This window comes from Cupressus sempervirens, chromosome 5 (assembly GCF_028749045.1).
Source record: "Cupressus sempervirens isolate cs-2001-9-10 chromosome 5, ASM2874904v1, whole genome shotgun sequence".
NCBI classification, from domain to species: domain Eukaryota; kingdom Viridiplantae; phylum Streptophyta; class Pinopsida; order Cupressales; family Cupressaceae; genus Cupressus; species Cupressus sempervirens.
The window spans coordinates 755,949,935-756,094,113 of NC_143122.1; positions in this window are offsets into that span (position 1 = coordinate 755,949,935).

Here is a 144,179-nt window from a genome sequence, read left to right on the forward strand (position 1 = left end):
TTCTAACCATTTCGAAATAACATATCATTCAAACATAATTTTTTTTAATGAATTCACTATATATTAAACAACATGTCAAATTATAATCAAATTTGTATCTATATATCAAAAAACAATATTTAAAATAGATTGCACTAACCTTTTCTATACAAGGAATATTCAAAAAGTCACGTATCCAATGATTGAATTTGGTGTTTGCTAGCTTCGAAAAGTGTTGAAATAGTGTTTTCTATGTTGAAACCCATGATTTTTGTCAGAATAACAGAGCGCATAATAGACCAAAAGAAAAGAATGGATGAAATGGGCCCCAAAGTTTCCTTTTGTCCATTTTTAGGTGATTTCACATAGTGCGTATGCACTATAGTACATATGCACTATTAAGCTGGTACGCACTATGTGGAAACACATCACTCTCCATCTTCCCTACTCTCTATCCACCCTACTCTCTCTCTCATCCCCTACCCTCTCTCTCTTCCTACTCTCTCTCCCCTATCCCATCCCTTACACACTCTCTCTCTACTCTCCCATCCTTTACTCTCTCTCTCTCGCTCTCCCTCTCCCAACACCTACTATCTCTACCTCTCTCACCCTCTCTACTCTCCCATCCCCTACTCTTTAGATCTCTCTCACACACACTCTTATCCCCCCACTCTTATCCCCCCACTCTCTTCTCTCCCATCCCATACTCTGTATATCTATCACACACACTCCCATCCCCCCTATCTCTTTCCCTCTCCCTCTCCCACTCCCCCTCCTACCACCTACTATTTCTCTCTTGAGTTATCTCTCTCCCTCTCTACTCTCTCTCTCTCTCTATCTCCCATCCCTTACTCTCACTCTCTCTCCCATCCCCTACTCTCTCTCACACTTTGCCAAACCATAATCTCACTCTCTCTCTCTCTCCCATCCTCGTATGATATCTCTCTGCCACCACCTACTCACTCTCACACTCTCTCTCCCATCCCCTACTCTGTCTCTCTTACACACACACTCCCACCCCCCCTCTCTCCCTCTCCCACTCCCTCTCCCAATACCTATTTTTTCTCCCCCATCCCCTACTCTCACACTCTCACACTCTCTCCCATCTCCTAGTTTGTCTCTCTTACACACATTCCCATTCCCCCTCTCTCTCTCCCTCTCCCACCACCTACTTTCTCTCCCCCATCACCCTACTCTCTCTCTCTTTGCCACCCCCTACTCTCTCTTACACTCTCTCCCATCCCCTACTCTCTCTCTTTCATAGACACACACACACACACACTCTCTCTCTCTCTCTCTCTCTCTCTCTCTCTCTCTCTCTCTCTCTCTCTTATACCCCCACTTTCTTCTCTCCCATCCCCTACTCTCTACATCTGCCACACACACTCCCATCCCCACTATCTCTCTCCCTCTCCTTCTCCCACTCCCTCTTGTACTGCCTACTATATCTCTCTCTCTCTCTCGTTCTCTCTCTCCCTCTCTTCTCTCTCTCTCTCCCTCTCCCATCCTGTATGAGCTCTCTCTGCCACCACCTACTCACTCTCACACTCTCTCCCATGCCCTACTTTGTCTCTCTTAGACACACACTCCCATCCCCCCCTCTCTCTCTCCCTCTCCCACTCCCTCTCCCACCACCTACTTTCTCTCCCCCATCCCCTACTCTCTCTCCTTTCCCATCCTCTACTCTCTCACACTCTCACACTCTCTCCCATCCCCTAGTTTGTCTCTCTTACACACACACTCCCATCCCCCCTCTCTCTCTCCCTCTCCCACTACCTACTTTCTCTCCCCCATTTTCATACTCTCTCTCTTTGCCACCCCCTACTCTCTCTCACACTCTCACACTCTCTCCCATCCCCTACTCTTTCTCACACTCTCACACTCTCTCCCATCCCCTACCCTCTCTCTTTCATAGACACACACACTCTTATCCCCCCACTCTTCTTCTCTCCCATCCCCTACTCTATACATCTATCACACACTCTCCCATCCCTCTATCTCTCTCCCTCTCCCTCTCCCACTCCCTCTCCTACCGCCTACTATCTCTCTCTTCCTTCTACTCTCTCTCTCTCTCCCATCCCCCACTCTCACTTTCTCTCCCATCCCCTACTCTCTCTCTCTCTCTCTCTCTCTCTCTCCCATCCTGTACGATCTCTCTCTACCACCACCTACTCTCTCTCTCACACTCTCACACTCTCTCCCACCCTCTACTCTATCTCTCTTACACACAAACTCCCATCCCCTACTCTCTAGATTTGTCACAAACACTCCCATCCCCCCTCTCTCTCCCTCTCTGACTCCCTCTTGCATTTCCTACTATCTCTCTCTCTCTCTCTCAAGTACTCTCTCTCCCTCTATAGTTTCTCTCTCCCATCCCATACTCTCACTCTCTTTCTTCCATCCCCTAATCTCTCTCACACTCTCTCCCATCCCCTAATTTATCTCTCCTATAAATAAATACACATTCCCATTCCCCCTCCCTCTCTCTCACAGTCCCTCTTCCACTACCTACTTTCTTCCATCTCCTACTCTATCTCTCTTACACACTTCTATTCCACCTATCTCTCTCTCCCACTCCCTCTCCCATAGCCTACTATCTCTCTCTCTCACTCTCACTCTCTCCCTCTCTCTCCCATCCCTCTGCCATTACCTACTCTCTCTATCTCTCTCTCCCCTCACTCATTCCCTACTCTCTCTCTCTTTCACATAGACACACACCCATGCCCCCTCTCTCCTCTCCCATCCCCTACTTTTTCTGTCACTCACTCTCCCTCTCCCACTCCCTCTCCCATCGGCTACTCTCTCTCTCTCTCTCTCTCTCTCTCAATCTCTCTCTCTCTCTCTCTCTCTCTCTCTCTCTCTCTCTCTCTCTCTCTCTCTCTCTCTCTCTCTCTCTCACTCTCACTCTCTCCCTCTCTACTCTCTCTATCTCTGCTACCCCCTACTCTCTCTTACATTTTTACACTCTCCTATCCCCTACTCTCTTTGTCTTTCTCTCTTACACACATTTTTATCCCCACTCTCTCTACCTCTACCATTGCCTACTATCTCTTCCATCCCCTACTCTCTCTCAAGCTACTCTGTCTTCCCATTATCCCATTCCATACTCTCTCTTTCACAGACATGTAGTCCCATCCTCCTCTCTCTCTCTTCCTCTCCCACTCTATCTCCCACTACCTAGTCTCTCTATCTCTTTGTCCCTCACACACACACACACATAGTCATTCCCCTGCCCCCACCCCCACCCAACTCTCTTTTTGTCTTGGCTTGCAATTTAGGCCTCAATAGTGCATTCACCCTATAGCATGCATGTGCTACTAAGAATTCAATGCTTCCAATAGCGTGTGTGTGCTATAGGGCGCACACACTATTGAAAGATTTGAATTAAACCCAAGCCTAAGGCTTGGTTTTGACTTGGAGATCCAACCCAAAGGTTTGGAGTTTATAAATAGGTCTGAGATGTGTTTTCCAGCAAACATACCAAAAATGATTGATTTTTCTTGTGTGCTCCCCTTTGAGATTCCTCATGGTTCGGTATCGATAAGATCAGGTAACATAGCATTATAGGTCTCTATGTTAGCTATCTAACCATATAATTTATTTTTAATTTGAACTATTTCAAGCCTTTCATCTATAATTTCTTTTGAATGTATGTTCATTTTTTGTCAAAAACCACCATGTACTAATTGGGCTATAGATTTTAGACCATTCATCAAATTTTGCAACAACTTAGTCTTTTAGAAACTAGACTCCATTCTACACACTTTAAAATTTTTTTTTTTGATTTTAGATTAGTTTTCAATTATTTCTAGGGAGAGCACATAGATATTTCACATTTTTGGGATGTGTCTAGTTAAAAAATTCATTAAAAAAACTACAATTATAAAATTACCCAAAAAATCTAGGATAAACTACATAGTGTTAAGTAACTTTTGACTAGAGTGATTAAAGAATTTTAAAAAAAAAAGTTAAAATTTTAGGGGGGCAACACTTTGTACTGTGTTATGTTTTTTTGGAATAAATAGTACCACTTTTTGTGGCCCCCTTTTTTGAGGACCTAAAACTAAACCATTTTGAAAAAAAAATAGTAGTTTACAAACTAGATTCAAAAGACTATGACTTTTGTTTTTGTCATATCTTAAAATTTTGAGCGTAACTATCTTCAAATTCTTGTTGAAGTTCAAAATTTGCAGATTTCAGGAAAAAGGTGTCCACTTATACCCCCCTTTTGGCACCACAACTTGGTGCACTTACCCCAAGATTAGATTCTATTAAAAAAAACTAATTTAATTTTCTTGTTCATCATATTTTGTTTTTTCTTCTTTACTTGTCCCCATTATTGCATTATTCTCTATAAATTAGGGAAATATAATACAACTATAAAAATTAGGTCAATATAACATAACTATAAAAGGATTCAAACTATGCAATTCCTTCTGCCTCATTGGAATAAAAAATGCATATTTCTTTAAATGCCAAGATTGATTTGTGATTGGTCTAATGTTTTCCATGCAATTCAATAGAAAAATTATAATTTGTGATTCCATAAAGATCATGATGAAATACAATAATTATGAGAACAACATTAAGTTTTTGTATAACCTTTGAATTATAAGAATGATGATATATGTCAACTGATAAGATTTGTCCAAACATACTTAATTTAATTTTCACCTTGATTTCCCAAATGTGAGGCCAATCTTTGTTATTAATTTCCTATGTCAAAGACATTAAGAAAGATATGGTGGCCCTCAAGGAATACTTTGAAGCATTGGATGAGAGAATATAACTTAGGAAAAATACGTTTTCTAGGACGTATGACTTCTTGGCAGATGATGGGCCGAAAGTCCTATTGTCTAAGAAAGAGAATGAGAAGGCCAATGGTTAAGCCTAGTATTTTAAAAAAAAATTCTACTCATATGACTCCACTGTTGGATAGGTGCAACTTTTTATCTTTAAATTTAGGCCAGTGGGCCTTGAAGACTATTTATTTTTAAGTTTTAAACTCTAAAGTAGATATGCTAGTAGATGCATAGTAAGACTTTTGTTTATAAGGTGGAAAATTTTATGTAGTTTAGTAGATATTATCTCATTTTTGTGATTAACTTTCTCTCCACTACTGGTTTTGGTATTTCTACTAGTGGTTTGCTAGAAATGTAATGCAAACTAGGTGATAGAGGGGGGGCGGGGGGGGGGGAGTGAATCAGGAACCATTTAAACTTCTTTTACTCAAACCACTTTATTATTTTTTACAATCTACTTGCATGCAAGAAACATAAAGTAGTAAAGTAACAAAATCATAACATAATATTTGGTACCTAGAAACCCTCCAAGTAGAAGGTAAAACTAGGGTGGGGATTACACCCACAATGCTTCACTACTGTAGTAATAAAGTTGGCTGATTAAAGCTTACAAATGATCACTTCTGGTGGTCTTACTCTGTTATTAGTAATAAGGACTATTAGGTCTACCTTGTGCAAGGATTTATTCAATACAATTAAGTATGCACTCTATTAGGAGTTTATACAAGCATGATTAGGTCCACCCTTTTATAGGATTTGAGACTGATGCACTTGTTAGGATGAATCATTGGATAAATCTAAAATGTAAGTTTGATTGCTGATGAAGATTCTTTTAAATAAAATTGATCACCTGACTATGATAGATGAGTCTTTTCCTTTCTTGGTCATGTGTGTATTCTTTTAAACAATGCCCTCTTTCATTTTCACTTGAACAATGTTCTTCAACACATTCTTACATCTTATACTTATATACCCATTCAAATAGTTATTGCATAGGTCATCTACAATATGATTATATCCACAAACAATTACCAAGTTAGCTTAGTACAGAAGCTGAGGTCCAATGACTTACTCAGGTGATACTAAAGATACTCATGCACCATTGTTACCTTAGATAACTCTAGAACTCATTTGATTCTAGATGCTTGATTCATAATTGATCACTCAGTAAACATATCTAACTTGGTTTGCACCACTCTACCATCTTGCTTACTATTCTAGAAAACTCTTCTAACTTAGTTCTAATTGGATCTTAGTAGGCATTGTCAAATCGATTGACACTACAACTTAATTTGAATTTTTTGGAAATATGGTCAGATATATGACTTACTTGTTGTCATTTATAGCAACATATATTCAAAATTTTACTATGCATTTAGAGAAAGAAATTTGTCTAAGTATTAGACAATTTATAGCAGCACAAAGCATAAATGTTAAGAGTACAAATGAATCCTCGACAGTTAGCTCATGTGCAGTTGAGGGTAGCTTCATGACAACATCATGAGGACATGTACTAGTGCAAAAAAGTGCATGATTAGTATGGTGCAAGTTATGTTGGTTACAAGATAATTATGTTGAGCTAGCTCTATGGAAATTCTAGAAGTTATTTTATTTTATAATGTCTTCAAGCATGCAAAGACATTAAAGCTGATAGTGTAGAACTTTGTAAATGTGCAAGGTATAAATAAACATTTTATATTTCACACTTATGTGAGAGATGCAAGGATTAGATGTGACATGAGAATTGTTGTGAGAACTATCTATGATCCTTATGTGATGTGAATTCTGATGTATGATTAGAAACAATGTTAAATACAACAATGAGAAAATTATATATATATATCTATTCTTGTGAAGAATTGAATTGTATAATTGCATGTTAGGGTAGTGGGCTCTTCTTCCATATATTGTATTTGTTCTACCATCTCCTAGTAGGGTTGAAGCAACTCCTTTCAAGGTCGAGGCTTCTAACAAGGCCTAGCTTTCGAAGAGGAACTTGAGACACTATATGTTCTTCATAGACTCCTAACAAGGTCAATATTCTTCATAGGATGCTATTTTTTAGTGAATCATCTAGTGGGTATCATCCTCACCTTGTTTTTTCCCTTGGTGAGGCTTTCCCTAGTTAAAAAATAATGGTCTTATGAGTTCTTTATGTGTATGGTTATATTTACTATTCAACATTATTGGTTTACTTCAATATGAAAGTTATAAAGTAATTAATAATATTCAGTTGTGGATAAAAGTTTGTAGAATACTGCTTGACCACCCACCCATCCCCCTTCCCCCCCTCTCAGTATTATCTATTTCCAACAAGTTTTATTAGAGAGAAGTTACTTTGAAGAGGCTTAACAACTTAAGTAAGATCCCATTGAACATGGAACAGTTGAAGAAGAATCTTGAAGAAGCCCTTGAGCAGATTGATATTCTTTTAGAAGAAAGAGATAACCTGAAAGATAGATATAAAGATGCAAAAGTTTACATTGGAAAATTGAAAGAGGAAATTGATGACGTAAAATCTGGTAAAGAACTATTTGCGTAGACTAGTTATAATGATGATACATAAAACATCAAGAAAGATAATGAGATCTTGAAACATCAGTTAAAAATTGTTAAACTAAAGTTGAGTCTTAAGACTAGTGGCAACAAGAGTGAAACTAATCTAAACTCTGAGAATGAAGACCTTAGATCCTAGTTGAGTAAAGCAACATCTGAATTAGATTCTATTAAGATGGAACATGTTGAGTTGGAAAAATACAATATTACTATGAAAGTGGAGTTGTCACAAGAAAAATAATAGTTAGAAAAAATTTACACAAGTTTTGGGAAAATTAATGAACAAATATTTCATCAAGGACCTTCTTATGACAAGAGAGGCCTTAGATATCTTCTTGGAGAGAAGTTAAAAAAGAAAAATGAAATTAAGAAAGAACTTGAACTATTGCAAAAATCCCTAAAGTAAAGTTCAAGTGGTCTGATAAGATTGAGAAAATTGATTTGTTAGAGAAATCTAATGAACCTAGAACAACAAAGCAAGTTGATGAACCTAAGTAAGATGATACATCCTTGAAGAAGTTAGACATGAATTCAAAGGTAGATGTTTCATATGTAATGAATTTGGACATATGAAGAGAGATTGCAAAAGTAAGTCTTATAAATTGATTACTAACTTTTATTGTTATAATTGTCATGGTTATGGACATAAAGTAGTAGAATGTAAGAAACCTAAGTTTGATGATAATAATTGGAATAGTAGATTGTTTAGGAATACTAGTAGGTAATGGAAGAGGTTGATCCTAGAGTAGAGCTAATGATGGAGAGAAACCTAATGGTGAGAGAAACTAGTTTGTTTGTTGCAAGTGTAACAATTCTAGACACATTTTAAGGAATTGCAAAACACTTGAAAGTCAAAATGGAAATAACCAGAGGAGAAATGCACCTATATGTTATTTATGAGATAACTTTGGAGAAAAAACAAGATTCTATAGAATGGACAAACAAAACTTTAATAAGAATCCTAATCACAGAAGGAACAACAACAAGAATGATAGAAGGAATGAAAATGGGAGTGACAATAGTCAAAAGGAAGTAGTCAAGGAACATGTTGATTAATTGAAGGAAACATTTGTAAGGTATTGTAATCCAAAGAGACCTTGTATAGTCTTGGAAGAGTAGTATTTTGATGCACCTGATGGGAAGTTGAAGTCATAGATTGCTTGTGACTCAACCTATCTAAATTAAACTATTTTAGCATTAGCAGAGTATTAGTTGATTAGAACTAATGTTAGAGAATGAGTTAGAGGTTGTGTAGTTAACAAAACATAGTAGAGACAGAGAGGAATCTATAGTTGAGTGTGTAAGTCTAGATGTGATCACAGTAAGTGGGAATTATGAGAACAAGGTCACTTGTAACTAGAGACAATATTTTGAATTTTCAGTATATACTTATTTAATTTTTTGTATGATTCAAAATAATTTAAGGATCATAAGCCTAATTTGGTGTACCATTTTTTCATGTGGAGTGTCTTGATTGAATTAAAAAGTGATTTGATAGAAAATTCAAGTGCAAAGTCAAGTTTGAGAAGCTCAAAGTTGCAGATGTTGTAAATCATTATTTCAAGGTATTTTACAGAGTATTAAATTTACTTTATTCTAGTATTTACACATATAGAGAAATGTAAAGTTAGAAAGTGTATGATGTCAGTGATAGACTAAGATATGAGTTTAAGAAACACCCATTTTTTCTTTATTAGGTGACCATGTAGTTGTGTTTTTGCAAGTTCTAGAAAATGTGTTGTACGTAGAAGATATCAGAATTTATATACATTGTAAAATTGAGAGAATAGGTGATGAAGAGATTCATAAAAAAATAGGAATGATGTGAAATAATGACTTATCCTAGAAGTCTAAGTTTTCACACCAAGAGATTTTAAATCTGGTACATAAGTGTACATTTTATACAAAACTTAATAATCATGATTGGACCCAGATCATATTGTGTAGGGTACATAATGATATGATCTATTTGGGAGATGAAAATGACCTAATTCACAAGTTCACATGATTCAAAAATGAGGGTTGCTATCTTGTTAATGAGAAGAATGTCAGGAAAATGGTTGAGACAAGCCCGAAGACAAAGTTTGATTGAGGGAACATGAAAGTTGATCCTATTCAAGATAAGGGAGTAAAATTGTTAACCAATATATTAGGGTATGCAAGTTAAACCATGGAGAAAGGGTTAGCTTAGTACTAATAGGATTTCTTCATGTGTCATATGTGATGGAAGTTGAAGGAAGAAAAGTTAATCTACGTGAGATTATTAGGTTGCAATTATTGGGCAACATTGCAAAGACCAAGAAAATGAAGAGCCCAGTGTTCAAATTTTAGTCCCTATTGAGTAACTTATTTTTCTATGTTACAAAGAAGTTTCTTAGATTGATTAATTGGGATAACCATGAGTGCACAATGAGGTTAGTGACTCAATGCTACAGGTCATATCCCATCAATGTCAAAGATAATGACATGCAAAATGATGAAGAATTTACAATCTAAGATGATAATAAGGTATAAAATACCTTCTCCTATGGTGGAAAAGTAGAAGGATGATTATGCTTCATGGTGGAGATAGATAACACCTATATGGAAGTAGTGATTTCTAGAGTAAAATTCATTGAGCCTATGGGTTCTAAGATGACCACAGAACACATAGAGGGTTACATGCAAATCATACTTAAATCTGAGCAGGACATAGAGTGCCCTAGATGGGGAACCAATGAGGAGAGATCAAGAATAGTTAAATTTGAACTATATAGTAAAGAGAGTAAGAAAAAGGTTGAAAAGGATATATATTTCATCCTCAAGGAGTATGGTATAACATGGGAAGATTTTAATGAGATTAAAGGAATTACACTAGAGATGAAGTCTAGTGGTCAAACTAAAGTCTTGGAAACAACTCCTCTTGTTGTGGCAAGACCTTTAGAAGGAGTAACAATAGCACAACCTTGTGTGAAAGCTCCTATTTCACCTTATGTAGTAGTTGCACAAGTGCAACCAATAAGAGCTAGATATTAATAAACTAGGAGATAGCTAGCGGTGGAAGTACCTAATGTGTAGAGGATGTCTAGAAGATTGGTGAAGGTGAAACAAGAACCTACACCACAAGTGAAGAAAAGGTTCAAGGAGACCACCAAAAGAGGAGGAAAGAGAAGAAATACTATATAGATAAGATGTTATTAGAGCTCAAAGGATGAAGCTAGAGACAAACCTGTTGAAAAAGATGCATAGGAAGAAAGGAAAATAATATGCAATAAAGTGTGGAAACCAAAGGTTAAAAATTTGAACATGTAGATTATAAATGATGATAACTATGTTCCATTAAATATATATTATAGTATGTACAATAATATTGATAGAAGATAGTTAGAGAATGCTATTATAAGAAACATGATTTTTGAAGCATAAAAGGTTTGAGATTATACAAAATAAAATTCGAGAGGATCTATATAATAGACTCATAAATAGGAAAAGAATAATATAAGAGGAAGCTATGAATATGAGTATCATAGTGGTAAATAAATTATGTAATATTGGATCCAAAGAGGAATTAGACAGAGTTTTGAATAGTATTGAGCCCTTTTCAAGGAACAAAAGAAGAGCAATTCTTCTAATGCAAGGAAATTATGATGAAGTTGGGAAAGAAATAGAGGAGACTATAGTAAAATATATTTCCTCGATACCTAAGGTGAGTAGGTACAAGAAAAAACCTATGTCACCCTTTGTTAAAGAAAATGGATAAAAAAAGTATAATTCTTCACCTTCAATCATATGAAACTGGTATTATTATTTTGAATTTGAAAATGAAGTAAACTAATGAAATGTGTTAAAAAGGATGAAGTTTAGGATTATAAATTTTAATAATTATTTGGAATAAGGATTGATATATTTTCCTAATTTTTACAAATAGTTTTTTTTGGTATTGAAAAACACTAAAAATTAGGGCTCTAGTTCCCACCACAAAACTATATGGAAATAAACTAATTTCTCTTTGATCTCAAACTATGTTATAGATAACATATATATATAGAAAAATCAAAAAAATAAATTTATCTTTAGACCTGTATTTTCTTTTTTATAATGATTCAAATTTTAACTCACCTAAAATTAATAGTTTTCATCTCCCACCACATTTTTCAAAACAAATCTATTTCAACAAGAAGAAAAATTACATGTTCTTGAAGAGGTCTCTCTCCTCTAGAACATCATATAATTTTAAATTTTTTTGGATATGATTTAATATCTTTTCTTTCTAAAAATTGACATCTTTCTAAGTCTTAAAATATGTGCTTGTAGAATTTTTTAAATACAATACACTATATCTAATTAAAACACTATATAATCTATATGAGATTATTCTTGATTTTGAGCTCTATAAAATGGTGTTTATATATTATTAAAAAAAATCATTAAAAATAGTAAGTTTTATTGAAAAACCACTTTTCTAAAATAATTTTATTTCTTTAGTAATTAGATACGAACTAGTATAAAACATGCATTTTATGGACATTTCCAATTGGAAAAGTGTGAGACCATATATAACTTAGCTAGAATGAATTTATCTCAGATCATATGTTTGAAAAAAATTGATTTTTAGATAGAAATACTCAAATGTAGTTATTCTAATAAGTCAGCCTAAAAGGTGACACAAATTTGTACTTTTACCTTGTGTGCAAATCAAAGTTGATAGTCTAATATATGTACAAGAAGAAGAAGATGAAGAGTAGACATAGTAAGAACTTTCAACACCTCACATTGTTATGGGTACTAAATCCATATAAGTGGATAGTACACACATAATAGTAGATACCAAAGAAATTTCTTTTGTGACATTTGGCCAATCTATTGTTGGCAATATCACTACACACAGTAGCTTTGATGATGGGAAAAAAGAAAAGAAGAAAGAAGAAGAAGAAGATAAAAGAAAAGAGGAGAGTAAAAGAAAAGAGGAAGAGAAAAGGGAGAAAGAAGAGGAGGAAAAGAAGAAAGAAGACGAGGAGAATAAGAAGAAAGAAGAAGAGGAGGAGGATAAGAAGGAAGAAGTGGAAAATAAGAAGAGAGAGGAAGAGAAGAAGAAGGAAGAAGAAAGAAGAAGAACAAAAGAAGAAAGAAAAGGATGAAAAGAACAAAGCAGGGGAAGAGAAGGAAAAGCTAGTTACACTTATCCCCACTCTAACTTCAGACGTATCAATAGCTAGAACATCAACAATAGTATCTATTCTATCTAATGATGAAAATCAGGAAGGTCTAATGAGCACCTTAAGAAAGTTATTTGAAAAGAAAAAATCTATAAAGTTTTTGGTGAAGACTCTTGTTGATGTCTTGGAGTGGATGTAGAAGATAGTTTCGACAACTATAGAAAATCTAGATGTATAGATAAAGGCCAAAGAGTTGGTGAGGAATTTTGATAAGGAGTTCACAATTTTAGTAGAAGTAGCTTCAGTACAATCTCAAATTACTCATGGTGCAACTCTATTTACTATAGTGTGCACCAATGTGTATAATAATCTAAAGGCACTTGATGGGAATATCAAGGAACTGAGAAAGTGTATTGATGAAGGTAAGAAGTTGTATGGATAGTGTGTAATGTCTTACAATTAATTATTATACTTCACATAAACATCAAAGGCCATTTGAGTGAGATTCAGATGCTCACTAAAAGATTGTAACACCTATAGGCCAGAACTAAAGATTCTAAAAATTAGATTGAGAAGATCCATAATTCTATTAGAGGCATTGAGTTTGACAAGAAGAAGGTTGTAGGGAGATTCTCTATTCTTAGTGAATATTTTTTACCCAAAGTTGAAATTTGTCGAGGTAGTTGTAGGAATGTCTTACAAAATAGAATTCCAATGACAAATTTTCCTATATTGACTTGAGCACAGTTGAAGTGGCATCTTATGCTCTTTGTGCACTCATTAATATATTAGATACAATCCAAGGTAATTGGAAGAAGGAAATTAACAAATTGAAGATTGATTTTGCAAATCACATTTCTAGAATTATGAGTTGATCAACAATAGAAAGAAAATTTTGTGATATAGTTTTGACATCAAAGGGGGAGAGTAATATGTAAGGAAAATATGTAATGAAAATGTATGTTTGTAAGTATTAAGAAGGAGTATATATAAAGGGAAATTAAAATTGTATATGTAAAGGGGAGTATACTTATGTATCAATGTAAATAAGTAATAAGGGATGTAATGATCCATCAAAACATGAATTAAATTGTTATATTTTGAAGGAAATTTTTGTAGATACTTTTATTTTGTTTTTCTTATGTATGACATCATTTTGGGACTTAGTCAATTTTCCTAAATGTTGCCATCAATGCCAAAGAGGTAGATTGTTGGCAATATGGTCAAATAGATGAATTGATGTTTGCCATTTATGATAACATATATTCAACATTTTATCTATGCATATAGAGATAGAAATTTGTCTAAGTATTAGATAGTTTGTAGAACCGCATAGTAAATATGTTAAGAGTATGAACTACTCGTTGAGAGTTAAATCATGTGCAATTGAGGGTAGCTTCATGGCAACATTAGGATGACATGTACAAGTGTGCACAAGTGTATTATTAGTATGGTGCAAGTTATGATTAAAATACCAGTGTAAATATCAAATAGTGTATGATAGAGCATAGAAGAGAATTGAAATGTACAATTTTAGGAATTATTTTTGGTTACAAAATAATTACTAAGTTATGTTGAGCCAACTATGTGAACATTATTCCAAAAGTTATTTTGTATTATGTCAAGTTTGTGAAGACATGATGGCCAACAATACAAATCTTTGTAAATGTGCAAGGTATAAGTAAAGATCTTCTCTTTTACAGTTATGTGAGAGATGCATCGATTAGATGTGACATATGAATTTTTGTGAGAACTATGTGTAAGCCTTATGTGATGAAAATTATGATGTATGAGTATAAATTATGAGAAATACAATAGTGAGAAAAGTATTGTATGTATATCTATTCCTATGAAGAATTGAATTGTATAATTGCATGTTAGGGTAGTGAGATCTTCTTGCATACATTGTATCTGTTCTACTAACTCCTAATAGGGTTGAAGAAAATCCTAATAGGGTCGAGGCTTTTAACAAGGCTTAGACTCCTAATAGGGACCCAAGACACTATATGTACTTAATAGACTCTTAATAGGGTCAATGTCCTTAATAAGATCCTATTGTTTAGTGAATCATCTACTAGGTCTCATCCCCCCTGGGGTATTCCCTTAGTGAGGGTTTCCTAGTTAAAAAATAATGGTGTTATGAGTTCTCTATGTGCATGGTTATATTTATTGTTTAGCATTATTGGTTTACTTTCATATGCTAGTTATAAAGTAATTAACAATATTTAGTTGTAAGCAAAAGTTTGTAGAATACCAATTCATCCCCCCTCTTGGTATTATCTATTTGTAATAGAACTATCAACTTAGTTGGTGATGTAAATCAATTAGCATTTCTTGCAAGCTTAACACTACTTTCTTAGTTCCTTTGTGTGCTTGGTTAGCACTATAAGATGGATACTTGGTTACAATTGTCTTTCCATTAAGACTATGTGTTTTTACAATAATTGACAATATATCTTGTAAATAGATTAACAATCTCCCCCTTTGGTATCTGTGATAAAAAAAAAAATCATCCATGAGATCTAAATTTCTTGAGTCAAACTTCTCCTTGCTTATACTTTGTTTTGTAGGTCAGTTTGCTCTAGAGACTTGTAAGTTGGTTTGAACTAAAACTTTGTTTTGAATTTTCAAAATTGTTTTGTTTCCTACTTTTTACATATGTACTTTGTTATACAAATTTTTTCCTTCCTATACATATTTCCCTTTACATGTATACATATGTAAGTATACTTTCCCCCTTAGAATACTTTTCCTCTTGTTTTTGTTACAAATGACAAAGACTTATAAGGTATGCCAAAATGAGGAAGAAAATCATGGTGTACCCTTAAAATTATGGACAAAATCATATCCCAGTTATCTTGAAGTACCTTCAGGATGTGAATATCAATCTCAAGCTCTAGTGATAATTTATAGATATTGTTTACAACTGACAACTTTGTGTCTTTGAGTAGTGTCTTTGCATGATCCATTCTCTTTTGTATAATTTCCATGTAGGGAAGTAACATAATTTTTATATCAATGAATTTTGTCATTATTTTAGCTTCTTCCCTTAACAATTCAGCCTGACGATTTGTCAAAAATTGGGTTTTTACAAAATGAGTGGAAACAAAGCTTGGATTAACTGCCATCTAATTTGCACTAGACTTCAAGTCCAAGTCAATCATGGCTAGTTTCTCTCTTATTTTATTCGTATTAAAGTTAGTGGAATCACTCAACTTTACAAATAGAGATACAACATTATTTACAATTGGGTTGGGTATACTAGTAGGGATACTATGTTTTTTAATGTTACTGATAGGGTTGATTGTTGATAATCTCTCATTGTAATGTATTTTTAATGGCTTAACCATGGTTTGTACCTAGGGTTAGCCCCCTTTTTTGGTTTCTATTATAAAAAAATCTACAGGTGTAATATGATTATTGAAATGCATGAAATTTATTCATTTACTTTGAAATGATATTCTAATTTGAAATTTCCAATCCTCTCAGATTAAAGAAGTAAAATGTGAACACATATCATATAATAGAAACATTTTTTGTAGGAAATACTCCCAATATTACAAAAAAAAGTAAGTGTTGTTTTGTAACTAAGTTAAATTTTACTTAGGAAGAATGTAAACATATACTATTTGAGTCAAGGCATGATTTTTTTGAATGAATATGAAAAACAAAATCTTCATAAAGAGGATAAATAAAGAAAACTGCATGGGGAAAATCGACTCTAAAAGGATATGGAAAAATGTCCTAGAAGATAGGAACAAAAGGATGATCAAGAGGAATGCCACTGAAGCATGAAGTTATAATCACTATTGAATTATTGATCTGATGAACCTCTACTGTGTAGAATATGACCAAGTAGAGAAGACTAACTCTAAAGGGATGATCGATCAAAGATGAAAAATACATTCATGGCCTCCAAAAGTAGGAATGAGAAAGTATCTATATGATAAATGATCCATCTCACCAAAATGTATAGGTATCTAGCTACTATAATTTTCCTAGTACATAGGATAAAATACTAAATATATAACTCACTCTATTGAACAAAGAAAGCAATGAAAGCAACAAAAAACCCTATAATGTTGAGAGGTAAGAAAGGAAACCTAAAACTTAATTCATAATCTCCTATAGAATGAACAACCAAGAATATCAGGAGTGAAAAATAAGTACAAACACTTATAATGACACATTTCATCAAAAATAATGAGGCTAATCTTGTGGTAGGAAAAATAACTTAACAAAGTGATGCAAGAGCATCCTAGGTTGCACTACTATCCTACATATTTTAAGTTTTTATCTTGTTGTTGAAACTCGGTTCTACTAAAACTACATTTCCTGGTTTTTGGGTGCCTGTTGTAGACTATGTAACTAATTTTTCTTAATGAGTGAAGAGCTCCTCACTTTAGATATTTAAGAGGGCCTAGATTACTATCTATGATCCATAAAACAAGTCCTAACTCATTATGAGCTAGGAGATATGGCAATTCTCCCAGAACATCAATTTTTAATAATTCTGCACGATAGTTTTTTATACTCAACTTGTAGAATGGATGTACCCTTTTCCTTGATGAATCAAACTTTGTGCACCAAAGGGTTTGTAGAGGACCTAGATATCTACCCATAGTTCAAATCATGAGTTCTAACTCCATTAAAGCTAGGAGATATCAAAATTTTTCTTATGCATCAATTTATGGATAGTTTTAAATTGTTGATGTGGACTAACTTGTGTATTTAATTTAGGTTTGTTTTCATTTAATATTTGCTAAGAGCAAACTTTTAGCTTCTCCATGTTCTAGAAAAATTTGCAAGTCATTTTGGCTAGTATAAATAGAGTGTTTAGGCAAGGAGCTAGGGAAAGGAAGATTTTAGAGGTAGTTTTCGAAGAGGATTGTAGAGAAGAATTGGAAAGTGTGAATTTGTTGATGATCTTTGTGCATGATTGTATTTTATATCTGATTGTAACCCAAAATGCCTTACATCTAGGCATGTATGATGAATATTTGAAGAATGAATGAAATTATTTTACTGTTCTTCCTCCTTTCGTTGTTTTTCTTTGTGTTTGCATCCATTGTGTTAACTCTTGTAGGGTGGTTCAGAGAGCTGGGTGTGTCATTAGCCCTAGTTTTCCCTATCATCGCTTACATCAGGTGGTATCAGAGCTTGTGCATCATCCTTGTGGTAATTGGATTGTATAGAACCCTAATTTGAATTTGGTTATAGCGTGGGATATCTATAGGTCTGACCTATAAATTGTAGAGGGTTACGATCTTGCAGGAACCTAATTTGTAAAAATGGTTCATGGTAGAGGAAATGTTGATAATTCTATAAAATTGGATCAATTGAGATAAATTTCAACTAGATTAGATGTTGTGGATATAGCCTAGATGAGAGGAGCACATCTTGAGGATCTAAGTGATGATGATGCAACATCATCAAACCATAATTCATAACCTGAAGAAGATCAAGATGAGGAAGGTTTTTTGAGAGTGTTTTCTAGGGAAAATTCAAAGCCTACTGTAGAAGTTGTTCCTTATAATGGATAATTTGATACCAATGTTGTGTTAGATTGGATCTTAGATATGGAGAAGTTCTTTGAGTATGAAAACACTCTTGATAATAGAAAGATGAAGATTGTAGTTACTAGGATGACAGGTCATGCTTCGTTATGGTGGGAACATTTCCAAATTGATAGAAAAAGGAGAGGAAAGGAGAAGATTAGAACTTGGCCAAAAATGGTTAACAAGGTAAAGAAAAAATTTCTTCCTGTTGATTACCAAGTTAGCTTGTTGAGAAAGATGCAAAATTTTAGACAAAGGGACATGATTGTAAAAGAGTATATTGAGGAATTTTATAGATTGGACATAGGATTAGGACATGTGGATGATGATTTTGAGAAAATTGCAAGGTACATAAATGGATTAAGATATGGAATTTAAGATGAAATAAGTTTTTTGAAGTTGGAAAGTGTGTAACAAGCATATCGATATGCCTTGAAATTTGAGGAGATCTTGACAAAGAAGCATGAACAAAGACAAAGAGGTAGAGGTGGTAGATTTTAGAGAGGCTAAGGTAGATCTTATGGATAAGGTGGTAGATCTAACAATTCTATGCAGGATAAAGGAAAATTTGAATGGAAGAATGATGAAAAAGACAAGACTGAGTGGAAAGGTGGTAGTTCTTATTGAGGAGATACTAGATCTTACTGAGGAAGAGATAATTCTTATTCTAGAGGTGATTTCCATGGTAATTGTTTTAGATGTGGTAAAGAAGGGCATAGATCTTTTGAATGTAGATCTTCTAAAAGTGGGTAGAATAATAGAAATGCTATGATTGAAGAAGACATGGAGAGTTCACCAAGTGGACCTGAGACTTGAGAAAATTTGATGTTAAGAAGAACTTTATGTAACAAGGGAAGTGAGGAGGAACCTATTTTAAGAAGAAGTCTTTTCAAGACAAGATGCAAGATGGCTGCAAAATGCTACAAGGTGTTAGTCGATAGTGGAATGTCTACAAATTTGGCATCAGAAGAGATAGTTACTAAGCTACAGTTGTAGAGGCTAAAAAATCCCAAACCTTATCATGTTTCATGGATCAAAGATGAGCATAAGATATTAGTAAGTGACCAATGCCTTGTGAAGTTCAAAATTGGACATTACTTTGATGAAGTCTTATGTGATATTATGCCTATGTCATATTTTGTTGGGTAGACCTTGGCAATATGATACATATACTATACATGATGGAAGATTGAATCAATATACTGTTTGGGTAAATAGGAAGAACAAAATATTACTACGTTTGATTGAAAGTCCACATGAGGTTAGTTGTACTGCAATAAAAGTTTGCATGGTTAATGGAAAGAAATTTGAAAAGAAAGTAAAGAAGAATAAAGTTTTTTTTTCTATAGTTACTAGAGGACCGAGTATTGGTAGTAATGACCAAGCAATGGAAGTTGGTATGACAATAGAAATTGTAGAATTGCTAAATGAGTGTAAAGATATTTTTGCTAATGATATTCCTGATGGTTTACCTCCAGTAAGAAGCATAAATCATTGTATGGATTTGATTTTAGGAGCTAGTTTTCCAAACAAAGCACCATATAGATTGACACCTGTAGAGAATGAAGAAATTAATAGGCAAGTGCATGAGTTGCTACAGAAGGGTTTAATTAGAGAATGTTTGAAATACCTAAAAGGAATGGAGAATGGAGAATGTGTATTGATTCTAGAGCTATTAACATTAACAAGATCATAGTGAAATATAGGTTTCCTTTGCCAAGGATGGATGACATAATGGACTGTCTAAGTGGAGCAAAGTATTTTACTATGAGGCCTCACCCCAACCCATCATAGCATAGTAATACATTACTATTATTTTGATACTCATGACTTGAGATGTCGAGACATTATTTGATGCTTTGAACACATTATATTATTTCATGTTGTGTGATGTTTACTTTTAGATATATTGATGTTTGTCACTTAATGTTTTATGTATATGTATGTTGATGAAATAAGTAAATGTAGGATTAACACATTGATTATGAAATTTTTAATGGTTAAGAATTGAATAGGATGAGAGGAACCTTGATTGTGTTATAGATGTATGTTTTAATTTATGTGATTCCTGATATGTATATACATATGTGCATGTGATTTTTTGAGACTATTGATGGGTGAAATGAGTGTGCAAGATATTTTAGCCAAGAAAACCTGACAGAGGAATACAACTGATCCCTATGTGCTAATTGTGGAAACCTTGTTTTTCATAATTCAAGTATTTTGTTGTGAGATGTATTAATGTATCTTTCTATGATCAGTAGATGTTAATGTTCTTAATTGTGTTCTTATAGTGTCACTTGACACTCATGCAATTGTTTATGCTCTTCAATGTGCTAGTTAGGGTTAGCTATGTAACCTTTGGACCTAAGTTGGATTAATTTATTGTCTTTTTTCTAATTTGGTTCTTAGTCAAGTTTAGTCACCCTTAATCTAGATTAGTGCTTAATCTGCATTTTTAGAGTCGTTAGATGGTCCTAAATATTTTCTAGCCTTTTTTGGTTCCAAATCTATTCCTAAGGTTTTAAAAACATGAAATATTTATACCCAAAGGGTATGGGTATGGGTTGGGTGCATTTTCCAACCCCTAAGCCCCTTTTATTATTTTTTGAGGTCACTCAAAAAGTCTTTTTTTTCCTTTCTGCGAAAATTGAATATGGCTACCATGAGTTGCATCACCTCAACTCCACTTAGTGGTTAACCTTAGGATCAAGATGTCTTACAAAAGAGAAATTCCAAAACTTAACAGAGATAACTTCTCAGCATGGCAAGAATTGATGAAACTTCATCTGGCTACTGTTGGTGATACTGGATTGAAATACCTTGAAAAAAAAAATGAAGAACCTTCTGGCACATTGTCAGTTAATGATACTGCTGAAAAGAAGACTCACAACAATATGATGATAGACATAGCATCTACTCTCAGCTATGAAGAATTTGATGACATTAAGGACTGCAAAACTGCCTTTGACATGTGGAACAAGCTAAAGGAGATCTATGGAGGGGATGATAATGTGAGAAGAGCAAAAGCAGAAAGTCTAAGAGGACAATTTGATCAAATGAGGATGAGAGAGGATGAAAACATTGCAAAGTATGTTGAAAGAGTTAAAGCATGTGTAAGTGCAATCAGGGCAGCTAGAGGTGACATCAAAGGAGAAACAATTGTAAGCAAAGTTCTTAGAACCTTGCTTCCTGTTTATGCAATCAGAGTCTCTACAATATAGGAAAGAAGGTGTGAAGCAAATCATAAGATAAATCTTGAGGCCATAGTCGGAAGACTAACTGCATTTGAACTAGATAACTTTGACAACTATGTTCTAGCCTCCAAAAACATTGAATCAGCATTTCAAGCCAAGCTCTCACTCAAAGAGAAAAGAAAAAAGAAGATAGAATCACAGTTAGAAAGTGAAAATGAATCAAGCCAAAGTTCATACAGTGATCTCGAAGTGATTGAAGCTCTACTAGCCAAGAAATATTCTAGAGGCAGAGGAAAATACAAAGGTAAAGTTCCTCTAATGTGTTTTTCTTGTGATGAAATTGGTCATATTGCAGCAAGGTATTCAAACAAGAAAAACAATGATTAAAGAAAGATCACAAATGGAATGGCAAGAAAGACTTTAAATCATCCAAGAACAAAGGTAAGAAATCATGTTTCATGGCTGAAAATTCTAAGGATTCTGATAATAGTGAGGATGAAATTGTTTATATTGCTGTTAAAGATGACTCTGATAGTGATGATGAAGATAAAATGGCTCTTATCTCTCATGTAAGTAAGAATGATACATGGATTATAAACAACGGTTGCTCACATCATTGACTGGTGATAAAACTAAGTTTGATCAGTTTGAAGACTATGATGGTGGTAGTGTGAGGTTTGGTAATAATGAACCTCATTTTATAAAAGGAAGAGGAAAAATTTGTCTATCCAAAGAACTTATATGTAATAATGCATACTAGGTTGAAGCTCTCAAACATAATCTGCTAACTGTTGCACAGTTACTAAATACTAGATTCAAGGTAGAATTCATGCATGGAAAGGCGAGACTGTTGAATGAGCAAGGAAAACTGATAGGATCTGGCACCCAAACTAAAGGTAACTTGTTCTATCTAGAACTTGGTGAATGCTCATGTTTTATTCCTCAAATTGAAGAGAGTTGGTTATGGCATAAAAGGTTGTGTCATGTAAATTTTGATAATTTGGTAAAAATAAGCAAATTCAAGAAAGTAAGAAGCATTCCTAACATTAAGAAACTTGAGGTTGGTCTATGCAAGAATTGTCAGATTGGTAAAATGGGAAAAACTAGTTTTAAAGGTAAAAACTATCAGTCTGAAGATATATTAGAAATTATGCATACTGATTTATGTGGACCCATTGGAATAGAAAGCTATATTGGAGAAAGTTTTTCATTCTTTTTGTTGATGACTATTCAAGAATGATGACTATCATGTATCTAAGGAATAAATCTGAAGCATTTGAGAAATTCAAATGGTATTTGGCAAGAGTTGAAAAAGAAACAGGGAAAAGGCTGAAATGTTTAAGGTTAGATAGAGGTGGTGAATTCATTTCACATGAATTCAATAACTTCTGCATTGAAAGAGGTATTAAAAGAGAGGTTTTAGCACCAGGAACTCCAGAACAAAATGGAATAGCTAAAAGAAGAAACAGATCCATTATGGATTGTGCAAGAACCCTGATGATAGGAAAAAACATTGCTATCAAATACTGGAAGGAAGCCATCAACATTGCAGTTCATACCTAAAATAGAGTATAGTTGAAGGACTCATTCAAGACTCCCTATGAATTATGGTATGGCTACAAACCCAATGTAAGTTATCTGAAAGTATTTGGAAGCAAATGTTATATTTTGAAAGAATCTAGAAAAGGAAAATTTGATGTAAAAGGTGATGAAGGAATATTTTTGGGTTATTCTTGCAAAAGAAAGGCATATAGATGTTTAAATCTATCCACTCACAAAGTCATAGAAAGTGCACATGTGAAAGTTGATGAGTTTGCAGACAAATCAGAAGAAGAAAGCAAAAAGATACCTGAAGACTACAAGAGATTTGTTTACATTGAACTTGATACTATACCAAGTATACCATTCACTCAAGAATCCTCAACTCCTGAGTCTTCAGTAACCGAGTTGCAAATAGTTCAAATCGAGCCATAGCAACATTCAGACACTACTGAGCAAGTGTCTACCGAGTCTGAAGCAACCAAGCCAGAACAACCTGAATATGAAATTGAAGAACAAGCAGATATCAATGAAACTCATTCAAGAGGTAAAGAACCTATATTAGCTAAATATGTCAGAAGACATCATACACTAGATCAGATCATTGGAGACAAATATGAAGGAACCCTGACAAGAAGTAAGTTGAAAAATACTTGTTTACTTGCTGATTTTGAACCTAGAAGTATTAAAGATGCATTGGCAAATGATAGTTGGATTGAGGCAATGAATGAGGAAATAGAATAGATAGAGAAGAACAAAACATGGACTCTTTTACCCAGGCCTAAAGAGAAGAATATAATAGGAACCAAGTGGGTATTCAGAAATAAGTTGACTGAAGATGGTAAGGTACATCCAAAAACAAAGCTAGATTGGTATGCAAAGGATACTCTCAAGAAGAAGGCATAGATTATGGGGAAACTTTTGCTCTTGTTGCAAGATTGGAAGGAGTCCAAACCTTATTTGCATATTATGCTCACAAAGGATTCAAAGTTTATTAGATGGATGTCAAGTCAGCATTCCTCAATGGAATACTAGATGAAGAGGTTTACATTGAACAACCTGAAGGTTTTGTTGATCCAGATAAAATGAACATGGTCTACAAATTACACAAGGCACTGTATGGTCTGAAACAACCCCTTAGAGCATGGTATGAAAGATTGCATATTTTATTTAGATTGGTTTTCAAAGAACTAATGATAATAGTAGCTTGTATATAAAGGAAGGACCAGATAATAAGATTGTCTTGGCAGAAATATTTGTAGATGATACTATTTTCATAGGGAATGATGATCTTTGTAAAGAATTTTCAGAACAAATGAACAAAGAATTTGAAATGTCTATGATTGGTGAAATAAAATTCTTTGTTGGTCTTCAAATTCAACAAAATAAGAATGGCATCTTCATTACTCAATAAAAATACATCAAGGAGATATTGAAAAAGTTTGGTATGGAGGACTGCAAACCTGTTGGAGCTCCTATGTGTACTAGATTGAAACTTACCAAAGATGATGAATCCAAAGAAGTAGACCAAACATTGTATAGATCTATGATTGGAAACTTGCAGTATGTAGTTCATACCAGGCCAGATATTGCTCTTGTAGTTGGTATTGTTGCAAGATTTTCAGCAAAACCAAGAGAAACTCACCTAATGGCAATTAAAAGAATAATGAGATATTTGAAAGGAACTGAAGATTATGGAATATGGTAAAAATTTGGAGGTAATTTGGATCTGAAAGTTTTTACTGATGCTGATTAGGCAGGGAATCTTGATGATAGAAAAAGCACAAGTGGAGGAGCATTCTTTCTTGAAAAGAGATTGGTTCCTTGGACAAGCAAAAAGCAAAATTGTACATCCCAATCTACAATAGAGGCAGAGTATGTTGCTGCAGTAGTAAACTATTCCAACATTGTTTGGTTTAAGTAGTTATTACAAGGAATGAAGATGGAAATCAAAGAACCAGTTGTTATGTTTTGTGACAATACTAGTGCAATCAATATATCTAAGAATCCAGTGATGCATTCCAAAACCAAGCACATAGAAATAAAATATCATTTTGTTAGAGAATTGGTGCAGGACAAGGAGATCAGACTGGAATATGTGCATACAAAGGAACAAATTGCTGACATATTCACCAAGCCATTACCTAAGGATACATTCTTGTATCTCAGAGGTAAGTTAGGGGTCACTCCCCTATCTGAAGTTCACTAAAATAAAGTTTTAAGTGATGCATCAACCTATGGCAAGTTGAAAATCTATCAAGTTGATGTAGCAGAGTATTGAAGTCATTGCATATGAATCTGTGCATAAGGTACATTGTAATCTAGTTGAGAGTACTTTTGGCATACGAGAAGAGCTTTTACTATGTTATATTGTCTTTGGCATGTGTTGTCAAAGAGGGAGAGTAAAACTGTAATATCTATTCTAAAATTTGTAAGCATTTGTAAAGGGAGAATAAAACTATCATATCTTTTTGTTATACAATTCCTTCACAGAGGGAGATTATTATAAGAGGGAGAAGTTTCTATCTAAGAGGGAGAAGTATTATGTTGACATATTGTGCTGCACTATAAGAGAAAGACTTGTTTTCAAGTTTCATTCTGCTATGACATGTTGTGTTGCCATCAATGCCAAAGAGGGAGATTGTTGGATACAATTGGTTAATTGAGTGTTGTCTTTGATGTTACACAAATGTCATATCAGTCATCAGACAGAGTCTACCAAGCTCAGAAGGTAAGCATAGTAGTTTACAGAGTCTACGGAGTGTTGCTATATATTACACTATAAAGATAGCTTCTACCGAGCTAACTTGGTTAACGAAGGAAGTTCAGTACTTACCGAGCTCACTCGGTGATCAAAGGAAACTGTGACAGTGTATTTACCGAGCTGGGAAGGTAAGCGAAGAAAAGTTAGTGTTTACCGAGCTGGGAAGGTAAGCAAAGAAAAGTTAGTGTTTACCGAGCTGGGAAGGTAAGCGAAGAAAAGTTAGTGTTTACTGAGCTGGGAAGGTAAGCGAAGAAAAATTAGTGTTTATCGAGCTGGGAAGGTAAGCAAAGAAAAGTTAGTGTTTACCGGGCTGGGAAGGTAAGTGAAGGAAAGTCAGTGTTTACTGAGTTCACTCGGTGTCCAAAGGATTTTTGCACAATTTGCAGTGCTTACCAAGCCTCACTCGGTTAACACTAAAGATCATTATGGTACAGTGTTTACCGAGCTGGGTTGGTTAGCGAAGGATTTTTGAAAAGTGTGGAATTAAGGCTAAAATTGATTTATGTGATGAATGTAGCCGACTCACGGTATAATTATTAATAATTTTAACTTGTAGTTAAGGCCGACTTGATAATCAGAAAGGTATATATGAAGGATCAAGTTGTGAATTCAAGTGTGCATGTGTGGATAAGATGTATGTGCAAATTGTGAAGGTGCAAGCAAATTTTTGAAGCATCAGATATCCTTGTGGAGCTACAAAGCTTTTATGTGATCAAGGAGGATCTAGTGAAGTAGAACAGAGATCTGTATCAGCAAAGATAAGTTGCATTATATTCAGATCATTCATTGTTACTTTCTAAAAATTGTAGCCATGATCTCAAATCTCTTAACAGAGTGGGTTTAACAGCATTATTGTAAATCCTCTAACAAGGTAACAGTTCAGTTGAATTGTTCAAAAGACCTCTAGCAAGGCCACTCCTAACAGGGTGATTAAATCCTCTAACAGGGTCACACCTAACAGTGTGTTTTGTAACTTTTAACAGGGTTGGCTCCTAATAGGGCTCACTTCAGAAGAGTGGAAAACAGTAACTAGTAACATTGGTGGTTTTTTCCATATTGGGTTTCCACATTAAATCTGGTGTCTCTAGTGTTCATGATTTCTGAATTGTTTTGGTTATCAATTCTTAACGATTATTAGTATTTGCTGCATTATCAAGTTTCAGTAATTTGTAACTAAGATCAAGATTTTAGACATCTAAGGGACTGTGAAATGTTTTTGTGGTACCTGATTCACCCCCTCCCCCTCTCAGTTACTCCATTCTCATTTCCAACAGCTATTTCCCCCCCCAAAATTTTAATTTCATTTTTGTCTAGAGGCCAAAAGTTGAACCTTGACATGAAATTGAAGTATTTCCCCAAAAAAAATTACTCCATTATATTTCTATATATCTGTTTAAGATTATTTTCTTCTTAAGCATAGTTTCTTGCATCCTCTATTTTGTTATCAACAATAAAATTTGAATTAGAAACTACTACACTTTTAGTCCTGTCCCTCCTGCTAACTGAAAAGCAATCCAAGAAAAAGAGAAAAAATTTCAATCATGTGCCATGTCCACCATCAAGGCCAATAATGGGGAATATGCATTTGTTGATGAAGCAACAACTGATTCATAGAACCCTGCATTCACTTTTAGAATTTATGGATCGGTCACACAACTTTGATTAGGAAATCACATACTTCTAGTGATCAATTCTTTAGAGATAGTGAAAGAGTATTTTACAGTAAATGACAAGGGTTTCACTTTGTGCTTGCAACTTTAGGAAAACACATGGGCTACGACTACAAACTTTTGGGTTGAGTTCCTTATGGTTCGTATTGGCATAACATTATAAAACTATGCATGTTTCAACTCTTCTCTACAAGAAGAATCAAATCCTTCAAAGACATCTACCATGAAGAAATCTCTACTCTAATCTATTCATTGTTTGAGTTTTTTGTACATTAAAAATTTATTTTGGTAGTAGTTTAGCTCATAGAGACACGTAGTGGAGCTCGAGTTTGCACCTAAAGAAGTACTAGAGACTCCCAAATTGGCTACTGATGCAGGAGCATCCAGAGGTATAAGGGCAATCCTGTGTCACCCAAAAAAATGTACTTAGACTTAGTTTTTGTTTCATGTGTTTACATTTTTGGATACCCATTTGGGCCAAATAAAGGTTCCAACTCTCACAGTTCCACTATCAGTGAGCTAGAAAATCTCGAAAAAATAGGAGCATGTAGTTTGGCCATCATTTTGGTGACCTAGAAGGTGTGAATTGGCCAGATGAATGTAATTGTGATTTAGAGCATTCAAAAAAAAGAATCAGGTCAAAAGGCCCCACGGTTTGAAAGTTATTACATTTTTTCGGGTTTTGGAGACCTCCTAAAAATGCTTCAAAGTCAAGTTAGGGGCATTAAATGACCTCAAAATGGGCCAAAAAATGGGGGGCTCATCCATAGGGCTATAGAGCACTTCAAGAGCTTTCTAGAAATGTAAACGGTTCATCAATCGGAGCTACGGTTCAAAAGTTATGCCTCCCGAAAGTTCGGTTACCATTTCTGGATTCTTCTAGATTGGCACTGACTTCTAACGTAGCTTCTGGAACCTTCTATTTGGTTGGTGGATGCTTACTAGCACTTTCTAGAATGTACTCCTAGTCCTTAACCCTCTAGGGTCTATTTAAGGAGATTTATGGCATTGTAAAAGGTAGTTCAGAGTGGAGTTTGAGAGGAGGTACTGAAAGGAGAAATTATCTCCAGATTTATGCTATTGTAAGCCCTTAGGGCATGTTTTGAAGTTTATTTTCCCTGTACTGTTTGTACTAGCTTATTTTCTCAGTTAATATATTTTCCCCCTTTTTGTTGTGTCCATTCTGTTCTTGGGGCTGTATTATTCTGTTTTTGGGTTGTGTCCCCATTAGCTACAGTCTTCTCTTTTCTTATCTTCTTCTTCTTTATAAGTTTCCTAGTCATGTAAAGGTCCATGGACCATGTAATTAATAAAATAAAGAGTGCAAACCTACTTAGCACCTAATTAGGAGTCTATTTGTACATAATTTTCTTAGAGTTAGCAATTTTAGCATGCTTTTTGCAAGGAAAAAGTCCTAGATCCAAAACATGCACTAAGGATGAGGTTTCTTACAAATACAAAAATATAATATATATTCAAGGTCGGTATTTGATGCAATAACATATGCTATTGATGCACTAATTCTGTGTGTAGTGTTTCTTGCTAGAACGTGCATTTTCTTTGTGAATTTTATTTTCATGAATAAAGATGGAGACAATGGTTTTATTGTACATTAATTCTTGTGCAATCTATTAGTTCTTATATTTTTCATTTGCTAACAAATTCTCCTATTGTAATGAATTGGAGAAAAGATCACCTTTGATTACTTGCATAGAAATTTGTCTCATGTAAGGGCAATTCTTGTGGCTATACAATTTGATGAGTTGTGAAACATAATAAAATTTTCATTGTTCCCTTTGATGATTGCATAATTTGTGGAGTTGAGGATGCATTGCTCTTAATTTCATTGGTTTTCTACTTGATCCCTTGAAAATTTTAATTTTTTGACACATTGTGGCTATGACTTATGTCCATTGGGAATTTCATTTTCAATAGTTTTATTTAAATTCTTGTTACCATAACTCTTCTATTTGATTTTGAACACTTGGTTAGAATAGGGATTCATACAGTTGCGTTGTTAGAATTTTCATTCATCATTAAAATTGGAAAATACAAAAATACATTATTTTGTGGTTGCATTTCTTCAAAACAAAAATTGTAGATTAAAGAGGTCAGCAAAGTCCTCCTTGTGAACATTCACCCTTATCTTCAATTGAGCTACCACATGGGTTGAAAAATAGCCATCCAAAACCTTGAAGTTGGTTGCCTTGATCAACTTTTCAAGAGAGAAATTCACAAGAATTTATGTTGTTGGAATTGTACAAAACAATTGCTCAACAATAAGAATTGTGACTTTTTCCATTTTAAAATATAAAAAATCAAGAAACTTCTTTCATTAATGAAGAGCATTAGATATAATGCTAAAAGACTAACAAAAACCAACTATACAATAGAGAAAGCCTTCCACAAAGATACATCTCTATTTTTAGATACCAAAATAATAATAATAAAGGCATAATAAGAAACTACATCTCTATTTTAGTAATTTCAATTAAAAAATAATATAAATACCCAACTACATTTTTTTATGTTGAGATTAAAAAATAGTCTTTTATTCTAAATCTATCCAATACATTTTAAACAAAAAATTGGAAAAAGCCTAATTGGATCAATTTGTAAGAAGAGGCAGCATATACCATAAGACATTGCTCCCTATAACCAGCAAGATATTTTGGTCAAGAAGCCACATTGTGTGAAACAAGAAATACATTAGGCAATGATGAGGCTACAAAAAGGGAAATTTATAATCACTTACATAAAAAATCTAACCACATTCTTTTACCAAGGAGAGATGTGTTTTTAGGAAAACAAGGAAGATGTTGATACTAGTAAAGATTTCAAGCTTCCTATAAAATAAGAAGTAGTCAATAATCATTGAATAATTAATATCTCTTGGCAAGATGAAGCCCATGAACATGTATATGCTTTCTTTTCAAATTATGTCATCCATGAATTCTATTTTTCCAGCTATGGTATCTATATGCACCATTTTATTCTCATTAAATTCTTTTACATGTTATTAATAAATTATTTTAGAATTGTAAAAGATTTTTTGAATGAGGTGTTCTTTGCATTATGAATACCAACTACATTTAAGGCTTCTAACTTTGGTGAAGTAGTGGGGCTTCTTGTGTATAGTACCTACATCAAAGGTTCAAGTCTCCACAAAGTCGATCTTTGCTATGGTTCTTAATTGAGAGTTGTTGACTTTGACCCTTGGTGAAATAGTAGGGATTCTTTCTTGTAGTGCTTACAACCAAGGGTTAAATAACATTATTGGCTAAGACCTATTACCCAAATTTTCTAATTAGGAGAAATATCCCTCTTACAATAAGCTGTTGAAACAACAAAATTGAAGGAAGCACATTTTTCAAAAATAAAATATGCCTTGAATTCATTCATCTTGAGTACAACTAGGTTTGAGATCTTTTAGGATCTTCCTACATTGAAAGCTCCAAGCCAAGAATATGATGCAAAACAATACCCTAGGACATAAGCTATTAGGAATCATAGCAACAGGCCACATAAACTAGTGATGGTGAATCATTTTCTCTGATTAAGGCAATCCCCAAAAGAAGCTAGGAGAAAATTCAAAATTGTGAAAATAGAAAAAGGGATAGGAAAACAAAAAAAGAGAAATGGAAAGGATACTAAGGAGGAGGATCTTCTTTAAAGTCCTAGAAAAAAGAGATATTAATAGAAGTGGAGAAACAAAACAATAGTTTTGAATCCCTTATTTGATTACTTAATATCAGAAATAGAGAAACTATGAAGGCGAGAAATAAGAAGATCCAATAAATAGAATGATCAGAAGAGGGATGGCAAATGGTAAGGAGTTGTACAAATAGGCCTCAAAGCATAGAAAATTTGTGGCCCAAGACAAGAATAGATCAGGTATGTAGGGTGAATAACATAGATAATAGTAGTGAGATTTGATTTTTTTTTTTAAAAAGCACATTTTTCATGTACTAAGTATGCTCTAAACCCTATCCTCCCCCTTGTCGAAAACATACTATCCGATTAAAGAGGAACGCATAATAAAGCTTGAAAGATCTCTGAAGTAAATAGTATACCCATTGGTACAAAGAATACCATTTTTAGCTTAAAAATTATCCAAAAACCCATCAATCTCAATGTCCTTGCTAAAATCCCATAGACATAAATCCCACCTCATAGGAAATTAGTAGGTATAAGTCCCAATCAAAATGATTTTGATCTCAATAAGTTGATAACTAACAACAATCCAAGCAGAGGACCTCTGCATTCAGTCCAAAACTCTTTTAAAGATATCCATATTATTAGTGACAAAGATAATGAGAATAGATGGAAGGAATGTCAAGAACTAGGTGTATTTTGCATACTAGAATGAACTCCAAGACAAAATCTAGAAAGATGGTTAAAGGAGTTTTGTTGGGAGCAAGTAAGTATATCTACATATTATAAATGCTTGTTGTATTTGCATTGTCAAGATAAATATATTAGGAATGAATTTATTTTAGTATCATATTTTCTTTATAAAGGACATTCATTAAAATTTATAGCTTGGGAATCTGATTGCAATGAGTAAAGGTTAGGAAAATATGAAGCTCCTTCCTAGTATGAATGAAAAAGTCTTCCACCAGAACTTAACCATATTTAGATCTTATTAAAATAGGACAAGGTTTAGGTAATATATTAGGAATTGAAACTAATTGACAATGAAACTAATAACATTTTTTTTCTCATAACATAGAGCTAGGACATAAAGAAATCAAATCTAAAATATCATCACAAATAGATCCATATATAATCTAACTTTAACTAGATATGAAGGGGAAATTAAAGGTATCAAATGAATAAATCCTAATAGAACAACTCAATAGATTGACATAACCTCTAATCTTAAAGAGATACTCAACATAATGCATAAACAAAGAAAATAATTGGATAATGAAAATAGAAAGGAACCAAAGACAAGAGGGAGAGATAAAAATATAAACAACTAGAATTAGGATAATAGAAAAGCAGAGCTAGAAGAAGGAGAATTTCAAGTTATGGAATTAGATGACAAAAATAGATCACCAAAAGAGAACTCACTAAATAAGGATCAGGGGGAAGTAGAAAATTTGGAAGAGAGAGAGGCAAAAGGAAAATAAATGGAGAGTTATACAACAAAATTAGTGGCTAGTGGTCTATGTTAGAAAGAAAATGGTTTTCTTAATGACATAAATTCTAGCCTAAAAACCTACCAAAAATTTACACACGAGTTGTAATTATCCTAGAATAATATATATGATCAAATAAATTTGGGGGAAATGACACAAAGAATATCTAATTTAGATCCAAAAACTCGAGACTAGAAAAGTCCTAGGAAACCAAGATAAGGTTAGAAGTTGCAAGGACAACAAACTTTGGGAAAGAATAATAGATAATAATCTCCAAGAGAAGAGATAAAACTTAGGAGAAAGATCAGATAATTAGAAGGAATATGGGGAATGTAAATCAAATCATGTGGAAAATTTCCCAGACATCTATAAGGAATCACCAAACCATAGCTTAGATAGGAATATGTGATTTGTAACAAACAAAGGGAAACATCTAACTAATGAGAAGGAGTAATACAAGATAGAATAAGGGAAAGTATAAGTATTAATGAAAAATAATTCAAAGAAGGAGAGTTTCAAAAAAATGGGATGGAAGATAACATGACAATAGATATCTTAGACCTTGGAGGAATTGACATACCAATAACAGAACCAATAAATAGGCAAGAAGGATAGTTATCAAAAACTTAGAAAGAGAGTCAAATTCGGTCAACTAATATTCTCATAGCTTCTTTAGATCATTGGGGAAATATCACCATTAAAAAAAGAGGTAAGAAAATAACACTAAAATTTTGGCAGACACTGACTAATGGAAAAGATCCATTTGAAGACAATGACTATGAATCCAACTAGAAGAGGGAAGATAAGAATAACAATGGGGGATTTCAAATATTGATGGAAGTATAGTCTATTATAAATCAAATCAGATCAATAGATACATAAGTTCAACAATACAATAAATTAGTAATAATAGTAAAGGGAAATGAGTTGGAAAACAATCAAATATGAGAATAATTTGGTGTTCTAGATGCCCTAGAGAAGGACATAGAAGAAGATAAGAACACTAAATTTAGAGATCAACAAGTAGAAGGGATGGAATAAAAAATGTATGAAATGGATATTGGGTAGCAAATAGTTCAGGAATTGGAAGAAGAAGAAGAAATCATAGAGGATGAACTGATCCCATCATTAAAAAAAGGTCCAAAAATAAACTAATAATTTATGCATTTCAATCAACCAAGATGGTCTAAAGACTCCAAATTATGAAAAATAGAAGATGAAATGAGGTAGGAAAACACTGAGAGAATTAAGAAATGTAATAAGACAGGAAAAAATTAGAAAAAGATCAACGAGGTTCTGAATATAGGGAATGAGAAGTTCCTTCTTGTAGCGCAATGAGGATCACTACTGAAATGTTAAAGGTCTCAATGCCCCTAGAAAAAAGCTCTTACTAAAGTGTAATTTAAGCTTATTTGAATCAAAATTAATATTAATCCAAGAGACTAAACTAAACAAAGAAGAAGGAACCAAATTAGAAAAGAAATTGGGAAACTAGAAAATAGATTTAATAGAATCAAATGGACGTTCAGGAGGAATTTGGATCATCTAGAATTCGAGGAAAATTTATTCAATAAATTAACTTCAACCAAAAATTAGATGGGGGGAGAAATTAAAAGATTTAGACACAATACCTAACTAACTCTCATTAATGTGTATGGACCTATACAAACAACAGATAAAAAGACTTGTGGAAGAAACTTAGCATATTCATATAAGCTAATCCTAGAGACAACTTCCTCATTGGAGGAAATTTTAATGCAATCTTAAACTTGGAAGAAAGATATGATAGATCATAGATTTTATCCAGTTAGAATAGATTTTAGGGATTGGATTGAAGAAAACAATTTAATGGATATACCAACCAATAATGGAGTATTTGCATGGAATAATAGAATATTAGAATTTTACAACATAGTAAAAATACTAGACATATTTTTATTTAAAGGAAACCCAAGAGTGATGAATTTATCTTTTCAATCTTACATTTTTCCAAATGCTAGGTCAGATGATTATCCTGTAAGAATAGAACTTATAGACTCAGTTAAATCATCCAAAAACATGTTGAAATGTGAAAAATAATGGTTTCTAGATAGTAAACTTATGGGAAACATCAAGAATGGTGCCATGAGTGTTCATTTAAAGGATCTAAAATGTATTGCTTCATGTCTAAACTAAAAAGGCTCAAAGAAAATATTCTTAAATGGAATAAAACACATTTTAATAACATTTTTAGAGAAAAAATAGATAACAAAGAGAAACTAAAGAAACTAAATGAAGAAATAATAAAATATCAAATGGATAATGAAAAGTATTTAAAAGAGAAAGGACTTTTAGGAAAAGAAGAAAACAAATTAGCAAAAGAGGAAGTATTTTGGAAAGAAAAATCAAGAGAGACTTGGTTAGCAAAAGGAAATTGCAATACAAAGTATTTTAATAATAGAACATTCGATTAAAAAAAAATCAATAGAATAACTAAAAAAATATAAATGTTGGTGGAAATATTGAAGAAGACCCTAAAAATTTAGCTAAAATTATGCTATAGTTTTATAAAAAAAATCTTAACTAATTTTGTTTCCTCCAATTGGATAACACAAAGGAAAATGCTTAATGTTATCCTTAAACTTATTACAGATGAAGACAATACAATGTTAAAGAAATCTTTTTCATTAGAAGAAGTAAAAATAGATTTATTTAAGATGAACCCAGATGAATTACTAGGTCTAGATGGCTTTCAAGCCTTCTTTTTTCAAAAGTGCTAGGATATAATTAGGAAGGATATATGGGAGGTAATAGAAGCAATAAGAAATGTTGAACTATTTCTAACAGAAACCAAACATACCTTCTTAGTTCTCATCCCAAAAAATGGATTATGATAAACCTGGTCATTTTAGACCAATAGCATTATGTAATTTACCATTTATAATTTTTTATCGAAAGCATTAGCACTCAGATTGATAAATATACTTACAAAACTTATAATGAAAAAACTAACTTGTTTTGTCCCTAGAAGATCTATTTAAGATGGGATTATCACTATTCAAGGAACCATCCATTTGGCTCAAAGCAATAAAGAAGCATGTATGGTCATGAAGTTAGATATTAAAAAAAAAATGATATGGTGGATTGGAGATTTTTATGTAAGACTCTAGAATCATTTGGATTCTCACATCAATGGGTAAACCTCATCTTCAATTGTATAGCCACACCCAAAATATCACTCCTAATAAATGAAATTATAGAAGGTTTCTTTAACATCTCAGGAGGAATTAGACAAGGAGACCCTATTTCACCTTTCTTATTTATTATTACGATGGAACATTGTAAGAGAGCTATAAAAAAATCTTAGGAAGAAGAAAAAATTAAAGGAATAAAGGTAATAGAAAATATTTTGAACATAACTCATCAACAATTTGCAAATGACACAATTCTACTTGGGAAAAGCTCAATAGGACTGCAAAGCTTTAAGGAAATTATACACAAATATACATAAGCATCAAGGAAAAAGGTAAACACTGAAAAATCCAAAATCTTCTTCACTAATACTAGAGTTGCATTGGAGATTGATATTTGCAATATCATGGGATATAGGAAGGCTTAGGTTAAGTGCACCAAGTTGTGGTGCCAAAAAGATGACACCCATTTTTTTTTTCTAACTTTGAATAGCATGTACATGCTATAGCACACATGGACTATGGCTTGGGTATCCCAAACCATAGCATGTATGTGCTATTGCACACATGCGTTATAGCTTGGGTATCACAAGCCATAGTGTGTATGTGCTATAGTGCATGTAATCACTTTTTAAAACTTCAAAATATTATAAATGGGCTGCAAACCTGCAACCCATTAATTTTTTAATCATTTTGCAACTTCCTCTCCTGATAGGGCATACACAAGTTCAAAAAATTGAAGATTTTCACCACCCACCTCGTCAATATGCTTCCTCATCATCTAAGTTTGAGATCACGATCATGTCATATGTTGTCTAGCCTTCTTTTTGCATTGTTTTATATATTTTTGTATTGTTTTGAAGATTTTTTTCAATTTTGTTTTAAATTTGTTTATTTATTTAGATTGCAATTGGTTTCTTTTTAGGAAATGTGAATAATGAACCAACAAATCCCCAACAAGGTCAAAACCAAAACTCTCAACAAGATCCAAACCAAAACCCTCCACAATAAGAACAAGAAATTCCACAACTTGCACCGATTGGAAGACCTCCTCTTGGCACACAAAACAATATAATAAATGAAATAGAAAGACGAAACAATGAATTAGAAGCACTCATTGGTAGGTTGAAAGCTTTGTGGACAAGCCAATCCAATGAGAGCTCAATTGGCATCCTCCCACGAGTCCATTATGACCCACATAGCTTTTGTTAGTAGTTAGTTGGATATTTGGTGGATTAAGAAGGATGGACAAAAAAGATATTATGCAATAAAATTATCATATCAAGATGTAAAAAAAAAAAGATATACCAAAAGGTATCATTTGCACATTGTTTAGAAAGCCTAGTGAACAAAATATTGTTAGAAAGACAAATAAATGGTTCCCCATACATTGGTGCATATATGATGGTATTAAAAATAATTTTTGGGATAGATGGTGGATGGTTTTTGATGCCCCTCCTTGCAATATTCATGAGGTCTCAATGTATTTCTTAAGGAAATTGTATTGTGAGTTTTTCCTTGGGGAGATCCCCAATTATTTTGATATATTGGAATCTCAGGGTAGAAGTGGGGGGTCATCATTTGAGAGGCTAGAGGCACGTTGTGACCCTAATGTAGTTAGGTCACTTATGGTCAAGCCACAGGGTCAGCATGTGACTATTCCTTCAGTTGTGAAGGAACATGTAGAGGCTAGCACTCTAGAGACTATTAATGCTTTGACATAGACCCTCATTCATTGCATGAGTCCATTAGTTGAGGAGGAGGCTTTTGTGCATCATGCAAATCCTTATACACATTTGGAAGTCATGTTAGAGATGGTTTGGATGATGGGTTAGTCATGGATAAGTTCTTGAATGAGACATTTGGCATTGACAAATAGGTAAATTACAATTATATTAAACTAATTAGATCACATTTCATATGTATAGTGAATGACTAATTAATTAGCATGTATTGACATTGTTCAAAATTTAGGGTTAGAGTGTTGGTGGCCCTAGTAGCAATCCCCTGGCCCCATTTTTCATCTCATTGACAAGCCCATAGGTATGTATCAATTTAATCATTCAAATTAATACATATATTTATTAAGTAATCATATGAAGGATTGACAACATTTATGCATGTGCATCAGTTCTCTACAAGATCGTCGACATTCACTGGAGACTCTAAGCCTAGATGTGATAGAGTTTCATAGAGGTACATTTCTTTCATGTTAATTTAATTCATTAGATTATATTTGTTTCATGTTTCATGTTACATGTAACGTGTATTGTATGACATGCGACTCTTGACATCTAAGACTCCTCCTCATCTTTAGTAGTCCATCAATTGTGGAGTGGTTGCAGCTATGGCTGGTTCATAGCCATTGACTAAGGCATGAAAGATTTTTCTTAGTTTTAGTTTTTGTTTATAATAATTAGTATCAAAATTTCTAATGTTATTTATAAGTGATTATATTGATTGAATTTTTGTAGGGTCTTGTTACACTCGATCATCCATGAGCCTTTGAGGTGGACTTGTAGAGAAACTATTTGATGGTGGTAAGAAAATAATTAATTTTGTGTGTACATATATTTGATTTCAATGTATAATAATTATTGATTCATATCTACTTTGTTTGTATTAGCTTGAGTTAGAGAAGAGCCTCATCAAGAGGACAAGCAAGCCTATGAGGAAGACCCCATCATCCCCATCATCTCCCTCCACATGATGACCAAAGACCTTTAGAGATTTGTTTCCTTCCCCTCATTGGAAGGAGAAGATATAGTTGATAGACACACATGTATAGGAATTAGCATATATATATGTTGGATTTTATATCAGTGGACATATTCGATATATAGTTGATGTATATATGACATTTTATATTTGATGTATGACATTTATTTGATGCATGACATTATTAGACTTATAAAATTATTGGTTAATATATGATATGTTTGTTCATGTACAACATCATTGGTTATCATAATATATTATGTGTTTGTTAATGTATGACATTATTGGTTATCATTTTATATTATATGTTTGTTCATGTATGACATTATTGGTTATCATAATATATGATATGTTCCTTCATGTATGACATTATTTTTTATCATAATATATTATATGTTCATTCATGTATGACATGTTATTGGTTATCATAATATTTTATATGTTCGTTCATGTATGACATTATTGGTTATCATAATATATTATGAGGTTGCATGGGTACTTGTACCCGCAACCCTAGTACTCTTACCCATATACCCAAGTACTGGGTACATGTATCTCAAGTACTAGGTACTCAATGGAGAGCATCATAGCTAAGGACCTTGATTGAGATTTTGGATTATTTTTTATGATTTTTTGTGTGTGTATCAGCTCATTGTTTATCAAGCTTAATTCAATACCTAATTAGTTCAAAACTTTGATAGAATATTGATTAACAATAAACTTTATCACTATTCAAGCATAAGTTTATCATTTCCAATATGAAATCATCATATGATTTATGATCATTTTAATGTTTAAAGTTTTCCTTCTCTATTATTTGTTTATCAAGCTTAATTTAATATGTAATTAGTTTGAAACTTTGATACAATACTGATCAACAATAAACTTTATCAATGTTAAAGCCAAAAATTTAACATTTGCAATATGTCATTGTCATATGATTTATGATCTTCTTGTTCATGTTTAAAGCCTGCCTTCTACATTATCCATCTAAAAATTTATCATAAATTATTATTACAAACATATAAAAAATCTGAAACTAAAAACAATACATTACATTTGCAAACTTTATCACTATTCTTGATTTGAAAAATCATTGTCATGACTCATAAATTTAGGTTTTCTATAAATATAAAAGTATAATTAAAAGTAAATTTTGACATACCCAAGTACCCCCATCCCCTATTATAAAAAATAGTTATACCTGTACCCATACCCATACCTGTACCCTAAGTACCCGAAGTACCCCCATCCCCATGCAACCTTGTATATTATACGTGGATCTTGGTGTTTTCTCTACACCTATGTGGTCTATAGGATCTATTACTACTTAGAACATCCCCTGACCTTGCCCAATCTCCTCACCAGGTTAATTGATCGAAACTTACAGCATCACTGCCTTACTCTTCTAGGAACGGTATCCCTCCAAAGGTTTTATAGGTCTACTAGGGTACTATAGCACTCCCTAGTCTAACCAAGGTTTCCATGATGTCCTAAGGTGTTATTGGAACACTTGTACTATGCTTGAATGGATATAAAAAATGGGTTTGTACCCGATTTCAAGATTTCTTCACGAAAGGGGTACAAGGAGAGCCCCTAATTGGGCCTCCACTCGGATTTCTACAGCCAATAGCTCCTTTGTCTTAGAGTTTTGACACCTCTAGCCTTAAGAAAAATTGATACATAGGACCAATTCTCAAGGATTTTTAGGGTCTCAAGGTGTGTGTAAGCCGTACAACAAAAATAGCAAAATTGAGGTTTTGGTAGGGTTTTCTTGGCTACCTATTGTCCCCACTTTTAAGACACCTTCCACACTTAATCAAGACTCCTCCTCCAGAAATTAGAACCTCTTCATACCCCTATTTAATCCCTTAGAAGGTCAAGTCTTCATTCTTCAAGCTTTGATCTCGAGAGCTATTTCTTTGCTGACATTCCCTAGATAGACATTGCCTAGCTTGTCTAGGGCTTGGTCAAAGAATTCTTTGCACTCAATTTCAGGGCCCTTGCTTGCATAATATAATAAATTTGGGTTTTTAGCCATGAAATATATAAGACCATGGAATTTCTATAATGGAGACAAGACTTACAATCGTTTCATGATATGTAACTCCAAAACTGGCAGCAAACAGGTATCTTTGAAGAAATTTACAAAACCTTTCATAACTTGGTCACAAACTATAACTAATGCATGGGAAATGAAATTTTTTTTTTTTTGCCTCCAAACAAGATTAAAAACCAGTAAAATTTGTGCTAAAATAGTCACAATTTGCTGCATACATTCCAACAGTATAGATTCATACAAGAAATGAGTTGCCAACCCTTGATTAGGGTTACTCCAAGCATAAATAGGTTTCTCCTTGGGTTAGAGATAGGTTTTAGTGTTTTTTCAAAGCTTCTTTCCAAAGTACATGAAAATACTATGCCTATGTTGGAACCCAATATTGGTTTTCATGACAAGAAAGAAGATATTCTTAGTCAGTTAAATATTCTTACTTGGCAATCTAGGAGAACTCAAGAAGATTAGCATAGATCTAGTAGAGTTCTTAGGGAGGAAGATGATATAGATGATGTTCATAGACAAATACAACAACAAAGACAAAGACAAAACATAATAACCTCTAGAAACCAAGAATCCCAAATATCTTAGTCTGTGAACCATTGTTGGGAAAATTGGAGTTTGTATTCTCTAGAAAATATAGTAGATCTCAAAAAATTGAAGGTATCCATGATTCTATATTTCAATAATTACAAGACCTTAACTTCTCACCAAACCTTATAGGGTCTAGGAGAAAAGAAAAAACTAGAGCATCGTCTCCTTTGAAGGAAACCCAGTCAACTCCCACCCTACTATTTGGAAAACTTAAAATTTACATGGGACAAATCTTCCCCCTAAAGTCATTATCTCAACTCTAATTTCTGCAATGGCTCAACCATGGGGAGCTTCTACCTCTTAAGTCCTAATCTAAACAACCTACCCAAAGGAGCTAAGGAAATATTGCCCAAGTCCAATGGTAATTCCTATCAAGAGATGGTTGAAAAATGTAGGAAATCCTTAAATGTCTGTCGACTCTATAAATTGTCATCTTGAATATAAATTTGATGTAAAAAAATAGGGCAATATCTTGGTAATGTTAGAATATCCTTCATGCACTATTCCAACAAGAAACCAATAGATCCTTAAGACTCAGGGCAATACATTGTGCCCAAAGTAGCTGAACAAAGGTAAACATCATTTTTGTCAAACCTTTGGTTCAAAATTTCAAAGTTCAATGACTCCAAAATCTCATTTGCTAAAAAAATCCATACTTTTGTAAGTCATAGGTTGATCCATTACAGTTGATTGAATAAGTTATAGGTCATCAAAATTATTTATAAGTTATAAGTTATCAGTCAAAATTATGTAGTTCATTCCTCCATTGTTAAATTTGTGGCTAAAGTTGGTTCATATGACAAATATGTCTCATTAAATATGAAGCTCAAACCATTCTATATTTCTATGTTCATACACAACCATAAGATCAATAATTGTATAATTGTCTCTTGGGCCTCTAACAACACAATGCCTTGTATGTTCTGAAATCCTTAAAACCACCCCCCCCCCCCAACTAAAATCTTTGGTAAATGGTATTTTATGGATTATAAGAAGGCCCCCCTAGTACAACAAATAAAAAATGCTCAATTTGCATTAGCCACTCATCCAGGAAAGACACTAAAGACAACTATTTTGGTTCCCAATATCCTAGTTAGTAATGACATGTTGAGAAAGAGTTTTTGTAGGGACCTAGCAGGAAAAGTTAAATTGGATTGGTCCCAAGATACTATACTAGTGGGTAAGGAAATTGTGACACTCCAACCAAATGGAAAGTCTATGTACATTCCTTTCATCAGAAGATCCTCGAGCCCAAGTTATATGCACTAAGTGTTAAATTTCTAACTACATTATTTTAGGAGGGAAAGCGGTTGTTGAATCTAAACTTAGTAATACGGATTTCCTATAGGATATTGAGTTCAATGGTATTTTTTCATCCAATAATATAGGAGTTGGTGTAGTGTTGATATCACCACAAGGTGATAAATTCCCTTATTTTTTAAAACTAGAATAAAACAACACAAATACAACAATGGAGTACGAAGTCTTATTGGTAGGAATTATCGAGCCTTATTGGTAGGGGAATATTGAATGTGAAAAACCTAAGGTTGAAGAAGTATCAAAATAGGGCATGGGATGAAGTAGAAAGATTTGAGGATTACCCTATTACCATAAAAAAATAACATGTTCAAAATGATGTGTATGATCACCCCTTTACCTTCTATCAAAATTCTCCATCATTGGATGAGCTGGCATATCTAGTTGCCACAGTCAAAGATCACTTCCCTATGGAATTTAGTGACCCTTAGGGACATTTCAGTTCGGGATGCCCGAGAATGTTTGAGTGATCAATGGGATACGATGAGCTTGGGGCTAGTGTTTACCTAGCCACTCAGAGCCAATGAAATACATAGTTCAATCCCACGATGAAAGGTGAGAGAGATTTGGCAGTTGGCAACTTTGTATTGGCCAACACTACAAGTTTCAAAATCACCTGAGATAGCTTCGTAAAATAAAAATAGAGTAATATCTCCAAAAAGTGAGAGAGGTTATTGTAGATCTCTACAACATGGTCCTATAGGACCTAGAATCACATTCATAGCTTGCATGAGCTTTGCAATATGCCCTATCAAAGATCACTGCCCTATGGTATTTAGTAACCCTTAGGGACGGTTTGGTTCAACATTCATTTGGGTACTTACTATTGTCAATGTAAGTACTTGTCTTGTGATATTACTATCTTTGGATGTGATTTAGAACCCACTTTGTCATAAGCACTCATTAGATTCTTTACAATACTTTTTTCATTTGAATCATCCATCATTCTTAGCCCAAGAATCTTCATGATAGACCTAAATTTCAAATTCTTCATCATTTCAACAAATAATTGGCATTGACCTATAATATTTAATTCTTCAAAGAATAATCTCCACATATGATTAACTATTGTTTGACAAGTACGCTTGCTAATCTTGTCAAACATTGATTTCAAAATGTTAGTATCAATATCAATCAAATATTTTGGTCTTCTAAAATGAATTCTAGAAGGTGTTATAATGTCTTAAATTCCCTCAACATTTTGAACATAAACATAAGGTTAAGTGTTTGCTTACCTTGAATTGAAGATGATGTGTCTTGGCAACAAGATGCAAAAGATGGAATATCACTTACTTGATATATTGATGTTGTTCCTTCAACATGACATGATGGAGTGTGTACATTGTCAGATCTACAAATTAGCATCTCTTCAACATGAGAGGATGATATGACTCCAACATTGGAAGATGGTGTAGCTTTACAATTCAATTGTCTTCTTGAGCATAACAGCCTAATTCATTATCTTTGTCTTTCCAATTCTTCCTCTTTGTTTCTTTGTATTAGTGGTTCCTAATCCTCTTGAAAAGTCAATTCTTCATTATTGCTTTACAATTTTCTTTGTTCACGTAGTAGTTTTATTTTATCTCTTTTAATTGCCAAATCTCTTTCCCTCTCTTCATTTGTTTGAGTTTTTGGTTTCTTCATTGGCATGTTGATGATTTCTACATGTCAAATTATTCAAACATTTGAATTACTTACAATTTGTAAATTACAAATCATTCAAATACATATAAAAATTACAATTATTTCAATGAATACACAATATATATCAAACAACTTTCCAAATTTCTACCCATTTCCAAATAAAAATTCATTCAAACATACAAATTTCAATGAATTCACTATATATTAAACAACATGTCAAATTATAATCAAATTTGTCTCTATATATCAACAAACAATATTTAAAAAGGACTACACTAACCTTTTCTATAAAAAGAATATTCAAAAAGCCTTCAAATAGTGTATCCAATGATTGAATTTGGTGTTTGCTAGCTTCAAAAAGTTTTCAAATGGTGTTTGCTAACTTCCAATAGCTTGAAACCCATGTTTTTTGTTAGAACAACAGAATGCACTATAGACAAAAAGTAGACTATGGATCAAAAGGAATCCAAACTTGCTTTGTGACCATTTTTTGGTGACTTCACATAGTGCCTATGCACTATAGTGTGTATGCCAATTGAAACTAGATAGTAGTTTCGATAGAAACTACCTCAGTATTTTCGATCAAAACTATAAAGTAGTTTATTAACCACTCGGTTAAACTGCCCATAGTTTTGATAAAAACTAAGTGATTTAGTTTCTATCGAAAGTTTTGAAAAAAATTTTGATAGAAACTAAGTTTCTATCGAAACTAGCTAGATAGAAGCCTACTTGAATAGTTTGAAGTTTTTTCAGTGATTTCCTTTCGTCGGAGCTGAATTACCAGGTTCAAATGGAGCACTGAAGACCTAAAATTTTGCATGACTGAAGTACTATGAACTAGCTTTCTAATGACTATGAATTTGGTACTTTTCAAATTTTTTAGGAATATATTTTTTAACATGAATTGAATATAGGTTTATTATAAAAAATAAACTGAGATATTCGATGCTCATGGAAAAATAGTAAATAAAAAATAAATTTTTTGAAAAATAAGTACAGTCTTCGTATTTGAGTCACCTTTCAATCAATTTTTTTTTAAAAATTGGGTAAATATATAATAAGTTACATGTGTGAAAAGCCACATATGTCCAAATTAGTGTTATGTGAACTTTAAACTACAATAAAATATGAAATACTAATGATAAAGATATAAGACCAACTCTACAGTTTAGGTATGGATGTTAACAAACTGAATTTGAAAGAATCACATTGATATCTATTTTAGAAAAAAAGTTATGTGTGTCAAAAATAGTGTCACTCTTTAAAAATTAGATTTTTGATATCATACCAATTTTTGTAAGAGAAAAAATAATTCAATATATTCAATCTCAAAAAAATTAAAATAAATATATTTAGAATCTAGACAAAAAATCCTAAAAGACTCTAGTTTACTTCATCTTCAAATTCCTAACCATTAAACAGGAATTTGCATTTGAAAGTGAAAGTTTTCTTGAAAATTTAGAGTTCAGTGTTAGTTTAGGCAAAAAAGTGTAACCCACTATTATGGGCTCACCCATCATGCACTATGAGAAAATACATCTCTCCCTATCCCACCATCCCCCATCCCATATTCTCTCTCTCTTTCCCTACTCTCTCTCTCCTTTCCCATCCCCTACTCTTTCTCAATCTCTCTCTCCTCTCCCATCCCCTACTCTTTCTCTCACTCTCCCTCTCCTACTCCCTCTCCCATTGCCTACACTCTCTCACTCTCTCTCCCATCCCCTACTCTCTCACTCTCTATCCTCTCCCATCCCCTACTCTCTCTTGCTCTCTCTCCTCTCCCATCCCCTACTCTCCCTCTCACACACTCTCTCTCCTCTTCCATTTCCTACTCTCTCTCACCCTCTCTCCTCTCCCATCTGCTACTCTCTCTATCTCACACACTCCCATCCCCCCTCTCTCTCCTGTCTCCCATCCCCTACTCTCTCTCTCTCTCTCTCTCGATCTCTCTCTCCCACCACCTACTCTCTCTCCCATCCCCTACTTGCTCTCACCCTCTCTCCTCTCCCATCCCCTACTCTCTCTGTCTCTCTCTCTCTCTCACTCCCATCCCCTCTCTCTCTCCCTCTCCCACTACACACACACACACACACTCTCTCTCTCTCTCTCTCTCTCTCTCTCTCTCTCTCTCTCCCTCCCTCTTTGCTCTCTCTCCCATCCCCTACTCTCTCTCTCTCTCTCATCCTCCTACTCTCTCTCACATCTCTCCCATCCCCTACTCTCATTATCTCTCTCCCATCCTGTTCTCTCTCTACCACCCCCTACTCTCTCTCACTCTCTCACATTCTCTCCCATCCCCTACTCTCTCTCTTAACACACTCCCATCCCCCCTCTCTCTCCCTCTCCCACCACCTACTCTCTCTCCCCTCTCCCATCCCCTACTTTCTCTATTTTATAGACACACACTCCCATCCCCCCCTCTCTCTCCTCTCCCATCCCTTACTCTTTATATCTCTCACACACACTCCCATCCCCCTTCTCTCTCTCTCTCTCTCTCTCACTCCCTTTCACACTACCTACTCTCTCTCTCACTCCCTTTCACACTACCTACTCTCTCTCTCTCACTCACTCTCTCCCTCTCTACTCTCTCTCCCATCCCCTACTCTCACTCTTTCTCTCCCATCCCCTCCTATCTCTCACACTCTCTCCCATCCCTTACTCTCTCTCTCTCTCTCTCTCTCTCTCTCTCCCCCCCCCCATCTCGTACTCTCTCTATGCCACCTCTATTCTCTCTCACACTCTCACACTTTCTACCATCCCCTACTCTCTCTCTTACACACATTCCCATTCCCCCCTCTCTCTCTCCCTCTCCCACCACCTACTCTCTCTCCCCCATCCCCTATTCTATCTCCCCCCTCTCCCATCCCCTACTCTTTCTTTCACACACCCACATACTCTCATCCCCCCTCTCTCTCTCCTCTCCCATCCCCTACTCTCTAGATCTCTCACACACTCCCATCCCTCCTCTCTCACCCTCTCCCACTCCCTCTCCCACTACCTAATGTCTCTCTCTCTCACTTTCTCCCTCTCTACTCTCTCTCCCATCCCTCTCGCTCTCTCTCTCTCTCTCTCTCTCTCTCTCTCTCTCTCTATCTATATCTCTCTCTCTCTCTCTCTTACACACACTATCATCCCCCTCTCCCTCTCCCTCTCCTACTCCCTCTCCCACCACCTACTCTCTCTCCCATCCTCTACTCTCTCTATCTCTCTCTCCCCCCTCTCCCATCCCCTACTCTCTCTCTTTCACACACACCCCCATCTTCCCTCCCCCCCTCTCTCTCTCTCTCTCTCCTCTCCCATCCCCTAATTTGTCTCTCACTCGCTCTCCCTCTCCCACTCCCTCTCCCACCACTACTCTCTCTCTCACTCTCACTCTCACTCTCACTCTCACTCTCACTCTCACTCTCACTCTCTCTCTCACTCTCACTTTCTCTCTCACTCTCTCCCTCTCTACTCTCTCTCACATTTTCACACTCTCTCCCATCCCCTACTCTCTCTCTCTCTTACACAAATTTCCATCCCCCCCTCTCTCTACCTCTCCCACTCCCTTTCCTATCACCTAGTCTCTCTACCATCCCCTACTCTCTTAGGTTACTCTCTCTCCCTCCCCCCTCTCCCATTCCCTATTCTCTCTCTTTCACACACATGAACTCCCATCCTCCTCTTTCTCTCTCTCTCCCACTCTATCTCCCACCACCTACTCTCTCTCCCCCCCATCCCCCACTCCCAATATCTCTCTCCCATCCTATAATCTCTCTCTACCACACCTACTCTCTCTCCTATCCCCTACTCTATCTCTTACACACATTCCCATTCCCCCTCTCTCTCCCTCTCCCACTCCCTCTCCCACCACCTACTCTCTCTCTCTCTCTCTCTCTCTCTCTCCCATCCTCTACTCTCTCTCTTTCACATGCCCACACACTCCCATCCTCCTCTCTCTCTCCTCTCCTATCCCCACCTACACACACTCCCATCCCCCCTCTCTCCCTTTCCCACTCCCTCTTCCACTGCCTACTCTCTCTCTCTCTCTCACCCTCTCTACTCTCTCTCCCCCATCCCCTACTCTCTCTCTTCCCTCTCCCATACCCTGCTTTCTCTCTCTGCCACTCCTACTCTCTCTCACACTCACACTCTCTCCCATGCTCTACTCTCACACACACTCCCATCCTCCTCCTTCTCCTCTTCCTCTCTCTCTCTCTCTCTCTCTCACTTCCTCTGCCACTACCTACTCTCTCTCTTCCATCTCCTACTCTCAATCTCTCTCTCCCATCCCATACTCTCTTTGCCACCCCTACTCACTCTCTCACACTTCCTCTCTCTCCCATCCTGTATTCTCTCTTTGCCACCCCTATTGTCTCTCACACTTCCTCTCTCTCCCATCCTATACTCTCTTTGCCACCCCTACTCTCTCTCACTTCCTTTCTCTCTCCCATTCCCTACTCTTTCTCTCTCTCCCCTCTCCCATCCCCTACTCTCTCTCTCTCTCTCTCTCTCTCTCTCACACACACACACACACACACACACACCCCTCTCTCTCTCTCTTGCTCTTTCTCTACCTCTCTTCTTCCCTTTCTATGCACTATTTAGGTCTCAATAGAGTGTGCACACTAAAGCACACACACACTATTAAGACCCAAATTTAAAAAACTTTAAATAAAGCATGTGCACTATAGCATGCATCCACTATAGGGTGTACGTGCTAATCAAATGTTTGCATTCTACCAAGCCTAAGGCTTGGTTTTGCCTTGGGGATCCCACCCAAAGGTTTGGAGTCTATAAACTGGTCTAAGACATGTTTTGCCACAAACATACAAAAATGATAGAATTTTCTTGTGTGCTCTCTTTCAATATTTGTCATGGTTGAGCATCGATAAGATCAGGTTACATGACATTATAGGTCTCTATGTTAGTTATATAACCATATAATTTATTTTTTATCCAAACTATTTCAAGCCTTTCATTTATAATTTCTTTTGAATGTATGTCCATTTTTTGTCAAAAACCAACATGTACTAATTGGGTTGTACATTTTAGCTTATTCATCAAATTTTGCAACAACTTAATTTTTTAGAAACTAGACTCTATTCTACACACTTTGAAAAAAAGAAGTTTTGATTTTAGATTAGTTTTCAATAATTTCTAGTGGAAGCACACATATATTTCACATTTTTAGGATGTGTCTAGTTAAAAAATTCATTAAGAAAAATACACATTATAAAATTACCTGAAAAATCTAGGATAAACTACATAGCACGTTAAGTAACTTTTGACTAGAGTGATGAAAGAATTAAAAAAAAAGGATAAAACTTTAGGGGGGCCACACTTTGTACTATGTTATGTTTTTTTGGAATAAATAGTACCACTTTTTGTGGCCCCCTTTTTTGAGGACCTAAAACTAAACCATTTTGAAAAAAAATTAGTAGTTTAGAAACTAGATTCAAATAACCACTACTTTTTTGTTTATCATATCTTAAAATTTTGAGCATAACTATCTTCAAATTCTTGTTGAAGTTCAAAAATTGCTAATTTCAAAAAAAGGGTGTATACTTATACCCCCCTTTTGGAACCACAACTTGGTGCACTTACGCCTTATTTCCATGTAAGTATTTCAGTATTCACCTAGAAAAACAAACAAGAAATTCCAAAACATAGGATTTGATTATAGAAAGAATCAGAAAAAAAATTGAAATCTAGAAAGGGAAATGGTTAACCAAGGCAAGTAGAACTACAAAATTTAAAGTTGTGATTTTAACCATTCCTATATATCAGTTGTCACATCTTTGTTTGCCTAAAGGTATTAATAAGAAATTAGAGAGAAAAATTAAAATTCCTTCTAGAAAGGTATAGATGAAAGAAATAAATTGGCCTTAATCAAATGAGAAAATATATGTAGACCCAAAGAGCTAGGAGGATTAGGAATAAAAAATTGAAGTTGGAAAAATGAAGGTTTAGGAGCAAAGTTAATTTGGCATATGTTCCAAGAAAAATATAGTAAATGGGAAAAAATCCTTTATCACAAATATTTGAATGACGAAGATCCATAGTCTCTATTTAGAACTAGGAATCCCTCAAATCAGTCAAGTACCTAGAGTTTCATATTAAAATGTCACTCTATTATCGACAACAATGTAACATGGGATATTAGGAAAGGGGAGGAAGCACTATTTTTGGAAGACTCTTGGGATGATATCCCTTCCCCAAATAACTTCAATTTACAAGGAAACATAAAAAATATATTAACCCAACTTTGGGGGAAACAGGTATACAATTAAAAACTTATCATTTAAAGGAGAATTAGGAGGAAGTCTGGGGATGAAATCCCTAGATAAAACTAGTATCTCTCCCACAAAAAAAATAAGTGTTCACAATTTTTCTTAATCAAACACAAGTCACCCATAAAGATAGACAAGATAAACTGATATGAGGACCATCAAAGGATGGAAAATATAGTGTTAGGAGAGGTAATGATCTCATAATTAACTCACAAAAATGAGAGGAAACTAATATACCCCTTAACCCCTATTGGGATTCAGCTTGCCTACCTAAAGTAGGGATATTTTTGTGGGCTGCAATACAAAAGAGGATATTGATTTCTTATAGATTTTTTAAAATGGACCCTAGTTCGAGGGTGTAATGGGCACCCCTGGATGTCCCAAAAAACTAAACCAATTTGCTGAAAGGAATATTGTCAAACAGTTTGCATGCAACCTCTTATTTCTCCGTTTAATGTTTTAAACCCCTTATAACTCCGAAAATCAAAAGTTTATTTGTTTGTTGTGTTTTGTGCATGGAATTGGTATCATACAACATAAAAAAGAAAGAAACTACAATAATATGCAAAGTGGAAATGAACTGCTGCTAATAAAATGTTATTTTCAGAATTCATAAAACCAAATACATGGCAGATTTATCAACTCACTAATTACTTCAGCAGTATTGACATAATACTCCAACCCATGCTTTCGAACTTGCTGCTACAATACTTTGTCCTTCAATCAGTCCACTACCTTGGTAATACCATTCCCTCAAAGCGGCATAAGCGTCGGACAAGTAGTGAAGAAGATATGAGCAAAATACCAAATCTGCCTGTAGTCGGAAATGCAACTAAACTGCTTGATAATGAAGCCAATAACAAAGAATTCCAAAGGCCAAACCCCAAGGGAATGACATCTAGAATGTTACAAGAGAGGATAGACGTCCTCAAATGCCAAGAACGGAGCTACAACTCACACACCAATTTCTTCTCATATTCAACATGCCTAATGAAGCCACAAATGCTTCATTTTATTCTATTTCCAAGGGTCCGCTCAACTCATATGGGAAATGTGGGATAAAAGATGTGTAATATATAAAACATATATTAAAATACCCCTTATGTCTCCCTTGGGTACACACCATAAAATAAATATTAAAGTAACACTTTAATATTTTACAATTAAATTAGACGTTACTGTAATAAAACTTTAGGCATTAAAATGTATTAGCAATCAGACTCCAAATAATGCGAGTGATAGCTCATCGGAAAGCTCTCACCGAGGAGTATCAAATCCAATCACCAAAATTGACCTGCACTGTGTCCTGCCGACTTACTAAAAATAGTAAGTATGCCTAAAACTGAGTAAATCAACTTCATTTTGGCCCAAACTGGAAATGACTAGGCCAAAACACTCCAGGATCCCATTAAACCCTTCGTTAGCCCTTGGGACCATGTAGAACAAGGCTAACGCACACATACTTGGTCAACTACTAAAAGAACATGAAGGCCAAAAGATGGGATCATTACAGAGGGTCCCTCTAGGTGCACATTATGTAAAGACAACTCAGAGTAAAAAAGTATTCTCCCTTTCTTGAAAGTGTTGAGAACTACCTAAATAGTTAGCCTAATGGTGGAAGTAAAAATCTATATAGTAAATCATGGAATCTTTCACCCTCTATTTACTCTAGGAAATATTCAAGGAAAGGAATAGGTGAATTTTCAATAATTTGACCTTGGATATCCCTTCCTTCCTGAACAAGGTAGAAGCATGCATATCAGAAGTAATGAACAATAATTTAGAAGAACAACCAAAGAAGAAGGGGCATTCTCAGATAGAGATGCAGAGATGCAAAGAAATTGGATCGATCTCATAAACCCCCCATTAGTATACACAAAGAATGAAAGGACTATAAATGGGAACTACCCCCAATAGGTATTATTTTAACAAACATGGTGAATCTAGAAGCTCTTAAGGTCTTAAACTAAATCTAGAATGGGGCATAAAGAAACTAGTTATAGAAGGAGATTCTTATATTTTTTTGAATGCATTAAGAAAATATATCACCCTTCACTAGATCATTAACTCTAAACTAGAAACAATTTTGACTCTTATAGACAAGTTTGAAGAAATTATAATTCAACACATATACCAAGAGTAGAATAAAGTAGCTGACCAACTAGCTAATAAAGGAGTGGATGAAAAGGATATCATATTGCAAGACCCTTAGTATAGGTATCTCAGTGTAATTCTTTCCTATCTATCACAATTTCTAGTATTATCTCTTAATCAACTATGACTTAGTCTTACATTACAACTATTTGAACTTTATCTTCTATTTCCCAACCTAATTTGGACTTTTTCTTTAAGATTTGATACTTGACCATAATAAAAAAAATGCACTAATAACATCGGTTGAATACACTTTAATAAGATAAGTAGTCAATTTCAAATTTGAAAAAGTGAGAGAGTCTAAGTAAAGAAGGAAAATCTACGCATTATTAAAATGTTCCTTCTACCAAAAGTTCTAAACAAATATAAACTTTTAATACATTTTTCAAGATTAAGGGGTGGGTAGTTCTACGCTATAGTTTGTTAATATTACTACTCTTGTCTAATAAGTATCCTTAAACTGAAGGTAGGATTATTATAGTTTTTCGTAAGAATCATTCTAGGAATTGAAAACATATTAATTAGGGGAGCTAGACCAGCATATAGAATGATCAATCATTGAATGTTATTGCGTCCTTTCTCCACCAAGTATGTGATTTTTTCCTCTATGTTCCACCCATAACTTGATAATAAATGATTCCACTTAGAAAGATTATATCAAGACTTTCTAGATTAACCTAGGGGTTTCTAGAATGTAGGTACATATAGTTTAGTAATGAGGCCTCTAACATGTACCTTAACATTTGGAAACTCTGTCTAGTAGTAGCACAAATTTTTTTATGAGATTTGAGTAGTGTGGCCCTCAAATGGAGTTTTCTATCAATATGTTCCATGCTTTTAAAGTTAGAACTATGGCATTTAGGGGCTTGGTGAAGCTAGAGTGATGGAACATACTTCTCAATCTTATTGATGATATAACTAGGGTGGATGTTAATAGAGATTTAGGGGAAAAGGTTTTTAACTTTGATTGCACTTGGTATACTAATAGTCTGATTCTAGGATCATTCATAACATGCATGCTAAAGTTGAGGTTGACCAGTCCTAAACATTCTAGGTTAGTTTTTTTTTCTCTCTCTGTGACTAATGTGTCTGGTCTTTATGTCTATTTTCATCATATTTCTATATTTCTCTAGTGTGTCATTTCGTCTAGTCTCTCATTTTTTACCTACCTTAGTAGGGTGATGTTTTTTGTTCCCTTTCTAGTCCTTGCTCAAATCTTGTGGTATTCTAGGTCTTGTATTTTTCTTGCTTCATATCTATGTCTAAGGGTCACCCTAGTGTGGTGCCCTTGGTTTGTTCAGTTGTCCTTTTTGTTGGGATTTTTCTCAGTGTTTTCCAACAATATGTAAAAATATTATAATGATATCTAATGGATTTTATTAGTTGTTATTATATCTATTTATGGTTAATTGGTATTTTCTTTATCCATTTCTTTTGTTCCTTTAGTTAGTTTTTTCTTTTTCTTAGATTATCATTTATCTCCATGACTAATTAGAATTTTGGCAAGATGATAGATTATGTGGTGTGAGTTTAGATGGATTATATTCTTTTAATTAGTTACTTTAAACAATTTTGGTATAATTTAAGCTAATGGTTCTCTATTAAAATCTTATTAAGTTTCAAGATGATTTTATGTTCTTTTCTCTCGGAATTCCTTTGTAGTGAGCTTCCTCATTCATCCTTTTTATATTTTCTTTATTATCTAGGAGTCTAAATGTCAATGGTCATTCATCGTGGTGTGGAGATCAACAACTGAGTTAGAAGATTTTTCTTTAGTATTAGTTGTTCTATTATATTTTAGATTTTTTTTCTTTCTCTAGTAGGTGTTTAATGCCATTTCCCTTAGTGGATTTGTTTTCCCCCCTTTTTCCATCCCTTTGGTATAGGAATTTCATTTGGGTTCATTTACTAATAGGAATTGTATTAGTCTGATCCATGTGTCTTTAGTTTCCTGATCATTAATGTTTGACAACATGGATCTCTTCATTGTGATGTCAAAATTGTGTCCTTCAACATTCCTTGGCCTAATGATTATGTACCTTTGTCCATTTAGCTTCTATCCCATCAGAGTGAAATCTATTTAAGTTGGATTGAGTCACAATCTTTGCAAAGGTTTCTAAAATGAATTCCATGATCAAGTTGACTTCGATGAACCCATTTTTTATTATCATCTTTTGATAGTATTACAAAACTCTCATTTCCTAATTAAAAGAGTAGTCTATAGAATCTTAGGCAAAGAATATTCTAGTAACACATAGTGGTACAAAGTAATTAGTGACATACCATCTATGTTTTTAGCTATGGCATGCCTTTTAGAGATTGATAAATTGAGTATCTTAACCTTATGTATGTAGTGCCTCCTATATTTGCATTCTATACCTTATTATATTTTGGTTGTGAGACATAGTTTGATACTCCTGTTATTTATACATTTGAGATGACCTAAGGGTTAGATGTTTTACTTTGATTTCCAATGTCATAGATGTTAGATTACTATGTTGTTTAGTTGATCATATCTGCATGATGATGCCTTAGTGAGATGACAGTATGTTTGTGATGATATTTGGTTATCCAGTATTTGGATACATATTATGATTACATTCTATGATTGGATTTAATGTTACAGTTATTTACTCCATTCTTGCTTTGTGATGCTTTATGCGAAAGTGAGTGATGTAAATAGATTATTTTAGTATAATTAAATAAATGGTTAAATTAGGGCATTTAATGCATTTATATCCTCAGTTATGTTATTATATGTAATTGTACTTGATCATGTGTTTTAGTGTGCATGATTTATATCCATGGTAGTGGCACATGGAGTTAATGATTTAGTTGTTCATATCTAGCCAGTGTAATCCCTATATGGTCGATGTATCTTATTTAATTTTTTAAATTAAACCTTCTAGTGATTTAATAAATTTGGACCCATTTTCATTATGTGATTAGACCTATGAGTGTGTTTGTGCATTTAGAGGTTTGCATTTTTCACAAAAGTTATTAAGAAATTCTATAATTTTGATTTGAGGGAATTTTGGGCTCTATTTTATTTAATTTTAATTCCTAGCAACTTTGTTGTAGATGAATTCCAATTATTTGGAATAACCTATTTTCATTTGGTTTGATTTAGGGTTTAACTAGGTTACCTAATTATTTACCCTAATCCATTATTCACTTGAAAAATGAACAAGTATCCAAAAAGGATTTTTATTCCTAACTTCTCACTTTTCAAAAATAGAAAATTGAGAGCCTTTTTCCAAATCCTCTTTTGGAGGATTACATTTTTGTTCATTGGAGGAGATACAGGGATGCGATCTTTGCGAGATCAGTCTCATTGGATCCAGCTTGGGGAGACCTTGGATTGCTATGACTTTCAATAGCTTTCGCAGGATATTTATTTTATTTGGATGATTCCCATTTTTGTTCTTTTAGCTATCAGGTAGGGCTCTCCTATTTTTATGTTTTAGCTCCACTTCTACATTTGTTTCTGGTAGTTTATTGTTAAGAGGTTGACAACTAGTGTTCCTCCTTGTTTTTTGATTGCTAGTTCTGCCTAGTTGGTTGGGTATGAATATTTTTTCAATTTTTGTGATGAGGGTTTGGGATTTCACGTTGTTATGTTGGTCATTTTTGCATACAGAGTCTAAACCTAAATTTTATTGGATTTTCATGGCTTTTGTGCCCTAATATCAAATGGGTTTTAATTTTGAAGGTTTTGAGTGTTGAGGTTTTTACCTCGATTTGCATGTCACCCAATTTTCTCAAGTTTTCTTGGCATGATGTTGGTTGTGGATAGGGATAACTTTAAGAAATTGCTCCCCATAAAAATATGTAAAATGCTGGCGAATTCAACATTAAATATGAAAGAAAATTTTCTAATTGAGGGCAAACTTTTCATAGGGAGAAAATTATTTTCTATTGCTCTCTTCATCTTGATGATGGATCACTTGGTGTGATTTGAAACATTGATGGTTAAAAATCTTTACACAATCGAATCCAGAAATACATCAGTTTATTTTTATTTTCTATTGGTGAAATTTTCCTTTCCATATCAAAATTTAATAATAAATGTGGCTAATTAATTATTTTTTTGGTATGCAAATAAATGTAGGTAATTTTTTTTGTTGGTCATAAACATTTTTGTAATATAAGAGATGAATTTTAATTATTTCATATAACACAAAATATTAATATAGTTGGCTAATATATGTTAGTTTACAAAGAGAGATTATTTAATTTTTTGGTGAATCTATAGGGTCACAAGTAGTCCATGGCCCACATGCCAAGTGTACACTATACAATGTACTTGTATTATGTCAATCCATTAAGATTAATTTAATAATGTGTCCTTTTTAATTGCCAACTTGGTCATCATCACTTTTAATGTTTTCACTTTTATGGTGAAAGGAATTAATTTTGGACTGTCAATGTAATATAGATCAATAGCTTCATCTCTATTTTAGGCCTAATTTTAAATGACATAACATAAAGTCTAAATATTCCTAAAATTAGAACATGTGTCCCTAATACCAAAAGATACAATAGTTGGCTAAATAGAGGTAGTTGGAGACATACATCTATAAAATGGTAGGCAATGCTCTACCTAAGGGAAAATATTATTTTATTTTAAGGGAAAAATTATATTGTCCAATAAGAAAACATTAGGGAAAGGCTGACAATTTTTTTAAAATAATTGCATTCTAAATGTAGATTACATTGGTGATTGGACCAAGATTTGGGACAAATGATGTGTAAATTAATCTATGACTAGCCTAGGATTCAGACCCAAATTATTTAATTTCTCGGTAACATGGTTAACCCCATATGGAGGTTTTGTTTGCCAAATTATGATTTCCCAAAGAGAAAGAATAGCCAATTGGCAAAGATTCGCCACTTAAAAAATTATTGGTTGTGGACTTGGATTATCTATAAGATGTCAATTTGACCACTATTACACTTTAATATTGCATTGGGATGTGTGTTGCATCTGTACTCTCAAGTTTTTATTTGGTTGAGTGTTATTTTTCTTGTGTTCTCATTCAGCCCTTGTTTTATGATCTTTGTGATGATGTTGCACCACACACAAGCACATGCACGTGTATTTGTTAGTGACTTGCAATGTTTGAACTCTTGGTTGTATTTCGGTTGAGTTATGTTCATTGGGGTTCCGTTGGGAATTCAGATACCTATGGATACTCATCATGTGATGAGCATGGGTATGTAGGGTAGACAGTAGAGGGGCTTCTCTCGTAACCTTGGTGACTATTTTCCCATTTGGCATGAAGAATTTTTTAAATAAGTGATAACTAAATAAATTAATGGGTAATAAAATTTAATTCAAATAAATGAATGCCTGTATAGTTTCTCCAAAGGCATGACATGATGGTTTCTAGAGGGATTTGTTCCATATGGGTGTGATGGTTTTCTAAGGGATTCATTCCGCACTAGTGTGATGGTTTCCTAAGGGATTCGTTCCACACCTAATTCTAGCTTGGGCAACTTGATGCCAAGTAACTCACCCTCCATCAAGTCCCTACATAGTGACCCATAGAGTGTCTAACCATGACCTGATCTACTTGCATTGTCTCATGATCTTGCTTTCATTCATCTTTACTATTTGGTGTGAGTGTTAGCCATGAAATTTTTCTTAGCATGTGTTTGTGGTTGGATCATTATCTCCATTAGCACGGTGGGAGTGGACCTATGGGTTTCATGTGGTTAGGAGCATAGCTACCTATACCACTAATGGGGACTAGTATACAAAGATAGTCTATTATTCTAGTGTGACTGGTGCTTGATGTTTGACTTGGTACTTTAGGTTCCAGAGTATGTTATCTTGTGATTTATGCTTCAATTGGAATGTTTGGATATCATGTTTAGATGATGTTAGTTTATTTGACACATTCCTATATTATGATGTTTAGCATATGATTAGATGATGTGATTCATTTAGTTGGAGTATCTATTGCTTACTTGTTTAGCATGTTAGATTTCCTTATTCTTATGATGTTATTATGTTTTAGTAGTGACGCCCTCATAAGACAACTCTAACTATCTAGTTAGTAGTTTGGGATGTTACTCATGGGGGATGCATAGAACCTTCAAGGTCTCACAATGCTATTATAGTTGGGAGGAATGGCACAAGAGTTTAATTGTTTTTATACATTACGATGTTGCTTTTAGTACATGTTCTCATTGCTTTGGTTTAGATGGTTAGTTGCTTTTCCATCTTGCTGCTCTTGTGTTCAAATGTCCAAGCCTCAATTTATAGATCTGGTACTCCCTGATGTGGAGGAATTATTTTCCCATCTTTATCATGCTTTGATTTCCTTGTTTGTTGTTATACTTCCTCATGTGAGAATGCATTCTCTCACATGAAGTGTGGTGGAAGCCCACATGAGATTAGATTCTCTCTAGCGAGGCCTTGCACTTCCTTGCACTGATCTAGGTATTCTCTCATGTAGAACTCAATAGCAAAGCGAAGAGAATCGCTAACCCATCTAGGAATTTCCTTGCATGGTATGACATACTTCCTCACATGAAGGTGTACTTCCTCAAGTGAGATTGTTGTTACATTTCTCATGCAAAAAATAGGGGGTATCTCTATTATTTTTCGGGGAACACATTTGGGTGATTTGAGTACTCTTTTGGTTTGCTTGTATTTTTAGGCTTTGACAAATTGGAGATTTTATGTTCTATTGTTGTCTATGTTTTTTTTCTTGAGGTTAAGTGTGTCAGTTGGTAGTGATGCTTGGAGATTCATTGGTTGCCTAGATGGTTGGCTAAGTCTTCTGTTGCAATATTTTTTATCCTTGTATGTTGATTATCATGTGCATCCATAATTGTTTTAAAAAAACTAAAAAAAAAACTTGCCTTTTATTTATCCTTGTTCAAAGGATCTTTGAGTAGGGCATTACAATGTAAATGGCTATTCAAACATTAATATATTGGAAATATTGACAAATTGGTAATGCGTATTAGAAATAATATCTATATTTATAGTGCATGCCATTATGATGCCCATATCAATCTATGATAACTCATCCCATTATATCCTCTTGTGTCATCTCTTGATTCTAATAGATCGATTGCACGGTTCCCAGTTGTAAGGAGAAATCTTGCCTTTTTATTCATCTTTTTCCATATACAAGAAACTAACTATAATAATTGGATGGGATTATATGTAGCCAAAGAGAAGATAAAAGTTTGGGATGCTAAGTCCATACTAGACACTAGTATGCTCGAATTACTAATCGAAGATGAGGATGAAGGAATTGAGGAAAATGACTCAAATTCTGCCTAGATTTTGCTTGACACTTGATCAATATTTTATTAGTATTAATGTAAAGGAAATTGAAAGAAGCAAGAAAGTAATACGATTGAAAAGATTAAGTCCTATCTATTTTATAAGGATGAATGTCTAAGAACGCTACTATGTTTTGTCATGAATATGATAGTAAGCCTTTCTTTTTAGTTCAATAAAAGCTCAGGAAATCAGAAGCTAAACATTTCTTTAGCATTATACACTAACTAGAAAGATACTATAAACTAGTTATGGGTGAGATATAGTAAGTCTACTCAACATTTTTCAGGTCGAGTAACCTTAAAATTTAGCTTGAATTGTTAAAATTGGAAAACAACAAAATAAAAATATTTAACATAAATTGTTGTTACCCTAATAAACTATTGAAATTAACACCAAAAAGTGAACAACCACCTTTGCAGACTTAAGTGTGCATATTATTAGAATACATCAGAAACAAAGGAAACATAAATGATGGAGGAAATATAAATGATAATGCATAATAATTTTAAATAGGAGGTTTTCTTATAATTATGTTTAAACTAATGATTTTAAGGGCTAATGCTTAATGTGAGCTTAAATTTTTCTTAAGATGCAAAAAGATATGGAGGAAGCTTATATCAAAAGACAACCTATACAACAAGGAGTAACAAGATCAAATCATCACTCTAACCAAATCATTAAGTAGAAGGAAAGGAATGTCTAAAGATAGAACTCAAAAATGTGTATTACTTAAACTAGATAGTACCAGAGTAAAGAGCATAAGGTGGATATTTAAGTAAAGAAAGAAATGTCCTTTGTATAGTTCTAAAATTGGGATAATGCCCCTTTTAAAATTGTATTTTGTATAGGACTTAAGTCCCGAGCTAGACTAAGGTTTTCTTCTGTGTTCTTTTCTACCAGTACTATTTGAATGAAGATTTTGCAACTTTATTTATTTAATATAATTCATAAGACTTTGATCATTTATTGATTTAAAACATACACCAACTATATTGGAAAAAAGTAGCACAAAAAATCAAAGCGTGAACATTTTATTAGTTTTTCGTTTATTAAGTCAATAAGCTTATTCTTGGTAAACAACCCATCGGATGCCGCAAACCAATCAAACCAACAAAAAAATTCTGTCATTACAATTTTCCATCTTCTCATTGGTTTACGAATGACATACAAACACAAAATTTTATACAACAGATGTATTGGATTGACAACATAGATGTCATGGAAATGGTGAAAGACGTGACATACTCGAATATTGATTATAGATAAAATCATTGTGGTGTATGAGAACATGAATTTTATGTTAAATTCAAATTGTTCTTAAGTGGAGCACACGATAAAGTTTGCCTCTTTGAATAATTATTAAAATAAACAACGGTTTTATGCTAGCAAGTTGTTCTTTATATATATACAAAAAAGTTCAGAGCTTTATTTTGAATATTGTATTAAAAATTTAATATGTTATATATTTTTTTTCAAAATGAAAAAATGTTTAGTTAAAACTATTATATAAATATAGTTTGAATTAATTCTTTCAAAGTCAAAATATGTGAACATAAATATTCTATTATATTTATTTGATAAAAATTAAATTTGTAGGTAAAGGGAATAGCTTTTGTTGGAATGTTCATATCATTACATTTCACTCTTTGTTTCAAAGTCAAAAAATGTGAACGCAAATATTCTATTATATTTATTTGATAAATATTAAATTTGTGGGTAAAGAGAATAGCTTTTGTTGGAATGTTCATATCATTACATTTCACTCCTAGCTAACTCTGTGCTAATTGTAAAAATAATAGTAGATTTTTATCATGTAATGTATGTCTATCACTTGTAATAATTTTTTGTACAATTCTTTGTTGTGAAAACAAACACAAATTGATTGAACATTACACATTAATTCTATAATTGTTTGGAAGTTTTCTTTAATATATTATAACTCTCAAGAATTTTTCTTTTTATTTAATTGAAAATTATATATTTTTCATTTTTAATATTGTATCTAAATTTATAACTTAATTCTGAGTTTTTTGATTAAGATATAGAAAGGGCAGCACGGAAAAAGCCAATAAAATGTATTAGTAGACTAAATTTTTCAATAATAAATACAAAATTGGGTAGGCAACAACAATAAGTAATACCATGAAGACTATGTTTAATAATTAAAATTTTAAAGAATTTTTAGAAAAAAATATTTGATATTATGATCATATAGAATATAAATAATAATTATATTATGGAAATTTGATTGTTAAATTTAGTTTTCACTTAATAATTAAGTGATAATTCCTACGAGGTAAATAATTATTTCAATGCTCAATCTAATATGTGAAAGATAGAGATTGGAGAATAATCATTAGAGTAAATTATTAGAATGATATTAATTAAATGATAATGTGTGTAAACTTAAAGTTGGTGCAAATGTAATATCACACAAGTCAATATTGTGAAGAATTAGTGTACAACTTTGTATAGTCTATATTGTGAAGAGTAATCACACAATTTCATTGTAGAGGAATTGTATTTAGAAAAAAAATTAGTACTACAATCTGATGAAATTATTTATTTAAATGGAACAAATCCATTTATTTTCTTTGTATCTTTTATTCATATTTTTTCCTTAATAAATTAGTGAAATTATTATCTTAAGACTACATTGGACACTAATATACCTTAATTCTATAAATAAAGTGAATTATATACTCCTACATTTTAATCATATGAGTATTTGTTTTCTTATCTAGTCTAATTTCATGTTGTTGTATGCATTTCCTCTCATTGTTCACTTCATGTAGAACTTTTTTATTTTGAAACCCTAGAGTCCTAGCTTGACAAAGGTTGCTTGAGTCATGTAAGGTGGTCAGAATGGAACCCTAAATGAGAGAAGACATGTCACTTCAAAGTGTGTACATAAATGAATTAGAATATTATATCCAAGCTCAGGATAGTTTTGAAGGAAAGAAAAAGAGGAAGTAAGTGTGAGGGAGTGAAATATGAAGATGAGAGAGAAGAAGGAGATTATGAATAGATAGATAGATAGAGAGAGAGAGAGAGAGAGAGAGAGAGAGAGAGAGAGAGAGAGAGAGAGAGAGAGAGAGAGAGAGAGAGAGAGAGAGAGAGAGAGAGAGATTAGGTGATAAATATGTATTATATTGTTAGATAGATAGATAGATAGATAGATCAAAGATAAATGGAGGAAATGTGATACAGAAAAAGACATGAAAAGGATAAATAAAGTGGTAATCTAAGATAGAGATGGAGATTGAAATGCAAATATATATTGGGGGTAAGATAAGATAAAGACATGGAGGGTGAAAAAAGGCTTGTCTAGATGTATTAATGGTAGTGATATAAATGAAAGATAAGGAGAGTGTTTGAGTTCTCTTTTTCAATGGTGCAATTTATTTCATTACCAAGAATATTTAAAACATCTCAAATATGCCCTTATTGATGAAATGAGCTTCACAGGTCCAAAGATCCTTCTTAAAATTAATAGTCATCTATAAGAGATCTTTCCCAATTGATAACATGTATACATTCGTGGAGCATCAATTATACTTTCTAGTGACCTAACACAACTACCCCTTGTTATGGAAATTAGATTTACATGTCACATTTAAATGCCAAGTTACTACGGGACCAATTTATAAAAGTTATTACATTACAAAAATTTTTTTGACAAGAAGATGAGAATAACATGGAAGTAGAATTTTGTCAACTACTACATAACATACGAAATGCAAACCTAACTTAACATGGTTGGGGACATCTAATGACTTGTATAGATTTATACTTTAGTATTGATGGTAGTAGATAATTTGATAGATCTATGCAATCATTTTCCAATAACAAGCTATTAATATTACACAATAAATGGATGTAAAAATAATTGAATCATGTAGTTGCAATAAGAATAGAAATAATTGTATGAGAAAAGACAATAGCTAGATGCATGATGAAAAAATAGAAAAACATGTACTCCTCTACAAAGAACAACACATTATGCAACCATCAAATATTTGGATAGGGACTTGTTAATGGAGCTCTCAGTGATTAGTGATATTGTTTTCATAATAGATTATATGCTATATCTAGAGTGAAATTAGTAGGTGAGATTTGCATTCATCCCACTTTCACCTTTGAGAGATACTCCACAAATGAAGAGAAATCCATGTATAGTTATACAAAAAAGAGGAAGCTCACCTGAATATTATTGCACTTTAAACAAAATTTATTTATCTTGACAACTTAAAGAAATAAAAATGGAAATATTCTACCAAATATGTTATAGGAATTGTATAACTCAATTATAACTAGAAACATGGTGCTAACTATTCACAAATGTCATAAAAAAATACAAGACTACCAACTTAACCCTTGCAACCTTCAAAGGTGCAAGCATTAGTAATATTTGAATTTCACTCTATGGATATGGACAAGTATAGATAAAAAATAGGTCTTTAAATTCATGCGATAATTATGGTTTTGAATTAAAGTTGCATAGTTTCTTCTCAAGTTGTTTGTATATGATTTGGAATAATATTTTATGTAAATGGCTTATGTAATTTGAGTCATGTCCATGTCTTACCATTGAGAAAAATTTTACCCAAACAATTTTTTGCACTAAGCATGGAGTTTTGGTTAAATGTGAATAGTAATTTAAATGTCAATTCTCTATAGGATTGACTTATAGCTAAAGCCCTTTATCTTATTGGAGTATATCATTCAGTTCCCAATTTTTTAACTACTTGGCTTTAAATTTTAATAGAAATCCAAAATATTAACAATTAAATTATAAAATAGTGTAATGTTCCACTGGGAACCCAAGAGAAATTAACCTATTTTGTTACAATGTTTACTAATCCCTTTTTTGCTTAAAATTTTATACAACATCCGTAGACCAATGCAGAACCGATACAATAATACACATAAAATTCACATAAAGAGGCAAACATACAATTTTCTATTTCTAATTTTTTCCTTCATGTTGAATTATATTTTAATGAATATTACTAATTATGTTTAACCATAATCACAATCTCCAAACTATAATGAAATATCATATACATGATGTCCTAATATATACATAAGTATAATTGATACAAGGAAGTACATCCAATAAACTGCATTCATTGCACATGTTGTAGAGCATGTAATGATGAGTATATTGCATTTTCCCATAAGAAAATTAATTATATAAATACATAATACATGATTAAATAGATACGCCATCTGAATGTAGACAACATTTCCAAGAGATTAGAACAACAATGGTATAATCACAATAATGAAGCTCCAATGGTAAGAGAGTCACTACCTCCCAACATCATGGTAACCTAATCATTCCCACTCCCACCATGTTGGAGAGATAACATATGATCCACACAAGGATATCAAATCACAAAAGCCATTCCTAGGAAAGGGATCCTAAAATCTCTCTACCTTAAGGGTATCACAAACTACTAATAAAGAAAAGACAATGAATGTAAAAATATTAATCAACCAAAACCAAAAAAAAATCCCAATCCACAACAAGATATCAACTCCAAATGAGTACCTATACCAACATAGAAAAACCATTGAATGAAAAAAAATTTTAAAAGTGAATACCAAAAATAAAATAATAATAACCAAAGAATAAATGAAAACCACCAATAAGTACTAACCATAACCCAGAAATAACACCCACTAGAGGAAAATTAAAAAATTCATAGATGGGACTTAGGTTACATATTCAAGAGTGTCATCACATGGTCAAACTACTTGAGTCACCCTCAGCTAGGCTCTCACTAGACCCTAGACCCTTAAGTGTTGAGTTACTTTGGACTAGTTACTCTAGACCCCAAACCCTCAACATGACTTATGCAAAACCAATTAATCCTCTCATTAAGATAAGAAGTGTTAGTCATATCTTTCACTATGTATTAATTTCATCCCACCCTTAGCCTATACAAGAACTCAAGGCATGGGAGAGAAAATAACTCAATTTATCCTTTTAACATCTACCTAAATATTTTAATTTTAATGTTATCACTTATTATATGACTTACAATAGGTTACCCTAGTAATGACCAATTAGGGCCCTAGAACCTTATTGTGAGCCACTCCCATAAGATGTACCAAGACAACCTCTCCAAATCTTACAAATAACAATAGATCTCAAAAATCACAAAAATGATGATAATCAATTTCAGTTCCATACATTGATAACTTAAACTCATATTGCTCCTCAAACTAAAATCTCATAAATAAATATTGGTCTTTAAACCATAATATCATAACACATTATCTCTTAAGAAGTCCATAAAATCATGAGCTTAAGAACTTTGTTTGGGATGAATAATTGTGACCAAGTTGACATCACAAAAAAACTAAAAGTACATATGTCATATAGACAACAAAACCCAAAGCCTTTGGTGTTTCACTTCTAAAGATGACATAATTCCCATGTGAATAATTCTATATAGTACAATCAGTACATCAAACTGGACAGAGCACAAAATCAATCATAGATGTATAAAACAAGGCAAGTGTTTACTAATGCGCAATTTTTTTTCTATTAAGTATAAAGGATCAAAATGTACATCTCTACAACTTTTATGTTAGTTTAATACATCTCATATGTTAGTATCATCTATGATTTGTTAGTTTATACATAGATATTTAAATATAAGTTTACAAAATTAGAAAAATACATCCCAAATAAAATTTATGTATACCTCTTCAAAAAGAAACAATTTTCTAATCAAGAACTACATACTATAGAAATCACAATTGTCCATGTACTTGAGGGCCTAGGTGGATCACTTTCACCATCATTGAGGGAAGGATTTAAACTAGATTTGCAATAATGCAGGGTCTTCTATTTTCCTAAACCATCCTTCTAGTTTCCTCCAATGCTCTCTCAAAGGTGAATGACTCTATCTTGTTTACCTCTATCATGTACCCATACCTAACTTCCTTCGTTAGCATGGTGGCAGCTCCATTTTGTAGTAACTCTTGAAATTTATGCTCTTCAACTTTTACTATAAAGGTGACCTACAATGATATGTCATAGATTATGGGTTTCCTAAGATACCCTATTAGGATTATAAAAGTATTAGAAAAAATGCTATCATTCCTTTTTCCATAATAGCCATAAATTTTTAATTAAAAGTACAAACCAAAATAGATTACAACAGTTATTATTGCTCAAGATATTTTGTGAAATTATTTTTTGGGTACAAAAATTCTAGTCAAGAAAAAAAGGAAAAAAGACCCAAATCTATTTATAAAAAGAAACAATAAAAAAGATGTAGTAGAGTGTCTCAAGTTTTTTACAGGAGTAAAGGTTAAGATCCCCAACCAGTTTAAATATAGGCAACTTGTGGAAGAGGAGCTGCCAAAAGCTACATAACTTCTTAGGACTATTTGGTTTATGCCACATGTTAATGAATAAACTTTCCCACTATTTAGCATTAAAGAAAGAATTCTAGGCAATATTAAGATGCTAAGAAAATATTGGAATAACATAAAGGAAATGGTGTATAAGTTTATTTTTAGTACAAGGGAAAGGAGTACCATCTTTCTAGGAAAGATCCAAAGGTATATCATATGGGGTAGAAATAGGTCCGGAAAGAAACATTTGCTACAAGCCTTTTAAATCATTACATAAGTCTTCTTTTGTCTGACATGAAGGTCAAATTTGGTGTACAAGATCTCTTAACTAGATAGCCTTCCTTCCTCATTTATATATTTGAAAGAGAAGATAACCTTGCTATTCTACTTCTTAGTCAAATACCCTTGCATCAAAGCTAGGGGCTTTCCCCTAGTTTCAAGTTCCACTATATAGATTTATCCTTGATGATTGAATTATTATTTCTAGTTTTGTTATTTAAATTGATGTGAGATCTTACTGACTCCCACCATTTCCATGTTGATCTAAAGATACTGGATTCTTTAACCTTTATAGAGAAACTCCTTGATAGGAGGTCACACATATTAAATTTTTTTCCAATAGGAGGCTTTGGAGGGATGCCCCAAATTATATTGGTCCTATTCAACACTTCTTATGGTTTGTTACTTCTAGTTGCCCTGGCAACCTATTTTACTACCAAAGATATCCCTTGTAGTTTGAGGTCTTTAAGGCCAAAACGTCCCATTGATTTATCCATGGTGTACCATGGCCATTTAGTTGTGTGTGATTTCTTTTTTCTCTAACCATCTAACCATAAGAAGTCTCTAATTAACTTTTGGAAGTAATTTATTTGAATTTGATTAAACATTTATACATATGTGTTTATTGTACATGGTAAACATATATTTATTGCATTCAAAGACTCAAACATGACACATAACAAGATAGTACTTTATTCATATAAGCATAATATATTATCATGAGTAAAATTATAATGATGATCCATAGTTCAATAAGATGATATACATATATATCTTGAAGGGGTGACTCAACCGTCACACAAGCGCCTTTCAAATACTAACTAATCTCATCGGACGTTTCTAATAGCATCATCCCCCCCTCAAAGAGAAGTCATCTCTAGAGGAAAAAATAGAGAAAACTAAGTACATCAAAACAAGACTAGGAAGATGAAGGGCATGTTCCTTGTGGTGTGGGTGGTGTGGGTGTAGTAGCCTTCAACTATGCTTGTAACTTGTGCACCTATTGGGTATGAGTGTTCATATCCACCTTAGATTGCATCTAAATCTCTAAAAATTTCTTCACCATATCTTCTATATTCTCAAGCTCTGCCTCTTTTTCTTTCAACTCCATCTATGGCTAACTATTTTCTTTCTTCGCTTCACCAAGCTGAGATGAGAATGTTGCCTTCTCTAATTATCTTTCTTGTTTAAGTGCATCCAACTAGGAAATGAGTGCTTCCCACTTTGACTCCTAAGCTAATTGTTGTATGGCCAACCTTGCTTCTACTACCACTAATCAAGTAGTTGTCTCTTCCCGATCCCTCTCTTCTACTACTTGATATGCTTGGCTCCTCTATAGAGCATAGTAGGTGTCTCGATACACTTGCACTATCTCTCGAGTGAGGTTCTCCACTTGGCTCTCTACTATTGGCTCTCTCATAATCCACTCTTGTCATATCTTCAGAGTCACTGTATTAGACCACCCTCATGCCTCAAAGCATACTATAAATGTAGCTAGGCAACCAACTTGCATAAAGAATAGAACATGCTTTAGCTCTTGAACAACTATCTCTAGTGCATGTCTCTATGTAGAAATCACCACTTGGTGACCTCAAGCCACCATATCAATGAAGTATGCCTCTACATCATCTCCCATATTTTTTGGTGATCCTAATGTGGGCTTCTCTTGTGTTCCCATCACTGGCTCAACTGCCTCTAACATCCTCTTGACAATTTTATCTATTGGAGGTGAAGGTTGATAGAACAACACTAGGGAAAATAATTAGAAACATTTAATATAAATTAATATTATTTTTTAGCTTGGTCTATTCATGTCAATCTGGGGGCATAAGATTGTGAAAGGTGTTCAAGTAATATACCATCAAGGGGTACAAGTTGTGAGATGTGTGATTATGAATGCAACTAGAACACACAAAAATAAATCTGCAACAAGCTAAAGTAATTCTGGTGACATGAACTATCACTTCCTAGTGAAAAGAACTATCATTTCTAGCCACAAATTTTTTTTAAAATCTAATAATTCTCAAAATTAAACTCACAAACCCAAAGAATACTAATGTATAGACCATAAATGAGCATAAGGCATAAATGGTTAATCTAGTAAAATGATTCCTTAATGAACAATACTTTCTCTTCTAATTTTGCGATTAAAATTCTATAGGAACTATAATACAAAATTGCGACAGGAACTACAATACAAAAATGTGACATGATGTATAGTAAAAATGTTTTAAAAATATTATAATAGAAATAAAATTTGAAAGCCATATCGACTACATATGCAACATAGAAATAAAAATAGATTATTAACACAAATCAAATATTAAAATGTAATATTAACTAACAAAAACTATCAAACTATCAAACATAACAATATTGAATATAATAAACAAATATCAAAAAACACAATAATAAATTATTTATAGTTCATTAATTGTTAGAGAGTGGGCACCCTTCCTCCCAACAAATGATAGAGACAAAGCTTATAGAACTATGATAGAAGTGATCAATACAATGGTTTTATTTCTTAGGAATTTGATACCTTAAAAGAATTACATTTGAATGTTTACATATGTTGCTTATATTATTGTAGCCTGTAACAAATAATTTGAAAATATATTGTTTTTGAATGTGGCCAACAAACTAAAAATAAGTGGTTTACAGAATATATTATTTTTTGGCCATATAATAAAATAGATTTGTTATAGCCATGTCTATAAGTGGGAATAATCTCCATAACAATTGGGATACCAACCACTTGATAAAATTGTTTTACAATTAAAAAAAATAATAGAAAATAATTATAGCCACAAATCCTCCATGTAGCCAATGAATGCATCCTTTTCCATAATCCTTAATAAAGTTGTTGGAAGAATTGGATAATCAAATAACATGCTTGAGGGTGATAAAAATGACTATGTACAAAATGTTGAAATAGATAATCAAATAAATCAACATGGTTGTAAAAATAATTGAGTTGGCAGATGATAGGAATAATTGTTTAGATAATAGATTTTGGTGAAGAGAGCGACAAGCAGACCAAAAAGCTCCTTAGCAAAAAGTTCTTGTAATTTGTATGCAACAAGCCTAACTTTCCAAAAGCTTAGGATTATAATTAATATAAGTAAAAAAAATCAATGATATATTTTCTATGTTTTAATCCCAAAACCATATTAAATACTACTTACATATATTAAATCACATGCAACATAAAATGATAAAATGAGATGAATTAGAATAGAAATAAAGCATGGAAGTGAGTATGAAGGTACATGTAGAAATAGATTGAAATATGGCATAAAAATGGATTATAACTGTCTCTCATCATTCCCCTCAACTTAACATATTGCATGTCCTCATGAAATCATTAGGATCTAGAGGTCTAATGTTTGAACTTGTAACTCATGGCCTTCACCCTTTAGTATACTCCATCAAAATATTCTTCATAGGAAACTTTATGAATTTTTCTAATATATTTTATATCAAAGCCTTTATCTTTTTTTTCTTTCATTTTCATTTTCTTTTCTTTTCTACCCTTTCGTGTTCATGGAATTACAAAAATTAGTTTCCATACTTCGTCATATGAAATAGGTGATATGAAAAAATAAATGTAAGGGGGATTGATTAGCAAAATAAAATTGTCATGCAAGTTGAAATAATGGTATTTGTGGTGAAATGATAAGGAAAAGGTGAAATAATGGGTGATATTGGGTGAATGGATAAGTAATTGGATGATACACCTCCCACCCACTAAAAAGATTGATTGGCTTAGGAAACAAGGAGGGGCTAAGTACGAGTGTTGTAAATTGATCAATATATTAAGAAATATTAATAAAGGTAAGAGATAAAATAATGAAAAATAAAAATTATTATTTTACCAACTTGCATGTCAAAGGAAGCCAAGATATCTCAATAATATTGATAATGAAGCTGCAACAAGGAATCAAGGAGTATACCAAGAATTGCAACACCACAAAAGAGCACCATCGGACTGAAAGTAGTAGATAAAATTCCACTAGAAGGAACCAAAATTGTGAAGTCTTGCAACTTGAGAAGCCACCAACATCTAATTGAAGAAATATAGATCACACTGAAGGGAGCATAATTCACTTTTTATAACATGTCAGCTGAACTTGTAGTGTATACCCAAGGTGATCAATGGTGATCACCATAATAGAAGCACAACCACATAACTGAGTAATAAGAGATATTAGATACACTAAGAGAGATAAAGAACTATAGAAGAAGCTAATTTTCCCTAAAAAATAGCCACCTCAAACCAATTATTACATTATTTTTCTAAATTTCTATTTAATTTTTTTTTTTTTCAATTTTTTTTTTCATTAAATTTTTTTTTTTGATAACAACAAGTGACTGTTGGTAAGCCAATTTTTAATCAATCACCTCTTAATGACACTATAAAACCAATTTTCACCACTAAGAATTTATTTTGTAGTTAACATCCGTCAAAAATAAGTTTTCAGATATTAATTGGGCAACAATGTCCGAAGGTTTTCATTGTTGGATCTTTTATTTCTTTTTTCCTTTAAATTTTTTTTCTTTTTCTTTGAGAATCTACATATAATAACCAAAGAAATGGAAAATCTCATGCAGAAACAAAACCATCCAAATTATAGAGCTCCATGAAATTCATTGAGAAAATGGGTTGCTTGTAGATATTCAAATGATGACCAATTAGAAAGAGATATACCACACGAAGAGTGACCATTCATATCTCCATAGCATGAGTGTTATAAGAATTTTGGATCCTAGTAAATCCATGCCACCACATTGAAAAGCTGATTATAGAACTTTGGAAAACATGCCTACTGACTTGGTTGACATAATTACTAGTTGTACAAGTAATGTTCCATGGTGAAGGCCATGTAGACAAAAACCAATGTACCACTCCAAGTCATCATCAAGGCTCCAAATTGGTAGATGAACCAATTTGTGATATTAACATATTTAGGGTCTTCTAATTTCTCATTCATGTCTTCATTCCATGCATGATGAAGAATTAGCCAAACATATAAGACCCATGGATCTCAAAAAACAAGTGCCACATTATCTGTCATCCAAGGTGGTATAGAAGAGATCTCATAACCATGAATATTAAGTATAAATTATAGTAATCCACTTGTGGTTTCCATGAGGGAAATACAAAGGTAGCATTCTATTCTTCTCCCAATGAGACCAAAACATCTTATGATTGGATGCTAAGCAAGACAGTAATTGTCAATTATTGTGTGTGTGACAATCTTGCATAACCACCAGAAGAGACCTATAACCACATTCTCAAGACCAAGTAGATCAAGTATAATAATTATTTATTTAATAACTCCACCATGATATGGGATATTTTTAGTAGAATATAAATGGTAGAGTTTTTATACTAATAACTACTTGATGATGAATTCTTTTATAGACAAAAGATAACTATTACCAAACACAAGAATGTATACCTTGATGTGATCCAAGTGTGACACAATTTATGAATAGAAAAGTCACCAATAAAAAATTCAAGGAGGATTTGTTAAGAATCACTTGGAATTGAAGGGATTTTCCCTCCAGCTTAACTTCATACTACAAGGAAATGAGAACATTAAGATGATAATATAAATAATGTTAACGTATTTAAGAATACCTTATTCCTTGATCAAAGATACTAGATAAAGATCATTTAAGGAATTAATTAATAGAATAAAACCTTTTACCAATGAACAATCATTTAAATGCAATGGATCAAGAGTGAGGAATAGATATGAATATTTTAATCCTTTTGAAATTAAAGATCATCCATTTGAAACCTATTTTATTTGTTCATTAATGCATATAATCCCTTATGATTTTGCTTAATTAGTTATCAATGGTCCCAATTCAACAAGTGTGTGAGGAATATGCATTTTAACCAAAGGCCTCCAAAGATTGATATGGATAGGTATAAAATTAATAAAATATAGATCTTAGAGGATCCAACAACACATTTCTGGAATGAGGAATGCATATGGTTTAATATTCCTTAGTGTAGGATTAATAAAAACACACATATTTATGAATTCAATAATTAAAATCTAGTCAATTTGAAGTATGACCTCATTCGTGTGTATTTGTGATTCACTAAGTATTAAAAAAAAACAAAGTTGATTATGATTTAATAAATTATATTGTTCTTCTAAGTCAATTAAACCAAAATGACATCCCTTATATGATACAACTCATTCCAATGTTGATTTCCAATTATAAGCACATCATTAGATGGTAAATGGATCCTTGAAAGTTTATATGCAATTTTAACCCCTTGAAAATGATGCTAAAATGATAGGCCAACACTGGGGCAAATAATTAGAAATACTTAATATAAATTAAGATGATTTTCACCTTGGTCTATTCATGTCAATAAGGGGGCATAAGCTTGTGAAATGTGCTCAATTAATATACCATCAAGGGGTGCAGGTTGTGAGATGAGTTATTATGAATGCAACTAGAACACACAAAAATACCTGCAACAAACTAAAGTAATTCTGGTGACACAAACTATCACTTTTTATCAATAGGAACTATTATTTTCTATCCACAACAATTTCAAAAAATCTAATAATTCTCAAAATAAAACTCACAAATCCAAAGAAAACTAATGTATAGACCATAAATCAGCACAAGGCATAAATGGTTAATTTGGTAAAATGATTCCTTAATTGACAATACTTTCTCTTCTAATTCTATGATTAAAATTGTATAGGAACAAAAATATAGAAATGCAATAGGAACTATCATACCAAAATGTGATGGAAACTACAATACACAATTTAAAAATAAATAAATAATAGAAATCAAATTTGAAACTCATATCAACTAGATCTACAACACAGAAATAAAAATAGATTATTAACACTCATCAAATATAAAAATGTAATCTTATCTAACAAAAACTATCAAACTATCAAACATAAAAATATTAAATATAATCAAAAATATCAAAACACATAATAATAAATTATTTATAGTCCATCAGCTATTGGAGAGTGGGTGCCCTTCCTCCCAACAAATGACAGAGCTAAAATTTACAACACTGTGATAGAAGTGATCAACACAATGGTTTTATTTCTTAGGAATTTCATACCTAGAAGAATTACATTCAAATGTTTACATATGCTACTTATATTATTGCAGCCTATAACAAATAATTTGAGAATAGATTATTTGTTTTTGAATGTGACCAACAAAATATAAATAAGTGTTTTGTAACATAATATATTATTTGTTGGCCACATAATAAAATAGATTTGTTATAACCATGGCTGTAAATGGGAATAATCTCCATAACATTTGGGATACCAACCACTTGATAAAATTATTTTATAACAAAAAATAATTACAAATGTAAATCCTCCATGCAGCCAATGAATGCATCCTTTTCCATAATCCTCAAGAAAGTTGTAGGAAGAATTGGATAATCATATAACATGCTTGAGGGTGATAAAAATGAAAATATACAAAATGTTGAAGTACATGATCAAATAAATCCACATGGTTGTATAAATAATTGATTTGGTAGATGACAGGAATAATTATTTAGATAATAGATTCTAGTGAAGAGAGCAATAGGAAGACCGAAAAGCTCATGTAGCAAAAAGTTCTTGTAATATATATGCAACAAGACTAATTTTCCAAAAGCTTAGGATTATAATTCCTATTAGTAAAAAAAATCAATAATAAATTTTCTATATTTTAATCCCAAAACTATATTAAATATTACTTACATATATTAAATCATATGTAACATAAAATGATAAAATGAGATGAATTAGAATAGAAATAAAGCATGGAAGTGAGTATGAAGGTACATGACATAGATACAAATATGGCATTAAAATAGATTGTAAATGGCTCTCATCAGAGGTGGTAGCTCATATGTACCAGCAAGGTGACTTGCCTCCTCTTGTCAAACTATAGGGTCCACCTCTTGGGGCACTTCCCTCATAAGTAGGAGAATAATGGATGCCCACACTACAGGCATGATGCTCAACTTTCGACTCAGATAAGTACTCAATTCTCATATTGTACTTGCCATGCTAGTATCCTCATTGGCTAGCTTGACTAGTAATGTAACATCTATGGTGACTACAATGTTTGAACCAACTACATCCAATCAAACTTGTGGTGTCCTTTGACTCTCAGGTGCCTCCTATGTAGGTATCTAGATTACCTCTTTTGATAAGGTTGTAAGGGGTGATGGATGAGACTCTATCTATGATGTTACCACTATCTTTGAACAATTGTAGGCTCTAGAATCCATGCTAGAACTAGCTAGGATTCTACTATAACTAGGGTCATGACTATGGGCTACCTAAACTATCCAAAGCCAATAATGTGCACACCTATAGGAGCCAAAAAAGATGTCATAGAGAGGGTAGGATATCAAAACTATAGCAATGTCATGGAAATACCTTTGACCTCCTCCTCATCTTCCACATCATCTTCATTTTCATCCATCTCATTGGTACCTTTAGATGATGTGTCCTACCTATTGCTATTTGTGTTCCCATATTTTGAGCCTGGCTCCTTTCTAAGTGTCTTATGTCCTACCATGGCCATATGCCCACCGGGTGCATCTAAATGCTTCCACTACATAATAGGGGGCTCATTTGGAGCAAGTGGGGTATGCTTGACCTTTGGCCTATCAATAGGGATCATTTATGCAATAGCATCAAGTAATAGCCCAATTCTATAATGTGACATATAAAATGTCTTGTGCTACAAAGTTATAAATTTAGACATACATTTTGCAAGTATTGTTTCCCAATCACACACCTTCCAATTCATGATTTTGTTCATTGTCACAACCTGCGTGAAATAAATATCTTACATATAGTTCAATTACATGAGCTTGCTCTTAATCAAGTCCATCAAGAAATGTCACTCTCCCTACTAAATGTTGGATGTATTCAGTCCTTTTCCTTTATAAGTGTTCATCAACACTTCTTTTTTTGGTTGAGATAGTTTTCCACACATTGCTCTACTAGGCATGATTAAGTCTCTTGACTCAATTTCTTAGGTTTGCCATCAATATTCCTACCTCCCTATGCATGGCTAGGTATGCCAAATACCCTAGTGAAGTTTTCTACCCTAAAGAAAATTACTAGGTCTCACCCTAAGTAGAAAAATGATTTGGTTTTGGAGAACTTGTCATAAGTGTCTATCATCATGTGTCGAAAGCCCTCATACTCTTGAATGCAGAAGACCGACATTCAGATTTCCCATTCCACATGTGCCTTTCTTAATTTTCTTTATCATGTGATCATTGTAGGTATCTTTCCGCCATTCCTTGCACTCCAACCCATTTAGACCTTCAACAGGTATAATTTGAGGCATGAGATGTACTGTTGTAGCCTTCTGTGCTTGTGCTTATTGTTTGCCCTTCTTTTTTCTCAAGCTCATAGCTCCTGTAACACATATGCCTGAGGGTAATTTCTTCACATTATTATTCATCCTCTTAATGGTAGTTGAATCCTCTTCCAACTTCTTCTTCTAGGCTCTCTTCCTAGCCAACTCCATAATTATCTCCTCTTTTGTCTTTTTGTTTTCAAGAAAGTGGTTAGGTTTTATTTTTTCTTCAATTGAAAATTTTCCTTTCACATGCCTATTCCTTATTTTGTTGTTGCTTGTGTAGTCTATACCTCTCTTCCTCTTTATTTCTAAGTTTGTATGACAATATAATTTGAATAGGTTTACTAAACAATATGTATGGTACTATTAATGGCGTGTAATAACTTTTTATGGATACCTATTTGTTGGCATTTTTATTTTCTCTTCAAACTTTACTAAGCTTACTTCATATGCCCATATAATATGACCCTCTTGCTACATGTACCTCCCTCTTATTGTACAATGTGTTTTCTATGACTTGGTCATGCAGTGCATATTGTCTCTTACATTGGCCATAGTGTTATATTCCACCTTCAAGGTCTTCCCACATGCCATATAGAGTTAATATTGCTCCTTGTCTAGGTTGTTAGAGCATATGACAATACACTTTCCCATATTGCGTGGTTGTATGTTGACTATGTGTTGTTCATTTGGTGATTATGAAACAACTTTGGGATAGATACTGTACTATGTGTTTCCCCTTCTAAGGTTGCACATCTTCTGAATGACACGTGGTGAAGGCGTATGGCTATTAACATATGACATTTGCATAGCAATCCTATTATGTTTTCTTGTTGTGGTCATACGGTATAGTAAAGGATTCCCCTCTTGCTATGGTCATATGGTGTTTTGTTCTAAAAGCCCTGCTCTTTCAATGTTGTATGGTGTTTAGTTTTCCTTGTTTGATGATGTCTATGTAACTATTGACTTATTCGTACATTTGTATGTTGTTTGGTCATATGGTTATGTGATAATTTCTATTTGTAATTTTGAAATAACCCACACAGTGCCTCTTCTTCCCTTCTTATATGTACGTGTAGTGTTCCTTTTCTTCTAGTTCAGCCATACGACATCTCCAACTTGGTTGTATGGTGTTTGAGTTTGACTGAGATATAAATTCCTATGAACCTTACACTCCAACTCTTATTATTTCTCTAATTTTGTCTAATAGATATTGCATGACTTTAATAATCAACGTCTCTTTTTCTTATACATATACTCCCTTGTCTTTTTTCTTATTTTCTACATATTTATTATTATAATAATTATATATAGATATGATTGAATATTTACATTCTATCTATATCATTCATTTGGGTGTCATTATCTTGCGGGGTTTCATTCCTCTAATGATAATTTTTTGATTTTGAACCATTTACAGGGCCAACCACATCCTTTCTGTCAAACATCCACAGTTTAACTGCTCTATTATCGCCAACTTCCTAGATCTTATATGGCCCAACCCACTTCACCTGAAGAATTTACCTAGTTTGATCTCATTATAACCATTACATTTTTGTACTAGTTGGCTTGACATGAATTTTTTTTTTTTTAGATGTTTTTCATGCCAATCCTTGCACCTAAATTGTGAAGTCTCTATAGCCTATTGTGCTTATAGTCCCCATTCCTTGAGCTTATTTAGGTTGTATAACCTCTCCTTAAGACTCTTCATGTCTCTCAACTTGTTCTCAATAGCTATTTGTAAGCTTGGTACCATAATCTCTATTGGTACTATGACAACCTAACCATTTATTATCTACAATGGGGTGTGTCCCACGGTGACCTTGTAGGAGGTATGATAAACCCATTATGTTGATGGCAACTTCTCTTCCCGATCTTCACCTTCAACACCACAAGATTTATAAATCACTAAAACTAATATTTTATTTGTTGTTACTGCCTGTCCATTCTCTCCTGGGTAGTATGGGCTCGAAAGGGAATGGTAATGTTTAAAATTCTTTCGCAAGTATTCTGATGACATGGTTGATAAAGTGCACTGCATGGTCACTTTTCAACTAGATAGGGATGGTGTACCTTGTAATGATTTTTCATAAATAATTTTTTCTGGACTCAATAGTGCAGATTTCTTTGGGAAGGCTCATGCCTCTACCCACTTTGTCTGGTAATTCATTTCTATGATAATGTATCAACATCTATAGGCTCTTCTTACTTTTAGTGGTTTGATAAAGTCTTGTCCACATCATTCAAAAGTTTCTTGCACTTATGAAGGGTTCAAGGGCATTAAATCCATCTCTAGTGGCTTCTCGACTCTCTAACATGTATCACATCTAATGAACCACTCCTTGACATTTTTGTGACAAGTATCTTCTATGTGGTTGTGTCTAGCCCCATCTGCCCACCTATTGGCCCTTTGTGTGCCTCTTTTAATACTCTTGATATTTCTTCTTTGAGAATGCATCACTGTAGGATTTGGTTAGGTATCATCTTGTAAAGTATCTCATTGATCAAATGGAATGTTTGATTTCTTAGTACAAGTTTCCTTCATTCATTTAGTTGCATTTCTCTAAGAAACTAACCCATTAAAAGATACTCTCTAATTCTTGCATACCAAGATGGAAGTACAATGATCTAAAGAAATTGGACATCAAAAAAGTCATCATTGACTGCCTATGACAGTTCGCATGGCTTAATTGTAGAGAGGTGATATGCACTTAGATGGCTTTTTCCCAAATGTACTATAATCTTAAATGTGAAATCACACAGGAGAATTAACCATGTACTTATCCATCCTTGATTGATTGGTTTATTCACCAAATATAGAAAATACTAATGGTATGTAAAATACGAATGAGGTTACCTGTAAGTAGTGCTTGAACTTCTGTACAACATACACCATGCTAAGAGCTTCCCGCTCTATCATGTTGTAGTTCTTCTATGCTTTCAACAAGAGTCTACTTGTAAAGCAAACTAGGTGGTCTAATCCATGATCACTTGTCTGTGTGAGTGTTTCTCCAATTGTGAAATTTGACTCATCAACATGTATGTGGATCTCCTTGTCCTTGTTTGGGTAAGCCAAAATGGGTGCTATATATGACTAGTCTTTCTTTCAACTCCTAGAAGACTTCATCCTATTGTGCTTCCCACTTGTAGGGTTCCCCCTTGTAAGTTTTCCCATTGAGAGGGTAAGACACTCTAGCAATTTTTTTAATGAACCTCTTGTAGTACTTGATGTGTCCTAGGAATGATTTCACCTCAACCATGTCTCTCAAAGTTGGCATTTCCAGTATCACTTAAGCATTTTCTAGGTCTATCTTCAAGCGCAAATTACACATGATGTGCTCCAACATTTTTCCTTGGGGTACCATGAATCTAAACTACTCAAGATATTGTGCTAGTCATGTACGTTTGCCCCTCTCCTTACACACCTTGAGTGTGGTTAGGTGTTTTTCCACCATGTTGAAAACTGGCCAATTATTCAAGAAGTCCTTAAAATTTCCTATTGACATCTTATAGAAGATGTGCAGGATGATCCTTTAAAAGATTGCTAGGGCATTGCATAGATTGAACGACATCTAGTTGTAGGGCGTGTAATCTATATCTTCCACTAGAAAGGTGATTTTTAGCTTCTCCTCCTCAGTAATGAATATCTAATTGTAGCTAGAGAATCCATTCATGAAAAAGTATATTTTATGCTCAACAACTTCCTCCAAAATGTTGTTAGTGAATGGTATTAGGAATATTTTGTATTCAAATAACAAAAATCTACGCATACTCTTATTTGAGTGGGATCCTCTTTTAGTGAGATTATGATTGGGGACACCCACTCACTTGTTTGTACTCAAAAGATAATGCCTACATTGAGTATTTGGTTAATCTCATCCTTGACTTATGCAAAATAGTTTTTATTCACGTAGTTCAATCACTTTTGTATGGGTACCAGTCCTTGTATTTGTGGGGTTAGGTGGACACATAAATTTAGTGGCACTCCCTTTAGGTATTTGTACATCCATGCAAAAACATCCTTGTACTCCATGAATATTTTGAATGTTGTTTCTTTCAATACAAGACTCCAATCATCTCCCACAAAAAATATTTTTGTTTTGGCATCATCCTCTAAGTTCATAGTCTTCATCATAGGCTCTTCATATTTAATGGATTTCTCTTTGCTAAATACATGTGTGGGTGTTTTATCTATCGATGTCTCTCATTCCTTGAATTCTTTGTATTATGTTGGGAATTTTTTCTTTTCATTTTACTTATTTTCTTCTTCCACCCCTAACATGTGACAACTTGGGAAGAGTTCATAGTCCTCCATTTGCCAATAGAGTAAGCCATTCAATGATTCCAAGTCATCATTGTTAGATCTTCCTTGTTTCATAATTTCTTCTTTATTAGGTTTCATCCTTTTATTTCCTTCATCATCTCCTTCTTTTCCTTCCTAATCTAAAGAGGAAGCCACATCATCTCCAACCATCTTGGTGTGAAGGTCAATTATGAACCTGTGACCCCCTCTTTCCATCGAAAGAGTGTTCCTTTTCTAGTCATGTTTCAACTTTGCCTATACAAGCCAACCCCTTTTGAGGATGGTGTCATAAGCCTTTCTTTTTAGTAGAATGATCACAAAGTCAAACAGGAAGGGTTGTGTCTCAATTGTTATATTCTATGCCATTAAAGTCCTTAGGAGTTTGATTATGTGTTGGTTGGCACTAAAAAATTGGAATGTAAGTTGCCATAGGGTTGGTTGTCCTAACTTCTTCTAAATTTCGTTAGGTTGTACATTTATACTAGATCCTCCAGCAACAATAGTGTCCATCTAGATGGTTTCAAGAATACTCATCTCTGCCACAGTTGAATGTCTTCCTTCAATCAGTGTGACTAACATTCTAGTGTCTTTTGTGCGGGCTTCACTTCCACCATGGGTGTTCTTCTTTTGCTTATCTTTCTTTGGGGATGGTGTCATGCTTAGGATTGTTGTGCCTAGCTATGACATTGCAAGAAGAAGGTTGTTTAATTTCATAGGAACTATAGCTTGCATTACTTTCCATATATTGTACCATTCTACCTAGGTCCTCCTTGAGGTATTCACAATTTCTTTCATTTTTGTTCTTTCGACCACAATTTCTTTTTCTATTTCTCCTTTTTTCTAATGCATCCTTCTCCTCTCCTCTTTAGGAACTGGGTATCTCACCTTTTTCACTTGTGTGTGGGTAACTGTTAATATTTTTTCCTCCCTTCTTTCTATAGTCAATAGATTCACCCTAGGCTCGGGGCATTTTGAGTCTTTGTGGTCTCCATGACCACACCATCCATACAATAGCCGCAACATGCCCTTCATGGTATAATCTCTTATGAAGTGGCCCCATAGATTGCATGAGTGATATTATATCATTGGCCATCTAGTTGGATCATGTTGTATCCTACTGCAACCCCCATTATCATTGTTGTTATTATTGTTCCCTCCTCTTTTGTGTCGGTTGTTGTTTTGATATCCTACTAAAGTTGCCATGACATTGTTTTTATTTATTCCCATAGCTCTTGAGGTGGAAACTTCTTGCATTAGTAGCACTTGTTGGTGACCTCTTGTTTTCATATTGAACGAGCATTTTTTGGTGGAATGTTTGACAATTTGGTAGATATTGTAAAAATAGTTCTTGGGGCAAGCATCATTTGTATGGCCTTCTTCCTTGTAGTTTGTAAACCATTAGTTCCCCTTATGTGTTTTTCTTTCTACTTTCTAATTCTGTCATCATACACAAAATGTCTTTTTGTAAAGCTTGAGTCTTTTTATTTGATTCTTCATCGTTACTTTCAGACGATGTCTTCTGAGTTAGAATATCTTCTCTTCTTATTTCTCCTATTTTGTGTTTTCTTTCAAAATCCATTGCCAGGTTATATGCATCAATGTATGATGTTGAATGTACTATTTGAATATCTTTTTCTAAAGTGTCAGTCATAGCCATTCGACAAACCATTGTTTCTTCAACCCATCAGCTAGTGGGCTTTCTATCTTTTCCACTAGATCCTTTAATCTCTTGGTGTGTTCACAAACTATCTCATTCTTGATAAGTAGGAGATAATTTCCACAACAAGTCAAATTGTGATATTGTTATCAGGATTTAACTATGTAGTTTTTTGAGTCAAACTCATTGACCCATATTTCATGAGAAGTGATTCAACCTGAATCCATCTCTCATGAGAATAAATGGAACACTTAGCACTCATTAGATCTAGGTGATGCTCATAGAGGTGAAACAATGAGAATTTTGGGGAAGTCATCCATTCTAGTACTACTCTAACTTGAGTGTGCTTAACTATGAAGTTCATTCCATGGTTAAACTCACTCTTCTTGTGACACCATTTACAAAACCTTCACCAAGTGTTTTGCCTCAAGTCTCGTTCTTCCCTTGCTTTATACTGTGGATTTCTACTATGATCTCACTGTCATCTCTTAGTAGTCATAATTCTATTGTAAATTATTTGTTGAGTTTCACCCATGTGGCCACCTTCTTTTTGTCAATGTCTAAAAATCAATTGATTGCTACACCTCTTAGGGTAGTTGGAAACCGACGGATCTAGTCATCCTCATCAATTATGGCATTCATAGTCCAAATCATTTCACATATTTTATAGTGTCAAACTAGGTCAATGGTCTTATTGCTAGTAAATTTAGGTAGTCTCCTTCCGCCTTTCCATCACTAGCTTCATTTTTGTTTTGCTTGAGTTATGTGCTTGTTGCACTCTTGGATAGTTCTGTGAACCCATGTTGTTCTATATACTCACATTGTTCTACACAATTGCATTACTCTATATAACCATGTTGGTCTATGATAATGTGATTAGTTCTTCTAATAATAAAGTTTTTTGATTATGAAATTGTATCTATTTGCCTCATTATCAAGGATGAAGAGTTCACCCTATGCTCATGCTCCTTCAATACCTTGAGCCATGGTGGTTCCTTCTCTTCCATCAAGATTCTTTACGCTTGGTGAATATAACTCTGGGAATTCTTCCCTTGATTCATCAATCAACCTTAGTCATTAGAACTCATTCCTTGTCTCTTCTATCAATTCCTCTTATGCGTGGTTAGTCAAATGTGTTATTATTATGGAGTCTGATCAGTCTCCAAGTTGGAGATTGTTGTGATGTGGAGTCTAATTAGACTTAGAGGTTTGTTTGGAGCATTTTTCCACTAGATTATTTCTATAGGGTTTTGGGAGTAGTGGCCCCAAGATGGGGTCAAGGGGCAGTGCTGCATTCTCATAGTAGAGGGTGGGATTGAGGGGTAATGCCCTTGTGAGGGTTTTTGGGGGCAAAACCCCTAAAGCCAAGAATAACCTTATATTGTAAAAGGTGTTGGATACTAATTTTCTATTATTCTAGCCCTAATTTTGTAAGTAGCAAAAATCTTGTATAGAAAGGCTTAGGTTTTGGGATTTTCATATTGTGTGATTCAAAAATTGGTTCTTGCAGTGATATTGAGCTATAAGGGATTACATATTGTAATTATGTTTTAATCAGTAAATCATAATAATATTGGACTTGCTATTGGTGGACGCAACCCAGGGAATTGGTGAACCATGCAAAATCTTGGTGTCTTGTGTTCTCTTTCATGTGATCTACTATTTTACGGTATTGGTTATGTTTGCATGTAACTGTTATTTCTTTTTAAGGTTGATCCTAACAAGTGGTACCAAGGACATATGGTTGTCATTTTCTTTTAGTGAGATCATCATCATTTTTTTAGTGATCCTCTATAGGAAGGTCTCACGGTTGAGTGGGAGTTATGGAAGATGAGGGTATTCTAAATGTGGAGAAGTTTAATGGGTAAAACTTTCAGTTATGGAAGATGCAAATGGAGGACTATCTTTATCAAAAGGATTTATGAAAGCCATTGGAAGGAAAATCTAAGAAAGAAGGAATTATGCCAGATGATGAATATGAGATTTTAGACAACAAGGTACTCGGAAGCATTCAATTATGCTTGACACCATTAGTGACATTTAACATTACAAAAGTGAAGACGATGAAAGAGTTGATGGAAACCCTAGTGAAATTGTATGAAAAGCCTTTTGCTTCAAATAAGGTATTTCTCATGAAGCATTTATTTAATATGAAAATGGTAGAAGGTGGATCTATTACAGATTATTTAAATGAGTTTAATACTATTACTAGTCAGTTATCTTCTATGGGTATTAATTTTGATGAAGAAATTAGGGTTCTCTTGATTTTGTATTCTTTGCTTGAGAGCTAGAATGGCTTGGTAATGGCTATGAGTAATTCTATTTCTAGATCTAATACCCTAAAATTTGATGATCTGTGATCGGTGTTATTTTGAGAGAGAAAACTAATAGGAAATCCTTAGGTGGATCTATATCAAGAAGTGCTTTGAATGCACAAAGTAGAGGCAGAATGACTAAGAGAGAAAATAATTCCAAAAATCATGGAAAATCAAGAGGAAAGTCAAAGGGGAAGAGGTCTCAATCCAGAGGATTGAGAGATTGCTAGTACTATGGTAGAATAGGACATAAGAAGAAAGATTGTTGGACTCGAAAGAAAAATGAAGGAGATAAACTAGAAGGGAACAAGGAGGCAAATGTTGTAAGTAATTTGAAAAGGATACTTTGCTTCCATCTTTAGAAAGTGTTGATGATTCATGGGTTTTAGATTCTGATGCTTCATTTCATGCTACACCTCATAGAGCTTATTTCATTGATTATGTCCAAGGGGATTTTAGGCCTGTTTATTTGGAGGATAATGAACCCTATCAAATTATTAAAAAGGGAAAAGTTAAGATTAAGTTGTAGAATGGGAATCATTGACTACTATATGAGGTAAGATATGTTCCAAGGTTGAGTAGGAATTTAATTTCAGCAAGGCAAATCGATGATGAGGGTTGTGTGGTTACTTTTAATGATAAAAATTGGCAGGTTTCAAAAGGTTCTCTTGTAGTAGCAAAAGGTGTGAAAGTAGGCACCTTATATCTTTATAGGTTATATTGTTCCTTCTACTTTGATTGTTTTAGAGAAAAATGAATGTTCAACAATAGCTGCTACAGTTGAGTAGGGACAACAAATATCTGCTACAGATTTTGATATAGCCCTATGGCACAACTAACTTGGGCACATGAATGAGAAAGGTATGAAATTACTTCATTCAATGTAAGTTTTACAAAGTTTGAGATGTGTCAATATGAATTTTTGTGAAAGTTGTCTATATGGAAAACAAAAAAGAGTGAGTTTTGTGAAGATTGGGAAGGAAAAGAGAAGTGAGAGATTAGAGCTTGTGCATACAGATGTATGGGGACCAGCTTAGGTATTTTCCCTTGGTGGCTCTCATTATTGTGTTACATTTATTGATGATGCAACTAGAAAAGTATGTGTTTATTTCCTTAGATAAAAATCTGATGTATTTCAAACTTTTAAGAAATGGAAATGCTTGGTTGAAAATGAGACTAGAAAGAAATTAAAATGTCCTAGATCTGATAATGGTGTGAGTATTGTAGTCACGAATTTGAATATTATTTCTCTGCTAATGGTATTCATAGACATAAAATTATTCCAAGGACTCCACAAGAAAATGGAGTGGTTGAACACATGAACATGACTATAATGGAGCGTGCAAGAAGCATGGGTTGCACATAGGGTTTCCCTTAAACATGTGGATGGAGGCTATGAATACTATTGTATATTTGATTAATAGAGGTCCCTCTACTCCTTTGAGTTGTGGTATTCTAGAGGAAGCATGGACTAGTAAGAAGGTGAATTATTCTTTTCTCAAAGCCTTTAGTTGTGAAGCATTTGCTCATATAGATTTTGAAAATAGAACCAAGCTGAAAGCTAAGTCAAAGAAATGTATTTTTTTGGATATGGAATTATGATTATAGGATTTATGATTTTGAAAATCATAAAATTATAAGAATCAGGGATACCATATTCAGTGAGAAAGTATTGTACAAATATCTATTGCAGCAACATGAGAAGAAAGAAAATGATTATGTAGTGTTGGATGATACTCCAAAAGTTGCACTCCAGCAGTTCCTCATGATCTGTGACAACTGCAACAAAAAATACCACACACCCTAGTGAATGTTAGATGGTCAACAAGGATAAGTAGATCACCAAAAAGATTTTCTCCTTCCTTGTATTTTATTTTACCTACTAATGCTTGTGAACTTGAATTTTATGATGAAGTTGTGCAGGTGGATACAAAGATTCAGTGGGAGTTTGTAATGAAAGATTAAATGGATTCTTTGCTAAAAAATAAAATATTGGATTTATGTATGTTGTCTATACATAAAAGAGATTTATAGAATAAATGGGTTTACAGGTTAAAAGAAGAGGATGGAGGTAAGAAACACTTTAAAGTTAGGTTAGAGGTAAAAGGATTTGCACAAAAAAAGGACATTGATTTTGATGAGATATTCTCTTCTATTGTTAAGATGACTTCTATTTGCACTATTTTAAGTATTTTGGCTACTGAAGATTTTCATTCAAAGCAGCTTGATGTTAAAACAACCTTCCTTTATGGTGATTTGAAAGAAGAGATATACATGGCACAACCACAGGGATTTGAGGTCAAAGGTAAGGAGAACGTAGTGTGCAGATTGAAAAAAAGTTTATATAGCTTGAAGCAAGCACCTCAGCATTGGAATCTAAAATTTGATAGGTTTATGCATGTGCATAGATATAGAAGGTGTCATTTAGATCATTATGTTTATTTTAAGAGGTTGGATGATGATAGCTACATTATTTTATGTTTATATTTTGATGACATGCTTGTAGTTGGGTCTAACATGGATTATATTAAGGGGCTGAAATGCTAGTTAGCACATGCATTTTCTATGAAGGATTTGGGGGTAGCAAAACAAATCCTTGGTATGAAGATTTGCAAGATAGGATGAACAAGAAATTGACATTATCTCATGCTAATTATATGAGAATGTGTTGCGATGTTTCTCCATGGAGAATGCTAAAGTTGTCAGAACACCTTTACCTGGTCATTTGAAGTTGACAAAGGAGATGTGTCCCAGGACATAAGAAGAGGAGGATAATATGTCTAAGGTACATTATGCTTCAGCTATAGGAAGCTTGATGTATGCTATGGCATGTATAAGGCCAGATATTTCACATGCACTGGGTGTTGTTAGAAGGCATATGAGCCATCTAGGAATTGAATATTGGAAGGCAGTTAAGTGGATTCTCAGATATTTGAGAGGAACATCTAGTAAGTGTTTACACTGTGGGGGCTCTACTACTAATTTATAGGGATATGTTGACTCAGATTTGACAAGGGATATTGATACTAGGTGGAGTACTACATGTTATGCATTTACTATTGGTGGGGCAACAATGAGGTAGGTTTCTCAATTATAGAAGGTTAATGCTTTATATAGAGTATGTTGCTACTATAGAGGTAGCCAAGGAGATGATATGGCTTCAAATTTTCATGGAAGAATTGGGAAAACCATAGAGTGATAATTATATTTTTTTATAGATAGTCAAAGTGCCATTCATCTTGCAAAGAATTCAGCTTTGCATTCAAAGACAAAACACATATAGTTGTGGTAACATTTCATTCGGTTTGTTTTGAATGATGGAAAGTTAAAGATGGAGAAGTTAAATATACATGATAATCCAATAGATATGTTTACAAAGGTAGTGACAAGGGAGAAGCTAAACTCCTCTTCAGCTTCGATTGGTCTTCTAGACTGAACAAAATAAAAGAACAACAGAGTCTAGGGTGGTTTAATCTTCTAGTGGGAGCTACAAGTTTAGTAATGCTATGATTAATCTCCAAATGAGAGGTTATTATTATGGATTCTAATCAGTCTCCAATGGGAGATTTTTGTGATGTGAAGCCTAATTAGACTGAGAGGTTTATTCGGTACAGTTTCCCTCTAGATTATTTCTATGGGGGTTTGGGGGCAATGCCTCTAAGATGGGGTTAAGAGGCAGTGCCCCCAAGATGGAGTCAAGTGGCAGTGCCCCTGTGGGGTCCTAGGGTATCCCCCTAGGTACACTCCCTATCATAGTATAGGGTGGGGTTGAGGGGCAACGTCCCTACAGGGGTTTTCGTGAGTAGCACCCCCTAAGCCAAAAATGATCTTATATTGTAAAAGGTGCCAGCAACTATTTTTCTATTATTCTAGCCCTAATTTTGTAAGCGAAAAAAGTCTTGTATAAGAAGGCTTAGGGTTAGGGATTTTCATTATGTGTGATGCAAAAATTGGTTCTTATGGTGGTATTGAGTTGTAAGGGATTACAGATTGTAATAAGGTTGTAATCAATAGATCATAATAATATTGTACTCGCTATTGGTGGACATAGCCTAGGGATTGGGTGAACCATGTTAAATCTTGGTGTCTTGTGTTCTCTTTCATGTGATCTACTATTTTCTAGTATTTGTTATATTTGCATGTAACTATTATTTCTATTTGAGGTTAATCCTAATAGAGTGCACTTTGTTAGTCAGTATTCTCGTGGCATCGTGGTCACCTTAAATGACACCCCCTTGGTACATGTTAGTGAACTATTGAAGTATATACCTTCATTTTGATTTTTGTGTATGAATTAATGCTTCATGTGTTGTGCATACATCACCATTTTATTTTATTTTATTTTTAATCCTTATTAAGTAAATTTGGCATCAATATTCTAAATACATCTTTTATACTAGGTTTGACAAGCAATGACACCAAATGTTTACTGTATAGGATAAACAAATATTTATTACATTCAAAGACCTAAATATGACAAAAAATAAGATAGTACTTTATTCATATGACAAAAATATACAATTATGAATACAACTATAATGCTGATCCATAGTTCAATCAGATGATATACATATATATCCTGAAAGGGTGACTCAACTGTCATATAACCTTTCAAATACTAACTAATCCCATTGGCTTTTACCAATAACAGGATGCCTTTTATATACTGTATAAGGAAAGGATTTTTTGACACACCTCCTACTAAGGAGAGATATTTGAGATTACATTTGTTAATTTGTTTTATCATGTTTTTTCTTTACCCATCTCTACATTTCTCCAAGATTTGGGTTAACTAAGAATGGGATTCCTAAATATCTTACAATGTGACTAGGACCTCCTTAAGAAAAACCATATTGACTGCAATAGGCTGAGGTTCCTCTTGTTAACCTAGCATACTAGATTTTAAAAGTGATGTAGCCTACTACCGAAATCTATAAAAAATAGGTCTAATTTCACCACTCGGTTTTGGATATTACTTTCCTTCACCATTAAATTTATAGAAGTGTCATCTACAAATTGAATATTAGAAATTTTCTCCCCATTAGGTAAAATGATTCCTTTCACATAAGGTGACATGCTATTTAATTGTAGAGTGTAACCCAATGCATTTGCATCAATCACAAATAAGGTTGATGCTAATCAGAAGCCTTGCATAATAGATCTAGAGAAGAAAAAGGGTTGAGACGTTTTCATTGATTTATACATAGTCATATGAATCTTTGAACAACATTTGTGCCATGATGTAAAATAGAGTTTTGGGAGGCCCAACTATTTCAACATCATCTTTAATAAAATTCCCACTCAATCCTATCATAGGATTTTTCATGGTCAAGTAATAATATACTATCTTATTAATTATACTCCTTTTTCTAGTCCAAGGCTTCCCAACAAGTAATCAAGTTCTCCAATATATATGTCTCCTTGAAAAACCTAGTTTGGGTTTTATTGATAATCTTTGGTAATATGTTTTTTAGTTTAGAGGATAGAATTTTGTCTAGTATTTTTTTATGATACATTTAGAAGAGCTATGAGTCTTTAGTTTTTGATTTATATTGTCCCATCTACTTCTTTAGGAATTATGTATTTTTAACAATTCCTTGCTTGTCCATTCACTGATCTTTTTATAGAATTCTATGGGTAGGCCATATGGGCTAGGGGCCTTATCACTATTGATATTTAGATTCCTCTCATAATTTATGCTTTTGATATAGCCTTATCTAGCTCTAATTTATCTGGTAAATTAAGCTTTTTAGGGATAAGCCTAGAGACTTTCATTCTTTCATTCTACATAATGTATCTTATATCTTTTGAAGTAAACAATTTTTTATAGAAACTTGCAAATGCTTGTAGGATATCCCCCTAGTTTGATACGTCCATCTCACCTTTCTTAATTTAATCAATCCTTACTCTAGCTTATTTTTCCTTAAACATATTAAAAACATATTTAGGGGTAGAAACATAGACCTATGTCATTTTTAGGACATCTAAACCTATTTCGGTCAAATCCAATTTCTCTATCAAAACTCATTTAAAAATAAAATTAAAATACCCTTTTATAGATCTCAAAGTCAATATCATAATTATATGAGGTTTTTTTTTTTTTTTTTTTTTTTTTTCAAAATTATACTTATCCCTAGAGCATAGAGTCCTCTTCAAGACTATGGTTTTTTTCAAAAAGGTGTAGATTTGATAGGGAAATTTTGATAGGGGGAAAGAGTTGTTGGTTTTTGATAAGGTTGACCTCGAGTACTTATAACAAAGAAAATATGCATCAAAAACCAATATTCCTTTTTTATGCCTAGCTACACATACCATCTATAACATATTTTCAAATCATAATTAAAAAGGATGATTTACATATACTTATTTGACAATTTTTTTGAAGTAAAAAAATGACTTCAAAATTAAAAAAGAAAAAATAAATTCTTACTAAAAAAATTATAGGGTTAATTATCATCCAATTTCACACATTTCATCAGTTTACACCATCTTCAAATACTAAATAGAAATGCTATTTTTATGTCATTAAAGTTGAACAACTTACATTTTGGGATCCTTTTTATTTATAAAAAGTGACACATGTTTGTTTTTTTACCCTTAGACCCTCTATCTCACATGTCATTCTACTTAATCCTAGCTTTGGTTCTAACTCATTGTATTTTGTAGTGCTGGAGTCTCCTAAGGGCATCTTGAGCAATCCCTGTCCTTTCATTTAGGCTTTCATTTTATGGGTTCATTTGTATATCTATTTCAAATATAAGAAGTTTATTTTACAAGTTTAGTTCTTCTTCTCTCCCATCCACAGCTATTTTCTTGTTGAATGTTTGAAAAAGGACATTCCAAGATTTAACATTTTGAATCCAACATTCAATGACACATCCCCTATTTTTGTTTAATAACTTTACTAGTTGATGATCTTTACAAAAAAACCTAGATATTCATCCTCCAAGAGGGAAGTGTTTAGGGAAAAAATCACTTTTTCCCTAACATTTGTCTATCGTACCCACAATAGAGATGTTGGCAAGTATAAGGTTATGATATGACATATAAGTAAGGGGTAACTATGATTGAGGCATCATGTGAACCTAATTAAAATCTTAAAAAGTCCTTATTAGCATACAATGTGTCAAGTACAAAAAATATTCTCTTACCACCATTGTAGAAATTTGACTAGGTAAACCATATTCCCTTGTGTTCATTTTTGGTTTCCTCAAGAGGGTTACATAGCTAAGACTAGAGATATATTCATATAAACTCCTAAATCAACTTGTGCATATAAAATATCATGTAATATTATCATATTATAAATTTAAACAATCTTAAATCATAAATGAATTATTTAATAAAATAAATATAAGTGTTAGATTAAAAATTAATATCAAACACATCTTCTCATGATCTAATGCTACCACTAGACTTTCATAACTTCTAACCAACAATTGCAAAAAGAGCTTGATCCTCTACAAGCTAAATTTGTACATAAGGATAAGGAGGGTGATTTTATTCTAGACCCTCAAACTCAAATAATTATTAGGGTTCTAGATGTTGTCACCTTTAAATTTGGTCTTGATGAACCCTAGGGTTAAGCCAAAACACTACCAAAAAATTAGAAGATAAATAAATTAGTTTATATAAAACAACTAAGTAGTATATTGTTATAAGAATCTTTTTTTTCTTTTGATAGGTAATCGACTAAAATCTAGATTATTTATTATTCATTTTTTATTATCTTTCAGGTTAATTATTATTATGTATTAATTTGAGTAGATTCAAACCCAAGGCCTACCCGATGAAAAACTCATAATTTACTATTGCATTATAGGCTTTGCCTATATTATTATATGAATTTTTTTTTTTTTTTTTTTTAAATAATGTTTAAATTCTTAAATTATTTAAAAATAAGAAAATCATTTATTAGTCCCTATTCTAAGGCAGGAGACTAAAGTTTTCAGTTAGCCATTTCACTATTAATTTGCTTTTAGGAAATTGTTTAACTTTATTAAACCTATAGTCTAAAGAAAATTTTGTATTAAAATGACATTAAATATTTTAATTTCTTATTTTCTATTGGTAATCAGCATTTTCCTTGGTATTCCTTTCCTTTTTCTTCATCAAAATATTACAAAAAATATGAATAGATGATTAGAAAGACAACTAGCATGATGTACATTGACATGTGTATTGCATGCATGCTTGTATTAATAGGCAATTTTCAAAAAAGACAATTGTTATAGATGTGTCTATGTTCAAGAGAGATCTTACTACAATCATTGAACACTAAAAACTCACAAATCCTAGAAACTACACTAGACTATTGATAAATAAAACTCTGAGGTTAACAATGAGTTATAATGTACTTCCAAATAAATTCTATAATCTTTTTAATATATATTGCAATTTGAATGTCATTTTATTGTTTCCTCTATTTCATTTGGAGCCCTACATTTTTCTATAGAAATTCATTTCCTACAATCTGCTATATAGATCCATTTCATTTTATTGTTTGCTTTTGTAACCAAATAATTTTTCAGATTTTTAATTTGTTAGGTTTTGCACATAGATTTTGTTCAAATTTTTTGTTTGAACTTAATATGACCCAATTTTTCCTAGTTTAAGATGCAATCAAATCATTAGAAGAAGAAGGTTAGAAGATGAAGTTGGAGCTCACTAGAGTTAATGGAGGTAATCTAGATGCATTAGATTAAAAAATAAAAATAAAAACAAAATAGAAAAGGTAAAAAATGTTCTATCTTCAATTGAGGAGATTCATTGAAAAACTGCAAGAGATATTATTTCTAAGATTATAAATCAATTTTTTTTAGGTTACTTTCTTTTTCAAAAATTGAGTCTCCTATGAAGATTTATATTATTTTTCCTTGTTTTTGTTGTAATTTATTTCTTTTTGTTTGTATTGTGCCCTAAGCATACAACTCAACGGCAGTGGTAGAAGCAAAACGGAAGAAGTTATGGATTAATTTGCACCTGTTTCCCATTGCATCAAAAATCTTAAATATTATTTCCCGAATCATAGTAAAAGGATGTTGGTTGTCGGATTTAGTTTTTTTTTCTTTTTCTGGACATTCATTTCTAGGTATTTTGCTTGCTGTAGATTGTGTTTTTTTAAGTGTCTTCAATTTATTTATTTGGGTGACAGAGTGGCCTATGCGACCCTATTTCTTAAATAATTTAAGAAGTCAATATATTTTCCTTTTAACTTTGTAGATGACAGTATCAAAACACATAATTTCCAAAATTTGTGAAGTCACTTCTAGTGGGCAGTGTGCTTTGGTTGTAAAGGGGCATTCTTTTGTGGGATGTTTTTAACCATTGTCTTATCTTCGGTTTCAAAGACTGCACATAGATTCAATGGTTCTTAGTTTTCTTTGATAGATTAATATCTGAAAAATTTCTTAATGGTCAATAAAATTGATATTTAAGTAAGAATCTCCTCCTTTGACAAGAAACCCAAAGGGGAAAGAAAATGTTTCTTTAATTAAAAATATTTTCTCTTCTTTGCAAATAATTTTTTCCAGCCTTTCTCACATAGATCCCTCATTGAATGGAAACCAATGTCATATGGATGACATGAACCAACTGCCTCCAACATTACCAGTCTACTTGATTTTTCCATCAACTTGGTTTGTGTAGTTACCATCAAAGCAAATGAGGTGAGTGGGTAAATAAGTTTCAGAGTTGCATGTTTAATACGACTGGAAACTCAATTAAATGGAGAACTGTATCTAAGGGGGGATTGTGTAAATTTTCTTTTGATTAATCTCTACAATTTATTTTCAATATAGTTCTTTTGGGAATCCTGTGATAAACTGTCATTTTTTCAAAACCATCGATAGTGGCATTGTTTTTTTGTTCTTGCTATGAATGCCCAACCTACAAATATTATTTTTCCTCCTTTGTTATCTTCACATGTATGGTTGTTTTGCAACTCACATGAATAAACTGAGATTCTTTTTAATCACTGTTTACATAGAATTCTTTAGTTTGAGCAATAGGCTATTTGGTACCAATTAAAATGTTCACATAATTTGAAACATCTAAGAATTTATAGCATATATCCTCCTTGATGTCTTTCAAAATATTATATTTACTTTGACAATATCCTTTGAAAGGCACTAGTGAATTTTCTTTGGTCTTTCTTAGCATATGTAGTCTTCTACCAATTTTAATTTTTTCCATAATACTTTTTCTGTTAGCGTAGATGAAGATGGGTGTAATGTTACTGAAACAAAACCAAATCTCTCCTTCATTTTATAATTTATATTTTATTTACATATGATTTGTTATTATTAGGTAAGTATTTTAGAAAGTCTTTCCAATAGAACTACTTGGTTGAATACAATACTTCATTAGTTAATCTGAAACTGTATTTTATGGGAAATTCATTAAATTATTATTCAAACATGATCATAAAGATATTGATTTTTTAAAAATATTTTTACTTTCCTAGTATTGAGCATTTAATTTATAATTATATTAGGCTAAAGCATTGAATTATTGGATCTATAATATTATATTAAAAAAAAATTACTCCTTACAAATTTTTATAGGAATATAAAAAGTTCAAAAATTAGATTCATGGAAAAATAAATCTACATGCAAGTTCAGTTTTACTTTCATCAATAATCTAAAAAGCACATTTGTTTTCTATTAGATATAGATAGTGTTCATTTCCACTACAATTCAATGCTGTAAAACAATTAAATCCCTAAATTTTGTAAATCTCCAATTTTAACCCATAAATATCAGCTCCACTAGCTAAATCTCAGCATACTATTTTTGTAAAATGAAAAAAATATCTACAAAACTCAAACTTTGTCTGATATCAACATTTATATTCTAATTCATAATTCATATTGATTCAAATTATATTATCTGACCATTGAATTCATATATTAAAGACCTTATAAAATTCAATTATATTCAAATATAAAATTAAATTGTTAGAAATTTATATTTTTAAACTACTCCAATTATTAAATTGACATATAAAATATTGATTGAATTGCATAATAATAGTTTTAAAAAAAATTAAATGGCCTCTCAAACAAAATGCAGTCACAAGATAAGAATAAAAACACATTTCTTATACTATCACAATCTACAAAATCTAGAATAAGTTTAAAGATAGCTTTATGAACAAGTGTTGAAAAAATTCAACAAATTTAACTATATAAATAATAATACTATTATAAAAACTTTTGTCCAATCCAATATGAAAAATTTGAACTGTAAAAGGTCTAATATTTCATTAAAAAACCTTTGGGTGATTGAAGCCTAAAAACTGAAGGAGGGAAGAAGGTTGATGCTAAAGTGGTCAACAAGATATCAATAAATAAGCCAAGAACACCTTATTTATTTACTACCAGAATTTCTCAATAATCAAGCATTTTACTTGCCTACAAATGGCTGTTGAAATTTTCAGTTAAGAGTTAGTTGGGTAAGGCTTAAATTTTGGAATGCAGGTCATAAAATAGAAGTTTGTGTTGAAGCGTTGGATGGTATTCCTATTTTAACATAAAAATAAAACAAGGGAAATTGATTTCTGCATCAACGTTCTTAAATTTCTATATGAATAGTAATGTTATTGTAGTGGTATATATTTGTTTAAAAAAATGAAATTTAGTGATTTATATATAGCAATGATTGTTACATGTAATAGATATTAACGTGTTTTCAATATTAGTAGTAGGTTAAACAATTGTTGTAATTTCTTTTTGGTGTGTCTTGACACAATAAATCTTGTTAATCTATATTGTCATAGATGTTATTTCATTTATGACTGAAATTATTTCACTATATCATTTTGCATCCAAAATTGATCTGGATCATTTTTCTATGCGTTCACTTAATATATCCAAATGATGTCATATAAATCTTACAAATTACACCTGGAAGCACCTCGAATCATACAAAAAGGCTCTAAAAATACCTATTTATATATTATTTATCAATTAAATTAAAAATACAAATCAACTAAGATGCACTTTTATTTTATTTAACAAATAACAAATAATTGTCTAACGAGAACTATCTTGTCGGCTGGATCGACGTTGGCCTTTCTTCCTTCCCTATAAAATCAAAATAATTTGCATTCAGTGTATGGTGGATGATCTCTGGTTGTAGAATTGGAGGGGAAGAAGAAATGAGTCGATGGGAGTCTGTGGTGCGGGAAGGTGAAGCTGGGAGAAATCACAGAGAACGTATTGAATCCCTACAACCCTCCCTCAAATCGGCATTTGATGACATGGTAGCCGATTTGGCAAGAGCCGAAAGAGAGAAGAAGAAGTTGATCGAAACGAACAAGAAACTAGAGGAGGAGCTCAAAAGGGCTAAAGAAGGGGAAGTTTTTAGCAGACAAAGTCTTGAGCAAACAAGAAACAAGCAGCGCGAGTGTCTTGAACATATTAATGACAGAGTGAAGAAACTAGCAGTGAAGTTGGTCAAGAGGACTAAAGAACAAGAAGAAGCGAGCAAAACGTTAGAGGAGGAACTCAAGAGGGCTCAAAAAGGAGAAGAATCCAGCAGAAAAGGACTTGAGGAAACAAGAAAAAAGTTGCAGGAGCTCCGTAATACATTTGCTGCAGTGAAAGAGCAGTGTGATCAAGTATGTCATCAACAAGGAGCGGCTTGATTCTTAAGGTTTTGGATATTGCACAATCCTTATAAATAATTTCTGAGATTTGAGGGTATATTTTTAGTGTCAACGTTTGAAATCATATTCTGTGATCTATCATAAGAATAAGAAATGTTAACGACTTGTTAAAATAATTTCTAAAATTTAAATATGTATTTGTTTGAAATCATACTCTCTGATCTATCATCAGAATGAGAAATGTTCTTTGAACTATAGAGCTTGGTATGATGGTGATGGAAAGGCTATCAAAATTAAATGATAAAAGTCGTGATTGTTCTAGCTGTGTAAGTGAGAAGTGATATCAGACATCATTGTGCATCCCAAATTTATGAAGAATGAACATTAATCGGTTCTGTTGATGTACTTCCAGAACATTATTGATACCGCCTCTTTAATGGAGGCCCTGCTTTATATTTGAATATTTATAATTTCAATTTTGAAAATCTAAAATTGTGTTGTATAAATGGATATTGAGGGTTTTTGAAAGCTATGATTTTCGAATTATTGTGAAGATTTCTTTTATAGATTTACTATTCTTGAATTTATTTAGTAGAGGACCATTCTATTTTTCTTTATCGTAATTGGCAGTGTTAAATAAATCTGTATGATTCTTTTTACTCTGAAAATTAGTATAATTGGGCTGGCAAATTTGTTTAGTTTGGTAATCAACAATTGACGTCGATTCTGTATGATTACGTGGTTCGTTTATGACAGAGAGTTTCTTTATCACTGCCAACTATTTAGATTATATGTTTTAAAGCTTAGAATTAATTTGTGATCGTACAAATGGGCATCTTTCCATATGACTCATTTGCTGTTCAAATACTGGTGATCATTTTTGTTTTAGAATGTTATATTGATGATTTTTTCATATTTTTTAACATATTACTTTTGCATACATAAGGTTATTCTCAATTGCATTTCATTACATGATTTAAAATATCACTTAAAAAAAAAATCTATTCAGTATTAGATTGAGATTGTTTTTTGAAATTTCTTATCTTAAACAGTTTTTAAAAAAAAAAATTTCTTATCTTTTTATCTTTAATATTTACATAATTAAATTATTTTTAAATAACAACTAAATAATGTTTTGTTGTATGAATTTCATTAAAATAAAAGGAGTTGCATTGTCAAAAGTACAATGGAGGTGGATTAGTCAAAATTTGCATAAATCAAAGAAGATGAAAAATAATTACACTATGTTTTTCTTAATGTTGAGACTTGATGTCTATGAAGAGATATCCAATATTATGCAAATACAATCCCAAAAAGTAGTAACCATTTTATAAGAATTGTTGTGTTCTTTTTCTCCCTTCAAATCTTATTCCTTAGAATTGTATAGTCTGTCCTAGAGCAATCTTATATAAAGAAGATCATATAATGCATGTTTCCTTAATATTTTCTTCATGTTGCCTTGGTGATATTTATTCAATATAATAGGTGTTTGAAAGAAAAAGTTTAGAGACCAAGTAAGTCAAGAAACATACTAGAAGCAATAACAATGAATAATGGAGTAGATAGAATATTTATTTATTTATTAAAAAGGCATGGATGATGTTAGCCCCTCAAACTTCTTACAATGAGAAGATTCTAAATATAGTAGTACACTGAACAATAAACCTAGCTAATGTAATAAGCCTCCAAAACCAAGTCTAGTGGGTTTTTGAAGGGAACCCAAAACCTTGTAGGATTTTGAAAAGGATTGCAAACCTTCAAGGACTTTCTTTAAGGACCCTAACCCTTCAAAGCCTGCTAGAACCACCATGTCTTTTCAACAAAAAAAAAACTATGATCCAACAAGTGCCTTTTACAATTGATAGAAAATGCCTCACTAACACTAAAATAACCAAAAATAACAATATTATCAACCCAAAAAACAACATGCTTCCCTAAAAATAGTAGCCCAAAAAGAAACAAGGCCTAAAGGGGAGATATAAGGCCCTAAAAAAATCATAAAGAGGGTAGAAAACATTAAAAAATAAATCTAAAGCTCTTGAGAGCCAACAACCCTACCACCACAAGGAATCATGAGTCATCTTTTGTAAAATGGTTGTTTTTTATTAAATAAGGCAGGAGAAGGGCCTTGAATATGAGAAACGACATAGTAGAACCAAAAATTTTCTGCCCTGGGCCATTACAATCAAGCAACAGAAAAGACCATCTCTAACACAAACAACTAGAGACCCATTAATGAACAAAACTTAATTTAAAAAAAGAAGAAAAGTACTATAAGTATCAAATTCTAACTTTTTAGCCAAAATATTGTTGGTAATCTAAAAATATAACTAAGTTTTAGAGTACTGACCATTAACAAGAACTAATTTTAACATAACGATATTAAAACTGTGTCCCAAAATTATAGGTAGAATCATAGTAACCATGTAAAGTAACCAACTAATAACTATTCAACATAAAAACATAAGCAAAAAGGAAAGAAAAGGTCCAGAGACACTATGCCTATTTGATGTTCTCCCAATCTTTTACCAAGTATTTGAGGTCTTCAGTCCCATTATGGACATCCTCTCTACTCTTCATCTTCACATGCACATTTTCCTTTTGCATACTAGATTTCTTCATTTTTTCTTTGACCCATGATACTACAAAATATGACCTTCCTCACCATCTCTTTGTGGACCGTACATATAGTAGAAATAGCCACACCAAGCTCAATACTAGTGATGGCATTATCAAACTTATTGTTAAGTGATAACACTTTTTCATTAAGATCCTCGATTTGGTCTTCCAAGTACTTTCTAAAATTTTCAAAAGTACCATCAACATAAGGCATAATGTTCATTGGATCTTTAATCTCTTTAGCCACATGGTCATCAAGAAGGGGGTTTTCAACATTAGGCCCCAAAAAAACCTTGATATGAGCCTCCTAGGTATCCTGCTCGACCTCCTCATAATCTTCATTGTCTGCTTTCACTTCATATTCCTCCTCAATGGAACAAGGAGTCAGTTGTCAAATGTATGTAGAAGGATGTAGTTGTGAAACTAAAATTTTCTAGAGTATTTAACAATGACTTCTTTGAAGAAGAAATATTTATTAATGATGCTCTTCTTCCCTATGATTAAAAATAAGAAAAACATTCCAACAATTTGTAGCTTATGCTATCAATGGAAAGGATTAGGTTTTTATCCATTAGGAGTTGAACAACCATTACCTATGTAGTAACTAACAATAAAGATATGATGTAGGAAATATAATAGTGCTTTTTCAACTCTAAATTGAACAAACTAGAATGAAAAGTCATAGAAAATAAAATATATTATTATTAAAAAATAAATTTAGTTGTCTTTATTGAAAAAGAAGAAATATCACTATAATAAATTGGTGAAATAAAACTATCTTTTCTAAAAACCTAAAGAAAAATAATGAAAGGGAGTATTAGATTGAGAGCCTATGTGTGACCATAATTTGTCATTTTTATTGATTCTGTAATTGATAATTTATGTTTCTTTTTTGTAAAGGAAAAACATTTTTTTAGTCATAGTTGGAAACTATAATCAAGATGTTGAACTTTATAAATGCAAGGTATTCATATTTCTCACTTGAAATATGACAAGTAATTTAGGAATCTCTATAAAATTGTACCAAAACTATTTATGATAAATATTCATTAAAAATAATATCATAGGTACTAATAAATTTTATAGATAATTAAAAAATTAATTAAATTATTGATACTTTAAATTTTTATAATTTAATATTATCTATTGATAAGTAGGAGATAATTTCCACAGCAAGTCAAATTGTGATATTGCTATCAAGATTTAATTGTGTGATTTTGGTCAAACTCATTGACCCATGTTTCATGAGTAGTGATTCAACATGAATCCATATCTCATGAGAATAAATGGAACACTTAGCACTCATTGGATCTAGGTGATGTTCATAGGGGTGAAGCATTGGGTTTGACTCAAAATCACATAGGTAAAGCCTGATAGCAATATCACAATTAGTTATCGAGTGATAAACATCTAAGTTTTCAAAATTATCATTCAACTATTAATAGAAATATTTAATTTAAAGAATGAACATAAAAATTATATGTGTACATATCTATCATATAACACTTAATGTCCCACTATAGATGATGTGTGGGAATCAATTTTCTAGGGTTTCTAATTGTGTGGAGCAGGTGGAGGCTGGGGATGATGAAGGTGACCCATATGACTTGCTAGCTAGGGGCACTAATTTCTATTAAAGGTGTGGATGTGCAAGCTTCTAGGATGTCACTCTATTTTGGAGACATAATCTGGTTTATTCTATAGAACATGGAGTGTCCGGTTGAATCTATTGATCATGGGCTTCTCTTCTCCTTAGATGCAGTTCGTTCCTTTATTTGGGTGCTTTAACTTGGTTGTGGGAGTTTTGATAGTGGTTTAAATGAAAGATAATTTTTTTCTAGGTAGTGGTTGTCTTCTCCGTTGTCTCTTTTTGGGTTGTGGGTCTTTGCTTCTATGTGTCTTCATCCGATGAGGAGTCTTGAGGTCAGATCTAGAGGTGGGCGTTTCTCATTTCTATTTATGGATTTTATCTCTTTCCTATGGTGGTGTATGGGGTTTTATGTGGTCTTTCTAGTCCTATTGAGGTGGGATTTTTCTATTCATTTCTTAGTGGGGGTTGAGGTTCTACTTGCTCTTTTTCTTATTTCCTACTTCTTGAGGTAGAAGCCCTATTGATGTTGAGGTTCATCTTTTTGAGGTGGTTCATAGATAATGGGAAGTTGTTGTTTTGAAAGTGGTACTCTTCTCCTTCTAGTGACATGTTGGGAGGCTAGACTAAGGATCTCTCCCTTTGGGCTGTTTAGTTTTTGGCTTTATTGCTATATCACTCTATTTGTGTGGGTTTTGGTGTGTTGAGGTTCCAACTTTCTTAATAGTGGTAGTTTGGTTGCTCATTCTTCTTAATAGTAGTGTTAGTGTTATATTGGTTTCTCCATCTCCTCCCAATACTCTACCATTTTATGGCTGGTGGATATAGTTTTTCTTTGCTAGCTTATTTTGCCTCATGTGTTCCTTCTTCTCCTTGAATAATGTGAGGTACTCACAACTCCTTCTATTGTGATATTCCTTTTTGAGTTGTGTTTTTTGGGATCTATGATGGTTCGTTTTGGTGGCTTCTTTCTATCCATCTTCACACTATAGTTTCTTCCCTTGCTAGGTGTAAGGGTGAACTTCTAGTACTATTTCTCCACCTTTTTTAGTACCTCTACCCTTTTGAGGCTTTTGTTTTCCTTCACTCCTCAAGCTTTATTTTTTGTTTTCATTGGTTTTTTCTTCTTTATGATTCTTCACCAAATATAAGGGCTTCCTAATATGGAAATCAATCCTTATTTACCCTAGGCATCTAATGCAAGAGCATATTGGTTTGTTTGGAAATCTTGCATTAAAAAAAATGTCCTATTTTCTTGGACCAGTCACCTATTTTGGGAATGGTCCTTGATGTTTGAGTTCTTCATTTTTGGGTATTTATCACCCTTTTGTGGACCTATCATGGAACCATCTCCTATGTTCAGAAAAATTAATTCCATCTCACTAAAGGGTTAACTTTCTCCTTTCTTGAAACATGCTCATTTCTTGGCATATCATGTAACATGTGATAATTGGATTTTTCAGGCTCAAGTGATTTCAAGGTTTTCTGCAACCTTTAGGATATCTTCTTAGATCATGTGTGGACCTATCTTAGTACCCATAGATGTTAATTTCCTTAATTATTCAATCTTTGATTTTTATTCAGGACAAGACCTATATTTTGTAATAAATATGTCTATGAGCTTGAGTTGTGGTTTTGATGGCTACATATTTGAGATCTAGAATGAAGCTAAGTAGAAAGAGGTTAGTAAGAAAAAAACACAGAGCATTTGGGCTCTATAAGACATAACATCTAAGCTTTTTTATTGTAATTCTATTGTATATGGCTGAAATTAGGTAGGCAACCTTTAGGACATCTTCCTAGATCACATGTGGACCTATCTTGGTGCTCGTAGATGTGAAATTTATTAATTGTCAAGTCTTTGATTTTCCTTTGGGGAAAGACCTATATTTTGTAATGAATATGTCTATCAAGTTTATTTGTGGTCTTTATGTATATATATTTGAGATCTAGTTTGATGTTAAGTATAATTAGATTAGTAAGAAAAAAGATAAAGCATCTAGGTTCTATAAGCCCAAGCATCTAAGCTTGTTGATAAAAAACTCCTCCTTTAACCAAGTTCATTCTAACTACCTAGCATGACTCTTCTGTTAACTAAGACTTCCCCTCTTTTAGCATCTTCAAAATGTGATTGTTTGACATCTTCATCCACATGCGAAACTCTAGTCTCACCTTCATTTATCCTATTTGTCCTTTCTTATCACTAGGGACATTCAGATGCTCTATTACCTTCTTCTCTACAATGAAAACATGTTCCATAAAACCCCCCCTTTTAGATCCTCCTCCTCTTCATCTTCCTCTTTGATCCCTATTATTATAATCATGAAAATGATAAATTTTTTACCATTTATTTCTAATTACTACTATTAGCCTCATACTTCATATGATCTTCATTTTTGCCTCCATAAGATTATCCACCATGACCTATTCTTCTTTGTTTACTCTCAAATGTCTTATTCAACTTTTCCTGTACTCTTAGAGTAAACTAGCATACCTCTTCAATACTACTCCTTCAGATTAGACTCAATTTCTCATGAATTCTTGGCCTCAACCCATTAAGGTAATGAGAAAATTTCTCCTTGTTAGCTTCTGCAAGGCTCATCCTGATGAGGCCTTTATAGGACTCTTGTGTATACTCTTGAAAAAATCTTCCCACTTTCTTCAACCCTTTCATTTTCTTCAGCGAATAAAGCTCATAGATGAGAATGAATTGCCACTTCAATTTATTCACCATCTAATTCGATCTTATGTTTTTCTCCTTCTCTCTTCTACTTTGTTCCAATTGAATCTCCTACACCAATTCTTCACACACCCCTTTAGTATGGCCTTTGCAAACTTGACCTTATCATAATCATCATTATCTTCATACTCAAAGTATTATTCTAAATCATTGATCCAGTTAAACAACTCTTCTGAGTTAAGATTTCCTAAAAATGTAGGAACCTTAATCTTAGGTATTTTTAAAAGCTTAGAAATGGCCCCAAGTATCTTGTACTCCTCTTAGTTCAAAACTTCACCTTCATCTTCCTACTCAATATTTAATACTTCTTCTTCTCTTTCATTCTCACTTCTATCACTTATGAAAGGTTCATCGCTCTATTCATATATTCTTACAATTCTTTCATTTGTCTCTAGAGGGCTCTATAACCCTCTAGTGTCACACCTCTAGCTCTTTCATCACATTCCCTTTGTGCATACATTTTTTCAATTATCACCGGAAGTCTATTGCAAACTACCTCACAATTGAACAATTCATCTACACACTCTGCTCATACCATTTTCTTGGTGCAAAGTGCCTCATACTCAACGATCTCTCTACATAGTCAAGAACTCCCAATGTGATGCCATTTGCTGGGGGGTGCTCCCCTTAATAATGTAAACACATAATGAAATAGAGTAGCAAGAACAAATAAGAAAGATCAGAAAATCAACTTCTTGTGCCACAACTATGGAATTATAGTTTCAAAAATACAACATGCAAAGCCATGTGGGTGCCTTCCCTACAATATTCTATAAGACAAAGTTACAAACCACCACTCAAAATTTCCCTAGATAACCTACATGCCTTTCTTAAATATGCATTTTCCACTCCCTAGGAAGGTTCTAGAAACTTAGCCCTAACTCTTGAGGTTGACCAATTTTAAATTATATTATTTTATGATACTTTATTTTAGATGATCAACTCAAGAAAAAATATAAATTACATTTTTAGATGGCCTAACTTCTGGAGGCCACAACTTACAAACCTTTGACCTATTTGAGTATTATACCCCTTTTTTAAGAAATGAAAGCTCTTGTTCTACAACAAATAACCATGCAAGAATCTATTGGCCAAGGTTTGACCTTATTTTGGAGCAATTAAAGCTTTCAAAATTAAGCCTAAAGTTATACCAAAAATTCATACTATCTACAATAACTTCACCAATACATATGTTATGGTAATGAACCTCATCTGGCAAGCTGATATATGTAAGATGAACTTCCACCTATTAAATTAGAACATTGTAAGCTCATATGACCAAGTTACTAAATATAGTTAGCTTCCATAAATAGAAAATCTATACTAAAATAACCCTTATTGAAAAGACATAAATAAAAATATTTTTGGGTGATGAAAGGTTTCTCTTACACCCAGTATGCTCCTACCTCAAATGTATATGAATGTTAGAAAGATTCATAACACTACTTGATTGTACCATTTTGATGGTAATAGAATATTGTGAAATATTTAAATGTTATAATAGGTATAAAAAATAAACATAGAGCTTAAGGAAATAATGTATAAAATATTTCTTCATTTAGGGATACATGATTCTATTTGTAATACCATTTTATTTGTAATACCATTTTTTTTTGGATTAAATACAAACATTCTCCTTTGAGATTTGTGGCATGGCTTAACAATCTCCTATGTTCTATAGGTTTAGTGGTTGTATCAAGCATTGACATGTAAATATTTTTGTCCAATGACAAGCCTAGCTTGTAAAAATTGATGTCAGTACCTAGTCATAGTCTCAAATCTCCTTAGGTAATGCCAAGGAGGAGATTTTTGGAATAACTGCCAACATTCCCCTTTAGGATTTTTGGTATGGATTAACTATCTCCTTTGTTTTATAAGTCTAGTGGTCTTATCATGTTGATCTTTTGGTACAATGATAACTCTATGTTGTAACAATTTTATCATCTAAATGTTCTTATTTTTCATTTTCTCATTATATACTAGATAGTTTCAATATGAGGATTTATTTTTTCTAAATTCCATAAAATGGTTTTATATCTACCCCTCCAATTCACAATAAATGTTTAAATTAAAACTAGATTGAAATAAATAGTCCTGACTCAATATTTGTAATCCTAAGTGCACAAAAAACCTTCCAATAAATGCTCAAGATTCTTGACCAAACCCTAAGAGAATAGCTAAGAAGCCTATTTGCACTGCAAACATTCTTAATGTTGGTAGATTACAATCAGAGGTTGGTTTCAAAAAAGAGTTTCATATAGATGTGGCCAACTAATTTATAAAATTCACTTTCCTTTTGTGGGTTTGAAAGAAATTTTCTCCACTAAGTTGGGTTATGGAGAGTTTTATCAAGTAGTTATTGATTACAACAGTTATGAAAAAGCCAATATTTGAAATTCTTGTCAAACCTTTACTTGATCTTTGAACTATTGAATCTAGTCAACAATTTAGAGTGGTTCATGAGTCAAACAAAAGAAAACCCAATTCTAATGGCCTCTAAAAGCTTCAACTTTTTAAAAAAGAGTTTAATAAGGCATGACCATTTATTATTTTACAAAAAGATTTTTTTAAAAAAATAACTAAGGAATAGAGTTTTTTTAACTGTATTTAAATAATGAAACTTTCTTTTAAAAAATGCAAAGGAATATTTACAAGTCTAAATGAAGCCAATTATTATTTATTATTCTTCTTATTATTATTTATATTAATTAATATTAGGTGATAAGTTCGAATAGACTTGTGTTGTACATTCTTTTTAAAGTATTTTATTTTTAATTTTAGACATTTATACTTACTTTCATTAAAGCTACTCATTTAGTAAAGACATGACTAATATATAAGTCTCTTTTTAAAAATAAACTTTCAAAGATATGCTCCAATTCAAAATTACATAGACCTCAAAATTAAATAGAGAACATAATTTATTAATGCTAATAGGCATTCTACAATGGTAGAAATGGTGGAGTGGGATGGTGCGAGTGTGTTGATGTTGGCATATATATTTTTAAATTAAATTTGACAATCATTTACATGCCAAAATGATAATATTTATTATAAAAATAACACATTTTTAAACAAAATTAAATAAAAATTACACAAAACATTTTCTAAAAGTATAAAATTTGAAGATATAAATAATTTTTTTTTAGAAATTAAATTTAAAAACTTAATTGAGTTCTAAATAAATAAATAGAAATACATAGAAATATAAATATTTTATAGTGTAGTAAATTATTTTTAATCATTTTATAATTATTGTTATTTCTTTAAATACATTTTTTTAATATATCTATACTAGTTTAAAGGACATATTGAATACAAAATGCATTTAAAAATCTAAGATTAATAGCTATTTTAGTTGTCTCGTCAACTTCAATTGAGCACTAAATTTGCTTAGCCTAAATCCTTACATAATGTGTAAATTTATTAGTATGAGAAGAGTCAAAACAATAAAAACAAGGATGTGAAGTGTCAAAGGTTCCTCCAATAATCTCATACATTTAATTTATGATTAAATAAAATTAATAGATTGATGCATTAGAAATTTAAAAGTTTTAAATTGAAACTAAAAAATAAAGACCATTGTAATGATATATATATAGGTGAAAAGTGGCATGTCACTTTGAATATATATATTTATATGAAAAGCTAGTTTAATGGTTCATGAAGGGAAAAACCAGTAAGAAACCCTCCAATAGTCACCATATACAAAGTTATATGAAGTTCTATACATTGAGATGAACTCATTGTTAAAGTAGTCGAATCCCTTATAATGTTTGAGATATTTACAACGTATATGTATGTGACATAGTGACAAACAATTTACATCAACCATTGACTATACAAAAGAGACACCCCAAAATATTTTCATATTTACATGTATCGGCCTCAAAAATTTAAACTTCTTAGGGCTCCAAAAAAAAACTACTATATCCACAAAATAAGACCACCCTAAATTTGAATACACTAGACTTACTACAAAAACCCAAGAGCACTGGAAATTATAGATAGCACTCTGTAGCATACTACAAAGTTGGCTTCCATTCCATCAAAACTAAAGCTCCATCTTTGACCAATTTCAGCTGAGCCATCAGGTTGTCAATTTGCAACATATTTACTACCTTCTGCTCATAAAAAACCAACTAAAACCCAACTCGTTCACTTGCTTGCAAATATCCCAAAGCGGCATGGCCATTAAAAGTAAATCACTGATGAATAAATATTTTCCTTCAATCAAAATAACATCTTCTCTTGATATGAGGTCTTTCTGGCTCCACAGAATGCCATTGAGTTAACCAAAATCCCTGTTTAAAATCATGTTTCTAAGAGTGGAGAGGAAGTTGAGAAATCTTCCATCCCTCCTTAAGCCCATGTTGTTAAGAACACCCCTGATTGGAACATGCCCCATTACAAAGTCAAACTTCCTTAATTCCTCTACAATTACTAGTTTATCAAATACATTATATTGTAACACCTTATCAACAATGTGACCAAAGGCTTCAAAGTTGAATAGGAAATCTATCCCATAGGTTAAAAATAGAGATACCACTTGTGATGGCAGAATTGACCTTGGCAAAGATGGAAAAGAAAAGTCTGATCCCAAAATACCCATGACATCTTCATGACATTTGGCACATCCAAAATGAAAAAATTCCTTCAAATCATCAATGGATAGCTAGCCAAAGAATGGTATTTCCCTATCATAACATTTCCTTGTAACTCTAAAGAAATTCCTACTGCCTTCCATAACACTGAAAGTAAAGATTACTACCAAATTCGCATCCAATTCTCATGGTAGAGATATGAATAAAGAAAAAATAGCATTTCTTAAAACAATCTCCTCACACATGTGAATATCTAAATCCATCAAGAAGTCCAACTCAAACTAACATATTCTCATACCACTTATGCTAGACTCATTGGCAAGTAGTTAAAATGATTATATTTCACCTTGTTTTTTCACATGCATTGTACCACATACTTCACAATATCCACAAAGGATACAATAATAATGAGAAAAAACTCATACTAAATGTCGGCAGCATCCTTTTTCATAAAAACTATCTAGCTTGCAATTTATATAAAAAGTTAGGAAACACATAATCTATCCTACTCTATTTTGTTAAAAAGATTAGGAAATAATGTAGCATCAAATTCTCTCATTAACATACATGACACATATAAATCACACCCCAAATTGGATAAAACATCCGCTACTCAATTCTCCTCTCTCAAAGTGTGAAAAGAGACATGCCATTAAATCTATCTATTATATTCCAATCCTGATGTAAAATGTACCCAAATTTCTAATTTTCCACTTTTCGTTGCAAACATGCATTTATTACCAAGGCTGAATCCCCCTCTATATGAATATTTGTATAGTTTAGATTTAAGGCCAGATCAACTCCAAATAAAAGAGCCAATGCCTCTGCATAATTATTAGTACTTGAAGGGATTTTTTTAGCTAGCATTTCAATCACCTTATGTTCATGATCCCTAATACACACCCCTATACATGAAGCTCCAGGATTTCCTCATGAACACCCATCAAAAGTTAACTATAAAATTCCCTTCATAGGAGGAATCCAACTTTTCTTCTATTTGTTTTGACACTTGGCCTTGAGATAGTTAAATTATAACTAGGAGAAGGTAAGTTTTTCCATCTATTTTCTGTTAAAATATCCCAATTTGTTATAGTTAGATGCTCATTTTTTTTCTTTACATAAGCCAAAACCACTTCCACTATTGAACCTTCTAGCCTTTTAGTACACCTCATACATTTGAATGTTGCTATCTAAAAATAGTTTTGTTCCTTTCCCACCATAAGTCCCAAATGACTAGAGTTGGAATGCATTTCCACAAACAAGCATAAAAAGAGTGATTATTCGAAGATAGCCAGTCATTAAATAAGTCCCAAAGTGTATTTGGAAATGGAAACATTACATTTAACTTTTGCGAAACAAAAGACCAACATTCTTGGGCCATTTTACAATGAATGAATAAATGATCAATTGATTGAAGTTGCTCTAAACACATCACACATTGAGAATTTTGAACTATTTTCATCTTTTGCAATCATGTGCCAACCAAGCAAAACAACCAGCTTTTGGCAAAACTATTGAATTCTAACAAAACTTATAAGCCCTTGATTTCTTCAAACATGTATGTTGATATGAAGCAGTCAAGCATCCCATTTTTATTGAATATCTTCTCTCTTGATTAGGAACCCAAATTAATTCATCATTCTTCATTGAGACCAGCACAATTTGGGCTTTACATATACTAACATAATCTATCTTCACCTCCTCTAGGATAGGAAGATTTGTCAGATTCTTCCAACTAACTACACCTGAAATTGGATCCACCTTCTTAAAATAATCTACAACATGAAAACCCCAATACTCACAAAAGATATGTTTCCATATCCCAAAAGAATGCATTGTATTTAGAACTGGAAATCCATTCTAAGAATCATCTCAAAATAAAGCTCTAGTACCATTATTTATTTTCCATGAAAGATATTTGGTAACCAAATCACGTGATTCCATCATGAAGTTCCAAATCACAGATTCTTTAGGTAATTTATCTAATGTAAAAATCCTTTTAGTAGTTGATGAATCTAATTATTACCATTGCATAATCTTACATCATTTTGAATCAATTCTTTCATACATAAACCATACTAACTTAGCACCAAATGCTTTATTCCTCCATTGTAGATTTGGCAAATTAACACCCCCTCTACTTTTATCATTTTCCATTTCACTAAGTGATACTAATTGAATTTTCTTAACCCTTGACATATTATCAAACTATAAGAAACCTTTGATAATGCTCTCAATCTACATGATAACATTAATAGGAGTTGATAATACAGAGAAAAAATAATTTAGGATAGTAGCAAGAATAGACTTGATTAACAAAATATGACCCAATAAAGATAGCCATCTCCCTTCCAAGAAATAGTTCTAGCCTTAATCATTTTGATAATATTATTCCAATAAGAACACTTATTACTGCTCATGAAAAAAGGAATTCCCAAATATGTAGAAGGAAGATGATTCTGCTCAAACTCTAAAATCTTGCAAATTCTTTTTCCAACATCAGTCCTTGTATTGAACAAGAAAATCTTAGATTTTGCATTACTAACCTTTTGTCTAGATCATTTTGTATATAAATCCAATACTGACTTAATACGTTTTTCTTCTTTGATACTTGCTAACCCAATCAACAAGGTATCATCTGCAAATAAAGAATGGGTAATAGCTAACTCCTTTCCCCCAAACTAAATACCCTGCCACCTATCCAACTATTGAGATTTAATGACATCTCTACTAAATGCTTCAGCCATTAAAATAAATAGAGATGGAGATGGTGGGTCCCCATGCCTAATACCCTAAGAAGACTAAAAGTAACCTTTTGGAGAACCATTAGTAAGAATTGAATAGTATGCTCCCAATACATAAGCTTTGATCCATTCACACCATTTTTTCGCAAAATCCATTTTCTCCAAAAATTTAAAAAGAAAAAAACCAATTTACTCTATCATAAGCTTTCATCATATCAAGCTTTCTCATTAATATAATGTCAAGTTTCATGTGCCACTATTGCTCCCTCTGGTGTCTCTTTACTAGGCACATAATCACCCTGTTCTAAAGAAATAATTTTTGGCAAGACAGCTTTTAACCTAAATTAAATGGCTTTAGTAAAGATCATATAAATGATATTACATAGGGGTATGGGCCTAAAATTTGAGAATGATTATGGATCTCCATTTTTAGGAATAATAGCAGCATTTGTGAATTGAATTCTTTCAACATACTCCCTTTCCTCCTAGAGAACTCTAATGCTAATAATAACTCCCAACTAAGAACATCCCAACACTTCTAGAAAAATAAGGCCGTAAACTAGGAGCTTTATTAGGTGGAAATGATTTCACCACTTCCCAAATTTTCTCCATAGAAAATGGTTTCATAAGTCCTTGATTACCCTCCTTTGAAATTATGTTTGGGACAACATCTAGCAATTTAGCAAGTTTTTCTTCACATACATCTTCTTTATGCCCTGGGTCAAGGAGATCTTTGTAACCCCTAGCCTCTTAATTTCTAACTACTCTTTGATAACCTTACCTGATTTTTGATCCAAAATAGAAAAAATAACATTATTTTCTTTCATCTGACTGGCTGTAGCATGAAAATAATTCATATTAAAATCTCCCTCACAAAGCTAAAGTTCTCTAGATTTCTACCTCCAATACTCTTCTTCTTTGCTAGACAACTCCATCCACTCATCTTGTTTTTCCTTTTGAATGGAAAATAACTTTGGGTTCAGTGTAGACTTAATAATTTCTTCATTAATCTCTGACAATTTCTAAAACACAACCTTTTTTTTCTTCAAAAATGTTTTTATGAACTAGTTTATTCCATAGCTTAATTCTATCTTTAAGGTATTGTAGCTTCTTAAAAAAAATAAACATATAATTCCCCTTAACTACTGGTGCACTAATCGAGCATTGTCTAATTAATGGCAAAAAATGAGGATTTCTGAACCATATTCTCTCAAACTTAAAAGAGGGCTTCTACTTATCCACATGAATTGGTTTTATTCTTATCTATGTTTAAGGCAACTAGAAAATGATCAGAACTTGGAAATGATAAAATTTCTAAGGTAAAGCATACTGAGGTTAAATTCCAAGCTTCAGCAATCAAAAATCTATCAAGTTTCTCTACAATTTGCAAGAACTCATCTCTTTTATTAAACCAAGAGAAAATACCATTAGAAGACACCACTTCAAACAAATCATTATCACAAATAAATTTATCAAATACCTCCATAATTTTCATAGAAGGAAAAATCCCTTCTTATTTTTCTTTTATATTTCTGATTGCATTAAAATCTCCTCCTATAATGCAATTCTGATCCACAAGACCTCTAAGTTTGTTGGAGATTTCATTCCAAAGCTTTAACTTATCCACTCCACTAGTTGGCCCATACACATTAAATACCATCATAGAAATATCAAAATGCTCAAAATAACAACATTGCCAACCCATTCCTTTATCAAGCAAATGACCTGAAAGTGATCTAGGATTCCATAAAGTTATTAATCCCCCTGATGCTCCCATTCTAGTAACATGAACAAAATTCAAATATTTCCATTTTTCAACTGTATCATGAAATTTTCTATTTGATAAGTTTGATTCTTGCAATAAAATGATGTGACTCTTCGAATTCTCTAATAAATCTTTTAACTCTACTTCTTTTGTCAATGGCATTAATGCCTCTGACATTCCATGTAATAATCCTCATATTGCAGCCAGAGGACATCTAGTCCTTTTGGTAACTCTGTTAACTAATTTAAACTTATCTCCTAAAGTAGATTGAATCCCTGTAGCAATCTCCCCTTTTTCTTTCATACTTTTACTTTTCCTACCATGGGTCTTAGGTGCATGAATAGCAATTTTTTTTACACCAGGTGATTGTGTTATTGAGAAAGTTTGTGAAAAATCAAATTTTACCTCCGCTTCTTCCAATTTTTTTCATGTATGGTGATCAAGCTAAACAATAGAATCTTGTCAAAATCTTGTCTATTGGCCCTTGATTCAAATCATTCTCCTCATACAAGAAATTTGAATCCTGAATATTTTCTTCTCTATTTATTTCGTCTATTGCTCCAAAACAATAAAATTAGATATCTCCTCTGCCAAATTTTGCATATCCTTTTCTAGATTATGACCCAACTTAACACTTTTAATGACTCCTTGACATTGTGGAATAAATTTTTCCAATGAAGAACTATTAAACATGACTTGCTGGGTGATAATATCCTCACTAGCCATCCATAATTAGCACCTAGATACCTTAGGATAAACTGTGATAAAAATCTCTTGAGATAAAGGATTCTGAATCAATAAGTTAAGGACTTTATCAACATATTCCATGAATTGGAAATTGGTCCTTAAAACTTAAAACCTATTATGTAAATAGGAAATTGTAGAGAAAAGTGACATCTAGCAATATTCCTTTTGCAAGGTAAAATTTTCTTATGAGACATTACCTCTAAAACTACATTTTGCTACATGGGGAGTTGAACACTCTGACTTAAGTCCATTAACACCAACTCTTGCTGATTTGATCTCAAATCTTCAACAATCTAAGTGAACAAAAAAAACCTCTTCCCCCTTTTCATAACTAAATCTGCTCTAAATTCTAGTTTATCTCCCATCTTATTGACTAAATCCCTATCATTATCGAGATCTTGCAACTGGTATATCTCTTGCATACTTTGATGCTTTAAGCTTTTAGACTAAATTAAAGATGTTGTTGTATTTGAACTCTCCAAATTTGACTCTACATCATCTCCACTCTCAGTCTAGTTAGATGATACCTCTATGACCCCAACTTGAAGTGTCTTTGATTCTTTCCAAAACTTGCAGTGTTCAACCAGTGTAGAATGGTCTTCACAAACCATGATCTTGTCTATATTATTACCACGACATGGTGAATTAAAATTCCCTAAAAAAAAAACATGTTTTTCAATCTCCTTTGGTCCTTGGACAATATTATTTTGATTCCTCTCACCCCATTTAGAATGACAGATTAAATTAATAGGTATTGGTTTTTTGTTGCTTAAAAGAATGTAGACCCTAACTGATCTAAAGACTTGCTCATACAGGATCAAATCATGCTTAATAAATATTCCTATCTTATTTCTTATAAGCTCAATAATCTCAAGATCTCAATATTCCAAAGATAAGTTTGGAAATTCTACCCAATGTGGGAAGAAAATCACATCATTCAGTTTTGGAACAAAATTTGGTGTAAAATGATAAGTAGATAAACCAAAACCTTTGTAGAACCACCCTTTAAATTTATTTACTCTATCCCTATGCATGACAAAATGAAATAACATTTTAAAACAATTTAAGGTTGATTCATGGAACAAAATTTCTTTCATACCTTCCCAATTTCCTTTCGCCCAATCTTGAATTTCTTGTCAACTTAATTCGTTATCTTGTATTTGCACTCACAGTGCTATATTTCTCAAAAACTCCACATGCAGTGCCAATAGCCTTTCTGGGATGGTTATTTCTAAAGTTTCTTAACATTTGATAGCATTATTCTCGGAATCTTTTTCTTTGGGTTGTTTTTTCCTCCAAATTTGTTTGACCTTCATATTCTCCCACAAACCCTTAACATTGTTGTGAGTAGATTTTGGATTAAAGGTAGCTTGTTGAGAAGATTCTAAATTCTTGCTGGCATTGCTCACTAAATAGGAGCATTCTCTCCCATTCTCATTCTTCAATCATACCCTCTCTGACAAACCATCATATACCACCACCTGATCTACAGATTCCCCAATGATCTTACCATTGAAAGGTGTTTCTCTTTCACAAATGTCAAATGACTCTTGTCGTTTCTCCTTGCCTTTTTATTTAATATGAAATCTTGGATTTACAAAGACTGGCTTCACTAGTTGCACCACTGCTTTTTGGTAGAAATTTTTGTCCCATGAAACATTTTTCCCTACTTTGGAATCCTGGTTTTTCCAATTTCTACTTGAATCATAGAACCCTCTAAATTTTTCTATGAATTTTGTAGTTTAAAACTTTTTACCCTTCATTTTCTATGCAAAAAGCTTGGCCCTATCCAAATTTGTATCCACAATTCCTTTCTTTGCATCACAATCAAACTAGTCTAATTTGGTGCCCATGAATGATTCCCATCAAAACCCTTTAAGAGTTCTCGCTCTTTCACTCACCATTTTTCACCTCTGCCCTTTCTCTATCAACTAAAAATAATTATTATCCACCTTTGCAAGGATATATTGATAAGCTCACTCTAAAAAGAGTAAGAAGGAGGATAATGTAAAAGGAAAAGAGAAGGATCTTAAACTTAAACCCTCTAATTCTCAAAAACAAATTGTGGAAGAGCATTCTGAGTCTAAGAATACTGAAAGCTCTGAGAATGATATCCCTGAGGAAGAGGGAGGTACAGATGTTGGAGATTTATGTTCCAACTTGGAAGGGTATCTAGAGACCAAGGGAAAAAATGAGAAAGGGAATGAGGAATACATAAGTGAAGGAAACTCAGAACAGAGTAACTCTGATAATAAGGGCAATCGAACTATTTCTGTTGGAGGTGATAAAGACAAAGAAAAATTAGTTGAGAATCCTGTTGATATGACAGAGGAGGATCATATGGTTAAGTCTACTTCACTTGGTATGGAGATTGGGGGAAAAGATAAGGAGGACCTTGTTCAAAATGAGGACCCTCTTGAGACTAGGGAGGAGGACCAGATGGAAAGGGAGGAACATATTGACAAGGTTGGTTCCCCTCCTCATGAGATTGCAGAAGACACTAGTGACTCTCCACAAAGGGAAACCAAGCTTTCCTTCCTAGATTCTGCCATGCTCAAATCTGACTCCATCCTACAAGTTGATTCATGGATTTATAATGAATGAATGGGGCTGAAGAGGAAAGTGGAAACTCTGCAACACAACCAGGATACTGATCATGCCAAAATCAGCCAATTAGAGGTGCAAATGGGAGATATCCCAAATAAACTTAAAGACTATAAGCAAAATCTCAGAATGCTTATCAAGGAAAGTGGAAAAAATATGGAATAGGTTACATCTAGTATTTGTGTTGTCGCTGCAAGCCTTGGCAAAAGAGCTAATGAAGAAATTATATCTTTTGAGTGTCCAAGCAAGAGAACAAGGTAGAGCCGAGGAAGATAGCCCTGAAAGCTAATGCTACTTTAGCTTCTGACTCCATCCAGGATACTATTGTGATTGGTAAGAAGGCTATCAAGATGATTATGTAGCTACAATAGCAGCATTGGGTCTTGTTCATTGGTTTTGTTCTTGTTCTGGGCCTATTTTCTAGTTGTAGTAAATGGTTCTTGTTTTTAATCCTGTTTATTGGTTTTTGATCTAAACTATATTTGAGGTTCTAGGTCCTTGTAAAACCTAGGTACTTTTATTGGACTATGTTTGTGGTTTCAGGCCCTTGTACAACTTGATTTTGATGCTATTTTTCAATAGGTTTCAGGACTTTACTTTATTGCTTTATCTTTTCTCGGGGCCTCTTCAAAACCTACTTTTTCCATAATCTAAAAATTATATATTGATAAAAAAAAATGAGATATTTGAAAAATAATTTGTATTTTCCTAGATTATAATGCCAAGTAGAAATTTCTACATAGTTAAAGACCCTAAATCTTTGAGCATCTCAATATGAAATAGACTATAATTTTTTTATAATTCAATGTTAAAAGGAAAAATATTTTTCCATAGTACCTCTCCAAGTGTAAAATATGGCTTATGAGTGTCAATACATCACATCACATATTATAAAAAGGTTTGGGAAAGTTGCATCTAACTTGTTAGTGTTATAATTATGCCTATAAAAGGGAGTGTACAAACATATCTTAGTTGTATAGGGAGTTCCTTTTACTAATGCCGACTTATGACTAAATGATTGTTCAAATTTGACTCAAGACCATGAGCCATGAACCATGGTAAAGTATATTCTCCAAGTATAGTGAACTTAAAAACAAATGGTAAATTTTCCACAAGAAAAATATTGTGGGACTCTTGGAACAAAGGAAATGTTGGGTATACGCACGTTGTGGTTAGTATGCAATGTCTTACTAGATAATGACCATCAAAGAGGTCTATGACTTTTTTCCATTCATTTGTTTTCAACTAAGTTATATTCATATTATGCTTGCTTAAATACAATCTTAATATTAATTTAATTAATAAAAAAATTAATTGATCTTATATATCAAACTTCAAAAAAAACTCATTGAAAACTTATATTTCTTAAGTAATTTATTAAGAAATAACAATAAATTGATGCAAGAATTTTTAATTTTGATTGTTGATGCTGAAAATATATACACCGTCAAAGCTAGAAATTTGTGCATTAAATTCAAATGAATTGTAGAAATTTGATGAATTTAAATAATAAATTAAATGCAAACATACATACTAATTAAGATGAGAGGTTTTTTACAGTGGCAACAATCTTTAATGTAAACATTTTTCATTTTGAAAACAAATTGACATTCATTTACATGTTAGAAAAATAAAATAGAATGTTAGCAGTTACATAGATTAAATAAAATATAAAATAAATTCAAAACATTTATTACCATTGTTTATTTTATTGCTATGATTTTTTTGGATGTGATGAAGTAAATCATTGTCTAAATTTGATTTGTTGCGATTTTCCAATCTTATAAAACAAAAGAGGAATTTTAAGATTTAAGATTTCTATGGATTTTTTTGATAGATTTAAGATTTATATGTATTAATATTAAGGGATAGTATATATAAAATAAATACAAGAATTTATTCATATATTTTTTGTGCTCATTTAAATACAACATTTATTAAACTTATACTTGAAATTGGATATGTCTTGGCCTTTCAAAAAAATTGAATTAAATTTTTACGTATGCTAGTTTATATTAGTTTACATATTTTATAAATTAGTTTGAAAAAGAAAGATTGTACATAATTTTTAAATTTTAATAAATCAACAAAGAAAAATTTATTGATAAAATTACATTAGTTCTCTTAAATTTTGATTGTGTGCTATAGATTCTAAGGGCAATTTATTATAGTATCTATCATCTATTGTTGCAAGAAAAATTTGTTGCATTTGAAGAAAAGTACATGTGTCGTACATCTTGTAGAATCTTTTGGAACCTAGAAAATGATATTTAACATTGCTCAATTTCAGGTCCACAATTATCAAAATACAGAGGATTGTGATATTGCTATCAGGATTTAACTGTGTGATTTTGAGTCAAACTCATTGACCCATGTTTCATGAGTAGTGATTCAATATGAATCCATTTCTCATGAGAATAAATGGAAAACTTAGCACTCATTGGATCTAGGTGATTCTCACAGGGGTGAAGCATTGAGACTTCTCGGGAGGTCACCCATCCTAGTACTACTCCAGCCTGAGCGTGCTTAACTATGAAGTTTCCTCCATAGTTAAACCCAAAGCTTGCAACCGCATTTGAAAAACCTTCACCAAGTGTTGTACCTTATGAACCATTCATTAGAAAGCCCCTTAAGCTCATCAATTGATAAGTAGGAGATGATTTCCATAGCAAGTCAAATTGTGATATTGCTATCAAGATTTAACTATGTGATTTTGAGTCAAACTCATTGACCCATGTTTCATGAGTAGTGATTCAACATGAATCCATCTCTCATGAGAATAAATGGAACACTTAGCACTCATTGGATCTAGGTGATGCTCATAGGGGTGAAGCACCGAGACTTCTCGGGAGGTCACCCATCCAAGAACTACTCCAGCCTGAGCGCGCTTAACTATGGAGTTTCCTCCATAGTTAAACCCAAATCTTGCAACCCCATTTGTAAAACCTTCACCAAGTCCATAGTTAAGCACGCTCAGGTTGGAGTAGTACTAGGATGGTGACCTCTCAAGAAGTCCTGGTGCTTCACCTCTGTGAGCATCACCTAGATCAGTGTTCCATTTATTCTCATGAGAGATGGATTCATGTTGAATAACTACTCATGAAACATGGGTCAATGAGTTTGACTCAAAATCACACAGTTAAATCATGATAGCAATATCACAATTTGACTTGCTATGGAAATTATCTCCTACTTATCAATTGATGAGCTTAAGGGGATTTCTAATGAATGGTTCATAAGGCACAACACTTGGCAAAGGTTTTTCAAATGGGATTGCAAGCTTTGGGTTTAACTAGGGAGGAAACTCTATAGTTAAGTGCGCTCAGGCTGGAGTAGTACTAGGATGGGTGACCTCCTGGGAAGTCCCGATGCTTCACCCCTGTGAGCATCACCTAGATCCAATGAGTGCTAAGTGTTCCATTTATTCTCATGAGATATGGATTTGTGTTGAATCACTACTCATGAAACATGGGTCAATGAGTTTGACTCAAAATCACATAATTAAATCCTGATACAAATATCACAATTTGAATTGATGTGGAAATTATCTCCTACTTATCAATTGATGAGCTTAAAGGGATTTCTAATGAATGGTTCATAAGGCACAACACTTGGTGAGGATTTTGCAAATGGGGTTGCAAGCGAAATTCAAAAAGAGTCTGTACTCTAACAGAAGCAAAATTGGACTCTTTGCCACTCATAGAGATACCAAAACCTTTAGATTCTGAAGATATCATCCTTATTGAAAGTTCTAGTGAAGATGAAGATCAAGATGATATACAAGTGTGCCATGTACTACAAGAACAAAGTCTAGAGGAATTCTTTTCTCCAGATAATTCATCATCTAATTTTGAAATTTCATTTGTTTGTTTCATGTTTAGATAGTCCCCATATCAAGCTAGTTGTGGATAGTTGCTCACTCAAAGCAATCCTCAATGGCTTAATCTAACTCCTACAGAAAAACTTCAGTATTTGGCTATCAAAGCCTCGCAACTGGAGTTGTGTAAGACTCAATTTCTTACTCCTTTCCAGCATCAATGAGTTTTGGTTGAGGTGGTGAAACTTGAAGAAGAATGCCAAAAGCTATTGGAGGAAAATCCTAAACTTTATGAAGAATCAACATCTCTTGCTGAAGACCAAGAAGATGATCATGAACCCATTCAGCAAACACATGGGTATGTTTCTCATCCTTTGGCAGAAAGAGTTTTTGCAAAAAATTCTAGTAAAGACTGGTTATCCAATCATCTTGCATTTTTGTATAATGTTAAGAATGATGTTCTTAAAGAAGTTGCCAATATTCAAAAGGAATTGCAAGATTTTAATGCTAGCATTAGCTCTTTGAGTGCTTTTGATAAAATTCTAGTTGAAATAGATCAAACTCAGGTGTCTCCTGTACATACCTCTGACCTTGAGCTTGAACCTTGGGTTTCACCTCAAATGCAGCATCCACTTTCTAGTCAAGCTTTTGCATATTTGAAAGGGATTTCAAAGGATGAGAAACATACCCATGTGTTGGCCGAATGGCTTCACAATCATCTTCATGTTCTTCAGCAAGAGGCGTTGATTCTTCATAAAATTCAGGATTTTCCTCCAATAGCTTTTGGCATTCTTCAAGTTTCACCAGCTTAGCCAAAGCTCATTGATGCTAGAAAGGAGTAAGAAACTGAGTCTTACGCGACTCCAGTTGCGAGGCTTTGATACCCAAACATTGAAGTTTTTCTGTAGGAGTTAGATTAAGGCATTGAGGATTGCTTTGAGTGAGTGACTATCCATGACCAACTTGATATGGGGACTATCTAAACAAGAAACAGACAAATGAAATTTTAGAATCAGTGATGAATTATTTGGAGAAAAGAATTCCTCTGGACTTTATTTCTGTAGTACATGGTGCACTTGTATATCATCTTGATCTTCATCTTCAATAGAACTTTCAGTAAGATGATATCTTTAGAATCTAAAGGTTTTGGTATCTTTGTGAGTGGCAAAGAGTCCAATTTTGATTCTGTTAGAGTACAAACTCTTTTTGAATTCATTTTACCTTTATCAGGAAACTTATTAGCATAGTGCTCTCCTTTACAGATATAGCATGTAGGAGTAAAATTCTTCTTGCGCATTTTCCTTTGATTTCTTAGGAAAAATTTTCTATGTTTAGATTTTTTGAAAGGTTTTCAGGGAAATGATTTTCTATCTGAATAGCCTTTAAATTTTATGATAGACTTATGCTTTCCTTTTTTCTAAAAACAACAATAACTATTCTGTTTATAGTTACACAATCCTGTGTTAAGATAAGGAAGAGCTTCTTTCTTTTTCTTCCTATTCTGCTTTTCACTACACAGGTCACTGTTAATTTCCTTTATGAACTGGACCAACTGAGGGAATGTGACAACATTAATAGTCATGTCAGGGGTGTTAAGGATGCTATTAAGAATCTTTTCCCTATAGAAGGATTGTAACTGAATAGGGAATCCTTCAAGAAATGTGTTATACATCCAGACATTGTTATTGGTTTGCCCTGATTGATAGAAATCAGTATATTATTCACTACAATAGGCATCAAAATGCCTCATGTCACAAATATGATTTTCCTTGAAATGCTTGTAGGCAGCTCTTTGTTCATTATCATGTTGTCCTAAAAACATTCTATACAAGGCTTCGCAAACAACATTTACACCACTTGTAATTAAATCTTCTTTGTATTCAAGTGACAAAGAATCCCATGCAGAACGGGCAATACTAGTAAGTGCATTTAGAGCTTTTTTAATTGCTTGATCTTGAGAGATATTAGCTGTATAAACAACATTATCTATCCAAGTTTTGAATGCATCAATAGTAACTTTATTCTTAGTGGGATTATATTCATCAAAATTGACCAATGGTGGAACATTCTTAGAAAATAGATGTAATTGATCATATGGTCCTCCAGGTTCTTGTTTGACCATATTAAAATTCTTCCACTTACCTATCTTAGGATCAAATTCTTGAAGTTTAGGCTTAGGCACATCAAGAGTGAGATCTTTTCCTTTAAACTGACTTTGTAGCCTTGTAAGATCTTGGGAAGGGTCTTAAAAAAAAACATTTTGGAACCTGTTGTTGTGCTTGGGAATTGGTTGCAATGACTTGTTCAATCTTGGTTGTGACTATGGTTAAGAATTGAGAAAAATCATGACTATCAGCCAGCGATTGAGAGTGAATTTGGGTAGTGGTTTGATCTATGCAGGCAATAATTTGAGCAACAATTTTCAATTGGTGCATTTGACGACTATTATTGGTCCACCACACTTCAGCAATAGTGTGAAAAGCAACATAATTTTGACAAAGAGTAGCAACATCAGCTTGCATGCTAGAATTTAAATGAGCAGTAAGACATGATTCAAGTGTTTGGAGCTGAGCAAGAACGGCATGAAAATTGGAGTTCATACTAGCTTCAGCTTTCTGGCGGGCTAGTTTAGCTTGCAAGAACTTATGATGCATATCTTGTTGGATGAGCAAAGCTTTACATATACACAAATTTGCATAATTCAGCATCTTGGTTTGTGTGGTTGCATCTGGTTGACTAGAAGCAAAAACATGATGAGGCCAGAAAGGAATGCTGAATTTGTCATCAGGGGATTGCAAAATGAAATCATGAAAAGGTGGTACTTGAGATTCAACAAAATGATCTTTAGGAAAAGAGGTTTGTTGACCAGAAAAAATCATTCGCATATGAAAAATAGGTTGGACAAAAGGACAGTGATTACACTATAAGCTACCATCATCAAGTTCAGTAAACTGAGGATGTGGATGGCTAGTAACCTGTTGAGTTAATGGATTAGAAACAAATTGCTTTTCTTCAAATGATTGTTGACAAATAGTACAAAACAAAGAACCAATGGGACTTGGGATTGCATCATCATGGTAACATACTAGCCGAGTTTTCTGTCTCAAAGTAGATGTTGACCGAGGTAACTTAGCTTCATGAAAAGACAACTGACTACTAGAAGTTGAGGAACTTGAGGGTCAGTTTTCATCAAAGGAAATACGAGCTTCATTTGTTGTTTCATGAATACTAGCAATTGTAGTCAGATTATGAGGTGCATCTAATTGCTTTAAAGCTCAGACATCAATGATCCATTCCTTAGGTACTGTGATATCTGTGAGATTAATCATACGAGGCACAGTCAACTGGGCACCTTTGGATTCAGTTTGCTAGAGCAAGGAGTATCGGGCCTTGGATTTATCAGACCCTGGATATTTCACAATAGGCATAGTAGTATTGAACAAATGACCATATAAAGAAAAGAAAAAAGCATGTGTTCTAGATCCAAGCTTCATATCCAAATATTGGGTACCAAATTGAAACATCAAAACCTTATCCGAATGATCATCAAGGAGGCTTACAACAAAATTAGGAATCACATCAAAAGTAGTAGCTCTAGTAGCCATAGAAGTAGAAATACCTCCCATAAGGATATCGATATAATGATTATGCCTTACATTAAGTAGAGTCATAAACATAGTAGCAGGAATCCCTTTACGATAAAGGGGCTCAACACCAGCAACAATACTACCTATATGCAAATACTTGAAACCATTTTTTTGTTTGGCCTATTTGACAAGACCTTGAATTTATTTGTTTGAAAGTAGATTAATAAAGATATGTGGCTGATCATTCTTAACTACTACTTGCATTTAAATAAGCTTAAAATCGAATTTGACTTATAAGACAGAAATCCTAAATCACCATAGATTTTATTCCATTTTTTAGATGGTAACTTGAATCGTTCAGATGGAAGATCTAATATACTTTGACTAGACTAAAGACTATCGTCATCTATATTGACATCATTTACTGTATCAAAAATAGATCTTAAACTTACAAGTTGATCTTCAAAATTATTGCTATCGTTTACAGTATTCTAGAATTTTGCCATCCCATTTCATTCTGCAAAGGGATATGAATGTGCTACCTTCCTTGCCTCAAAAAACCTATCACACGACTGAAAAATGAGGACTTACTTCACACAGAACTAGACAGAACAAAAAAGACACATAATTGGATCTAGATAAAGACTGATTACAAATACCAAATACGACTAATACATAATACTTAGCTATTAGTGAAGATAGTTTGATTTTTGATTTTTCGAGATGGAAGCGAGCATACTCTCTATGTCTTTCTGATATTATAGACATTGACAGAGCTTCTTAATCAATGGACTGATTTCACTTAGACTTCACTTGTCTTGAGCGTGGAGACTGAAACCCTTATATAGGAGAGGCGTCATCCTGGGCAACTCAAACAAGTTTACAAATATTTGAAATCCATCCATAGGAAATGGAAGCATTTCCAAACTTCTAGAAGGTTTATCACTAAGAAATCTCACACAGTAACTCCATTGGCAAGAAAGAGAGTGTGAACAGTAATGCGAGATGACATGACACTTATTACAAGCATCTTTTTGATATGAGAAGGTTAACTTGTGGTTACATTGTTGGTGTAACCTAACCTCCTTTATACCATGGTAAGGTCCATGCTTGATTTTTATTCTCTGAGCATTAAGTAACTCAGATAAGTGACAACCCCACTTATTAGGTTAATACCTTCGACTTTTGGAGATTCAGCTTCAGATTCATAGTCTTCTTCTGTGCTGGACGTAGACATCTGATTTTCTTGCAGTATTCTTTCCAATCGATCCTCAATGGATTCCTCCTTCCATAAAATGCTTCTGTCTAGTCTAACAAAAGTTGTAGGCTAACTAGTTCCTGCACCAGCTATTTGTGGCAATGTTCTTATCTGGTGAAGATCCAGATAGGCTTTTTTGAGGTCTATATCCTGACTCTCATGCCCTTATGCCAGTAGAGGTAAATTTTGGGTATTTGCATAAACTGCTCTTCTATTCTCATATTTCTAACCCAATAAATTATTTTATTTTTGACAATTATGGCCCAACTCCTGAGCAATGTGACACAATAGAGCTCCAAAATCTTTATCATTTTGTCACTCAACAAAATCCTGTCTAGATCTTCACCAGATACAAAACATTGCCACAAATAGCTGGTGCAGGAACTAGTCAGCCTACAATATTTGTCAAACTAGACAGAAGCATTTAATGGAAGGAGGAATTCATTGAAGATCGATTGGAAAGAACGCTGCAAAAAAATCAGATGTCTACATCCAGCTCAGAAGAAGGCTATGACTCTAAAGCTGAATCTCAAAAAGGTTGAAGGTATTAACCTAATAATTGGGGTTGTCACTTATCCAAGTTACTTAATACTAAGAGAATAAAAATTAAGCATGGACCTTACCATGGTATAAAGGAGGTCAGGTTACACCAACAACATAACCACGAGTTAACCTTCTCGTGTCAAAAAGATGCTTGTAATAAATGTCCTGTCATCTCACATTACTGTTCACAGTCCCTTTCTGGCCAATGGAGTTACTGTGTGAGATTCCTTAGTGATAAGGCTTCTAAAAGTTTGAACATGCGTCCATTTCCTATGGACGGATTTCAAATATTTGTAAACTTGTTTGAGTTGCCCAAGATGATGCCTCTCCTATATAAGGATTTCAGTCTCCATGCTCAAGACAAGTGAAGTCTAAGTGAAATCAGTCCATCGGTTAAGAAGCTCTGTCAGTGTCTGTAATATCAAAAAGACATAGAGAGTATGCTCTCTTCCATCTCGAAAGATCAGAAATCAGACTGTCTTCACTGATAGCTAAGTATTCTATATTAGTTGTATTTGAAACTCCGTAGTTAAGTGCGCTCAAGCTAGAGTAGTACTGGGATGGATGACCTCCTAGGAAGTCTAGTGTTTCACCCCTGTGAGCATCACCTAAATCCAATGAGTGCTAAGTGTTCCATTTATTCTCATGAGAGATGGAGTCATGTTGAATCACTACTCATGAAACATGGGTCAATGAGTTTAACTCAAAATCACACAGTTAAATCCTGATAGCAATATCACAATTTGACTTGCTGTGAAAATTATCTCCTGCTTATCAATACAGAAGATGTTAACCCAGCTATGTCGTAATTCCTATAAATGCCCATTTGTAAATGTTGAATCTTTTATGAAAAAGTCTAATAAAATTCAATATAAACAATCGTATATAGACTTTCAATATAAACAATCTTATATAGAGTATACTTAATTGGATTTGAAAAATAAAGTTTTCTTGCTTTGAATGACTATTTCGATCCTGCTTCATAGCAACTCCATTCACCTTTCAAACTGAACAACAACAAAAACTCACACTAGCAAGGATTTAGTTGCCTATTTGTCAATAGAAAAGTACTCGAATTTGACACACAATCTTTGGAAACCTGCAACTGCAACTACAACTATAAAATTGCCCCAACAATTATAAAAAAAGAACTTCAACACAATCCTTTTCTCCTCAGAAAATAGCTCTACTTAATATGCACACAAAATCAAAACCTTTTTTTTTTTGGCATTATAACACATTCTCAGTCCATTGCTCAATCAACATCCTCAGACCTATTGAAATCTCAGTCGACGATCTCTGTGGGTGCCTCCAACGTTAATTTTAATGAGGTGATCTGCTTGGTAAATACCAAACTCCTCCGTTGTTGCGAGTTGTAGAACTGGGTATGATTCCCAACTGTGGGGTATGAGCTCTGGCTGGGGCACATGTAAAAATGACGGATGAATCTTCTTCTAACTAGTTGTCTGAAGACTTGGAAGAGATTATGAGGAGCCAGTCAAAGGGATATTAACATTTTGGCCAATTTTGTGAGTGTTGGATCCTGCAATTCAAAAGAGAACACCATTGGAGTCTTGGCACATTGAGGCACTAGAAAAATGTGCAGTGTAACAGCTTCCACCAGGCACAAAGGAAAGCTGCCTCTAATTTAAATAGTTGTAGAGCCTTGAAGGGTAAATCCCATGATAACAGATTTTTTTGACCGAGTTCTGATATCAGAAGAAATGAAGGGTGTTCTGCTTGGCCTAAATGAACATTCATACCCAAATTTATCATCTAGAATGTGGCTAGAGCTTTTAGGGATTTTTAAAGGATAAATTGTTCAATTAAAGAGACCGGAGAAAGCTGTGGTATTGATAAGAGGCTACAGTGCTAAGATCAAGTCTGAGCTTTGCAATATGTGTGAAGATATTCTCCATCTTCTTGATTTGTATCTGGTTCCATTGAGGGTAGTAATTTACATCTTGTGTTTTGTCTTAAGATGAAGGGAATTTATCTCCTTATCTGGTAGAGTTCAGGACGAGTGATGACGCGAAGGAGGCTAAAAAAAAAAGTATATAGCTTGCCTACAAATATGCTCAAGATTTTGCAATGAAACAACTTGCTTCAAACTATCCCATCAGGCCAGGGTTAGATCATCTCAATTTTTCTATATTTTACAATAAAATTATGAATTCACCTGATCGAACATGTTCTCCTACCAAGCAGGCCTTTGGATATGTTGGGTGAAGAATCTGACAAAGACAAATGTTGGAATAATTAATATATCCACCTCATGTCAGCTGCAACTGAACTAGTGTTCTATTCAATGGTTATTGTTGACTAAGCAGGTTTGTTGTGCATATTCCCTATTCTCCAGCCAACAGTTGATTACTACTTCAGTGCTGTCAACAAGTAATCATATAGATTCTCTCCCCTACCGTATAGTTGGAGGAATTTTCTTAATATTCATTCATTCATTCTATATAAGCATAGACATTGTACCCAAATGATTATTGAGAAATGAAGAATTCTTATTCTCTGCCCTATCCTTTGTTGTAGCAGATTTTTTTATTAATTTATGTTGTAGCAGATCTTTCTGTTATTTATTTATGATGTTATTATCAATTTCATTTTTCTAATATGGTATCAGAGCATTATTGACTCTTGGGCTGTGGAAGAATTTTTTGTGTGAATTTTTTTTCATTGTAGGTTATAATTTGATTGAGAAGCATCCGAGGTTTTGTTTGGAAAGCCAAGATGGGCAGTAGAATATATTGTTTTGTTTTTTGAAGTTGCTATGTAAAGGAGAACAAAAGGTGCCTGATAAAAGATTACTCAAGAGAAGGGAAGTTGGCTGTCAATATGTTATCTATTGCTATAGTAAGAGAAGAATTATATTGTTACAGGTAAAATTATCTATTTCATCAATGTAGAGAAAAGGTCATAGAATTTGGTGTGATATTGTTGAGATGGTCATCATGTCCAATAATTTTATATTTGAATTCTTAAAGGAATAGATGAGGAAATATTAAATTGTCACTGTGATTGTGAAATGTGGTAAAAATGCTAGGTTAATTCAAAGAAAGTGTTATTTGTGGATTAATCACAATGGGGAAGAAAGTTAAAAGAGTGTTAAAGGCAAATGCAAATTTAATTTCTAAGAGAGACATTTCAGAAAAATAATTAATAAATGTGATGAAAAAAAAATGGAGACTTAATTTGTGAGAAGATTTTTTTGCAAGAAGAATTGACACAGTTAAGAAATGAAATGAATATAAAAAGATGCAACTCCTTAAATGAAATTAATGACTGTATAAAAGCAAATAGAGAGCTAGAGAAAAAATTAAAGTTGTTGGATAATGTTAAGAAAAGAAATGATGAATTAGAGGAGGAAATGAAGAGAGTTAAAAAAGAAAATTACTTATTAAAGGATGAATTAGAGGAGAAAATGAAGAAAGTAAAAGAAGAAAATGACTTTTTAAAGGATGAGCTAAATCAATCCATCATTGAAAGAAATGCATGTGTGAAAGAAAAATTAGTAGGTGATGTTTCATGTAGTATAGATGCTTTGAATTCACCACTAGAAAAGTGTGAGTCTGTTGAGGTTTTTTATGATAAAGAATATGAAAATGTGGCATCAAATACTTTTAGTTGTGATAATAAGAATGTTGGATGGAATATAATGAAGAAAATCGGTTACAAAGGTAAAGGATTGGGAAAACATGAATAAGGAATCATAGAGCCTATTGAGCCAATCATGAGACCAAAGTATGAAGGACTAGGATATATGACAGATGAAAGAAATGATTATATGGATTCAATCAAATTTGTTCAATGTAAACAATATATGCAATGTTTAAATTTTAATAGGAAAGGGCACACAAAAGACAAGTGTTGGAATCTACATCCATGTAGTCTTTATGGATTAAAGAGTCATTGTGAAAAGACATGTTGGAACAGAGAGTGTAAAAATAATTCTATGGATAAATGCTTCAAAATGGATGTTGGATGGAGTTATGGATCAAGTTGAGAAAACATCACAGGTATGATTAAAGGTTTGCTTAGATACAAATGTCTGAGTGTGAGGAATAATCAAACCCTATCAAAGTGTGAACCCTCAAGAAGGATTACAAATGGTTCGTGCAAATCAGAATCATCATCTAGCAAGTCATCCATGAAAAGTGAGACTTCATAAAAGAGAAAAGCTTAAAGATAGTATTTTTCCGTCATTGAAATGATATTTTTTGCTAACTCCTTGAAGGGTTTGCTGTAATCCAAAACCATTTGCTTAGGTGAAAAACCTAAAAGTCTATTCAAGGGTTTGTGGTAAGCCAAAACCACTTGTTTAGGTGAAAAACCTAAAAGTTCATTGAAGGGTTTTTTGTACGCCAAAACCACTTGTTTGGGTGAAAAACCCTAGAGCAGAGTAGTTGCACCAGTTGGGGGAAATCCCAAATAGTTAAGGGTGAATTGATTAAAAACTAAAAAGCATAATAACAAAAGGAATGAATTTTCCATAGTGACAGTGATAAGGGAAACCAAATTTTTATGTTGTAAATGGGTACCTCAAAAGGCTTAAAGTTGGGACTCATCTTATTTGAATTTCTTCTCTAATTTCTCCCACATATAGTCTCTAGTGGTAGAAATTAAGGGAGGGTTTTAGAATAATTAATATATCCACCTCATGTCAGCTGCAACCAAACTGGTGTTCTATTCTATGGTTATTGTTGATTGAACAAATATTTTGTTCACATTCCCTATTCTCTAGCCAATGGTTGATTGCTACTTTAGTGCTATCAACAAATAATCATATAGACTCTCTCCCCTACCATACAGTTAGAGGAATTCTCTTAACATTCATTTATATCATAGTTAATTCAAATTCTATATAAACATAGACATTGTACCCAAATAATTATTGAGAAATGAAGAATTCTTATTCTCTACCCTATCCTCTATTGTAGCAAATTTTTTTAAATTAACTTATGTTGTAGCAGATCTTTCTATTATTTATTTATGGTGTTGTTATTATCAATTTCTTTTTTCGAACAAAAAAACACTTATTATGCAACTCCTTGCAGACAATATGACCTTGCTGACATCAAACATGAATTAGGATACAGTCATAAGCTGCACTCATAAAATGGACAGCCAAGGCTATAGATTTGGGGGAAGTTCACTATCATACCCTAAAATTCCAGAACCTTAAAATTATTTGTTTGTATACCAAGTACAAGAAAGGAATCAACAATTTTTTTTGCAAAGGGATAAGGAAAATGAAGACATTCTATCCAAACATTTATGGCCTTAGTACTAACTCTCATTGGCCGGCTTCCATAGGGCTCTCTAGCTTTCTACAATCTTCTGGAGCTACCAACTCCTACGCTCGTTAGCTACCCTTGCATATAAACCCCTCTCCATGTATAGCTCTACCTCTCGCGACACCGGCTATGGTGCAACATATTTGCACCAAGCCGCTACTTGTTTGTATGTTCTGCCCTACCCTTGTTGTGGTTGTGTTGTCCTTAACTGACAGGGTAAAAAGAAAAAAGTTTATGTTTCCAGATAGCAATTATAACAACCAATTAAATAGCAATTATTTTATTCTTTGTAAAACTACATTCATCATAGATAATATTTTGTATATGAACATTTTTAATGATATGTTTTAAAAAATATTAATCTTTAATTATTTTAATATAAAGACTATTAAAATCATTTAAAACTTTTATGAAATATTGAAAATAATAATTATATAAGAAAAAAATTAATTTATTTGTATGATTATCTAACCAATTTCTAATTATATTTTGACAAGAATTTTCTTTATTATTTTGTAATGATTTAAGTTTTATTCATATTTTTTTTATATTGATAGAATTATATTATTGATCAAAAAATCAAAAAATATTTTTAATACTTTTCATTTTGATATGCATAATAATACTCACAATTTAATTTAATAAAATTGTAAACTTGAGTTTGTAAAAAAATCTAATTTTTAATAATATTTTGTATGATTTAAGTTTTATTAAATACATAATATTAAAAATCTAACAAATAATTAATCTATAATTCTTACTTAGAATATTTAATATGATATTTTAAAAATATATTAACTTTTTTTTATTTTTTAGTAATTATTAAATATTGAAAACATTATAAATTAATATAGTTTTAAAGCTATACTTATATTAATATTTTTTGATTAGAAAATATAAAATATTTTAGTATTTTTTATTAAAATAAAAATAAATGCATAATAATATTATTGTGGACCTTGCATCAACTAAATCTTGGTTTAAAAACATTAAAATTTCCATCAAGAGACCCCATCATCCCCCTATTTAACTTCCTTAGCCCTTTGCTCTGCTTGTCTCTTCTCTTCTCTTACCTCTTTTCTCCTTATCTTTTCCGCCCTTCCCCTTCCATCCCCTGCTACCCCTTCTATCTCTCCCCCCCCTCCCCCCAACTATTGCTTTTAGTTTTTTTGTTCTTGTATTATGTTCTTTTCTTTTTTAATTTTATTTTAATTAATTAATTAATTATTTTCTTATGTACATTTATATATTTACATATTTGCTTAAATGCACTTATTATTATTTTCGTTTTAGTTAATTGTTTCATTAATTTTTTCTTTTTATGTCTTTATCTTAACTTATTATCCTTTCTTGTGTCTCGTTTTTGTATATTTGTAGGAATGTTTGTATACACACTCTTATATATATAAGTATGCATTCGTTCATATTTAGTATATTTATTATTATTATTTTATTTTTTTATTTTTTCCTTTTTCATGCCTTTTTATGTAAGTATGTATATATGTTTGTATATATTTTTACATATATACATACAATCTTTTACTTTTTATTATTCCTATTATGTTAATCTACTCATTATTTCTTTTATTGCCTTTTTTATGTAGGTATATATGCTTGTATATATTTTTAGATATACACATACAGTCTTTTACTTTTTATTATTTCTATTATGTTAATCTACTCATTATTTCTTTTATTATTCTTTATATATATATAAATATATATATATACCCCTAACCCACTGTTTCTTTTCTCTTACGCTACTCCTTTTTTTTATTTTTCATGTGAATTTATCTTAAGGCTTTTTAATTTATTATCGTCTTTTCATTTATTTTTCCTTTTATGTCTTTATATTATTATTATCTTCTCCATTTTTTGTGGCAATTATGTATATATATAGGAATGCACACACACCCATATACTCGTTTATAGCCCCTTATATATATATATATATATATATATATATATATATATATATATATATATATATATATATATATATATATATATATATATATATATATATATATATATATATATAAAATTTTTATTAATCTATTTTTATTTTAAATTTTTCCTCTTCATTTTTTTTAAATTTATATTTATATTTTTTATTTCTTATTTTCTATTTTTAAAAAAAATTTGTATGTCAGTATATTTGCTCATTTATATATATTTACATATATGCGCGCATTCGTACATTTACTTATTTCTTATTTTTGTTCATATATATATATATATTAGTATATCTATTATTGTTATTATTATTTATCTATTTATCTTTAATTTTTAAATTTGAACTTCTCATATTTGTATGTATGTAGGTATATATGCTCGTATTTTTTCACATATATGCATACGTACATACATTCACTTATTATTTTTCTTATTTTGTCATTTTATTTATCAATTCATCTATTTAAAATATATATATATGTTTCTTTTCTTTTAGGTGACTTACTTATTTATTATTATGATTCTAATATTAGTATTATTATCAATTTTTAGCTTTAACTTAATACTTTTCCACTTATTTTGCTTAAATTATTTTCTGTTTACTATTGTTATAATGCAGTTTGTTACTTAACCTTGTTCTTCTATTTATTCATTCATTTTCCTGTTTTGCTTTTTCTGAGCTCTCCCCTCTATCTTTGTTCCCCTCTTTTCTTAATCATGTGTATCCTCGACCTGTGTGCTACCCTCTTTGCCCCCCCTCTGCGTTTTATTTATTCTGCCTAAGTCTGCAACCTATCGTTTTGTTCTCTAAGTGCTCTCATTCTGATAATGGATCATTGAGTATGATCCGAAACGTTGATGCTGTCAAACTTACACACAATCGCACCCAGAAGCATAAATATGAATTAAAATTTCCGTTCGTTTTAATTTTTTATCAGCAAAAGAATTTGCACCTTTTGTAAGAGAAGGACAAAAGCGAGGACAATAGGCACGGGCTAAGACAGACGGGCGGGTTACGCGCTGGGTGCAGATGTGTTGCACCGTCACTAACGTAAAAATACAAATGGATTGAAAGCATTTATTCATTTATTCAACAAACAAATAAATGTCTAATCAAACCATCTTGTCGGCTGCCTAGACATATGCCCTCTCTTTCTTCCATATAAATCAAAATAAATTTCCAAACTGATCAATAAAACCCGGAACTTTTATCATTGTTATTGTTGTATCTGTATCCCGGTAAACGCAATATTGTGATCTTCCGAATAGCAGATTAGAGAGGCGACAGAGAAGAAGAAATGAGTCGATGGGGCGCTGTGCCGCGCGAACTTGACGAATCGACATATAGACCTTTTTGGTATATTCCTCCCGATTCCCTCATCCTCTCCTCCAACGACCCCCCGCTTCGACTCAATCTTGACCAACCATTTTATACCGCGGGTTTTGTCCGGCAAGACTGGCGACAGAGAAATCCACAGGGATCAACATCTCCGGTGTGGCGGGAGTGACAACAATCGAAATCTCTGCGGTGGGAGGAATTGCCGGCGTCAGAGAATATTCATGATGACGCGCCTCTTTCTCCACAACACAAGGACGACAATTCAGCTGCGAGAAATCGCACAGAGCGTATTCAATCCTTGCAATCCTCCGTCAAATCTGCATTTGATGACATGCAAGCCATTTTGGCTAGGGCCGAAAGAGAGAACAAGAAATTATTACAAACAAACAAGAGACTAATGGAGGAGCTCAAGAAGGCCAAAGAAGGAGAAGAATCCAACAAATCAAGTCTTGAGGAAACAAGAAACAAGCTGCGCGAGCTGCGTAATGCGTTCGCTGCAGTGAAAGAACAGTGTGATGAAGCATGCGATCAGCAAGGATCGGCTGCGCGAGCTACAAAGAAGAGAAAATATGTTGTTAAGGTTTTGGAGGTTAATGATTTGTTGAATTGCTCAATTTGTTTGGAACCATGGGCTCAGTCAGGAGAACATATTGTCTGGTATGTTGTTGATGCAAACAATATCAAATTATAGTAGTCCTTCTATTTCTTTTTTCTAATATTCTTGATTACGGAACTGCAGCTCTCCTTCTTGTGGCCATTTCTTTGGGAAATCGTGTATAACAAAGTGGATTTTAGAAGATACAGAAAGGCGTGGTTCGTCCACTGTAAGGGAAAGTTAATTTTTGTTCATTTTCTTATTATTCTATTTATATTTGATGTCTTCCAATTTGTTTCATTTCTAATTTCTATGTAAATGATTGCAGTGTCCGACATGCTCGAGGAGAGTCACTCTAGGTGATATTCGACATCACTATGTCTCAAATTTATGAAGAATGAACACGCGGATTAGTTCGGTTCTGTTAATGTTCTTACCTGAATATTAATGATACCGTCTAAGGGAAGCCCTGCTTTATATTGATATTGTTTAGTTTCAATTGTGAAAATTTGAAATTGTGTTGTATAAATGAGTATTTTGGGTTTTGAGAAGATAATTTTTTTCAATTATTTAGACTAGCACTTGCACTTTTGAAGGGTGCAAGGGTTAAGCTAATAGTCTTGTATACTTTTGATAATGTTCTTGAGTAATTATTCATAAAATCTCCTTGTCTACTCGCTTATCCCATCTTTTAATCTCTTTTATTCACAAACATAGACACTCATTTCTCCCTTCCTATCACTATTTATAGTATCTATGTATCTGTATATCAGATTTCCTTTATATCTCTTTGATTTATTCTATGTATGTGCTCTATCTAAATCTATCTATTCACTATCTATTTATCATCTCATATCTCTCTCCCTCCATCCCTCCCTCATCTTCTCTTTCTATATTGTCTCCCTATCACTGCCCTCCTCTTTGTTTCTCCTTTCATAGCTATCCTCCACTTTGATATTTGATTGTGCTCCATCTATCTATCCACTGTCTCTCCCTATGTTTCCTTATTTTTTTAATATCATTGTCAATCTTTTTACCTCTCTACCCTTTTATTTCTTTATATTATTCATCTTACTCACTCTGCCCCCTCCACCCTCACTTTCTCCTTATCTCTCATTATAATTATTTATCCCTATAACTCTCATTTTCTATACAAAATGGATAACTAATCTATTTGAAATCAATAATTTAAAATTCTCAATATCTCACAATCACTATCCTCTACTCTCCATCTTATTCTATATTTGTATAGCTCTACATTTTTATATTTATACGGCTTTGTTTAATTAACCTATTCTCCCTATCTAACTCTATAAGATTTCCTTTATATTTTTCTTATGCATCCATGCACTTTTTTCTTCAACCCTTGTCTCTTATTGTATTCCTCTCTTTACCATTGACCTGTCATCATCTATATTTTATTTTGTCTATTTCTCTTTGATCTTCCATATGCATCCCTCCTCTCCCTCTCCCTCTCCCTCTCTCTCTCTCTCTCTCTCTCTCTCCAAAAACAAACATTTCACCTCTCTATCTAACTTCTCTCTTCATATTATTCCTCTTATCCACCTTGTATAACCTCTCTCCTCTTGTCCATCCCTATATCTCTCCATCCCTCTAATTATTATTTCTTATATGAAATAGACAACCTACTTGTGAAATGCACACAAATATGTCACATTTTAAAATAAAACAAGTGCTTTGATAGAGCTTGAGTCCTTGCCTTGTGCAAGGGTTAGAAGGTTGAAAAGTACAAGATATAATGTTATATAACATTATGTTCACAGAAAGTAGAGAAGGCATGTATATAAGAATTTGACTTTTTTATTTATTTGTAGAAATAATCTTAAGAAAGCAAAAATAAAACACTATATACTTTTAAGTGTATAAAATAATAATAAGAGTAAAAAAAATCTTACTTTTAAAGTTTTTTAAAATTACAGACATACAAAAATTGACACAATTAATAAGGTAAAAGAAGATAATTCCCCAATGTATTTTTAGATCTTATATGAGAGTGTAGGGCATAACTTGGCATCTCAAGGATGTTTGGAAAACTTGAAGAAATTATGATAGAAAAATAATATTTATAAATATTGAAATTTAAAATTTCTACTTGTACTTATAATAGTTTGAAAATTTTAAAATTATATATTTCATTAAATTCATTGTTGGATAGTTCCTATTCCATTTTATATTATTTCTATAGCTATTTGACAAAATTATCTTTTTTAAAGTAGTGAAATAGATGAAGATGCAATTGTTTTTAACAATTTTTCCATTTATGTAATATCATGTAGGAAATGATTTTGGTAAGTTAATTCAAAAGTACTCAATTCTATGTATTAATGTTAGTCCATAAAATAAGGTGTATTTTTTATTTAAGTATATGAAAACAATTATTCTTATTGATGTATAAGAAACATTTTGTGTAACTCTATAACTCAATGATAAAAATCTCAAATGTTTTACTACAAAAATCATATATTATTATTATTTTATGGATACATAGGGTACATTTTATATCACCCTTATCCCCTTTTTGTTAATAGAGTTTACAAATGCTTGGCTATATACATACAATTTCCTTATATAACAAGTGTTGGTCGTCACTTAACGTATACCGACAAAAAGCCCCTCTATGGATTATGGACATTGTGTTTACAATAATTGCAGGTTGTTGACAATTGGGATTGATTACAAGTTCTTGAAGGGAAAATTCTCCTCCACCAAATACAACAACACAGATGCATCATATTCTTTTCTATTAAAGTGCTCAGGATTAATTTACATGTGAAGCTTTTAAACTTATTGGATTTATTAAATTTTGAAGGTGCTTAAAAGAAAGATTTACAAATAGTTAAATCTAGAAATGTGTGATTACAAGGAATGATATTTGTTATTCTTACCTCATTAAAACAATAATAGAAAACAAGTTATATAAGGGCTTATGTGGTGTCTGATTAATTACTCCTCAATTGTGGTTTTGATAATGCATTCAAGTTTTTTGCACTCAACTTAGACCATTTGGTCAACATATGTGTTTGAGATTTGGTAAAATTATCTATTGATGTAGAACTTGGGTCAATATTACTTGATACATTTGATTGTGTAACTTTCTATCATTGATCTTTCTATTATATTGGTTAAATGTATGGAGCTATATGATGTAATTATGTGCATGTCATTATATTTCATCATGAATTGAATGATGATGAATTAGATGTAATGAGATTGCATCACTTGATTATGTTTTGTGGACACTGACCTTTTGATGTGGATGAGCACTCACTTAGTGAGCACCATATATTAGATGGTACATATTGTATGTATGGTTGATTATTTATGTTACTCATGCTCAAGATGTGATTAAAAGATGAGTAAGAAGTTGTAAATTTAAAGGAAAATGTTGACTCCTAATATTTGAATTGATCTCCTTGAGATATTGATATTGTGAATGAGCTAAGATCACTATGACATCATGTGTATAAGTATGGTAGGAAGTGGATATGAAGTATCTACTAACAAGTTAAAATCCATGTGTCCCAAGGTATGATAAGTAACCACAGGTATGTGTGTGATATCATAAAATTTTAAGGTAATATGTTACTTGAATTTTGAGAATCATAGAAATAAGGAAGTAATTGAGTAGATATTCCATTTGATATTTGATTTGGTTTATGAAATATGATGGATCGAAACTTTTGTGTTGTTCTTGTAATGCAACAGAGAGAACAACACATTATAAGAAAGGGAGAATATTTTTGGAGAGAGGCAATCTAACCTTGTAAAACTATAGAATGGTAATGGAATTCACACACTTACATAGAAAAGGTTCTTGAAATGATTATTATACATGTGCTTATTTAAAATGTGTATTATTTTTCTCTAGAATTGATTGCTTCAAATAAGTAGTTTAAATTTGGGTTGAAAATTAGAGTCTTATGAGTGTTTGTGTGTGTTATTTGTATTAGAATGCAATTGTATGAAATGTCAGACAATCTTGTTGATTATGATAGAATCTTAATAGGAGTACATGTATTGTCTGGAACATTAAACAATGAAAGTTTGATTAAATTCAAATTATTTACTTTTTTTTTCATTGATTATATTTGTACATATTGACCTAGCATTGAGGACAATGCATTATTAAGGGAGGAAGGACGTCACAACCCACTTAATGAGATATCGAATAATTTGATATTAAACTATGCATAGATTAAAGTAATAAATTATTTTCTTAATTTAGAAAGGAACAACATTAATAATTAATTTGTTAGAAGCAATGACGTGAGGTTTTAAAGAAACAATTACAACTCTGAGCTGAAAAGAAATGGTTAGAAAGTTGAGTGAAAAGTTGTTAATTCTTGGCAGCTTCCCGTCACTTTTTCTCCAACCCTAGCACTTTCTAAAACTATATACCTACACATATTTCCACTGAAATAAGGTAAGAAACTACTCTACCTAACATATCAATGATAGTTTTCATCCCATTGAAATGCAACAAAAAATAATCCGGATTCATAGCTCAGACCAATAGAGCAAGTAAATGGATCTTTTAGAGGGCATTTGGGTGTTTCTAACATCAGTCAATTAGTCTTGGCTAGACACGGTTACTATTTGGTCTAAAATTTAGACTTAAGTCTCTGAAGGCCCCCATCTTCTTTCTTTTTTTGATTAGTGAAGCACTTTGATAGTATATTATAGCTAATTATTATGGATTCTAGGGAATGGTTGGCATTGTAATGGAAGAGGAGTTGTCTAGCCATATGATTGCTATTTATATGGGTGGAAGACTTCCACAAATCCACTTAAATATTAAGAGAGGAACTGTTGAGGGACTCGATCCCTTTATGTTCATGTTAATTGTTCTTGGGAATGTAACTTATGTGGGAAGTATTCTAGTAAGGAGTTTAGAATGGAAAAACTTGAAGCCAAATTTGCCATGGCTAGTTGATGTAGCAACTTGTGTTGTTTTAGATATATTTGTATCCTTCAACAAAGATAAATGTAGTTGGGTCTTGGAATGAGAATTCACCATAAAGTTCCTCATTGAACTGATGTGTTGCCTAGAGATTCTATGGAAACAAGCCTGGGAAACCATTGTTTAGCTAGGTTCCTTTTGCTTGTGCAATTTACTAAATTTAATGCCTTCAATTATATTTTTAAGAAATGTGAATAGAGTCAAAGTAATTATTGATAGATTTATTTTCTTTCCTTCTCTTTTAATCTGGATGTAAATCAATTACAAACCAATAGGCTTATGTATTGAGCATTTCTACATGTGTATGGCTACGTACTTGAGTAGATTGTGTAATCATTGTTACATATAAATTACCAATTAGAATGGCATGTATAAAACTCTAATTTCAAGAAAGTTCTTGTTCTTAAATTAACTCCTTGCTTTCTTCATTTGAATCCATAAATGCATGAAGAGGAGATTGTGGAGTGTGCATTAATTCCTACGTTGTGATACCTTTACATCTTCTTAAACCACCTCCTAGTAATATTTGGGTGGACTATAGAATCCTAGCAAAGAACCACCTATCTTATTGAAACCTTTATCCTATTGCGACACTTTTGTTCTCTTGAAATGGAAATGGTTAGGAAATAGGAAATCATTGAATTAAGCTATAGATGTGTATGATTTCTTGAAATAAATAAGCCTTGAAAGATTAAATAACTTAGTTGAACCATGACCATAGAATGAATGATGCAACATATGATAGCAATAAGGGACTGGTTGTCAACATAGAAATGAAGCTCTCATTCTGGAATATAGGAGTGATGTATTTTTAATAAAGACATTAGATTATGAGTGGGGTAAGATTGAATATATATTACCTAGAATCCCTTCAGATTTTTGCTTAAAACCTGGATATGACTAGAATGCATTAAAATATTAATTATTTTCTTTTCTTTTAATTGAATGAAAATGACTAATTCTTGTGTATATACTCTATTGGAAGTGGTTGTGTAGTGAAAATTGAATTTAGTTATTACTTATGACCATGAATGAAAGAGTAGTTTAAGTAAGCTATGTTGAAGGATTTTCTTTTCTATATAAATGAATGATATTGAACTCTTGGATATGATGCAATGATTCATAATGGTAATTATCGAACACAACTAGATAAGAAGTCTTAAAAGGAGATGTTGATTCTCTTTCATAGATATAAGAATTTCTTATGTACATGGTGATCTGCTTGAGGAAATATGGACAATCCTTACAAGTACATATTCCTCAAATGAAGGATTATGAGATGTGTCTTCATTACTCATTAAATTTCCTTGTGTGATAAATTTTGTGTAGAATATGGAATTTAAAGAGAAGTATTCTGTTGTTTTAATTTTTCTTTTGTTAAGTAAAGGTCAAATTTATAAGAATGTGATTTACATAGTTCTGATTGATAGATGCTAATATTTGCATGCATAATGGAGTTCATCTTCATTAGATTGGATATCTAGAAATTTTGCACACATAGATAACTAAGTATTGATAGTGGTCAATATTTAGATTTGTTGTGGCATGATTTAATTGAAATGAACTATGAGTTATTAAGAAAATGATTGTACTACCTTACTATTACGATGTGGGGTCCAAATTTTTGGAAAGAGTTTTTCTTAACATGTGATATGGTTTCTTGATGGATTTATGAGAAGAAAACTTATTGAGCTTAATTACTTTTCCTATGTAATTAGTTAAAATATATCATCTTGAAATTGGTTGCAAAATTTGTGTTACTTGTCTGGTTGAATTGTAGACAAAATGTTACACAATTTCATTACATTCTTAGTTTTACCTATTTAGTCTTCCTCGATGTTGGGCTGAGTATCTTTCATTTTAGGAAATATTCTGGGGAAGCTTAACAACTTCGTGGTAGGGTGGTAAAGCACTTCTACAATATTCTCACCCTTTTGTTCTTAGACAAGTTTTGGAGCTTCTATCAAAAGGTCGAAATAAATGGTACATCTTGGTATTTTGGTAATGAAACTATGGTTTCTTTTAGACTTGAGCATATATGTATATGTATCAATTTTGTTAAAGTTAATGATAGTTAATCAACTAATGTTGACTGGTCAAAATTCAAATGACTTTGACTTTTATTGATTTTTTTAACATTTTATGGAGATTGTTGACGTGGCATTGGTTTTGCAGGGGTAGTCTTTACATAGACCCTTGGCCTGTGATAATTATCAAGCTTCTAGACATTATCACCATTAAATTTGGTCTTGATGAATCCTGGGCTAAGCCAAAACACTGTCAAAAAATTAACACTGTCAAAAAATTAGAAGATAACTAAAATATTTTCTAGAAAACAACTAAATAATATATTGTTATATGAATTTCTTTTTTCTTTTGTAGGTAATTGACCAAACCCTAGATTATTTACTATTCATTATTCATTTATTATTATTTTATAGGTTAGTTATTATTATGTGTTAATTCAAGTAGAATCAAACCCAAGCTTCCTTGAGGAGAAGCTCACAATTTACCATTGAATTGTAGGCTCTTGTTGTAATGAGCACCCTGAAAATGCCCAAGAACTAAACCAATTGCTGAAAGCAATTTTAATGTCTTTGCATAGGTTTCAGTCCACATAACATGAGCAAGAAGGAACTTATGCAAATTTAAGATTGAACCACTACTAAAATAATATTAGTTCTTAAAATGATAAAATCAAATACATAGTAATGTATTCCAAAGGCCAAACCCTAAGGGAATGATGTCTAGAATGTTACAAGAGAGGATGAATGTCCTCTAATGCCAAGACCAAATCTCTAACTCACACCTCCAAGCTTTTATCAAATGCAATTCACAATCATTCAATGCTAAACAATGAAGCTCCCACCTTTGTTTATACTTTTCCAACATCCTTCTAGAAGGAAATCAAATATTAATTAATTGCAAGTACTAGAAGCTTCCCCCTTCCAATAATTAATGTGCTCTCTAGAAACTTCTCCCTTGAAATACAATAATTAATTGTGCTTTTAGAAAATTAAATTTCTAGAGGCTTCCCCCTTTCCAATAATTAATACACACTCTAGAAGCTTCTCTCTTGTAATACAATAATTAATTAAACATAAAGTCACTTTTTAATTTTTAATTTATTTAATGACTTTATAGGAAACTAATTTAATTTCCTCTTATGCTTCACTTAGCCTTTGGAGAATGTGAAGGCTAAGAACTCCACTTAGTTGCTAAAAAGATGGGGACATTACAATCTGCCCTTCTTGAAATTGCTTGTCCTCAAGCAATTTAGCAACACAATGAACTCCATCCTCCACTCGGATCCCAATTGAAGTAGTATGTGATATCCCTATGGAAATTAAACCAAGTGCTAACTAGCATCATGAAGACCAATCACATGTCCTGCAGCCTAGCACCCAAAACTTGTGTTGATGATGTAGAAGTCAAAATGTCACTACAAGGCAACTCCATAGAAGATCTATGAAATCTCTTCTTCCCTGTATCCATCCACATAGTATATATTGGATTGGAATCCTGATCATCACCAACATGCATTGAAAAAGATGTAGCTACAGGTGAACCATATGCACTCATGCTAACTATATCAACAATATGTGTAGTCGCATCAAAATATATGGACATAGGAACAACACTAACTGCCACAAAAGTAAACTGGATCGAATCTATAGTTGATGAAAACTCATAATCAACATGTGTGCCATCATTAGAAGACACATGAACCACTACATGCATACAGCTAAACTCCTCATTAGATGGTTCAATTAACACAGAAGTGGGTGCTGATGTGACTGTATCCTCTCATTCTCCTAATCTCACTATTGTTGCATAGCCATCCCCTGAAAAAGCCTCATATGTGGACTCTTGACTCTGCACA